This window comes from Eptatretus burgeri, chromosome 15 (assembly GCF_056783735.1).
Source record: "Eptatretus burgeri isolate ZD-2024b chromosome 15, Ebu_testis_v1, whole genome shotgun sequence".
In the NCBI taxonomy this organism is placed as follows: Eukaryota; Metazoa; Chordata; class Myxini; order Myxiniformes; family Myxinidae; genus Eptatretus; species Eptatretus burgeri.
The window spans coordinates 67,215,727-67,359,905 of NC_140975.1; the positions used below are offsets into that span (position 1 = coordinate 67,215,727).

Consider the following 144,179-nt stretch of genomic DNA (forward strand, 5'->3'; position numbering starts at 1 on the left):
GAGGACTCCATGTTATTTTTGCCAAAAAAGGCCCAAAAAAGAGGACTCCATGTTATTTTTGCCAAAAAAAAGCCCCAAAAAGAGGAGTCCATGTTATTTTTTCCAAAAAAGGCCCAAAAAAGAGGACTCCGTGTTATTTTTGTCCAAAAAGGCCCAAAAAGAGGACTCAGTGTTACTTTTGCCAAAAAGGCCCAAAAAATAGGACTGTGTTATTTTTGCCAAAAATGGCCCAAAAAAGAGGACTCATGTTATTTTTGTCCAAAATGGCCCAAAAAAGAGGACTCCATGTTATTTTTGTCCAAAAAGGCCCAAAAAAGAGGACTCCATGTTATTTTTGTCCAAAAAGGCCCAAAAAAGAGGACTCCATGTTATTTTTGTCCAAAAAGGCCCAAAAAGAGGACTCCATGTTATTTTTGTCCAAAAAGGCCCCAAAAAAGAGGACTCCATGTTATTTTTGTCCAAAAAGACCCAAAGAAGAGGACTCCATGTTATTTTTGTCCAAAAAGGCCCCAAAAAGAGGACTCCACGTTATTTTTGTCCAAAAAGACCCAAAGAAGAGGACTCCATGTTATTTTTGCCCTCGCTTAGCCAATGCTGCTTCAGACTTGACTTCAAAAAATCCAGAGGAATTGCCATATTTTATTGCCTTTTTCTCCCCTTGGACCAAAGCTTAGGCTCCTGATAAATGTTCTTTTTGTACTCGACAGGTGCAACATTTTTTGTACCATTGGAACGTGAGTTCGTCCATTAATTATGTACTCTTGAAATGTATGTACATCTAATTACGTACCATTGGAATGTAGCTATATTTATTCAATACTTACAATTGGAACATGAGTACATCCATTAATAATGTATTTATTACATATAATTACGTAACACACCGCCACACAAACACCACATAAAACCAGATATCTGTTATCGCCAAAGGGTCTGCCTCCCCGGACTGAGCGAGACTTGCACTTCGCGATCGCCCACAACGTTCCCCTCTCCCGTGATCCAATGATGGCCACATGTTTTTTGGACCACCTTATGACCTTGACCTTAAACATTTAGGGATAGAGTGTAAATTAAGAAAATGTGTCCCCTTCTACACTGTATCCATCAAACTCAAAGTCATGAAAATTGGTGGGAAATTATACAGGTTATGATCAAAAAAGAAACAATCCGAATAAAGTAGATCATGGACACGAATCGAGTACCAGGTGCACTTCAGTGCAGATACATTATTATGATGCAAAAACATTTTGGAAGGCCTCGTGGTCTTTGAGATTCCGCATCGGCAAAATTGAGCGATGACAAGAATGAGGTTTGTTTGTTTTTCAGACGACCATTTGACCTTGACCTTCAAATCAGAGGGTTATCGGATGTAAATTGATCATAAATGTGCCATGCTCTAGACTAGCTAGAGAGGGCAATTTATTTTCATAATTGAGGCAAAATTTCATTCTGAAAGTCCCAGCAGGATCCAAGATACATCTCAGACATTAGCACTAAAATGGAGAAAAACGTAAGTGGTAGTTTAGTACTCCGAGGGGTGTAAGACCTTGACCTTTAACCCAGAGGGTTATGAGCAAAATCAAGTTTAGATGCACCTTCTTCAAAGCTACCCAGAGAGAGAAATATCGTTCTGATTGGCCAAACCTCAGTCACGTTTTGGTGAAAAATGTTTAAATGTCTATAATTGGGTCATCATTCCTATAATTCATGGACCGGTGTTTGTGTGTTTGTCGAGCTATTCCTCCTACAGTTCTTGGCCAATTAAACCCAGACTTGCTACAGAGGATTACCATGATCCCAGTTAATGTAAAGGTGTGTTTTTAACTTTGCCTATGGTCTTGGGGGTGGGGGGTGGGACGCATATTCTCTATGTAAATGTGTATCGTGTAGTGCCACCTGCAGGTGGGAGAGGGCATTACAAGTCTCCACCATTTACAGTGTGAACAGTATTTCTGTCCCGACGTTTTCCAGTGCAATGAGGTGTTTTGAATTATAAGCAGTTGGTATGATTCTTAATTAGGTCAACGTCAAAAAACATTATTTCAACTGCACATGGTTTGTATTCCCATTATTGATGCAAAATTTGATTCCCGAAAGTCCTTGGACATTGGCAGAAAAAAGGGAGAAAAACCGAAATGATGGTTTAATACTCCTCTGGGTGTAAGACCTTATTGTTCATCCAGAGACGTATGATGTAAATTAACTGTAAATGAGCCTTGCCTAAGCTGTCTTTAAGAGGTAAATTTGTTCCGATTGGACAAATTTTAGTCAAGTTATGGTGAAATGTTAAAATGATGACAATGACGTCATGACCTTAAAATTAGGTCAAGGTTAAAAAAAAGTCATACTTTATTGATGCAAAAATTCATTTGAAAAGTCCCTGCCGGCTCGATATACAACTTGAAAATTGATGCAGTTCAGAAATTCGGAGTGTTGGTAGTTCAGGAAGAAAATAAATTAAAAAAATACAAAATATTTATTTATTTTTCTAAATGGTGGTTTAGTATTCCTCGGGGTCTGTGAAACTCTGTGGTACCATTAAAATTGGAGGTGCCGATTGTACAAACAAACCCCACAACAGCTGTTAGCCTTCCCTGATACTTGTTGTTTCGGATGCAGCCGATGTGTCAGTTAAAAGCTAGATGTTGTGAGATTTCTGAGTAATCATTAGTAAATTCCTGGAAATGAACGATTAAAATTGACGGTTACATGTTATAAGTTTTGTTGAGCATGGATCGGTAAATTGTAATATAAACTGCTTGATGTAATTAGATAATTTTGACTGTAGATGGCGGTATTGTATTGTAAACTGCCTGGTGAGATTCGTGAAGATACTTCCAATATGGACAAGAATCGCATTTGCTGGAAGGCACGGGATTGTTCTGTGATACTATATAAACCAGCGAGAGCGATGTGTAGAGAAACGGGTGACATGTGACAAGAAGGGTGTTTCCATCGTCCCCGCGCTCGATTTAACTCTGATGAGTGAATGAGGTGTGAATGTCCAGAGCAGCTGTTAACGCCTGGAGCTGATTATAATCAGGTTGATTAAAACTCATTAAGATTGTGTTTCAGGAAATAATTTCTTTGAGCGCTTTAATCATCCTTGTGGACGGGCCAGCATACGAGAGAGAACACCGCGACAAGACTCAATCGTTCAACAACTCTGGTGGACGAGGTGAACACGCGTGAATTGTGCCGGTAGGACTGGGCCACTGGGTGGTGGAAACAACCCAACGCGAGAATCGGAGTTGGACACTGTATGTAACGGCGAATTTCCTCATTCGGCTTTGTATGTGTTTATTTGAAATACAAGTTTCAAAAACATTCCGCTGTTGATGTGGTCAAACCCTAAAGGTGCATGTATCACCCTCTCCTCCCCCGACACTGTAGCTGCTGGTTGCATAATTTTCTGGAAGCGCAGCTCTGCCACTGATGTTACTGTGTCCTCGTTACCATTAAGCTAGTACTAATTTTGCTGATCTCGGAAGGATAACAGGCTGACTCAACCCACCTGCTGTTATATCAACGGAATGACAGGGGCTCAAACTCAAGACCCTCAGATCTTAAGCCAGCCACCTCAACAATTAAACCAACACCAAGCTTTCCCCAGCATTAGAGGGAGGCTCAACAAGTCCCAGGTCTGGCAAGGGTCTGCAATCTCTGACCTCTTTCTAGTTGTTATTCATGTATTTCTGTCTACTTTACTGATTATTTTCAAAGTTATGATTAACAATTAACAAATTAATTTTTCTAATGATTGCAACAATACTGATAGCTTACAAACTAATTTCCAATTAATTTAAAATATTTCCCAACAATAAGTAAGTATTCACTTTGTCATGAGAAGTTACAGGAACAGACTTCAGCTGGTTGGTATCCAGAGGCAAAGCTGTGAGTTTAGTGAGTTTATCAAACACTCCTTGATGGAGAGATTGGAGTTGGTTGGTCCCCAGATTTAGCCATGTGAGACTGGTAAGTTCATCAAACACTCCAAGAGCGAGAGATTGGAGCTGGTTTATACCGAAATCCAGCTTTGTGAGACTGGTAAGTCTATCAGCTACAATGTATGCACATAGAAATGGTGACTTGTTCTTAGTGGGGTCCTTTAATGCTAAACTCTGGAAATACCAGGTTACATGGCTGCTTTGTGAAATGGAGATGTGTATTGAGGCAGTTCATCGTCCAATCTCACCACAGTGTCCAGGTGTTGACGGACAGTCACCCGTGCATCCAAGCCGACAGCAAACTTATGCGTGGCGAGTTCTCAGCCAGTTCCAGAGTAACTTCATTCCTCTCCACCGCCACCAACCAAGTGTCGGTTCAGCACATTTCTTGTATTGCCAACTTGCAATCTGATTTTGGGAGTCGCAACCTTCAGGTGTGCCTCGATGCATGCTTTCAAGTGTGCAGGTTTATGGAAGAAATGGAGGCCTCCACTGTGTGCAGTGTCTCTGTAGGTGAAGTTCTGGATGGCACAGCTAGAATGCTGTTTATGGGCTGTGTCACCTGGCATTCTACTCAGCTGGAGTGCCCTGACCTCAGATGCATCCATTCTCACCTAACCCAAGGTACTCGCCCATTCAAATAGTTGATAAAGGTGGGAGACATCAAGAGGTGCTTCAGAGTAGTGACTGTCCTAGTCATCAGGGACAACCAGCCATTCCATCCCTCTCGTGAACGGATCTTGATCCCTGCTCAGTGATTGATGGGCTGCTGATTGCTTTGCACATCAGGTTCAACCATCAATCGATACACCGAATGAAGCATGCGTTTAACAGGTACTTTTTTTGGCTTAGACATCGACAGGGCCACCGATATGGTCTCCTCGTCAGGTCACCAGTGCCAGCCACTGAAGTGTCTGCCTGTGCATCCATATCCCCAGTCAATCACCAAGCCACCGACTGTTATTGGGACATCGTATGTCACAGATGCAATGCACAGGTATCGCCATGATATATTTGTTAGAGTTGTTAAGGTTTGGGTTCGGCTATGCAGCTCTGCAATGCTATCCTTACAGTGGGTGCAGAGCAACACCTACTTGGAGATAGCCCCATCACCATACGGATTGATCCTGCACCCGGATTTGTTTCCTGAGTTAATGATTCCACATTAAAAATGAATGGCATCCATTTACAGGTCAGCCAAATCAAAAACTATAATAACAAGCTCAAATGGCTGAACGAGCTTTTGAAGAGCTGGGTCCGGAATGCTTACACTTGTCTCCAGTGGGTGGCCTTGTATCTGCAGTTACTTTTGTCTCAGCTACAGGCAACATGAATCAAGGTATATGCAGAGATGGCCTCTATGCTAGAGAAGTCTGGACTCAACGGGACCAACTCGCTGGCGAGTAGTTACCGATATTAGATAGACAGTTAGTTTTCAATCAGAATATGAACAGGAAGGAGAGCCACACCCCAAGCACTCGTGAGAAGTCTCGTGGCCACTCTGCTTCCGCCATCATGCACTTTGATGTCGGTGACCTCGTCTTCCTCAAGGGTGATGCAAAGAGACAAATGCAAAACTCGTGACAAGTATATGGTGATGTGGATTTATCATGACAGTGAATGGTACCGACTCGGAAAATTTACCTTTTTTCAGTTTTGTTGCAAAGTCTATGGTGTTTGAGTATGTGAATGCTATCCTTTTGTGAACACATTAATGGGCCAGGCTCTCCATCGCCCTGTTCGAGGCTGGGATATAACTTTGGAGCCTGAGTCCCATTCTGAGCCTACATCACCACACCATCTCCCATAGGACACACGAGGCTTTTCCATACCCATGCCAGAGTTCATCTCAAAACGGGAGGTCTCGTGGGACACAGTGGGTCCTGACATATCAGATTTGATATTTTGCCTACACCACGAGAAGTTATTGTCGGTCCACCAGACACACCCCCACTGGTAGCATCTCGGCTGCTGAACCGGATGGTCCGAAGGAAGCTACTTCTCCATCCTTGAGGAGGTCCGCCCATTCAAGCCACCCTTTGGCATGGCAGTGTGGTGATGACTGGCTCATGGAGTCGAGTGATAGACCAAGAGAACTTTAGTGCCGTCGAACTTCCCCGTTGATGGGGAAGAAGCCTGATTTTTGTGACATCATCATTGATGTGTTCTGGTGAAAATTCGACACGTAGAACGCTGCATCCGAAAAATTTGAAATTTATTGAGCGCCATCTGTGCAACAACTCACCGAAAAAAAAGATATTATGATGTTATCGATCACATGGTTCGGCAGCCATACTGTTTTGGATATATATATATATATATATATATATATATATATATATATATATATATATATATATATATATATATATATATAATCTTCTTCTCCAGAATAGCTGGACAGATTCAGGCGATATTTTACACACATGTTCCCCAAGACATGCTTGTACAAGTTTGTTAATTTATAATTGATAGGTCACATGGTTTGGTGGCCATATTGAATTTACCCTAAAACTTTCAAAAAATCTTCTTCTCCAGAACAGTGATCCTTTAGCCCATTGGAGGCTGAATATAAATTTATGATGTCATAAATCACGTGGTTCATTAGCGATATTGGCATGAAGATTAAATTTTTTTAGAAATCTCCTCCAGAATGGCTGTGCACATCGAGACAAAACTTTGCAGGTGTGACTGCGTTTCCATGCTGAACAAAAACTTCCCTACTCTTTTTGACGTAGGTTACAGTCTGGCAGCCATATTGGATTGAAGGGAAAATATTAAATAATGTTTACTCTGAAACCACTGCATCAATCAATGTGAGACTTCACAATTATGATCAAGTAGACATGTGGAATGGATGTTTTAAATTTAAACCTGGTCTCTGGTCAGCCAAAAAGTCTGGCAGGCAGAATTATTTAATTATTTGAATTGGGGAACTTTTAGAATTTTTGGGGGGGAATAAGGCTAACTTGGCTGTGCCTGCATGCGTTTGAGGGTACAGGAGTAGCAATTTAATTGATACCAATGATGGCCCGAGGAAAAACGGTCAACTTTGTACATAATAAATACATGGAAAGTCGCCTGTTCTTCGGTCCATAACTTGTGAATCCCACATCAGAGAGAAAGGAGAGGGGCCTCATTAGACTCAGGGGAATCCCTCTTTACCCTCTGCATCCATGATGTCAACATTTATTACTTTGTAGTTCAGGATATTTAAACACCAATTCAATGGATCCTGACTATGTATTCAGGAAAAAAGGCTAACGGCTTACGTAATAAATAGATTGAATGCGGCATGTTACTGGGCCCATAACTCATTAATCCCACATAGTAGAGAGATGTATGGGAGCTTCGTACTAAGGGGAGTTTCGGTTTACTCTGTGTACCCATGGAGACTTTTCCCACACATGTATTACTTTGTGTTCAGGTAGTTTAAACGCCAATTTGATTGATACCGACGATGTCCACAGGAAAAAAGAGCTAACTGCATACGTAATAAATAGATTTAACACTTCGTGTTACTCAGTCCATAACTCATCAATACCCATGTTTTATCAAAGCGGGACATCTTGGTACCCGGTCATCACTGCCGGCAGTTATAAAGTGGCAGTTTGAGTTATTATGATTTTCTATTTTATTTTTCTCTTTGCTCTGCACATTATAGTAAAAGAAAATTATCAAAAAGGGAAGGCCACTGTGTTCTGGTAACCTGAAAAAGTTTGAACATTATTCCCCAATGATAATAATCAAACCAAACAATGTGATTATCGTCAGGAATTTAACCAGAAGAGAGACTAATGATGGATGAAGAAGGGATACAGATGAGAGAGCACCAACCTCTTCACAATCAAGAAGAAAACGTTAATTCTCAGTTTGATTTCTAAATTCTTGAGGAAGAAACAAAACTTCACACAAGCTACAGAATCCTCACAATGAAGTGTTTACTGAACTTATCAACGGTGCTGCGTCTGGATGAGAACGATCTCCAGTCCATTCCCAGTGGAGTGTTTGATAAACTAACACAACTTACAAGGCTTGACCTGGATCACAACCAGCTGCAGTCAATACCCAGTGGAGTGTTTGATAAACTAACACAACTAACAAAGCTGTATCTCCACACCAACCAGCTGCAGTCTATACCCAGTGGAGTGTTTGATAAACTAACTAAACTCAAAGAACTGTATCTATGGAACAACCAGCTGCAGTCTCTCCCTCGTGGAGTGTTTGATAAACTAATCAGTCTCACAAAATTAGGACTGTCCAAAAACCAATTGCCCTCAATACCAAGTGGAGTGTTTGATAAACTAACACAACTAACATACCTGAATCTCCACACCAACCAGCTGCAGTCTATACCCAGTGGAGTGTTTGATAAACTAACTAAACTCGAAGAACTGTATCTATGGAACAACCAGCTCCAGTCTCTCTCTCTCTCTCTCTCTCTCTCTCTCTCTCTCTCTCGTGGAGTGTTCGATGAACTAATCAGTCTCACAAAATTAGGTCTGTCCAAAAACCAATTGCCCTCAATACCAAGTGGAGTGTTTGATAAACTAACACAACTAACATACCTGAATCTCCACACCAACCAACTTCAGTCTCTCCCTAATTGAGTGTTTGATGAACTTGTACGTCTCATTTCTCTGTATCTGGGGAAAAACAAACTCCAGTCTCTTCCCAGTGGAATCTTTGATAAACGAACCAGTCTCGCAGACTTGAGTCGATCCTCTCAGCAGGTCCAGTACGTACCCAGGTGAGTGTATCACACTACCTGCACTCGCACTATCTGTGCACACCAAACAACTCAAGTCTCTTACATGGAGTGTGATGAAGTCTAACACTCCTGCATTTGGGATCAACAAACTCCAGTCTCTTTCTTCCCATTGTGCTGCTTGATCACTTCCAGAAGTTATCACATCTGCGGCTGTTCAACATCCAACAAAAGTTTTTTTTCTAAACGATTCCATCTTGTGGCTTTAATAACAAACACTCATTTTGGATTAAATTTTAAAATTCTCTACTTTCCTTGATTATCACATTTTAAGTTTCCTTTTATCACCATTCATAGACAGGATCCAATCAGAAAAAAATACCAAAATGTTGCCAAAAAAGTGAAACAGTCAGTAATGGTTTGGTTTGATGTGACAAATAAAATTTAACTTGTAATAATTAATCCACTTTTCAATCAATGGACATGAGTATGCTTCACGAATACCATTGAATGAGTGTGCTTGAGTGAGGCCTACAGGACAGCCCGGATGGAGTGGGATCACCTTTTAGCTCTCGTTAGGGTTTGAATACCGACCAAACTTTAAACTGTCACCCTGGTGTTTCACAGGCAGGTTTGATCATCAGATGGGACAACAGAGCACTTCCCTCATTTTCTAACCTTCGCTCATGGACGTGAAACTCCCCATTGTGTGTTTTGCTGTCGTAGTCAATTCAAGTTCTGGAGTAGGCAATTGTCCTTCTGAGATTGAGTCACCTTGTTTGACACACCTTTTTAGATATAGATCGATTTTCTCGCCACCAATTTGGTGTGGTCTGTATGTCCCAATTCCATCGTCGGAGACTTTGCTTGATGTTGTTACCTGCACATTGATCTGATCTGATCTGATGTACCTTACTCTCTGCAGAGTAGTTGTGCTGCCGAAACCGTTTCTGGTGAGGGTTACACCGAGTGGTTTGTCATTGCCTTCCCAGCATTGTTTGGCCATACTCCATCCTTTCATGCTGAGTGTACACATCAAGCAAGGAAGCAGCACATACCAAATATGTTTGGTATGACTCGGCTTGGATTTGAACCGCCGAGTTCCGGACTCAGAGCGGATGCTCTCACCATTCCGCCAGCGAGTCAGGTACCTGCACGTAAGGTGGTCCCTATTTGCAGGTAAAATTTTAAGTTACAGATTAACTAAAACTGTCACCCCACAATGTTGATCCAATGCACAGTAAAACCATCAATGTGAAAGTTCATCCATTTTGGACTATATTTAGACATTGCTCAATGAGGATGAAATTCTGGACTGCAGTTCCTGTGGTAGGCCGTACTTACAATGACATTGATATTGTTTACTTTTTACTGTTGGGGAATCGTTCTGCACAAGTGGAAGGATGAATTGTTTCTATTTTTCCTTCTTCTTATGATAATCATATTGTTGCGGCACGGGGTTGGAGCGAAAACACCACAAGGGGGGGGGGGGGAAGCTGTCTCGGGTTCCCACCAGACTGTCCGTAATCTCAGGTCATCGCACATGGATAACTCAGTGACGCGGCAGGTCGCTAATCGATCGTGAACGCCAATAACTCAACAACGTGACCTAGGGTCCTCCGTCTAAGGTTTAACCAGTTACCTGAAATAATCACGTGACTTAATAACCGGGAACACGCCCTCGTTACACCTTGTCCGAACCGGGTCACCTTACCGGGTAAGATGCAGCCGAGCGGCACTGCCAATAACGTACCGGCTAGAACATTGGCTCTTAACCTGGGGGGGGCACTCCCCGAGGGGGGCGTGAGAAATTTCCAGATGGGGCGCGAGCCCAGAGAAAAAAGTAGGAATTTCTCTAATTATTTTTGGAATTCTCTTAACAAGTGTTTGCATAATATCTTGATGAACATTTAAAAAACAAAAGTATCGCCTTTAATAATTTTTGTTTTCTATTCGCTACTAGGCCTACCATTTTCTGTATTAAAATTAATTCTAAAATTCAACATTTATTTAAATTTTATAATAAAATTTATATTTTATTTTAATTTTAATATTAAAAATATTTTTTTCACAGATTTTCAGTACCCATTTCAAACTAAATCATTCGTAATGAGTGCAAAAAAGCGGAAGTATCTTGACGAATATATTCGATTTGTATTTTTGACTCTCCAAAAGGGTGACACAGAGGTACCCCAGTGCATAATGTGCTACAAGACTCTGAGCAATGATGGCATGCGGCCCACACGCTTGGAACACCACTTGAGGACAATGTATCCTGCTCTAGCTGCCAAACCCAAGGCATTCTTTGAAACAAAATGGTAGTCCTTGAAGCAAGCTAAGATGGACAGCAGTGGAGCATTTTGGCAACAGACTTCAAAGGTTGTTGAGGCTTCCTTTGAGATCGCCATGTTGATTGCAAAGAGCAAAAACAGCCATAACATCGGAGAGACTCTCCTTAAACCAAGTGTACTGCGTGCAGCAGAGCTCGTTCTAGGGAAGGATAGTGCAAACAAGCTTTCCCAAATCTCTCTATCAAACGATACTGTCAAGGGAAGGATCGATGAAATGTCTCAAGACATCAAAAATCAAGTTCTCGACCAAGTAAGAGCTTCTCCTGTATTTGGCATCCAGTTGGACGAAACGACTGATGTTGCTCAGTGTTCTCAGCTGCTGATGTATGCACGTTTCGTGTCAGGCAATAGTGTAAATGAGGAAATGCTCTTCTGCCATCTCATGGAAAGTTATACAACAGCAACAGATATTTTTCAAGTGGTATCAAACTTCTTCCAGGAAAATCAACTTTCGTGGGACTTGCTGGTAGGAGTGTGTACTGATAGAGCTCCGGCCATGCTTGGTTTGTAATCTGGTTTCATAACAAGAGTGAAAGAAAAAATGTCCATCTGCTATAGGTACACACTTCATCGTGAAGCCTTAGCATCCAGAACTCTACCTGCTGAAATGAGGGATTTCATGAACCTGGCCATCAAGGCAGTCAACTTCATCAAAGCTGGAGCCATAAACAGTCGTCTCTTCAAACAGCTGTGTGTGGATATGGATTCTGAACATCAAGCCTTGCTTTTCCACACAAACGTACAATGGCTTTCGAAGGGAAACATCCTTGGACGGCTTTATGAACGGCGACAAGAAGTGGAAACATTTCTAGATTCGCAGCAGAAAGCAGATCTCCATGACAAGTTCCAGTCTGAAGGATTTTTTGCTATCTCTCGCTTATCTGGTGAACATCTTTGAAGTGCTAAATGCCATCAACCTCAAACTCCAAGGGAAAAACATCAACATAATCAAGCACCATGACATCATTCGAGTCTTCATGGCCAAACTCGACCTCTGCAAATGTCGAATTCAGGATTGAAATACAGCCAGTTTTGCTAACTTGGATTCTGCTCTAATTCACAGTCACCTTGATTCCGAGTTAAAGAAACAAATAATTACTCATCTGACTGAATTGAAAGCAGAACTCATAAGATACTTTCTGGAAATAGATGAGAAGCGCAAAGCCTGGAAATTCATTAGGAACCCATTTCAATGTGAAGAAGCTGATATTTCAGACGAAGTGCAAGAGGAGTTTCTTGAGTTAAAGTTCAACTCCTCGGCTGAAGAAGGCTATAAAAAAACTGGATCTAGAGACATTCTGGGTCACGTACCTTCCTGTTTACCCTTTGATCTCACATCAAGCTCTTCGGATTCTGACAATGTTTGGATCAACGTATCTTCGTGAAGCTGCATTTTCCACGCTCATTGCTGTCAAGACCAAGTACAGAAACAAGCTGAACGTTGAAGGGGACTTGTGTTGTGCTCTCTCTGGCACTCGACCACACATTCAACATCTGGGAGCTCAGAAGCAATGTCAAGTATCTCATTAAATGTCATCTTATTAAATATGCTGTGTATATGAGTGTTGCTTATACAGAATTCTTTGTTCAATAAAAAGACGAAAAACACACGTTTTTTTCAGTTTTTCCTTTTAATTCAGGGGGGATTTTTAATCATTTGGTTGAAGATGTGAGGGGGGTGGGCATGGGGGCAAGGACCAACTACTAGAGGAGGCATGGTGGTAAAAAGGTTAAGAACCACTGCCCGAGAAGAATGGATCGTTGGGAAGTAAAGTCTCGGCTGGGCTCGGATACAGAAAGAAAAGACAAAAACGAGCTGGGAACATTTCTACGAATAATTTATTGACAGGCAGTGAGGAAAGATGTGTGGCAGAGTGAATGTAGTTTATTGCTGTGTGTAAGCAGCGATAGTAAGAAAAGTGTGGTGTGACAATAATACAAGCAACTTACCAAAGTGGACACAGAGCAGACTTATCCCGATATATTTCTTATACACTCTTAACTGAAGCACCGACAGGCACCATGACATACACACACACACACACACACACACACACACACACACACACACACACACACACACACACACACACACACACAATGCGATGAAGAGGAGATAATCATGAGAAAGGAGAGGAGATGAGGGCTAACCGTCTCTCAATACCTAGCACGGTCGGCCGGCCGGCCGTGCTACCCAGTACACTTTGGGGGACACTCCGCTGAGCAGTCCCTCCTTGAGAGTCGGTGCTGTGGAAGAAAAATAATTATATTCATGTACTCTCAATTATAATTGTTGCTGGTGCTTTATAAATTTAATTTTTATGCTACAAGTCAAATTGGTTGTCAGTTATGTTTCCCTTTACCCAAGAGTCTTTTGACCTAAATATTGATAAAAGGACTATGAAACAAGGTGACCTGGTTGATAACACTGCAACTGTTGCCATGATTATGTCATTCTCTTTCACCCAGTGGACACGTATTGCAGTTTGAGTTATTTTGCGTAATGCTTATCAGACCCTCCACTCCCACAAAAGCATATATCAGGAAATGTAAGCTTAGTTTAGTGCAAATCATTGTGGATGTTTACATCTCACTGTTTTGGACTCCGTGGTACCGCGTAATAAATGTTCTTTGATGAAATGTACTTTTCGTTGTGGACAGCAGATTATTTGTTTATTGCAAATTGAGTAATATATCGACCGAGTCGGTTAACAACAAATTCCACAACAGCACATTGTCTCCTGCTTGGTTACTGTGCCGGGCGTAATGCATGCACCGGTCCAGAGAGTTGGTGGGGCCATCAGGTGAGAGGAAGGTGGGTGGAGCCAGCGGCGAGAATGAGCAGGCAGAGTCAGGCGGGTGGGCAGTGGAAGGTGGAGTCAGCACATGAGAAGGCAGGCAAGGAAGGCGGAGCAACAGGCAAATGTAGAGATCCCAGCTTTTTGAACGGCTTCGCAATCCCCTTTTTATAAGTTCCATGGTTTAGGGTGGGGATGACGACCCGAAATGATGCGTCGTCACCCAAATCTTGCATTCCTATTAGACCCTGGCCTCGCACAGCCCGGCCCGGCCCCTACGACCGGAAGTAGTCTCATTTGTACATCCAGCGAGACATGACTGAGCTGCAGAATTGTCTTGCTCCGAACCCCGCGATATGAATCGCATTGCACCGAATTCCCAGGCCGTGTTCTGGTGACTGGCCGAGGGTCGCATCGGCCCCGCATGCCCGTTCGGGCACCCGCGGCGCTCTGCGGTTGGTGCTGATCAATGCGCTTGTCCTGTCTGTATTCCATGCGGCCCGAGCGATCTGGGCCATACAGCATGCCACTGCTTGGTGGCGGCTGCATTGAGGCGGAGATGCGGGTTAACCTCTGCCGTTTGCAGGAGATATTGGTGGCCGCAGTGGCGAGCGAAGATTGATGGTAAAACGCCATTGTAAATCAGCGCGTACACCCGAATAAAGATGTATGCCATCCGCGTCCCATACAGTGTGAATGTAATTATCATGGGGCTGTGCGCATGTCTGTTTTGCGCACAAGCACATCGCGGTGATCTTCATAGGCGGCCGCCTGAGCGCAGTGCCGGCCCCGATCTGTGTCATGAATTGAAGAAAAGGATTGGATATAAATCAGGGTTGAAAAGAAGATAGCTATAAGTACCAGATGCAGATTTGGTTTGAAAAGAGCGTGTCGCGCGCGTCCTGTACAGTGTTGGGGTTTAATGTATGATTCTACTATCCCCTTAGACACAGTATTCTTGCACCTGTCTCTTCGGCTTGTTTGTGTTTCTCCTCTCGTGGTACCATACCACTGCAACCAGCCTCTCTTCCACTGTAAATATACTGGTGTCTGCCATCTTGGTTTATTTCATGAACAAGAGGAAAGAGTTGGAATGAAGATGGAGATTGAATGGAAAATGGAGATATAATTCGACCTAGCGATCCCGTCAACCCATTCGACATAAGGGAAAGGTCTAACTGCACATATACTAATGAAATAACTGTGTGGGGGATCACTGTATGTTGGATGCCATTGCCTTGGAAGCGTGCAGTTTCCCGAACCGCAACAATATCACGTACTCCTCAATAACGACCACACATGTTCCAGCGTCGTCATTGAACACATTCAAGTGTTCATGTGTCCGTAACGCCTCCCTGTAATTCTCTCAGAGCTTCGTGATCGTGTGCTCGATGTTCCTTGGAGGTTTATCCATGCCTTCATTTTCATTCAGTTCCTTCACCATTGCTCGTTTTGACTCTGTGGACACATCTGAATCAAATAACTCCAAATCAATTAGCTCCTCATTCAGACGTCATACATGTCCAGAATTTAGAACAGGCTGATTTTGAAAGGGCAGAATTCACCTTTGCATAGTTAACAAGATGTAAGAAGTAAAGGTCATTGTGAGGAGCAGAAAAGGAACGAGTAACCGTGAACCATGACCGAAGGTAGACTCGAACAACAAAGACGCAGATGTCACGGAGTCCACATTCCTCATTACCAGTGAGCTTAAACGATCTCCGCAACATCCAGATATTGATCCTTGGTCATCCATCTTGCGTGATGCGAAGCTCCAGGTCCTTTAACCCACACTTCACGAGGAGGGATACCACCAAGAAGGGTTCACCTCCACTGTGAGCCACAAGGTAAAACTTCAACCTCATTGAGCAACCTCTACATGTTCATCGATGTTGATAACATTCCGTGTGAAATATTTATTTGTATATTGGTTGAAAACATTGAAAACACCGAACCAGATAAAAACCCTTTAATTATGATCGAAATATAACCCACAAAAAATAATTCGTGAAGAACTACATCTTTATAAAGGTTTCTTATTCATCGATGTCCAGTAATTTGATTTGAGTTTATAAAATACCGAACAAAGTTTCATTTTCACTGGAGACATTCACGACACCATTCAAAATCACTCCCTTGTGTTTCTAACGTGTTAATGCTCTGTTAGCGACGTGAAAATATTTATCTTTTACTATTTCGAGTGAGTCGATAAGTTTTTATATTCAGTATAACATCATTATAATATATTTAATCATTTTACTCCAACTCTCATTTCCTTCTTCCTCGTGTTCATAGCACTGTCAGGAATGTTGCTGCTTCCATCATAAATTTTGTTTGAGTTTCTCTGAATGAAACGACTCAGATAGTCAAGTCAGGTGAACGAAGAATATGAAACGATGAAAGAGATCACGATGATGATGAAGTGACATGAACAAAATGATAATATTTCAAAAGTACTAAAAGTAACCATTGAGATAGAAATGTCCGTGTGTACAAATATGAAGAGGATTATTTTCATATTTTTATTCTCTTACCCTGGGATTACGGGCTGAGGGGGATTATAAATCTCACCTGACAAGGTGTAAGATCCCTCAGCATGTGCAGGAGATTCATGGTGTGTCATTTAATACATATACACGTGGTAAAGTATGGTCCAGGTATTGATGGCAGGAAACCGATCATCATGCGGTGATTGGACTTGGAACAGGAGTGGAGTAGAATGATGCAACTGTTGTGGAATTTATTTCTTAACGTTTTATTTGTTTTATTACTTTTAGTTGACCGTTTAACCGACTCGATGTAAATCCTGTTACTCAAATGAAAAACGCCGATTAATTCACTTTCTACAACGTGAAAGTACATCACATCAGAGAGTTTTATTATACTTGGTACTTGGCCAGTACCAAGGAGTACAAGCCACCGAGATGGTATACATCCACAATGATTGCACTAAAACAAGATTACAATTTCTGGTATTTATAATGCTTTCAGGGAGAGTGGAGGGGGCTGTTAAGCCTTAAGCAAAGAACTCCAACTGCAATACGCGTCTTATAGGTGAAAAGTAAATGATGTAATCATAACAAAGTTGGTGTTATCAACCAGGTCACTTTGTTCCATAGCAAGACATTCCTTTTATCAACATTTAGGACAAAAGACTCTTGGGTAAAGGGAAGCATAACTGACAGCCAATTCGACTTATAGCATAAAATTAAATTTATAAAACACCAGCAACAATTTTAATAGGAAGTACATTAATATAATTATTTTCTTCCACACAACCAACATCCTCAAAATCAAACGAGTTCTCTTGGTCCGATGTGGTATTGCTGCGGAAGTTCCACAACAAGCCGTAAAATCTTCACCATTGGAACACGAGGATGAAGAAGCTGAGAAATTTGAGTAAGCTGTGAAAGGTTAACTTAAATTTAGGTGTGCTATATATTTATAGACGTAAGAGTATGTCAGCTATCATGTTAAAAAATTATACTTTTAATTAGTTTTAAATCATCATCATCATCATGTATCATACTCGATGCGGAGTGTTATGATTACGAGAGCAGTTACGAGGCTACAATCCTGGTTGTCGTCATTCCAGCTCAGGAAGTCAGGACAGGAATTTTGAATTTGTTCAGGGCGCCGGTGATCGCTTGTTTACTCTTCGCAAAGGAAACCAATGCTCTGCATTTCGTTTTTCATTTTAGTTTTTAGAAATAAACATAAACACAAATAATATCTTCTCCATTCTCTTCCTGATGGATTGTTTAATGAACTTACTGAACTCAAGGAACTGTACCTATGGAGAAACCAGCTCCAGGTTCTTCCCAATGGAGTGTTTGATAAATTAACTCAACTCACAAAGCTGTGGCTGCATGATAACCTGGTCCAGTCTGTACCCAATGAATTATTTCATGAACTCCACAAGTTAACACTGGAGCTATAAAACAACCAGCACAAGTTTTTTGTAATTCATTCCATGTTGTGGCTTCAATAACAAACACTAATTTTAGATTTAAAATGTTCTCTACTTTACTTGATTATCACCTTTTTGGAGGTCGACGAAATGAGTACCAGTGTACTAGTAGAGGGGAACAGCATTAGTGGCACAGCTGCGCTTCCAATAAATGATACCGACACGGCAGCCAAGCTACCATACACAAGAACAGAGTTTGTTTCTCCATTTTAACACAGGATCCAACGAGAAAGAAATACAAAAAAAAATTCCCAAAACAAGTGAAACAATAAGTAATGGTTTGGTTTGATGTGACAAATAATATTTAATTTGTAATAATTAATTCATTTTTCAATCAATGTACATGAGTGTGCTTCACGAAGACTATTGAATAAGTGTTCAAGTGAGGCCGACAGGACAGCTCAGGTGGAGTGGGATCACCTTTTTGCTCTCGTTAGGGTTTGAATACCGAACAAACTCTAAACTGTCACCCTGGTGTTTCACAGGCAAGTTTGATCATCAGATGGGACAACAGAGTAGTTCCCTCATTTTCTAACCTTCACTCACGGACGTGAAACTCCCCATTGTGTGTTTTGCTATCGTAGTCCATTCAAGTTCTGGAGTAGGCAATTGTGCAGGTGAGATTGAGTCACCTTCTTTGACTCACCTTCTTAGATCTCGATCTAGATTCTAGCCACCACTTTGGAGTGGTCTTAAAGTCCCTATTCCATCATCGCAGACTTTGCTTGATATTGTTACCTGTACATCCGAGGTCGGCAACCTGCGGCCCGCGGGCCAAGTGCGGCCCGCGAGCTCCTCCCATGCGGCCCACGGCGCCTTGTCCGGATTTCCATTAGGTGCGGCCCACGAAACATTTTTCTGAACTGATGGCAAATTTAACATATGTGGACATATGATTCTTCCACATATATCACAGTCTCTGTACGTCACAATAAATTATTTTCGCTTCTCGTCCACTTAACTTGGTCTTAAATATATTTTCGTTGTTGTTTCAGATGGCTGAAGGTCTTAAGGTTCAATTTACAATTACATTTATTATCATTGATTTTAGGTGTGTTTGTTATTTTTTCGGGTTGGGAAGGGGGTGCGGCCTGCGAGGTGGCCCGAACGTGGCCCAGTGGCCCGCGGCCTGGTTTAGGTTGCCGACGCCTGCTGTACATAGATCTGATCTGATCTGATCTGATATACTTTACTTTGTACAGAGCGTTGTGCTGCTGAAGCAGTTTTTTGCCAAGGGTTGTACTGGCAGGTTTGCCATTGCCTTCCCAGCATTGTTTGTCCATGCTCCATCCTTTAATGCTGAGCGTACACATCAAGCAAGGAAGCAGCTCAAACCAAAACATGTTTTGGTATGACTCGGCCTGGATTTGAACCACCGACCTCCAACTCAAAGCGAACGCTCTAACCATTACACCAGCGAGTTGAGTCCCTGCATATAAGGTGGTCTTTATTTGCAGGTAAAATTTAATGACCGAACATACACAAAAAAAACACTCATGTCAGAACAGCTGTACACACAATGACACAACAGAATTTTTATGTAATCCGCTGGCACATCTGCAAAAACTTTGATATCCCAGTTCCAAAGAATTTGTGAACACCTGAACCAAAAGCAATTGCTGAAAAGATGGAATTGTCTCTCACGCACGACCTAATGATACCATCGAGCGTGAACATTGAAAACAAAGTGTCGTGACCAGTTATCATACTTAGGTACAAAAAGAGAAGAAGGCATTGCTGATTGAGGTGTTAACACCAGTGATTTTTGGACTAAACGATGCAGAAATCAAGAAAATGACCAAACACCAAGACGTCAAGAATGAAGTGAAAAGATCCTGGAAGATGAAGAATGCCAAAGATGTACTAGTCATAGCTGGACCTACAGGAATGATAACGAAGAACTGAACAGAGATATTAATCATCGGGGCAATACCCTTTGGCGCTCACCTGGAAGTGGCTGGAAAAGTTAACCAGGTAACCACTGGTAGGCATGGATGATACACAAAATAGGTAATGTTGGGTGTGTGGCAAGAACGAATTGATTCGATTTTGGTGAAGATCCGAATCCGGATCCAGATATGAGAATTATTTAATTTCTTTGAGTCATTCTTCACCATTGAGAAATTGAGCCAAAAACAATATATAGCACGATATTTCAGAAAGTTGCGTACGGATACGGATGAAACTTTGTGGACATCTTGGGTGTTTGATAAGGAAGAATTGATTCAATTTTGGTGAAGAATCAAATCCGGATCTGGATCTGATAAGTTATTGAGTGATTCTTCACCATTGTGAAGAGATTCACTTACCTTGGCAGTGATATTCATGTCTCTGCTGGCTGTGAGTCAGAGGTCAATAGACGTCTGGGCCGGGCCTGGGGAGTCATGGATTCAGTGGATAATGGGGTGTGGAGCTGCCGGTACCTGTGTGGGAGGATGAAAGTCCGAGTCTTCAGGTCCTCGATGCTTCCAGCCTTGCTCTATGGATGCAAGACTTGGACTCTGACCAAGGATCTGAGACGGAGACTTAATTCCTTTGGTACCAGGTCTCTTTGGAGAATCCTTGACAATCGCTGGTCGGACTTTGTGTCCAAGGAGCGGTTGCTGAGAGAGACTCAAATAAGATTTGTTACCTGCATGGTCCATGAGCTTTAGCTGCGGCTGTATGGACATGTGGCTCGTTTTCCTGACGCTGATCCTGCTCACCAGATTCTCTCAGTGAGGGAGTCTCATGAGTGGAGGAGGCCAATGGGCTGACCACGTTCCTCGTGGTTGCAGCAGGTTGAACGGCATCTCAAGGAGATGGGGATGGTCCAAGCATCTGCCTGGGAGATGGCCAGACGGAGGGCCCTGGAGTACCAGCGGAAAGTGGACGCGGCGACGCGCTGCTCCGGCGCATGCTCCCTTACCTGACCTGACCTGACCTTCACCATTGAGAGATGGTGTTAACCGATATATAGCACGATATCTAAAAAAGTTGGGGACGGATTCCGACGTAACTTGGTGGACATGTTTGGTCTGTCGCAATGACGAATTGATTCGATTTTGGTGAAGATCCGAATCGGGAGGCGGATACGAGAATGCTTTACTTATTAAAGTGATTCTTCACCATTGAGAGATTGGGCCAAAAACGATGTAGTTCTTTGTATTATTTGTATATCATGATATTTCAAAAACGTATTGGGCCTGATATGTTCTCGTGGATCAGGCATTACGTGGTGGAGGTGATGCGCTCGACCAAGTGCCCCTCTAGTTCTGTTTGAATTCGGTACTCAGTCTGTCTTTTGAAGAATGAAGAACATGATTTTTGACCGTGGGAAATGATCCAGGATATACAAAAGGCATCAAATGTCTTGGAGAAGTAATCTTTGTTATTCGTGATCCATAGTCGAGATGATTAAGGCAAATGTTCATCTGATAGCAAAACCGTAATTCTGATCGAAGATCAGTCAAAAGTCTTCATTGTGTGAACCTCACTTCCATGTCAAACCTTGTTTCATACATCAGAGATATTGATTCGTTTTGATCATTATTTCATTTGTTTTATTACGTGCATTGAGTCTTGAAGACGCATGATATGCAATAGTTGTTGGAATAAGAAACACTCAACAGAAATGTTCCCCCCACTAATGTCAAAATTATAACTTCCGGTTCTGAGTTCGCAGAAACGGCAGGTTTCTCTCAGGGGTCTCTGCCGACTTTCTCAAAGTTAAGTTTCCAGAAACAAAGTTACTTAAGTTTTTTGACTCTGTGGACACATCTGAATCAAATAACTCCAAATCAATGAGCTCCTCATTCAGACATCAAACATGTCCAGAATTTAGAACAGGCTGATTTTGAAAGGGCAGAATTCACCTTTGCATAGTTAACAAGATGTAAGAAGTAAAGGTCATTGTGAGGAGCAGAAAAGGAACGAGTAACAGTGAACCATGACCGAAGGTAGACTCGAACAACAAAGACGCAGATGTCACGGAGTCCACATTCCTCATTACCAGTGAGCTTAAACGATCTCCGCAACATCCAGATATTGATCCTTGGCCATCCATCTTGCGTGATGCGAAACTCCAGGTCCTTTAACCCACACTTCACGAGGAGGGATGCCACCAAGAAGGGTTCACCTCCACTGTGAGCCACAAGGTAAAACTTCAACCTCATTGAGCAACTTCTACATGTCCATCGATGTTGATATCATTCCGTGTGAAATATTTATTTGTATATTGGTTGAAAACATTGAAAACACTGAACCAGATTAAAAAAAACCCTTTTATTAAGAAAGAAATAAAACCCACAAAAAATAATTCGTGAAGAACTACATCTTTATAAAGGTTTCTTATTCATCGATGTCCAGTAATTTGATTCAAGTTTATAAAATAACCAACAAAGTTTCATTTTCACTGGAGACATTCACGACACCATTCAAAATCACTCCCTTGTGTTTCTAACGTGTTAATGCTCTGTTAGCGACGTGAAAATATTTATCCTTTACTATTTCGAGTGAGTCGATAAGTTTTTATATTCAGTATAACATCATTATAATATATTTAATTATTTTACTCCAACTCTCATTTCCTTCTTCCTCGTGTTCGTAGCACTGTCTGGATCGTTGCTCCATACTTTGTAAATTTTGTTTGAGTTTCTCTGAATGAAACGACTGAGATAGTCAAGTCAGGTGAACGAAGAATATGAAACGATGAAAGAGGTCACGATGATGATGAAGTGACATGAACAAAATGATAATATTTCAAAAGTACAAAAAGTAACAATTGAGATAAAGATGTCCATGTGTACAAATATGAAGAGGATTATTTTAATATTTTTATTCTCTTACCCTGGGATTACGGGCTGAGGGGGATTATAAATCTCACCTGACAAGGTGTAAGATCCCTCAGCATGTGCAGGAGATTCATGGTGTGTCATTTAATACATATACACGTGGTAAAGTATGGTCCAGGTATTGATGGCAGGAAACCGATCATCATGCGGTGATTGGACTTAGAACAGGAGTGGAGTAGAATGATGCAACCAACATCCTCAAAATCCAACGAATTCTCCTGGTGTTGCTGTGGAATGACTGATGTTTATTTGAAAGGAACATCTGGAACCCCCCCCCCCTTCCCATCTACCGGGGTGGGAAGGGTGAAGACGCTTCCCTGCTTGGCAGCTCGCGTTTTACACTGTCGTGTAAATGACTGACGGACTTGAGTATCACTGGAGTAAAACAAAAGTTCAGGCGAGTCAATTGGAGTCCACTAGAGAGCAGTGCAGTTCACTGGAGTTAAACCGTATTCGTAGCCCTATCTTCAGCAATGCATTTTCTCTCTTGACTCACGGTGCTTAGTACCACGTGCCACGTCATGGCAATGTCTTCAGTGGGTTGTCACTTCTTTCAACCACGTGACTAGTACCATCAAACCCCTTTTGGTGAGCCACTTATTCCCATGGAAAATCAGCCCCAACGATGGGTGTGGGCAACTCAGCAACCACGGAATAATATGATTCACTCGGTGACTGGTGTCATAAATGTCCAGTGCCCGTGAGAATAAACTGCTCACCAAAAGGGGTTCGATGCTAGTCTTCCTGTGGTTGAAAGGACTGACAATCCGCTGAAGACAGGGCTGTGAATGCGGTTGAACTCCCGTAGACTCCCGTGGACATTCTTTAACTTTAGTGACACTCAAGTCCGTGAACAGCACTGGGGAGGGTGCACACCTCTGCCTGGTTCAACAGTTTACGTTATGTATCCCACTCGGAGGCCAGATCTGAATCCTGACCTTCATCAAAATATATTCATCTTGTTGTTTTCACTGAACCAACTCATCCACCTACTTCTGTGATCACTCGTCCACAACTTTTTGACATAGCATGACATAAATTATCTCATATATATATATATATATATATATGACTGTAATATATATATATATATATATATATATATATATGTTAAAGTGGGATTGCACCAAGGATCGACTCTGAGCCCTTTCCTGTTTGCAATGGTGATGGACAGGTTGACGGACGAGATCAGACTGGAGTCTCCATGGACCATGATGTTCGCGGATGACATCATGATCTGTAGGGAGAGTAGGGAGCAGGCTGAATCGAGCCTTGAGAGGTGGAGGTACGCACTGGAGAGAAGGGGAATGTTAGTCAGTAGGAGAAAGACGGAGTACATGTGCGTAAATGAGAGGGAGGGTGGTGGTATGGTGCGGTTGCAAGGAGTTGAGGTGGGGAAGGTGGATTGGTGTAAATACTTGGGATCAACTGTCCAAAGTAACGGAGAGTGTGGGAGAGAAGTGAAAAAGAGAGTGCAGGCAGGATGGAGTGGGTGGAGAAGAGTTGCAGGAGTGATTTGTGACAGAAGGGTAGCTGCAAGAGTGAAGGGGAAAGTATACAAGACGGGAGTGAGACCAGCTATGTTGTATGGTTTGGAGGCGGTGGCGCTAACAAAAGACAGGAAGCAGAGCTGGAGGTGGCAGAGTTAAAGATGCTGCGATTCTCGTTGGGAGTGACGAGGATGGATAGGATAAGAAATGAGTGTATTAGAGGGACAGCGCAGGTAGGACGGTTTGGAGACAAAGTGAGAGAGGCGAGATTGCGATGGTTTGGACATGTGCACAGGAGGGAAACGGAGTATATCGGGAGAAGGATGTTGAAGATGGAGCCGCCAGGCAGGAGGAGAAGAGGAAGGCCAAAGAAGAGGTTCATGGATGCGGTGAGGGCGGACATGCGGGTGGTTGGAGTGTCAATGGAAGATGTGGAGGATAGAGCAAAATGGAGACAGTTGGTCCGCTGTGGCGACCCCTAGCGGGAGCAAGCCGAAAGAGGAAGAAGATGATATATATATATATATATATATATATATATATATATATATATATATATATATACATACATATATATATATATATATATATATATATATATATATATATATATACATGAGGTCGATCTAAAAAGTAATGGGCCTGCCTTCACAGAAATTTTATTCCAAAAAATATATTGAAATCACAGCTTGTCCCCTTCAAAATCGTTTCCCTCCAGTCTCACACACTTGTCCATCCTCTTCTTCCATGCTTCGATGCACCCCCGGAAGGCTTTTGATGGCATCCACATCAGGAAATCGGGTCCCCTTGATCACCACCTTGAGCTTGGGGAATAGGAAAAAATCACAAGGAGTCAAGTCTGGCAAATACGGGGGTTGCTCCAGAGTTTGCTCGTTCCTCTCCACCAGAAACTGTCAGATGCTCAGGGCACTATGATCAGGAGCATTGTCATGGTGGAGCACCCAGGCGTTGTTCTCCCACAGATCCCTCCTCTTGTCCCGGACTGATCTCATGAGGCGCCGGAGGACTCCTTGCATGTGTTTTCACCCTGTGGTGAAAAGCAGACGACGCCCTTGATGTCAAAAAACGCGATGAGCATCACCTTGACCTTCGACTTCGACATCCTTGCTTTCTTTGGTCTTGGTGATGCCGGACTTTTCCACTGACGACTCTGCCGTTTGGTCTCGGGATCGTATTCGAATATCCACGATTCATCACGAGTAATCACTCACCCGAGCAGGTCTCGATCGTCCTCGAGGCGCTCGATAATGTCTTGACAGACAGTGACTCTGCTGTTTCTGGTCCTCAGACAACAACTTGAGGACCATCTTTGCCCACACCTTGTGCATTTCGAGATTTTCAGTGATGATGCTCCAGACAGAGTCTTTGTTGATGGAAAATTCCTCAGCAATCATCCGCACCGTGAGTCAACGATCTGCGCGAACCATCTGCTTCACACTCTCGATGTTATCCGCCGTTCTGCTCGTTGAAGGTCTTCCAGACCATGGATCATCTTAACCCTCCTCCCGACCCTCTTTGAACCTCTTGTACCATTCAAATGTATGTGTACATGACATGGTTTCTTCCCCGTAGACGTGCTGCAGCATTGCGAAGGATTCGGAAGGTGTTTTGTCAAGCTTGGCAAGAAACTTCAGATTGGCTCTCTGCTCATGACTCATAGCGCGACGACTCAGACTAGACAACATGTAAAAAATCACACAATGAGCGCAGTCAACCATCACCAATCATCTATATTGCTGGAATGTTGCGAAAGACTGTGACGCAACCCGTTCATTCAAGTTGTGTAAGTGGAGCACACGGCAGCCTCATTCCCGTTACTTTTTAGACGGACCTCGTTTGGCTTTCTTATAGTAAATACTGGATGTACTAAGGATCTCTCAGTTTACCTTTCTGTTCACAGTTTAATTTTTTATGAAAAATCTTGTTGCGCTTGACCTTGTCTATTTCCACAGTCCCATCCCAAAATGGTTTGTATACTTTCTCATGGCATTATCATCTCAACTTCCTTTTGTATTTCAAAATGATTTTTATACTTGTGATAACCTCAAATGCTTTTCATCCTGAAATTATTACCCCGCGCACGTGAAGCGAAAAACAGGTTTAAGCAATTTGTTCATTTCCGTCCGTCCATCCCTCTGTCATATTGGTTTATCATCGTCAAGTTTATCATCATTATTATTGTAGGTAAGTTTTACAATCCTAATAATTCAAGAAAATAAAACTTTATTTCATGTTCTTAATGCAGGAAAATAAAACTTTATTTCATGTTCTTAATGCAGGGAAATAATACTTTATTTTATGTTCTTAATTACCCTTTTATTCATGAAAATAAATAACGCAAAAACAATACATAAACACGTTAATTAAGGGGAAAGTTTCGACAAATTTAAAATTTTAAATCCCCAACCCTATTTTCCCCATTACCCCCAAACTTTGCGCATCACAGATTTGCAGTTCCCGGGGATGTTCAAGAATGTAACCCCCATGAAAGGCAAGGCTCTTCTCTATCCATATACCTGAGCACTGCATGGGGGTATGGTGTTTCATTAAACTCTCTTATTTAAAAAGTGTTTCAGAAGAAGGAAAACAAGACATTGCATTTATAATCCATGATGAAAATGAAAGAACAAAATGTTAGATGAAGGGTTTTGTATTCCGTAATAAATATTTACATTGTTATAATCTCATTTGATTATTTTTATTTAATTCAGAAGATTATTTTTGTGCCTTGGAATACTTGATAATATTTCCAACTGAGCACCAACCAGCTGAAGTCTGTTCCTGATGGGATTTTTGATCGCCTGACCAGCTTGCAGTAAATCTGGAGTTAGAAATACGGGAAGAACCAAGGAAGCTTCAAGGGAGAATATTAATCTCATTCTTTTATTATAACACAACTACAACATGGAAATACCAACTAGTCACAATCATGAAGAAAACACCAACATTTTAACACAACAACAATATATAACTATATTTATTTAACAAGGTGGTTTAAATCGAACATTCAAAGAGAAATTTTATAAAATCACAAGACGATTAATTCCAAACTTGTGGTTGATCTGGAACCAAAAAACAATTAATACAGTGTATAAAATGTGAGTGAAATAAGTAATTTTTTTTTCTCAATCGACTTCAACCTTTACCCTTTGTCTTTATTCAAACAGCTTCATCATTAATTTCCAATCAATAATGTTTCTTTCGGAGACTTTTTATAATTCATTAAATTTGTACAGATTGAACACATGCCAACTATTCTGCTGAATGAGAACTAAAAATTGAATTTAATACCACAACTAATAATGATATCTTGTAATAATAATATATCCATTCATAACAACTCTCAGTGAGAAATAAACAATTGTGATGAATAAACGGGTTGAGAGAAACAAAAACAAACATTTTAACAGGAGTGGGAAATCAAAGTCCCGAATATAAATGTGTGGAATTGTTGAAAATTTTCAAACAAATGGACAAAAAAAATCAAACAAAAAATTCACAAAATCAGATTGAACAAATTACAAAATGGAATCTCAGCAAAGGAGATGGAAAACAGTCGATGGTGAAGGCAATGATTCTTCATACCTTCACAATCATGGGTCTCGCAACTTGAACCTTCACAATCATGGGTCTACCGTACCTTCACAACTTGAACAAGATGTCGGAATTTCAAATTAATTTCATAAAATTGATATTCAGTTAAATTATGCTTTGAATCAGTGGTTATATCAATAACATATATACAAAGAATCGACATTGTCCTGCCTTTTGGAACAATCTATTCATTTGAACAATGAAAAGCATCCGACTTGAAAAATCCTGCAAAACCCTTATATTGATGTGATGAGCAAATCTGGGATCAAAGCTTCGGCTCCTGATAAATATTATTTTTTGTACTAGAGAGGCACAACATTTTTTGTACCATTGGAACAAGAATCCATCTATTAATTACGTACTGTTAAAATGTGTGTGCATCGAATTACGTCCTGTTGGAATGTAGGTATATCTATTAAATATGTACAATTGGAGCTGAGTACATCACTTGATCACGTGTTAATAATGCATAATTACGGATTAATCCTGATAAATGTTATTTTTGTACTGGGCAGGACATGTGACATAATTAATCATGTGCTCTGAACCAGGTCTTTGAACTTCTCAAGATGAACTTCTACACCTGTGTTAAACTTCTATGTCCTTCTTAAACAGGTAAACACATTCATTTCATGGCAAACTGTCATCCTATCCTTCATTTCAGTTAAATTGCTTTTCAATGGATCTGCTCAATTTTTATCCCTCTTGTTGTTTGTTGTATTTGATGGAAATGGGTATTGTTTGATAAATCACTGATATAACATAATGAGCATCTTAGCATGTATTTAATTTCAGCCTTCTCTGTAAGGAAAGAAATTAATTATGAAAGAGTTTTGAAACATTGAACAATTCAGAATTCAAAAATGCTTGGATGGTGTTTAAAGATAGGTCTCAGTGATGGGAGATCACACCTTTGGGTAGAATATATGTATACAAAAGCTTTACAGGTGTAGATCCTGCGATGTGATTGGCTTATTGGTCCACGGAGTATGAGGGGAAGTGGAACCCACCGTTCAGAAAGGGGTTAGACCTCTCCTTGTGGTGGGAAATGAAATGAAACTTGCAAGGCCAAGAGGTGGTAATCGTCAGGTCAAAATTGAAGGCACACCCAACCTGTCGAGGGTAGACCTGGGTGGACATGAGCAAAATGCTGGGGGAGAAAAATATATATGTAAATCGAACTTTTCTTTTTTTTCAAAAAATTTCAAACATTTTTGCCGAAAACACTCCCCAGCACTCAATGATGAACCTTGGAAGGTTTGATGAATATCCGTTCGGCCATCTCTGAGACAAACGGCGACACACAAACTTACATACACAGACACACATATGGCTTTCTTACAGTAAATACTCTATTTACTTCGGATCTCTCAGTTTACCTTTCTGTTCACAGTGAAATTTTATATTAAAAAAATCTTGTTTGGTATGACCTTGTTTATTTCCACAGTCCCATCCCCACATGGTTTGTATACTTCCCAATAGCATTATCATCTCGCCTTCCTTTTGCATTTCAAAATGATTTTTAAACTTGTAATGACCTCAAATGCTTTTCATCCTGAAATTATTACCCCACACACGTGAAGTGAAATGCAGGGTTAAGCAATTGGTTCATGTCCGTCAGTCCATCCCTCTGTCTGTCTTATCGGTTTATGATCATCACGTTTATCATCATTATTATTTCAGGTAAGTTTTACAATCGAAATAATTCAATAAAATAATACTTTATTTTATGTTCTTAATACAGGGAAATAATACTTAATTTTTTGTTCTGAATTACCCTTTTATTCATGAAAATATATTACACAAAAACGATGCACAAATATCTTCATGAAGGGGAAGGTTTCAACAAATTTTAAATTTTATATCCCTAATCCTATTTTCCCCATTCCCCCCCAAACATTGCGCATCACGGATTTGCAGTTCACGAGGATTTTCAAGAATGTAACCCTCGTGAAAGGCAAGGCTCTTCTCTGTAAACCTGAACACTGCATGGGGTATTGTGTTTCATGAACTCTTTTGTTTATAACGAGTTTCAGAAGAAGGAAAACAAGGCATTGCATAATCTATGATGAAACTGAAAGAACAAAATGTTAGTCGTTAGATAAAGGGTTTTGTATTCCATAATAAATATTTCGGTTATTATAAACTCATTTGAGTATTTTTATTTAATTCAGAAGATTATCTTTGTGCATTGGAATACTTCATAATATTTCCAACTTAGCACGAACCAGCTGAAGTCTGTTCCTGATGGGATTTTTGATCGCCTGACCAGCTTGCAGTTAATCTGGAGTTAGAAATACGGGAAGAACCAAGAAAGCTTCAAGGGAGAATATGAATCTCATTCTCTTATTATAACACAACCACAACATGGAAATAGCAACAAGTGACACTCCTGAAGAAAACACCAACATTTTAACACAATAACAATAAATAATCATATTTCTTTAACAAGGCAGTTTAAATTAAACACTCAAAGAGAAATTTTATAAAATCACAACATAATTAATTCCAAACTTGTGGTTGATCTGGAACCAAAAAACAATTAATACAGTGTATAAAATGTGAGTGAATAAGTTTTTTTTTTATTTCTCAATCGACTTCAACCTTCACCCTTTGTCTTTATTCAAACAGCTTCATCATTAATTTCCAAACAATAATGTTTCTTTCAGAAACTTTTTATAATTCATTAAATTTGTACAGATTTAACACATGCCAACTATTCTGCTGAATGAGAACTAAAAATGGAATTTAATACCACAACTAATAATGATATCTTGTAATGATAATATATCCATTCATAACAACTCTCAGTGAGAAATAAACAATTGTGATGAATAAACGGGCTGAGAGAAACAAAAACGAACATTTTAACAGGAGTGGGTAATCAAAGTCCCGAATATAAATGTGTGGAATTGTTGAAACCGTTCAAACAAATGGACAAAAAAAAATCAAACAAAAAATTCACAAAATCAGATTGAACAAATTACAAAATGGAATCTCAGCAAAGGAGATGGAAAACAGTCGATGGTGAAGACAATGATTCTTCGTACCTTCACAATCATGGGTCTCATCAATGAATCAATAGTTGGTCGAACGTACGTACCATGTGCAGAGATTAAACTTGAACAAGATGTCGGGATTTCAAATTAATATTCAGTTAAATTACGCTTTGAATCAGTGGTTATATCATGGTTATATCAGTGGTTATATATATATATATATATATATATATATATATATATATATATATATATATATATATATATATATATATATATATATACTGTACAAAGAATCGACATTGTCCTGCCTATTGGAACAATCTATTCATTTGAACAATTAAAAGCATCCGACTTGAAAAATCCTGCAAAACCCTTATATTGATGTGATAAGCAAATCTGGGATCAAAGCTTCGACTCCTGATAAATATTCTTTTTTGTACTAGAGAGGTACATTTTTTTTGTACCATTGGAACATGAGTCCGTCTATTAATTACGTACTGTTGAAATCAATGCACATCGAATTACGTCCTGTTGGAATGTAGGTATATCTATTAAATATGTACAATTGGAGCTGAGTACATCTCTTGATCACGTGTTATTTATGCATAATTACGTATTAATCCTGATAAATGTTATGTTTGTACTTGGCAGGTCATGTAACATAATTATTCACGTGCTCTGAACCAGGTCTTTGATCTTCTCAAGATAAACTTGTACGCCTGTATTAAACTTCTCTGTCCTTCTTTAACAGGTAAACACCTTTTGTTTCATGGCAAACTGTCACCCTTCATTTCAATTATGTTGCTGTTAAATGGATCTGCTCATTTTTTATGCCCTCTTGTTGTTTGTTGTATTTGATGGAAATGAGTATTGTTTGATACATCACTGATATAACATAATGAGCATCTCAGCATATATTTAATTTCAGCCTTCTCTGTAAGGAAAGGAATTAATTATGAAAGAGTATTGAAACATTGAACAATTCAGAATTCAAAAATGTTTGGTTGGTGTTAAAAGATGCGTCTCAGTGATGGGAGATCACACCTTTGGGTCGAATATATGTATGCAAAAGCTGCACAGGTGTAGATCCTGCGATGTGATTGGCTCCTTGGTCCACGGAGTATGAGGGGTAGTGGAACCCATCGTTCAGAAAAGGGTTAGACCTCTCCTTGTGTTGGGAAATGAAATGAAACTTGCAAGGCCAAGAGGACGGTGATAATCGTCAGGTTCAAGTTGAAGGCACACCCAACCTGGCCAGGGGAGACCTGGGTGGACATGAGCAAAATGCTGGGGGGAGAAAAAGTGCTGAGATCAAGCCCAACCATATCTGATATTTGTGGGCCCAACACAGCTTGGCCTTAATTTGAGACTGCTGAGAGGGATGAGTGATATTTTGCAAGACTGATCTGGGTCAAGACCCCGCAACACTGACTCAATAGAGCCATTGTTCAAAGTTGAGCCTCACAAGCGGCACCTTCGAAATCCAGCATGACACGAGTATCTACCCATCACCTTTGTTTGTACTGGATGCATATGCTCTGAGCCAATCAGTGCTGTTTACTCAGCCTTAGTTTTGTAGTAGGATGAACCTCCACCCACCTCGCCTCCCACCACTGCCATGCTCGGTGAGCAACTCAGGCCGGCTTTTGGGGTCGAAGTGGCAAATTGAGTACGACAAGCTAATTTTGGTATTTTTTGCAAGTACGAGTACTAATTGGTCAATAATTCTTGATCTGAACTCCTTTTCATTTGATGAAAAATGACCTGGTGAGCTTGGTAGTGTCAGGATCCACACCCATGTTAACCAGACATTCTTTATAGTGCTTACACATTTCAGAAGGAAGCACAATTATTCCACCATCCAACTTCTCCTAAAAGTCTGTGTGAACTGGTCTTGCTGCCTTGTCAAAGGTAGATTTTGTACAATCACTCACCATTTTGTGTTTACAAGCGTCAATGTTTATTTCGGATTTGTCGGTTTGACAGCATAATCTGGGACATTTTGTATTCTTTGCAAAATATATCCTCTTCATAAGAAAGCCTTTGCACAATATTTTCATCCCCTCTTGGTAGCTACATTCAGTACTTCCTCACTAACATCTGCCGGCTTCATGTTCACCTCTGAAAGAGTTATGCCTCTCTTTATATGTTCTGGTTTGTCACAACTAAAACAGCGCTCATCTCAGGAGAACGATAACGTTTCATCTCTTGACAAACGTTTTCCTGCTTTTGGTGTATTATCACAGACAGTACGTTGTAGTTTTGATTTTTGTGCTGTAGAGCATTTTCATAATTCTGTATCCTTAGATATGCAGGGAAGATGAAACCGAATCTGTGATAGTTGATGTGTCCCACAAAGCGGTAATACAATTTCAGCAACTTCATCTTGCCGTTCCTCACAAAAATGCCAAAAAGTTGCTTATCCTTTGGGTGTAATAGTGAATGTCTTTTCTTATAGACAGATGGAGATCCCTTCTCACCTTTGCAAATGATACAGGTATTTGTGCTCAAGACGTTGATGCTACCCGTACTTGTAGTTGGCTCTTGTTGTCATTCTCTGGGCCAGAGCTTCCAAAAGGATTTTTTAACACAAAGGCGCAAACAGAATATTTCACTGAATAAAAGCGGTGTATCAGTGGAACAAAATACACAACCACCACATTCCCTGTGGTTTCATTCCAACATGGACGTGCAGAGTTGCTGCTGCTTCTCGTTCCTTCGGCTCTCCTCGTCACATCTCTTCACAATGTCATGAAATAGTGTCTGCAACATGCACCCTCCATTCCTCTAAACTTCGGTCTCTAAATCTCTCCCAGTGTTTGATAAACTATCCCAACTCACAAAACTGTGGCTAAACAACAACCAGCTCCAGTCTCTACCAAGTGGAGTGTTTGTTAAACTAACCCAACTCACAAAGCTGTATCTGTCTGACAACAAGCTCCAGTCTCTACCAAGTGGAGTGTTTGTTAAACTAACCCAACTCACAAAGCTGTATCTGTCTGACAACAAGCTCCAGTCTCTCCCCAGTGGAGTGTTTGATAAACTAACCCAACTCACAAAACTGTGGCTAAGCAACAACAAGCTCCACTCTCTACCCAATGGAGTGTTTGATAAACTAACCCAACTCACAAAGCTGTATCTGTCCTACAACAAGCTCCAGTCTCTACCCAGTGGTGTGTTTGATAAACTAACCCAACTCACAAAGCTGTATCTGTCCTACAACAAGCTCCACTCTCTACCCAATGGAGTGTTTGATAAACTAACCCAACTCACAAAGCTGTATCTGTCCTACAACCAGCTCCAGTCTCTACCCAGTGGAGTGTTTGATAAACTAACCCAACTCACAAAACTGTATCTTCACTACAACCAGCTCCAGTCTCTACCCAGTGGAGTGTTTGATAAACTAACCCAACTCACAAAGCTGTGGCTAAACAACAACCAGCTCCAATCTCTACCTAGTGGAGTGTTTGATAAACTAACCCAACTCACAAAGCTGTGGCTAAACAACAACCAGCTCCAATCTCTACCAAGTGGAGTGTTTGATAAACTAACCCAACTCACAAAGCTGTATCTGTACAGCAACCAGCTCCAATCTCTACCCAGTGGAGTGTTTGATAAACTAACCCAACTCACAAAACTGTGGCTAAACAACAACCAGCTCCAGTCTCTACCCAGTGGAGTGTTTGATAAACTAACCCAACTCACAAAGCTGTATCTGAACAGCAACCAGCTCCAGTCTCTACCCAGTGGAGTGTTTGACAAACTCTCAAAGCTAACACATCTGGAGCTGCAAGACAACAAGCTCCAGTCTCTACCCAGTGGAGTGTTTGATAAACTAACCCAACTCACAAAACTGTGTCTCGACAGCAACCAGCTCCAGTCTCTACCTAGTGGAGTGTTTGACAAACTCTCAAAGCTAACACATCTGGAGCTGCAAGACAACAAGCTCCAGTTTCTACCCAGTGGAGTGTTTGATAAACTAACCCAACTCACAAAACTGTATCTGTACAGCAACCAGCTCCAATCTCTACCTAGTGGAGTGTTTGACAAACTCTCAAAGCTAACACATCTGGAGCTGCAAGACAACAAGCTCCAGTCTCTACCCAGTGGAGTGTTTGATAAACTAACCCAACTCACAAAACTGTATCTGTACAGCAACCAGCTCCAATCTCTACCTAGTGGAGTGTTTGACAAACTCTCAAAGCTAACACATCTGGAGCTGCAAGACAACCAGCTCCAGTCTCTACCCAGTGGAGTGTTTGATAAACTAACCCAACTCACAAAACTGTATCTGTACAGCAACCAGCTCCAATCTCTACCCAGTGGAGTGTTTGACAAACTCTCAAAGCTAACACATCTGGAGCTACAAAGAAACCAGCTCCAGTCTCTACCAAGTGGAGTATTTGACAAACTCCATCAGCATACAACTACCGGCAAAACTTTTTTTCTAATTGATTCAATGTTGTGGTGTTAACAACAAACACTCATTTTGTTTATTAAAAAAAATCTCAACTTAATGTGATTATCACCTTTTTAGTTTGTTTCTCTGTTTGATTGAGACAAAAATATCACTGTTTGGACTTTCACAGGGACCCAAACAGTGAGTCATTGTCTGGTTTGATGACACAAATTAGATTTAGTTGATAATCTACACAAATAAGTGTGTGTGTGTGTGTGTGTGTGTGTGTGTGTGTGTGTGTGTGTGTGTGTGTGTGTGTGTGTGTGTGTGTGTGTGTGTGTGTGTGTGTGTGTGTGTCTTCTCCATACCTCCAAAACCATGAAACCTCGGGGCCCCAATCTTTCCACTTTTTTGAAGTAGAACCTTCACATTCGCAGTATTGTCACCACCAGGGCAAATGGAAAGTTGTTTATGTTGAAGATGGTCAAAAAGTTTAACTTAGCCGTGTAAGATTTGCTTACCACATATAAAGCATATGTTGGATCACTGTTGGAGTATGCTGTTCCAGTTTGGAATGCTGGCCTCAAAATCCACCAAAGTAACAAATTGGAGCAGGTTCAGGAAAGGGCTCTCCGAATCATTCAAGGACAATTGTACAGGGATTATGACCAGGCCCTTCGGTCTTGTGATATTCCAACCTTCAAACGACGCAGGTTTGAAATTTATCTGAGATTCACATGCCAATTGCTAACATCTCATCAGTTCAGACATTGGCTTCCAGACCACAGGCAGGAAAGCACACAATACTCTCTCGGAAATTCATTTCTATTTTTTTACAAATAACGTGTAAAACCCAAACGTGTAAAACCCGAAGGTTCAGGGATCAAGTCTGTTTGTGAATTCATTTGTCACATCTCTCTTTTGTTGAAATATCCCTTTTTTCTGCATGATAATTAGGACACAATTTAATTATAATACAATGTACTATTTTGCAGCCGTTTCTCTTTTCTCCGTTTGAATGTTCATGTTCAGTTGAATAAAAGCATTTACCGACCACCTACCACCGACCACCGACCACCTACCACCGACCACCGACCACCGACCTAATTAACCAACGAGGTCACCACGAAGGGGGCTGTGGCGGTTCTCCGGAGGGAATCTCCAGGGTTAGGAAGGCAAAATAAATTAAATTATAGATCGAATTAAAAGAACAAATTATTAACATAACGGGAGGATTAGAGTGAGTAAAGCAACGGATTAGGCTGAGTAAAGCAAAGGATTAGACTGAGTAAAGCAACGGATTAGGGTGAGTAAAGCAACGGATTAGAGTGAGTAAAGCAACGGATTAGGGTGAATAAAGCAACCGATTAGGGTGAGTAAAGCAACGGATTAGGGTGAATAAAGCAACGGATTAGGGTGAGTAAAGCAACGGATTAGGGTGAATAAAGCAACGGATTAGGTTGAGTGAAGCAAAGGATTAGAGTGAGTAAAGCAACGGATTAGGGTGAATAAAGCAACGGATTAGGGTGAATAAAGCAACGGATTAGGGTGAATAAAGCAACGGATTAGGGTGAGTAAAGCAACGGATTAGGGTGAATAAAGCAACGGATTAGGTTGAGTGAAGCAACGGATTAGGGTGAGTAAAGCAACGGATTAGGGTGAATAAAGCAACGGATTAGGTTGAGTGAAGCAACGGATTAGGTTGAGTGAAGCAACGGATTAGGGTGAGTAAAGCAACGGATTAGAGTGAGTAAAGCAACGGATTAGAGTGAGTAAAGCAACGGATTAGAGGGAGTAAAGCAATGGATTAGGGTGAATAAAGCAACGGATTAGGGTGAATAAAGCAATGGATTCGGGTGAATAAAGCAACGGATTAGGGTGAGTAAAGCAACGGATTAGGGTGAGTAAAGCAACGGATTAGGGTAAGTAAACCAACGGATTAGGGTGAATAAAGCAACGGATTAGGGTGAGTAAAGCAACGGATTAGGGTGAATAAAGCAACGGATTAGGGTGAGTAAAGCAACGGATTAGGGTGAATAAAGCAACGGATTAGGATGAGTAAAGCAACGGATTAGGGTAAATAAAGCAACGGATTAGGGTGAGTAAAGCAACGGATTAGGGTGAGTAAAGCAACGGATTAGGGTGAGTAAAGCAACGGATTGGGGTGAGTCAAGCAATGGATTAGTGTGAGTCAAGCAACGGATTAGGGTGAGTAAAGCAACGGATTAGGATGAGTCAAGCAACGGATTAGGGTGAGTAAAACAACGGATTAGGGTGAATAAAGCAATGGATTCGGGTGAATAAAGCAACGGATTAGGGTGAGTAAAGCAACGGATTAGGGTGAGTAAAGCAACGGATTAGGGTGAGTAAAGCAACGGATTAGGGTAAGTAAAGCAACGGATTAGGGTGAATAAAGCAACGGATTAGGGTGAGTAAAGCAACGGATTAGGGTGAATAAAGCAACAGATTAGGGTGAGTAAAGCAACGGATTAGGGTGAATAAAGCAACAGATTAGGGTGAGTAAAGCAACGGATTAGGGTGAATAAAGCAACGGATTAGGATGAGTAAAGCAACGGATTAGGGTGAATAAAGCAACGGATTAGGGTGAGTAAAGCAACGGATTAGGGTGAGTAAAGCAACGGATTGGGGTGAGTCAAGCAACGGATTAGTGTGAGTCAAGCAACGGATTAGGGTGAGTAAAGCAATGGATTAGGATGAGTCAAGCAACGGATTAGGGTGAGTAAAACAACGGATTAGGGTGAGTAAAGCAACGGATTAGGGTGAGTAAAACAACGGATTGGGGTGAGTCAAGCAACGGATTAGTGTGAGTCAAGCAACGGATTAGGGTGAGTAAAGCAACGGATTAGGGTGAGTCAAGCAACGGATTAGGGTGAGTCAAGCAACGGATTAGGTTGAGTCAAGCAACAGATTAGGGTGAGTCAAGCAACGGATTAGGGTGAGTAAAGCAACGGATTAGGGTGAGTGAAGCAACGGATTAGGGTGAATAAAGCAACGGATTAGGGTGAGTAAAGCAACGGATTTGGGTGAGTAAAGCAACGGATTTGGGTGAGTAAAGCAACGGATTAGGGTGAGTAAAGCAACGGATTAGAGTGAGTAAAGCAACGGAATAGAGTGAGTAAAGCAACGGATTAGAGGGAGTAAAGCAACGGATTAGGGTGAATAAAGCAATGGATTAGGGTGAATAAAGCAACGGATTAGATTGAGTAAAGCAACGGATTAGGGTGAATAAAGCAACGGATTAGGGTGAATAAAGCAATGGATTCGGGTGAATAAAGCAACGGATTAGGGTGAATAAAGCAATGGATTCGGGTGAGTAAAGCAATGGATTAGGGTGAGTCAAGCAACGGATTAGGGTGAGTAAAGCAACGAATTAGGGTGAGTCAAGCAACAGATTGGAGTGAGTAAAGCAACGGATTAGGGTGAGTAAAACAACGGATGAGGGTGAGTCAAGCAACAGATTAGGGTGAGTCAAGCAACGGATAAGGGTGAGTAAAGCAACGGATTAGGGTGAGTCAAGCAACGGATTAGGGTGAGTCAAGCAACGGATTAGGGTGAGTAAAGCAATGGATTTGGGTGAGTCAAGCAACGGATTAGGGTGAGTCAAGCAATGGATTAGGGTTAGTCAAGCAACGGATTAAGGTTGGTAAAGCAATGGATTAGGGTGAGCGAAGCAACGGATTCGGGTGAGTAAACGGATTAGGATGAGTAAACGGACTAAATTGAGTAAAGCAACGGATTAGAATGAGTAAACGGATTAGCATAAGTAAACGGATTAGGATGAGTAAACGGATTAGAGTGAGTAAAGCAACGGATTAGAATGAGTAAACGAATTAGGATGAGTAAACGGATTAGGATGAGTAAACGGATGAGGATGAGTAAACGGATTAGGATGAGTAAACGGATTAGGATGAGTAAACGTATCAGAGTGAGTAAAGCAACGGATTAGGATGAATAAACGGATTAGGATGAGTAAACGGATGAGGATGAGTAAACGGATGAGGATGAGTAAAGCAACTTTGAAAATTTTCCACTCATTTTTTTCTGTCAGGAACACATTCCTCCTTTAATACTGTTGTGAATTCGCGCCCGCCGGCGTGCGAACGGCCACGTGACTCGAATTGCGGAACGTCGCCCACCAGACGCACAATTCTGTCATGACCCTCTCGGACTAACGCCGGGAGCTAGTCACGGGTGGGCCTTTCGGCCTCACCACGATCGTGCCAATCGGCCCCCCGCGTGGGATAGGGTTGTTCGCCAAACTCGACCTACCTAAGTACCCACGCGGAGGGTAGACCGGGCGATCGCACCTCGCCGCAGGTCGACTCCGGACACGGGGCACTTAAGCGACCCGTTCCGTACTATCGGGATAACCGAGCGGTGTTATCGTCGGCCTCGACAGTTCCGATTAATTATCGGGTGTATTAAACCCACTACCAACCCTTTACGTGAAGCAAGATGGAGATTCAATTAAAGAAAAGACGAAGCGAAACGGGAAAACAGTTCAACATGAGGCACATTTATTCCGCGGCACACGGAAAGCACACTTATACAATTAAACAGAATGCACATAAAGCAATTGCAACAAAAGAAACACAACAATGCAGATCTACCACCGACTACGCGTGCACACGGCAACACTTACACAGTTTTACTTTACAGACAGCGCCAACAACACATTTACTCAAAAGCAAAAGAAAAGGGCCACCCTCAAAGACAAGGGGGCAGACGGGGCCTGTGGGCCAATATTTGCGCGGGACCTGAAAGAGCGGTCAGGTCCGCGAGACCGGGTGGATCCTACCCGTGTCTTTGTGATGAGCCGCAAATGTGGCGGCTCGGCGGTGCCCCGACTTCGTGCTCCTTCACGGGTTTCGTTGGTACTGCTTGGAGTGGGTTGGGAACGGGGCCCCCTTTTCGCACTATCTCAGCGCGGGGGAAAAAGGGGGGAATTGTTGATGCTCTGGGGAAAGAGTATAGCTGGCTTGCTTGGGTCCCGCGACGAGCGATTCCACCGCGACCTCGTCGCCGACCGCCGTCTACCTTGCCTCGGACCCGAGCTCTTCGGTCTCTTCCCCAATTCTCCTCAGCCGACTGCAGCAAACCACCTGTACGCACTTGCCTCCCGACTCCACTCCGCGCTCCAACCCGACTCTGCCCCAAAACTCTCTTCGCCCTTCCAAGGCCGACTCCCCGCTCCTCCAACGCCGACTCCGCTCAAACTGACCCTGGCCAAACCGACTCGATCCAAAACTGACTCTACTCAGATTTGCCCCGCGCTCGGCGCTTTTTCGGCCGGCAAGAGAACCCATATGCAAATTTCTGGATGAGAACGAGCTCAGGGGTGGAGCCACGCTCGCCCATTGGACGGAGAAAAAGGGCGTGAGTCTCCCCTGATCCTCGAATTTGCATATCTCGATTCTACACCGACGCGCCTGGAGGCGGGGCCAAACCACCCCGCGCTTGCTGATTGGACGGATCAGAAGTGGGCGTGTAGCATTCCTGATCCAAATTCTCCTCGGAAAGGCCGCATTTTGCACTCGCGGCTCGGCGCGCGTCCCGTACGAGCCCAGGACAGCCCGACGCTCGGTGTTCACAGGTGGTGCGGGAATGGCCGCAGAAGGAGAGAGGTGAAGGTGGTGGAGGGTTTATGGTGGTGGTTTATGGCCATGGTGCCTTTTTGAATGGCGGTGATGCGATGTTTGCGGGAGCGAGTTGTGAAGGTAAAAATCGTGGCTGTTGGCGTTGTTGTTGTTGTGAAGCAGCGTTGTGGTTGGTGGTTGTTGTGTGATGGCGGTGGAGACGTGGTTGGTTCAAAATAAAGATAGAACAGAAAAACGGCTATCTCAAAGGGTCGCAGCCCGAATGAATCACATTTATTCCCTCTAAACAACGGGTTTGGGCTAACTACACATGTACTTACAGAGATATCTCACCTGTGGGACCAGAATGGTGGTTTGCGAATTTCCACAACCGCAACAATACATTTTAAAAGTCAATTTTGAAGTTCGATTTAAACACATCGATGGCATAAATACCTGGAAGTGCCTGTATACGTGTGTGTGTGTGTGTGTGTGTGTGTGTGTGTGTGTGTGTGTGTGTGTGTGTGTGTGTGTGTGTGTGTGTGTGTGTGTGTGCTTGTGTGTGTGTGTGTGTGTGTGTGTGTGTGTGTGTGTGTGTGTGTGTGTGTGCGTGTGTGTGTGTGTGTATTGCGGTTCTGCAAAGCCGGCACTCCCCCAAAGCAATGGCACCCAACATATGGTGGTCCCAAGACAGGCATTTCATTAGTATTCATTCAGTTATCCCTTCCATCAAGTCTAGTGGGTCTTTAATTCAGTCAACTTTTAGTTTGGTCTTTAATTCTATTTGCTATTCTTTGACCTATTTTACATTATTTCACACACGATTATGACGTCAATCGAGAACCTCATTTGCATACGTACACCATTTCCCCGTTCAAATTACACGACATTCACCAACGGATGCCTCACCTCAGACCTCCACCATACTCACGACGATACTACAAACTTCGAACAAATCACCGCGACGCCTCCTAAAAATCCCTACAGTAACCTACGCTCGACCTCCTCACCACTAACACTTCAGCTTCTTCACCACAACCGTTTCAACTGCTTCAACTGCTCCCAACGCTTCAATGCACTCACCACGAATAGCATAGTCCTCCCCCACCTCACTACAACCGCCACAACCACAGTTCCCCGGACGCTCACTGCAGTCCTTTGGAATGCCGAGGCATGGAGAACATTGTGGATGCCTACGAGTTGGAATACATTGACGTGTCGCTCGAAGCGCAAATGCAGCTCTGGAAAAAATTAAGAGACCACTGCAAAATTATCAGTTTTTCTGGTTTTACTATTTATAGGTATGTGTTTGGTGAAATGAACATTTTTGTTTAATTCTATAAACTACTGAGAACATTTCTCCCAAATTCCGAATAAAAATATTGTCATTTGGAGCATTTATTTGCACAAAATGACAACTGGTCAAAATAACAACAGAGATTCAGTGTTTTCATACCTCAAATAATACAAACAAAACAAGTTCATATTCATTTTTAAACAACACGATACTAATGTTTTAACTTAGGAAGAGTTCAGAAATCAATATTTTGTGGAATAACCCTGATTTTCAATCACAGCTTTCATGCGTCTTGGCATGCTCTCCACCAGTCTTTCACATTGCTGTTGGGTGACTTTATGCCACTACTGGCGCAAAAATTCAAACAGCTCGGCTTTGTTTGATGGCTTGTGACCATCAATCTTCCTCTTGATCACATTCCAGAGGTTTTCAACTGGGTTCAGGTCTGGAGATTGGGCTGGCCATGACAGGGTCTTGATCTGATGGTCCTCCATCCACACCTTGATTCACCTGGCTGTGTGGCATGGAGCATTGTCCTGCTGGAAAAAAAAACCAATCCTCAGAGTTGGGGAACATTGTCAGAGCAGAAGGAAGCAAGTGTTCTTCCAGGACAACCTTGTACGTGGCTCGATTCATGAGTCCTTCACAAAGACAAATCTACCCGATTCCAGTCTTGCTGAAGCACCCCCAGATCATCACCGATCCTCCACCAAATTTCACAGTGGGTGCAAGACACGATGGCTTGTAGGCCTCTCCAGGTCTCCGTCTAACCATTAGACGACCAGGTGTTGGGCAAAGCTGAAAATTGGACTCATCAAAGAAGATGACCTCACTCCAGTCCTCTATGGTCCAATCCTTATGGTCTTTTGCAAACCTCAGCCTGGCTCTTTTTTGCTTCTCATTGATGAAGGGCTTTTTTTCTTGCTGTGCACGACTTCACCCCTGCCCCGAGGAGCCTGTTTCGAACCGTCCTCGCCGTGCACTTCACCCCAGCTGCCGTGTTCCATTCTTTTTGTCGGTTACTTGATGTCATCCTTCGGTTGTTGAGTGACATTCGAATGAGTTAGCGGTCATCCCGGTCAGTGGAAAGTCGTTTTCACCCTCTGCCAGTGTGTAGCTTTGTTGTCCCCAATGTCTGCTGCTTGACCTTGTTCTTATGAACCGCCATCTTTGAAATTTTAAGGATGGAAGCAACATGACACTCACTGTATTCCTCTGCCAGCAAAGCCAGAATTGAACCCTTCTTTTCCGCACTCAAAACTTTTCTTTTCAACTCTTTTGGCATGGTCAGTAGTTATTTTTTTGATTCCAATTACTTTTGAGGTACTACAAGCACTGTTTTTGCCATCCAGCTGGTCCTATTGCAAGAGGATAGTGATGACCACTGCAGTGGTTTTTATACTTTTCCTTGTTAAATAAGATTCGGTTCATGTGATCACCTAATCAGTACCTCACTAAGTAGAATGAGGTGTGCCTGTGTTGGAATTCAACAGACACTGGAATGGAATGGCTGCCATACATGTTGAGATGCTGATTTAAATTTTTTTAGAGTGGTAATTAATTTTTTTTCCAGAGCTGTATGTGTTGGGGCTTGTTCAATGACATCTCCGTAGCCCTTGTGCTCCGCTAAATAATGATGCTCGATGGAGCCCAGCGCACGTTCACGGTCAGAGAGTGCTCCCAAAAACCCACACTCCATGTAAATCCCAGAACTCTGTTGCGTGGTGAAGCTTGAGAGCAAATGGGGCCATTTTCGACTCTGGAGTCTGTCGGGGCAGGGATACTTCTCAGGGTGGCGTCTGTGTGCTAATAGTTCAGGATTTTGATGTGCATCCTCAGGTTTATGTACAGGGTTAGGTAATCTTTGTTTGTTCCATCACCATCGGTAAGGGACATACTGTGGTTGGAGTTGTCTTGTGGAGTGGTTTCTCCTCGTGTTTTAAACGAAACCACAATGAGGAAATGTGTTCCAATGGGTTGATGTTTGACATATTTGTTGATGTGACATGAGGAAGTTGTGGTTCTTCACAGGATGTATTGAGGATGAGATACAATTGATTGATTTGTTGATTAAGATCTTCCACAGAAAAACAGCACAGCAGAAGCCTCCAGTTCCTGAGCCTGTGACTTTGTAGTAATTATTGAACAGTTTTATTAATATACTCAAATGATTTCAGAGTATAATGCAGGAAATTAATCATAGTTTTAAGATTTTCTTAAATTCCGAGCTTTGGAATAACATCTTGAAACACTCTCCCCAATATATCATCCATTAATGTGATTCATGTTCAATAGAGTTGGTATTTTCACATTGTGTGTAATAATTATCATCACCATTATATTTATGTAGCTCTGATTACCGGTGAGAAAGACACTTGCAGGTCTTCAAGACAGCTGTTCACCACCATCTCAGGTCGTCCACAACCGTTATCTTTTCTATCTCCGTTAACCCAACTCTTCCCCCCCTCCCATTCCCTCCCTTACCTCTCCCTCATTTACATCCCTATCTCTCTAAGTCTCCCTCTATTTTTCCCTCAACCCTGCTGTTTGTGTGTCCTCTCTCCTCCTCTCCTCACCCCGCACCCTTCCTCTGTTACATCCTGATCCACTCTATGTTGTAGCTCCTCCATGAGCCTCGACATTGTACACAAAAAAAACACTCAAGCTTTACCACTGCAGGCTGATTTATTATACAGCATTGGAATACCAATCACGAATGAGGGAAACTTATTCAATGGTAATATTAATTAATTGTCTTGGCTTTGGGATCATGGACTTTGTGATATTGTCCAATTTTATTTTCTTATCTTGAAGAGAATGAGGAATTTGGGCAATTGATGAGTTTTCATTTTTTTATTTATTTAACAAACACCGATCAAGACAGTTAACAATGGTTCGTACAAAAACAAATCCACAACAGTTTTTCCAGGCCTTGTTCAAATTTTGTTTCATATCTTCATAAATAATCTACTTGATGTATAAAATATGACACACGGTTGTAGAAAATGTTCTATGGAGCCAAATAATATTCCATATCATGAATCTCAACATTACAGACAAATGATTCCAAGATGGATTTAGTACAAAAATCCTTTTTCTGATGGAATTTCCAAACAGATGTCTCAAGAACGGTGGTTTCCAACCGTTTTCAATATATGGACCACCTCAGTGTCAATATTTTTCCTTCGGACCACTTACCCCCTTTTTTCAAAACAACATTTTAAAACTTAAAAAAAAAACTTTTAAAAATAAAAGAAAAAAGTAACAACGTCTGTGGGTTCATCGACTTGAATGGTGAATCTCTTACCTCGAAGACGTTGAACAAGTTGCTCTTCAATATTGAGTGGCATGTCTTGAATGTGACGACAAACTGGATTGTTTGAAATGGAATGGAGGCAAGTTTGTGTGTGTTTTTTTACTGCTTGGGACCCAAATAAACGTTCACATACATCCCTCACACAGGGCATCACAAGATCTTCCCCAACTGTGTGGGTTTTTTGGACTTTGTCTATCTCCATCATGTCTGCTATCATAGTCTATCACCACTATCTCCATCATGTCTGCACCACATCAACACCACACTAATTTATCAACATAAGATCAAACAAGAAAATGCAAAACGTTTTTTTTTTGTTTGTTTTTTTTAGCTCGCCTGTTCGAAGAACAGAGAGCTATAGCGACACCCCCGGCGTGAGCGTCAGCGTCAGCGTGAGCGTGAAAATGTTAAAGTTTTTGGTGCAAGTTATTTTTTCCTTTGTAATGTTTTTATCCACCACACTATTTTTTTACTGATTATAATATACAAATACATATATTGCTTGAAACTTATTTGGATCAGACTTCACTGCAATGCTTTATAAAAAATATTATTAGACTAGTCTTTCAACCAGAGAGTTGGTGTCAAAGCCACCCAATGCTCGCCTGTTTATACATTTATCGTTTTTAAAAGACTAGTCTAATAATTAATATTTTTTATAAAGCATTGCAGTGAAGTCTGATCCAAATAATTTTTAAGCAATATATGTATTTGTATATTGTAATCAGTAACAAGAGCGCAAGTGAGCACAATATACGCCCGAACAAGAAGGTATATACAGAATTGTGCTACTACATGGAAAACAGCATCCTGGTTGCCATGGCAACCACTTTAGATGACGAACGTATGTCGCGACACACCGTCTCCACAGTCTGTACCTATGTACCAAATATGAAACGTGAAAGTTGAAAACTTTGGGAGTTAGAGTGCGGACAGGAACGGACAGACAGACAGACAGACGACCGGTATCACATAATATGCCCCGATATATATATATATATATATATATATATATATATATATATATATATATATATATATATATATATATATATATATATATATATATATATATATATATATATATATATATATATATATCGGGCGTATAAAAAAGTGTGGTATTTTCAAAACATTAGAAAGGAAAAAATAACTTGCACCAAAAACTTTAACATTTTCACGCTCATGCTGACGCTCACGCCGGGGGTATCGCTATAGCTCTCTGTTCTTCGAACAGGCAAGCGAAAAACGATAAATGTATAAACAGGCAAGCATTGGGTGGCTTTGACACCAACTCTCTGGTTAAATTATATCATCATCATCATCATCATCATCACACCATGTGAAAGCCTTTATCCCTGAGCAGGGGTCAGCTTTTTGCGGCTCCAATCATGGTACCCTTTCTTGTGGCCATGTTTTTACGGCTGTATGCCCTTCCTGATGCCAACTCTTTCGTCGCCTTCGACCCTGCAGGGATAATTACCAGTATACTGGTGCTCATTTCGCCGACCTTCGGAAGGATGACAGGCTGAGTCAACCCCCATGATGCTAACTCAGCAGCGAGCGGGGCTCGAACTCAGGACCCAAGGATCCCAAGCCACCACCTTAACCAGTAAGCCACAGCAGGCTCACTTTTTCATGATATATATAATGTTTTTTATTTTCTCAAGGGAAGGGGCATAGGCTTGGTTAAAAACACACAAACAACCACACAACCCCCCCCCCCTGACGAGACCCCCACCAACCTCTTCACAAATACCGCACTATGGCATTGGTTCATCCTCGGATGCAGTAAATGTAAATCCCAATGCTAAATATTCTGGATTATATTTCTGACATAAAGGCTTTCTGTTCTTTGAAAGCGTTTGATGAGATTCCTCGATTGCAGTCGTAGGCCCAGGATGGTACCCACTACCACTCGCTCGTATAATACATCTCTCCATTTTTCAATGCACTGTGTGTGCTCACTGCTCACCGAGTCGAGCCAGTCGTGATTTTATTTTATTTTAAATTCACTCCTGAAATACGAAGACAAGTTAGGTGGGATGCAACACAGGAGCAGAAAATGATTTCACAGAGTACAGGATGTGACATAACACTGTGGCGGGCTGTGATAGACATCGTTGTTGAAACACGTTGTTGAAAGTTATATTAATATTTGTATCCGCTTCAGTTAAATTGGCTGCTTTGAATGCTCTGCATAGAATTGCATCAAAAGCATGCAAATGTAGAAGAGTATTGCAAAAAGAACATGTATATGTATTTTTTTAAAAAAGATGATGGAAGTCGAGGAGGTAAATTGAACGACCTGCGTTTTTTGAGTAAACACGTATTTTGTTTTTGGTTTTTGTGTTGGAATAAACTTAGGGACCAAGGTCACCTGCCTTAGACCCAGAGTTACCTGCCTTAGGGAAGGGAAGACCCAAAAGTCACCTGCCATTTACTCGTGGACCACAAGTGCTCCACAGACCATAGGTTAGGAACCAATGCTCTGGAATATATTGCTTTCAACGTTCCTTAAGATTTTTGTCTTTTGTGTTTTTCCTAAACATTTCAAATAATCTTATTATCTGCCTTGTTTGAAATAAAGTAAACGAGGAACCGAGAGTTGTAATCGAAAAAAAATACTGAAACATTCCCTCTCCGAAACATTTAGCACTGTTACCCTTTTCCTTGTTCTGGTTATTCTGTAACCATCGGCTCAGATAGTCGATGCCATGACAACTGCAATCCCAAGGGTTATTTTCAAGGTACAGGGACTGCAGGCTGGTCAGCTAGTTGTAACGATGATGTCAATAAGAAATCTTTCTCAACCTATGTTTAGAAAGTGTCACCACCCTGAAGTTCAGGAAGAAGTTCATGGTGGCAGCGGTGTTACTCACCCATCCATCGATCCATTGGGACCGTACTCTGTGCAGAGCGTCGGTGCTGCCGAAGCAGTCTCCTGGGCTATGGGGCACAATCCTGGACGGGTCGCCAATCCGACACAGGATACCAGCAAGCTGGCACTCATTTTGCCGACCTCGGAAGGATGACAGGCTGTGTCATCCCCACCTGATATTGGATCTGAGGATCCCAAGCCCACCACTCTAACCATTAAGCCAACACTAGGCATTGGTAGGGTCCTCGGGGACTGAAGAACCCGAAGACCCTGAGGACCCAAGAGTCCTCGAAGACCCAAAAGACTCCTAGGACCCCAACAACCCAAAAGACCCTGAAGACCCAAAAGTCACCAAAGACTCAAGAGATTGCTAAATTGGTCGAATTGTGGTTAAGTCTGCAGTAAACCGTTTTGGAGATAGTTCTTGGCCATGGTGAAGTTTAATCCACCAGAAAACTTCAACTTTCCAAAGCCTGGTGGGTGGCCCTGCTGGAAACAGCAGTTCAATAGATACTCCAAAGCCATGAAGCTGACCAGAGAAACAGGGGAGGTCCAAGTGAGTGGGTCCGGAGGCAGAAGACGTTGTGAGCAACTTGAGTTATACTTTTGCTGTTGATGGTGACCATCCTGGTGAACATTGGAATGACCTACAGATGGTGTTGGGAAAATTTGAAGCCTATTTCGTTACCAAGCATCATGTGATCTATCGAAGGGTTGTTTTCAGGTCAATGACATAGCAAGCCAGAGAGAGAGAGAGAAGGGTGGTGGTGAGGCGTCATCCTTGTGGCCTGTGGCTGTGGTGAGGCCGCTGGAACGTCAACTCAAACAGGCCTGAACTCCCCCCTCCCCCCACTTTTCCTTTACCAACTTTTTCGTTTTATCTCGGCAAATATTCCTTTGTTATTTTGATCCCCCCCCCCTTCTCCTTGGGATTAGCTAGGGATATCTGGTGGGTCGTTTAATTGTCTTGTCCATATTGTCTTGCCGCCTGTCTGTCCTTATTTAATTTCTTAGTCGTTACCATCACATATCAGTGGGATTTTCTCATCAATATGAGTTATCTATTGCTTGGTTATATGTCCTGTGTTTTCTTTGCCCTGAGTAAAGGATTTGCATTCATTTCACCATTTTGAATTTACATTGCATTACCGGATTTGCATACATTTACATACTGTGTGTTGAAGAGTGGAGGGCTGTAAATTTGCATCAGCATTTGGATGGTAACTTCGCTCGGTCACATCTGACTGATTAATATGGAGCGACCACACACGGGCAACGTATTGGTCTCCCGAGCACGTCAATTAGAACCTCCGGAGCAATCAGGCTGTACCCCGAGTCCTTTACCCAGGGGTCAGGATGAACTCCTTCCCTTGAAATCCTCCATGAACGTCAATAATGAAAAGTTTTTCATGCGATTTAATGGAAACATCAATTAGGGGAATCTCTTTGTTAAACTGCCAGAAAAATAAATAAATAACCACACTCATATAATGGAATTTGCAGCAAATTAAACGTTTCCTTCAGTGTTTCAGTTACACAACATCAGTACAATTTAGAACATTCATTAAACAAACAAACAGATTTAATGTGTGCGCACAGGAGGTTCTAGACAAACAAATTCACTCAGATCACTCAAATACAAGTGAAGAATCTTAGTCTTTATATAGTTTTCAATAAGACACAGTTTTTATCATTTTCTGACACTGGTGCCAGTTCGTCTGGTCTTGACATTTTCCAGGTGAAACTTATCTTCAGTCTTCTTAGAAAGCTCCTGCTTAAATGTTTGGAACACATATTCAAATCCGGACATATTAATCGCACAGAATGCTAGAATGACGTCATACGCCAACCCTAATGGCCATTAAAACAAGTTTCCACTTATGGAGGTTAAAAGTCAGTCTGCTTCTACCAAAACTGGGAAGATATATTATCTTGAAGCGACCAGAGCTTAGTGGATACACCTGGACATTTTCTTAAATCCACATTCCAAGTTGTTTGTGTCTTTTATAAAAAAAAAAAAATCTTTACGACAGCTTTAAAATGATCGGCAATTTTTCTTACATTCAACTTGCTGGCAACGTTCTGGTTATTTCAACATTTCAACAGGTGTTATTTCAACAGCACGACAAGTGCTCAAACTCAAGACCCTAAGATGTTAAGCCAGCCGCCTTAAACGTTAAACCAACACCAAGCTTAGGGAAGTGGTGTTAATCCAGGAAATAAAAACTTCACATTAAATGAACATCACGAAGTATTTGTCTGGATATTGATTTCCCTGTTTCATCACACTCAGGTAAACCCTTACAGGAATATTAATCATCGATTCCATCCAGTGTGTTCAGCATCACAAAGTACATTTAATTTCTGTGATGAAACAAAAGAATAAATAATTACCAAATCCCTTTGGGATTTCTTTGTTATTTTATTTGGTTTTCGGTCCAAGTTGTGTTCCATTACAAAAACAAACATCATTATTGGGGGAAGTTTCACTCCAGTAGTTCAGGCCAAAGAAATGAAAATGTGTGTGAAATGGTTTCAAGACAATGAAGGTGATTTGTTTGGGGCTCAAATATCGACCAACAGAGAATCAGGCACACACTTTAGCTGGTTGTTAAACAGAACGAGGTACGTTAGCTTGGTTAGTTTATCAAACACTCCATCGGGAAGAGACTGCAGCTGGTCGAGTCGTTTTGTTACCCCTCCAACCACACCACTGAAGGTGGATGCAGGTTATGTTTTCACACCTGTTTGTTTGTTTACCTGTCTGTGAGCAGGATATCTAAAAAAAAAAGTTCTGGATGGATTCGGATGAAACTTGGTGCACAGATTGGTTGGGTGACAACTGACTGACAAGGACAAGCCGATTCGATGTCGGTTCAGATCCGAGGATGCAGATCCAGCCTGTCGGTGGGATACAAAACGTAAACTGTTCGCCATGGTGGAAGTATGTTCTCCACTGAGTGCCGTTGTCGTTTTGTTACCAACACAGGGTTTGTCATCATTGTATATCCCTGTGGGAATTGAAATACAGATTCATACCTTGATCAGGTGCTTATAAGGTTACTAGTAAGGGAAATACACATTCATAGAGGTAAACCTACCTCAACCATTGTGAAACAAAGAAAGAGGAGACCTTGTCTGTTCAACTTGTTTCATTGAGGGACAGCATTTGGTTACCCTGAGAATAATCGAGATTAATCAGCAATCCTTGGCCATCTTACAAAAAAAAAAAAAAAATCACTGCATGATTTAACTACACTAGTGCGTGCCCGTACATGTGTGGCCGTACGTGCAAAAAAAATAAAACTTTCAAACCGCGTGCCAGAAACAACAACCACACAGGCCGTTCCTTCGCTCTCGCATGCCCGTGCGTGCGTGACCGTACGTGCAAAAAAAAAACAAAAAAAAACTTTCAAACAAACACACAGGCCGTTCCTTCGCTCTCGTAAACGACGACTGGATTGGGGCATTGTGTTCATCTATAAATGCGCATAAGAAATCGGGAAATTATTAGAATGCAGTAAAGTCATCACTATCCGGAAGTCTGTACGTTGTAACCCGTAATGGGGAACACGCTCTAACTTGACCAAAACTTGGGAACCACTTGTCCGATTAATTTCAAACCTTTTGAAAGGCAAACAAACAGAGATTGCTGGAATTATAGATAGATAGAAGATAGATACTGTGGGTGCAAAACGCCAAGCAACATGTCCTGTCATTGGTAAAGGGGCTGTCACACCTTGACGTTTTAGCCAGCGTATGCCGACGTATGAAAAATTTGGCGAATACGCTGGCACACGTCGAATACGTTATGGGTAAGTTTTGTATACGTTAAGAGCACGCTGAAGCACGCTGGCATACGTCGTAGTACACCGACCGAGTCGACAAATTTTAAGCATGGTCAAAATTTTTCGACGTATGCCGGCGTATGACTCACAAGTTCCGCATACACTGGCCATAAGTTGTAGGCACGTTATGCGATCGTTGACACACGTCGACACACGTTACTTGTAAGTTACTCATAAGTCGAAACACGTCGAGGTAATGTTTAGCGTACTGAAACTTATTTCCAACCTATGAGTAACGTGCTTTGAACCTATGTGTAACGTATCTCCAACGCATATTTACGTATGTAGACGTATTTGACGTCTTCCAGACGACCACAGAAATTACTGAATGTGTTTCTTACTTACAGCTACCGTGTAATGGCGTATTGGCAGCGTTTAAGGGAATTGGTATATAAAAATGGGCTTCACAGAAGGAACCCGTCAGTGTTCCAGACTCCATGGTTTTTTATTTTCTTTTTTCTTCGGCATGACGGTGATGTTGACACTTCGATGTCGAGTGCGGTTATGAGTTAAATAATTAAGTGACAGCCTATTAATAGGCTATGCCACGTGATCGTCAGCGATACGCTGCCACGCGCTATGCATACGGTCGACTATCATTGGGCATAAGTTGTGAACGCCGACAACACGCTAAGCATTCGTTGGTATAAGTTATTGAAACGTTCTGTGTACGTTAGTAATGCGTTATGCATACGTCCAACTCGGTAATATACGCCCAAAACTGAAAAAAAAACATCAATAGTTCAGCGTACGCCAGCGTTTTAGATCAATTTTGATACGTTGCCATACGCTGGCTAAATCGTCAAGGTGTGTCAGGGGCTTAACTAAATGGCAACCTTTCCCCATCGGCCACGCCTACGCAGCAACGTTTCCTGTCGTTGGTTTGGTAAATAAATGGCCATAACTTGGGAACTACTTGTCCAATTAATATCAAATCTTGAAAAGGCACATACTCCGGTCCCCAGCAATATACCTGGCAAGTTTCAATTATATCGGACCAGTGGTTGTCGAGAATCAGCGGTCACAGACACACACACACACACACACACACACACACACACACATTGCTGGAATTATAGATAGATAACTCAGTGAAAGATGTACTTCACAAGGTGTCACAAATCCCTTACGAGTGACTGTTGGGCGATATTGGGTTCAGTGCGATGAAGATGCTTGTATACTTATGATTCAAGGTGGAATAAATTGTTTATTTTATTAAACCAGTACACCCACTCCCTGCAGGAGCAGCAGGAAGGGTCATGGTATTACGCTTTGGGTATATGATATATAGATTACAGTAGATCGAGGCTCAGGCCTCAATTGAACGTTGGAGGTGTGTTCAATGACCAAGATTCTTATATAGCGCTCACCAAGTGCCTTAAGTATTAAAGTAAGCACTTCATTCAAAACTGTTAATAAGGAACAGTTGGTTTAGCAAGCGCTAGCTAGCTGCTTGGTAACTAACCACAACCGGGTTTCCTCCCTTTCAGTTTAGTGTTAAACAGCAGTAGCCACTGTTTAAAAAAGTAATCATAGGTGCTTGTGGTTTATAACACCTTTAACTTCCGGGAGGGGTGCCCCACGGAACGCCACGATAAGCTATTTATACAGGTTGTCGTTTGTCCAAGGAGGAAAACCCCCTTGGGGAGAGGGGATATGATTTGTATTAATATCCTTTTGTGATAACATAAATATACAATGATCATTATTGTTGTTATTCCTTTTTTTTTCATTTGAAACATCCTTGGAAAAATGTCATGACTCGCTATTTTAAAACAGATACGGATTTCTCACGCTTAACACGGATTTCGCCCAAGGTGGAAAACCCCCTTGGGAAAGGGGGCAAATGAAAGTCACTGCATCCTCCATTGTGTGACCCTAAGTCCTCATGTCACGTTTGGGTTGGGATTGGATAAGTAATGACCGAATGTATCAAAATCCGCACCAAAATCCCTCTCCTTCCAACTCGGATCAACAATCGTGTCATCCAAAATGCCCTGGACCGAGACTGGGTGATCAAACAAAATGCGGATGCCAAGCAGCATGCTTCAACCCACGACATACACGTAGGTGATGCAGTGCAACGTTCACAACAATACACACAGTGCCTTCAGAAAGTATTCACACCCCACGACTTTTTCACATTTTGTTGTGTTACAGTCAGAATTTAAAATGGATTTAATTTTATAAAATGTTGTCACCGATTCACACAAAATACCTCATAATGACAAAGTTTAAACACGTTTCTAGAATTTTTTTTACAAATTAATGAAAAATTTAAAGCTGAAATGTCATCATTAAGTATTCAACCCTGAATCAATACTTTGTAGAAACGCCTTTGGCAGTGATTACAGTTTCGAGTCTTATTGTGTATGTCTGTATCAGCTTTGAACATCTGGATTTGGGGATTTTCTCCCATTCTTCCTCATACATTTGCTGAAGCTCTGTCAAGTTGGATGGGGAGCGTCGGTGAACATCAATCTTCAAGTCTTTCCACAGATTGTAAATAAGATGCAAGTCCTGACTTTGACTGGGCCACTCAAGGACTTTCACATTCTTGTTCTGAAGCCATTCCAGTGTTGCTTTTGCTGCATGCTTGGGGTCATTGTCCTGTTGGAATGTAAATCTTCACCACATTCAAAGGTGTTTTGCACTCTGAAGCAGGTTCTCCTCAAGGATTTGCCTGTATTTGGCTCCATTAATTGTTCCCTCTATCCTTACATGTCTCCCAGTCCCTGCCGCTGAAAAGCATCCCCATAGCATGATGTTGCCACCACCATGCTTCACGGTGGGGACGGCATTAGATGGGTGATGAGCTGTGCTCAGTTTATGCCAGACATAGTGCTTTGCATTCAGGCCAAAGAGTTCAATTTTAGTCTCATCAGACCACATAATATTTTGCCTCATGCTCTCAGAGTCTTTCACGTGCTTTTTTGCAAATTCCAGGTGTGCTGTCATGTGCCTTTTTCTCATGAGTGGCTTCCGTCTGGCCACTCTCCCATAAAGCTGAGATTTGTGAAGTGCTGCAGAGACTGTTGTCCTTCTGGCAGGTTCTCCCATCTCAGCTGAGGAACTCTATAGTTCTGTCAGAGTGGTCATTGGGTTCTTGGTCACCTCCCTGACCAAAGTCCTTCTTGCCCGGTTGTTCAGTTTGGTCAGACGGCCAGCTCTAGGAACAGTATGGGTAGTTCTATAGTCTATACTCTTTCCATTTCCAAATGATGGAGCTCACTGTGCTCTTGCGAACTTCCAACACTCAAGAAATTGTTTTAAACCCTTCCCCAGATCTTCGCCTCCTCACAATTCTATCTCGGAGTTCTATGGACAGTTCCTCGGACTTCATCATGGAGTTTCTGCTCTGATATGCACTATCAACTGTGGGACCTTACATATATATATAAAGTTGTGTTTCTTTCTAAATCATATCTATTAAGTTGAATTGGCCACAGGTGGTCTCCAACCATGTTGTCGAGAGATCTCAAGGATAACCAAAGGAAATTGGATGCACGTGAGCTCAATTTGGAGTGTCATAGCAAAGGGGTTGATTACTTATTGATGCAAGACATTTCAGCTTTTCATCTTTAATTAATTTGTAAAATTTCCCAAAACATATTTTCACTTTGTCATTCTGGGGTATTTTGTGTAGATCGGTGACAATTTTTTTTTTTTAATTTAATCCATTTGTAATTGAGGCTGTAACACAACAAAGTGTGACAAAAGTCAATGGGGTGTGAATACTTTCTGAAGGTACTGTACATGCTGTTCAACATTGTCTATCATATTAAAATGAATAAAATATATCATCTCAGAAAAGTCTAAACAGCAACAGTATATAAATACGAATATTTTAACATCAGTTTGAATACATTTGGAAAGACAACTAGATATCTGCGATCACAAAGCGATCGCCAAGGATAAGCTTCCAGCTCACTCTTGATGATCGCCCGTGACTTACTTACACTTACTCTTGGGCCCGTAATCCAGTGAGGGCACATTGTTTTTCAGACTACCAAATGACCTTGACCTTCAACATTTAGGGTGAAAGTGTAAATTAAGAAAATGTGTCTCCATCTCCAGTCCATCCATAAAACTGACATCATGAAAATCGGAGGAAAATTATTCAAGTTATGATAGAAAAGGTGATTTTCGTTCATGAGGTCCACAATCTGAAAAAGGGAGGTCAAGGACACTAATCGAATATCATCAGTTGCACAACTTCAGTGCAGATCCACGATTATGATACAAAAAACATCTTGGAAGGCGAAGTGGCCTCTGAGATTCCAAAATTGAATTTTGAGCGGGGTCTTTTTGGTCTTCAGGGTAAAATAGGCAAAACTGAGTGGACAAAAAAAAGGTTTTTTTTTTTCAGACTATTTGACTTTGACCTTTAACCCGGAGGGCTTAAGGTCAAAGTATTCATTTTTTAAATGTTGGTTTAGTACTCCTCATGGGATGGGGGGGGGGGAGGTGGAGGGGTCTAAGGAACTCCGTGGTACCATTAAAAATTGGGGGCGCCAATTGTACAATTGACTCCTGTACTGTGCCATTGAATGAGTGTGTTTGAGTGAGGTGACAGGACAACTCAGAGGGAGTGGGATCACCTTTGAGCTCTCGTTAGGGTTCGTATACCGACCAAACTATAGATGATCACCCTGGTGTTTCATAGACACGGTTGATCAACAATATACTAGGTGCCTCATTTGCTAACACAAGAAACACCTGCTTCCTCCTGGAGAAGTGAGGTCGAGGGGGGGTGGGGGAGGGGTGTGGCTGTGCCCATGACCTGACCCTGGGTACCCCATCACGTGTGTAAAATTATATGTGGAGATAGGCCAAGCCGTTTTATCAGTCACATGCTTACATACAGAGGATTTCCTTATTTCAAATACGTACTATATGTACGAGGATTCACTAGTGGACGTGTAGCTCCCAACAGTGGTTGTATCGTAGACCATTACGCATCAGCGATCTCATCAAGTCCTGGAGTCAGCAATTGTGCTGCTGAGATTTAGTCACCTTGTCTGGACACCTTTTTTGTTCTTGAGAGTTGGGTTCACTCATCAAATACTCCACTTGGTACAGACTGCAGCTGGTTGCTCCCCAGTCCTAAGATTGTGAGACTAATTCGTTTATCAAACACTTAATTAGGGAGGGACTCGAGTTGGTTGTTCCACAGCTGCAGTTCCTCAAGTTTAGTTAGTTTATCAAATACTTCACTGGAAATGGATTGCAGCTGGTTGGTGTGGAGATTCAGGTATGTTAGTTGTGTGAGTTTATCAAACACTTCCCTGGGTACAGACTGCAGCTGGTTTTGGGACAGTCCTAATTTTGTGAGACTGATTAGTTTATCAAACACTCCATCAGGGAGAGACTCGAGTTGGTTTTTCCACAGCTGCAGTTCCTGGAGTTTAGTTAGTTTATCAAACACTCCACTGGGTATTGAGTGCAGCTGGTTCTTGAACAGATACAGCTTTGTTAGTTGTGTTAGTTTATCAAACACTCCACTGGGAATGGACTGGAGCTCGTTCTCATCCAGGTCAAGCCTTGTAAGTTGTGTTAGTTTATCAAACACTCCACTGGGAATGGACTGGAGATCGTTCTGATCCAGACGCAGCACCGTTGATAAGTTCAGTAAACACTTCATTGTGAGGATTCTGTAGCTTGTGTGAAGTTTTGTTTCTTCCTCAATAATTTAGAAATCAAACTGAGAATTAAAGTTTTCTTCTTGATTGTGAAGAGGTTGGTGCTCTCTCGTCTGTATCCCTTCTTCATCCATCATTAGTCTCTCTTCTGGTTAAATGCCTGATGATAATCACATTGTTTGGTTTGATAAATCATTGGAGAATAATGTTCAACCTTGTCAGGACACCAGCACACAATGGCCTTCCCTTTGTGATAATTTACTATTGCTATAATGTGCAGAGCAAAGAGATAACAATAACAATAATAATACTCATAAATGAGTATGTTCATGTTTATAAAGGTATAGATAACATAAGAGGAAATGATATTTGATGGAGTGGTTGTGTGTTTTGTCCCACTGTGATTGGTATAACTGTTTGATTAATAGATTTTAAAGTGAAATATTTTGCTCTTTCTCCCATGTCAAAAACTCGTTGAGAAGATTAACTTAAAACGAGAAGGGCACTCGGTGGAGCACACACCTCCGCCACGTAATGTCTGATCCATGAGAACATATCGGTCCCAATATATTGTTGAAACTTCATGCTATACAGAACTGTATCGTTTTCGGTTCGATCTCTCAATGATGAAGAATCGCTTTTAAAATTCTAGTAGTCTGATCCAGATCCGGATCTTCACCAAAATCGAATCAGTTCGTCCTCGTCACACGCGAAACCTGTCCACAAAATTTCATCCGGATCCGTCTACAACTTTTAGAGATATCCTGGACACAGACAGACAGACAGACAGAAACGGGTGAAAACATAACCTTCACCTTCGGTGGTGGAGGTAATAAGGAAATTCGATTTGAGAAGAGAATCAACCTCAAAGCAAAATGTTTGAAGAATAAATGATCGTTGTTATAAAATGAAAGGCTCAGGATTGGAACGAGGAACAGACTTCAGCTGGTTGCTGTACAGATACAGTTCCTTGAGTTTACTGAGATTGTCAAACAATCCACTCGGTAGAGACTGTAGCTTGTTGCTCCTTAGATTCAGAAGCGTTACTTCAATAAGTTTATCAAAAACCCCATTTGGGAGAGACTGTAGCCGGTTGCTCCTTAGAGTCAAATACGTTAGTTCAGTAAGTTTATCAAACACTCCACTCGGTAGAAACTGTAGTTGGTTGCTCCTTAGATTCAGATACATAACCTCATTAAGATTCAGATACATAACTTCATTAACTTCAAAAACCCCATTCGGGAGAGACTGTAGCTGGTTATTGTACAACTGTAGATTTGTTAGTTGATTAAGTTTATCAAACAATCCACTCGGTAGAGACTGTAGCTGGTTGCTTCTGTGGGGGAAAAATTTATATTAATGTATTTTAAATTGTAACAAATGGAGTTTCAGAAATGTAACTTTTATGCTGCAAGTTGAATTGGCTGTCATTTCTGGCCAAAAGACTTTTACCCTAAATGATAAGAAATGTGTTGTTCTGGAGCAGAGTGACCGAGCTGATAAATGAACCTTTGCTTAGAAATGTACGAAGTGGCTTTTCGTCTGAAGGACACGTCTACAGTCTGGGTGAATATCCCCCAACCTCTCTCTCACGAAAGTATAAAATGCTTTGAAATCTGAAATTGTTTTCAGTGCAAGCACGTGAGGAAGTATAGTTTCTCAGTGGCTTGTACTCCTTGGAACTGACCAAGTACCAAGTTAGAATAAAACTCTCTGATATAATGTAGAAGTGAATTGAATCGGGTTGGTCTAACTGTTAACTAAAGTAAGAATAAATGAAATAGAACCAAATAATATTGCAATCAAATGGGGATTCTTAAGTTCATTGAAAAAGGGTGAGAAGTGTATGGTGTATAATTAGGAAATAAATTGTTTCACAAGGAAGGACTTGTGTGGACATCAGTTTTATCAGTGTCGATAGAGTTTTTGTAGGATTTTATAATCAAATCGGACAAACGTTAAACTCTGTCTGAAGTCAAATAGGATTCCACAATCGGCCAGTTAGAATCCTTCAGGAGGACAACGATCACAACAAGGTGGGTTTTAAAAAATCCACGTCACTTCTTAGATTCAGAAACGTTAGTTCAGTAAGTTTATCAAAAACCCCATTTGGGAGAGACTGGAGCCGGTTGCTTTGCAATTTTTTGGGCTTCGGTGAAGTTGAATGGATCCTGCTCAACTCCTGCAACCATTTCCTGTGTGTCGGCTGTGTGAGGCCGGCCCAAGGGAGCAGCGTCTGCCACACTAGACTCTCCATTTTTAAACTTCCTGTCCCAGTCATACACCTGCTGCAGTGATGAACATGTATCACCATGTTGAATTTTCATACTGCAATGGATTTCACTGGGATTCACACCCTCACTTCCCAATAAACGGATAACAGAACGTTGCTCCTCCCTGGTGCGTTCTTCGAAGGGAGCCGCCATCTTGGAACTGCTCCACTGACGTCACAGGCTGAATGTCGCCAGATCTAAAAGCGACAAAGCATGTGCGGAGGTGGTGTGAGCTCGTGTGCGGAGGTGGTGTGAGCTCGTGTGCGTAGGTGGTGTGATCTCGTGTGCGGAGGTGGTGTGAGCTCGTGTGCGGAGGTGGTGTGAGCTCGTGTGCGGAGGTGGTGTGAGCTCGTGTGCGGAGGTGGTGTGATCTCGTGTGCGGAGGTGGTGTGATCTCATGTGCAGAGGTGGTGTGAGCTCGTGTGTTCAAGGTTGATTCTCTTCTCAAATGGAATTTCCTTGTTCCCTCCACCACCGAAGGTGAAGGTTATGTTTTCAACCCTTTCTGTCTATCTGTCTGTCTGTGTCCAGGATAACTCAAAAAATTTTGCACGGATCCGGATGAAATTTTGTGGACAGGTTTGTTGTGTGAAAAGGACGAACTGATTCGATTTTGGTGAAGATCCGGATCCGGATCCGACTACTAGAATTTTAAAAGTGATTCTTCACCATTGAGAGATCAAGCCAAATCCGATATATCGCATGATATCTCAAAAGTTGTGGATGGATTAAATTATTGTAATTATTTATTTGCTTGAGACATTAATCAACACAAAAGATCTTTCACACAATGAAGGATATTGTGTGTCTGTGCTGGTAAATTTTAAAAGTTTAATTGTTGTGTCGTGATTATCAAACCAAGGAATGTGTTCTGGTTCGATTCCGATCAACAATTGAATAATACAATGGGATCACAAATACAGACAGCACCATCCTCTTCAAAATCAATAACAAGATTTGAATTACTATTTCAATTTAAACATTATTTGCAAGAAAAGAAAAGAAAACTTAACACAATCTGAAGTCTCTTCCTGATGGAGTTTTTAATGAACTCACTGAACTGACGGAGCTGTATCTGGATAGAAACAAGCTTCAGTCCATTCCGAGTGGAGTTTTTGATAAACTTACACAACTGACAAGGCTTGATCTGGATCAGAATCAGCTGAAGTCTCTCCCCATGGAAATCTTTGATAAACTCACAAAGTTATCACATCTGGCGCTGTGGAACAACCAGTTCCAGTCTCTCCCCGATGGAGTGTTTGATATGATACACAAAGTTTGGTCAAAATGATTCCTTGAGAAGACTTGGATTAAAAATACACATTTAAATCCAGAATCTTTTACTCTGAACATAAATCATTCAGATATTGTTTAGCCATGAATACGAAAATCAAACTTTTTAACAAAAGTGGATATATTGTTGCGGAGCCAGGTATCGGCTGCGAGCATGACCGCTAGGTGGAGCAGTAAGGTCGACTCATCCGAACAGTCGGAATTTAGATCGTACCTTTCGGGAAAACTCTGAGGGTACGGGTCCCGTATCGGACCGTGAATCGTCAATAACTCCACCACGTGGTACAGGGTTATTTGCCAATCTTTCAAAATACCTAGAGATCCACATGGCGAGCTACCGAGGATTCACACCCTCGACGGCACGCGTATGAGTCGAGCCGTTAGCGTGCCCGACCCGTGCGCAACCCGAGCAGATGGTTGCCGAAGTCCCGTCGGTCCAAATGTACATTTAGAGCGGCAACAGCCTTTGTAATTCACCAACACGCGCCGTGCTAAGCCAATGGAAGAAACACAAAAACGAGCTGATAGATTTAACAAATGGGGAATTTATTCCCAGTAATCGGGGAAACGAGGGAAGCACGTAAGGGCAGAGTTATCACGACTAATAGAGAATGCAAATTTACACACAAGCACTTAAACAATTCCTACTTACAGACGGGCCCACTCATAGATGCACACCCAAAAGAAACGGACCCAAAGTGGTCTTTGTTATCCCTTCAGCTCGGAGGGAAGTCGAGCTGAGGGACGAGAAAATAGCAGGCTTCCTGGCCGTGGGCGCGCGGCTCGACGTCCGCACCTTCCTGGAGCACCAGTCGGCACGAACGGACCAAGGGCAGCAGACGCAGACCACGCCAGCCACGAGACGAGCCAAGAACCAGGGAACACCAGCGACGAGATACCTTTCTCCCAGCCTCGAGAGATGCGTTTTGAACAGGTGCGAATTCTTCCTCTCCGAGCTCCAGCAGATCCACAAGACCAGCACCAGTGAAGACACGAGACCCGAAGACCAAAAGACAACCACACTTCTTTCACACTGCGCCGTCCCGTCTATTTCTTCTCCTCTCCCGCCGGGGTGGGGGCCACCGTCTCACCCCTCCGTGCACCTCATTCGCCGGGGAACTCCGTCGCCTCCTCATGATTGGTTGGGGGGTGTGTCGGGCGTCCCGATTGCCTGCCCCCGAAGAGGCTTTGCTTCTCTTGGAGCCTGCTCTGTGCCCTTTGCCTGCACCCCCCCCCCGGATTGGCGAGAGACATCAGGTCTTCGTGAACCCCGCCCACATATGTGCTGACACACACGTAGGCAATGGCGTTGGTGGGAGGAAGCGAGCTGAAGGAAGCGAAGTGAAGGTGAGGGTGACGCTTGCGTTGTTCCAGTCATAGTTGTAGTAGCCGTAGTTGTGAGTGATGTAAAATCCCTAACTATCAAAATAACTCACAGCACATGTACATTTATTCACCCATTCAACAAGGGACAGGGACCCTAACTAAAAACACAGACTTACCGACATAACTGTTCTGTAGGACCTGTATGTTGAGTGCTCATGGCTTCCAGATTCGCAACAATATTTCATCACTTGAATACAAGGCAAAAATCACGAATAATAACAAAACATTTCCCAAAACGCATCAATCCCGAATTGTTGAGCTTCCCTTCCACACTAAGTTGGTCACCATTAAACTTTAGGAGTTGATCTGGACCACTGTCCGCATGTTTTCATGAGACACGACCATCTTATATAGCCCCGCATGTGACTCAAGAGACCATTTTGACTGGGATGATTCCCCCAGTCAGGACAAGCCCATCCAGTCTCAGATCTTCGAGACAGCCGGTGTTTTTCAATGACGTCTCACACCATTTTTTACTCGTCTTTCCACATCAAATCTTCTCAGTTCTTCAAATCACGTGCTGTTTTCCACTGTCTTCTGTTGGAAGAGAGTTTGATCTCTGTTTTTGCTGCACAGTGAAGTCATGTAACCCTGAGACTTTCTTTACAACATATAATTAGTCTTCCACGAGAAATATTTCCGTTCTATGATTCACCAAACATAACGTTTTAGAATTCGATGTTTACACATCTTCATTAGAAAACCTGCTCAGCAACAGGAGATTTCAATATGTGAAGTACCAGCTCACTCAAGAATTTCGTCATCGACCATTGGTGATATTTTCTGAGTCTTTTGTTGTTGTTGTTTTTGTATCCAGAGTCGAGGCTCGTGGAAGAGTGAATGCTAGTACACTGAACGGATCAGGACACAACGGGACAAAAGGGACAGCAGAGAGAGAGGGAAACGCCAACAGCAGAGCCGAAGGCCAAGACAGAGGGAGGCGGACAAACAATGGGTGTGGGGAGGAATGGGAGGAAGGAGAGGATGCTTGGGGAGGACAACATGGTGACAGAAGGAAACTGCAAGGAGAAGAAACTGGAAAATTTGAAGGAGAGATTTGGGTGGGGTTTACGAGGGTAGAAAAGATCGTGGTTTTCGATTGCGGATGATCTCAGATGGTGGTTTACAGGTGTCTTGAAGAATTGGAGGGAAAAATGAGATTGAAGAGGATGTGGAAGTTGATTCCATAGGTGGGGAAACAGAGTATCAAATGAGTGGAGGTGAGCCTTGATCCAGGATTTTGGTCCTTTCACCAGAAAGGGGTTTATGGTGGACCGTGCAAGTCCTGCATAAACCTGGTGGGGACAAAACATGGAAAGAGCAAAGGGTGCAAGACCAGAAAGGATGCGGTGGAAGACAGAGAGAACAACCTTTTAAGATGTTGTGCTATATATCGTTTTTCACCCTATCTCTCAATGGTAAGATTCATTTTATAAATCCTCATGTCCAGATCCGGATATTCGAATCTTCACCAAAATTGAATCGATTCATCCTTGTCACACACCCTTGTCCACCAAGTTTCATCCCAATACGTCCACAACTTTTTTTTTTATCAGTTTTAGCCCCATCTCTCAATGGTGAAGTATCAGGTAACAATTAAATAATTCAAGCCGAATCACTTTTTAAAAATTGTGGATTTTAGAAATTTAAAAAAGTTTATGACCTTTTGCAGATGATGACCTTTTGACGTCAAAAATCAACAGGATTCTGTCGGATCACCAACTCCACCATGTGGTGAAGTTTCGTGAAGATCGGTTTGAAGTTGTTACCTGTTGGCGATTCAAGGTGAGCGGATAGATAAACGGAAGGGATCAACAAACTTGTCAAATTTTCTTTCTTTTGTTTGTTTTGACAAGTAATAACGAAAAGCGCACACGACCAACCAATATACTTGAAAAATAATTGATTTTCTCGAGTTACAAACAAACGGACAGAAAGAGCTGAAAACAACCTCCATCCACCTTCGGTGATGGAGGTAAGAAGGAAATTCGATTTTAGAAGAGAATTAACCTCAAAACAAAATGTTTGAGGAATAAATGATCGTTGTTATAAAATGAAAGGCTCAGGATTGGAACGAGGAACAGACTTCAGCTGGTTGCTGTACAACTGTAGATTTGTTAGTTGAGTAAGTTTATCAAACAATCCACTCGGTAGAGACTGGAGCTTGTTGCTGTACAGATACAGTTCCTTGAGTTTACTGAGATTATCAAACACTCCACTCGGTAGAGACTGGATCTGGTTGCTCCTTAGATTCAGATACGTTAGTTCAGTAAGTTTATTAAAAACCCCATCAGGGAGAGACTGGAGCCGGTTGCTTTGCAGCTCCAGACGTGTTAGTTCAGTAAGTTTATCAAACAATAAGTTAGTTCGGTAAGTTTATATTCGTGACCAGATACAAACATTTAGTGAAAGAATCCATGATTATTTTCTATTTGTATTGTAAGGTTTTCGACGGGAAATCCTCGTCATGAGACGTGTTGGGTTTGCTCTGCTTTAGTTTAATAGTATGGTGTACCGTGTACCTAAAGTATGACCCAGTGTATCGTTTTTACCAAAAGTGGTTATTTATTTGTTTATTTTTTTTACATGAATGGTGTTCTCAAGGTGTTCGTGAACAGAAAAACGTGGGTGTCAATTTTAGTTTTCGTTGTTAAAGTTGTCATGCGATCTCAAACATACCCACCCCAAGTACCTGTATTTACACCTGAAGTTTTTTGCATTCCACATTACCAAATAAATTATTGAAAATAAACCATTCATTCAAAAATTCTGAAAAAAATCAGGAACATTGAGGAACCAAGGAACAAAGTTCGAGGGCCAGTGCATCCGTAACATTAAAATATTTTTCACAAATAGTTTTTTGGATTTACGTGTGTAACAACTGTGTTATTTTTCAACATCATCTCCAGTTCAATGCATTTTTCCAGCGCTTTACTAAGGCCTGGATTGCTCTAGAAAAATAAAATATATTGGTCGCTTGTGTAGACATCCGGCACCACCTCGTGGACCTCTTCACGGATCGGAAAGTGGTTCCACCAAGCGCCTCTTTAAGTGGCCCAAAGATGTGGTAATCCGAAGGGGTGAGGTCTGTCGAGTAGAGTGGATGAGGAAGACACTCAAGATGCATGTCCTCCATTGTTGCACCTGTAGCGTGGGAAGTATGGGGCCGAGCATCGTCATGCTGCAGCAAAACATCGGTGGTGAGTCGTCCACAACATTTTGATCTAATTGCTGGTTTCAGTTGATTTTTAAGGATGTCCCAGTATGATGCACTGATGACTGTGGTCCCTCTTGGCATGTAATGCTCCACAAGTGGTCCTTGGCTATCCCAGAAGAGCGTCAGCATCACTTTTCCAGCGGACGGCTGTGTGTGGAATTTTTTTGGCTTCGGTGAAGTTGAATGGATCCTGCTCAACTCCTTCAACTATTTCTGGTGTGTCGGCTGTGTGAGGCTGGCCCAAGTGAGCACCGTCTGCCACACTGGACACCACTTTTAAACTTCCTGTCCCAGTCGTACACCTGCTGCAGTGATAAACATGTGTCACCATATTGCACTTTCATACTGCAATGGATTTCACTGGGATTCACACCCTAACTTCCAAAGAAACGGATGACAGAACGTTGCTCCTCCCTGGTGCGTGCTTCGAAGGGAGCCGCCATCTTGGAACTGCTCCACTGACGTCACAGGCTCAATGTCGCCAGATCTCAAACAGGCAAAGCATGACTCTTACCCACAGCTATAACATATGTCGTCTACAACTACACACATTACATTCCAGGATTTATATCTCGTGTGCGGAGGTGGGAGCTCGTGTGTGTGCGGAGGTGGTGTGAGCTCATGTGCGGAGGTGGGAGCTCGTGTGTGTGCGGAGGTGGTGTGAGCTCATGTGCGTAGGTGGAGCTCGTGTGTGTGCGGAGATGGTGGGAGCTCATGTGCAGAGGTGGTGTGAGCTCGTGTGTGCGGAGGTGGTGTGAGCTTGTGTGTGCGGAGGTGGTGTGAGCTTGTGTGTGCGGAGGTGGTGTGAGCTCGTGTGTGCGGAGGTGGTGTGAGCTCGTGTGCTCAAGGTTGATTCTCTTCTCAAATGGAATTTCCGTGTTCCCTCCACCACTGAAGGTGAAGGTTATGTTTTCACCCCTTTCTGTCTGTCTGTCTGTGTCCAGGATATCTCAAAAATTTGAGGATGGATCCGGATGAAATTTTGTGGACAGGTTTGCTGTGTTAAACGGACGAACTGATTCGATTTTGGTGAAGATCCGGATCTGGATCCGACTACTAGAATTTTTAAGTGATTCCTCAACATTTAAAGATCAAGCCAAATACGATATATAGCACGATATCTCAAAAAGTTTCGGATGGTGGACACGTTGGAACTTGGATGATTATCTCAAAAGATGAAACTTGGTGGACACGTTGGGTGTGTGTCAAGGAAGAATTGATTCGATTTTGGTGAAAAGCTGAATCCGGATCTGGAGACGATAATTATTTTAATTTTTTTTAGTGATCCTTCACAATTGAGAGATGGAGCCGAAAACGACATCGCACCACGCAGCATGATATTTAAAGAATGTAATGGGCCTGATATGTTCTCATGGATCAAGCATTATGTGGTGGAAGTGTGTGCTCCACAAAGTGCCCTTCCAGTCTTCATTCCGTATATGTTCTCCAGTAACAAATATCTTTCTTATATAATAAACGTTCTTGATATTGTTCAAATTTTTCTATTCCACAAATGACTAATTTATATCTCAAACCATGTGCATCTCTTTGGTTATTCTCATCCAAACTGATGTTTCATATCATTTCAAACCAAGTTGAAATCCCATGAAAACATACCCCATAGTTTTATATCCACAGTTTAATAATAATCTTGGAATTCACATTAAGATATTATAATATCAGATGCACCTCCTGCCTGTTATGGTGAGCACTGAGCATCATCATGGATTATGTCTGACACTCTAAAACCGCATAATCCACAAAGAACCCCTGTGTGTCTGCCACCCAGACGATTGTTCCTTCTAATGCAAACCATTCAACCAGAAGGCACGCCATGTGATCGGAATAATCCGTCAGACTTAACCTGCAGCGATGCTCACCATAACAGTGAGGAGGTGATCTGATGTTTAAACAATAAATGCGGTTATTAGGGGTTCGATGCTTATTGGTAGGCTGTCCTGATGAGGGTAAACAAACCTGAAATCCAGATAGGTGGTGCTGTTTGATATTTAACTGATGGCCACCATGTAATCTTTGTTTGTTTGATGGAGTTGTCTCTGGATTGGAGGTGAAGCTTTGGGATTGGACCGTGTCCGATGGAGATCGGGGAAGTCTTCACCAGACTCCACATGTTTTATCACTGAAATATATTTTTCTTCTGGATGTGATTTATATACAAGATGATTTTGAACCTTCAACCAAAGGAAATATTAAATTATTGTTCTTTGTATTTGCTTGAGACATTAATCAACACAAACAATCTTTCACACAATGAAGGATATTGTGTGTCTTTGCTGGTAAATTTTAAAAGTTTAATTGTTGCGTCGTGTTTATCAAACCAAGGAATGTGTTCTGGTTCGATTCCGATCAACAAATGAACAATAAAATGGGATCACAAATACAGACAGCACCATCCTCTTCAAAATCAATAACAATATTTGAATTACTATTTCAATTTAAACATTATTTACAAGAAAAGAAAAGAAAACTTAATACAAACTGAAGTCTCTTCCTGATGGAGTGTTTAATAAACTCACTGAACTAACAGAGCTGTATCTGGAGCAAAACAAGCTTCAGTCCATTCCGAGTGGAGTTTTTGATAAACTTACACAACTGACAAGGCTTGATCTGGATGTTAATCAGCTGAAGTCTCTCCCCATGGGAATCTTTGATAAACTCACAAAGTTAACACATCTTGAGCTGTGGAACAACCAGTTCCAGTCTCTCCCCGGTGGAGTGTTTGATATGATAAACAAAGTTTGGTCAAAATGATTCCTTGTGAAGACTTGGATTATAAATACTCATTTAAAACCAGAATTTTTTACTCTGAACATAAATCATTCAGATATTGTTTCGCCATGAATGCGAAAATCAAACTTTTTAACAAAAATGGATATATTTCATCACTTGAATACAAGGCAAAAATCACTAATAGTAACAAACATGCCACAAACAAACAAAGATTACCGAACCCTGTACATAGACCTGAGGATGCCCATCAAAATCCTGAACTCGGTGTATTTTATTCAATTTGTGGGTTTATGGATGATCCTGCCTTTTCATTCCCCTCCAAGGATGCTGTGAGGACAATTACAGTTACGACACAACACGACTTCCAGGTAAACCTGTACGGATGATAATGAGTACCCACAATGGATACAAATGCAGTGTAATCTGCATCAATAAGTTATCATCAGAATTTGAAGTTACTGCAGAGGTTAGACAAGGTTGCATGTTGTCTCCATTACTGTGTTTGGTGGTGTTGGACTGGGTGTTGTGGAAAACAACTGAGCAGAGAAGGAACGGATACCTTGGGGGAACCAATTTGAACAACGAGATGAACTCTGTTTTGCAACATGACGTCTGCCTGATGTCACCCTCTTGAAAAACTTGCAGGAGAAAGTAAATTGGCTGTACAGGAGTATCCATCCATTGGGACCATACTCTGTGCAGAGTGTTGGTGCTGACTAAGCAGTCTCCTTGGGGCACATTTTGTTACTGTTTCGTGGAACTGATTGGTGGAACACTGGGAACTGGGAACATCGGACAGACAAGGTTCTAATCAATCGATGTGAAACTTCACAATCATGATGGAGTCGTGATCTGGAATAGATGTTTTAAATTTAAACTTTATCGGACACATGGTCTAGCAGACAGAATTATTTAATTTTTTGATCTGGGTTTTTTTGTCTTGTTTTGTGTTTTTTTAAGGAGACTCACTTGGCTGTGACTGGATGGGTTTGAGGATCGAGGAGTAGCATCTGAAACGTGAATCCCACCCAGGTTCATCCTGATGACATCATCTTTGCTTTGTGCTTGTTCAGGTTCCTCCTGATGACTCCAATGCAGCACTATACCAATTTGGTCTTCCATTTGATTTTAATTTAATTTATATTAATCCCATTCTAAATTCAATTTAACAATGATAAAAAAACAACGTCCTCACGTCATGGATCAGGTTCAGGTGTCCAATCAAAGCGGGACATTTTGGTACCTTGCCATCACTGCTAGCAGTTATAAAGTGATATTACATCATTAATATCTTATTAATGATGTGACACACCAGAACACAAACACCACACAAAATACACCACTCAAAACTCCACAAACACCACACAAAACAAGTCAACTGCAAATTGATGAAATAGATCACGCGACCTGTGAAGAGGGTTGAAATCGGAAGCCCTGGTCATGAAGCGGTAGGCGTAGTACGCCATGCATGACACATTTTTTGACGTCGAGACAGTTGGATCACTTGGTTCAACTTGAGGAATTCCAAAGCGATATCCGTCTGCACCGCAAGGGAATAGGAGCGGATATTGTAGGGCGTCATATGACCGGTGTGTTTCATTGATTCATTGAAGACGGCTATCGCGACTGTGCAAAACAATGTCCCGCTTTTTACGCTGGTCTCCATGGAGGAGTATGGCGACCTCGTTATATGAAGGGGCATTGTATCGGCGGGCATGCTCCCCCGCAGGCCTCTTATCTGCGTCAATGACAACGGAAAAAGTAGGGGATGAGGCTGACTCGAAGGCGCACTTAAAACTCCGAACGTAATTATTTTTCTTGTGCAGCCTGCGTTACAAGCTAAGCAGCACGTCCCTGTCTAAGGTGTTATGTTCTTCATCGTCCTCAGGTGGAATGGAAATATCAATTCGTGCATGGGCCTGTTTGTTGTGGTCAGCAATGAAGTAAATCTGCAAAAACGAAGGTTTACAGTTTAGCGAAGGAAGCAACGACCCGATTAGATGGTAAACCTGACCCTGAACTTTGAACGTAGGCATCCAACCCCCTTCCCTAACAACATGCGCCCCGAAAGAGGTCATTTGGAAGGCACTGTTATATTTCCTGATGAGCTTAAGGAAACTATCTGAAGTCAATGAAGACTCTGCAAGCAGGTCCCTTAAAGGCTGTGGCGGTTCCTCAAGTGGAGGTAGACTGACCTGACCGTTGGAGCAGCACATCCCTGGCGACTCCCCACCCCACTTAAGGGCATGACAAAATTGGCAGGTGAAGCGCATCTCACCAATTTGTATGTCACTACGCATGGAATAGTTAACTTCGGCCTCGTACTGAAAAGCTTTTCGAAACCAAAACTGTTTGTTTGGGCACGTGACGTCACGGATGTTGTCCCGCCGTTGACTATTACCGTCTAACCTTGCGCGTTACTCTTGTGGAGTCTCAGTAGACCGAGAAAGAGCTGTTCTAGAAGCGTTTCTGGAACGACGAACCGCCTGCTGTTCATCACCCTCCGAAGCCCTGGAAGCAGCTGTTGCAGCAGCGTTCCTGGAACGCCGAACCGATTGCTGCTCAATACCCTCGAGAGCCCTGGAAGCAGCTGTTGCAGCAGCGTTCCTGGAAAGCCGAACCGCCCGCTGTTCATCGCCCTCCGAAGCCCTGATTTCCGCTGCGTGCAGGGCATTCTGTGAAAGTCGGACGGTAGTTTCCTCGAGCGACTCGTTTGCCCTAGAAACCCTTCGAGTCATGGCTAACGCTCTCTGACACCCAAGACAAACCCTCTTTTTAGGCGGCATTATCGAAAAAGGTAAACCGAGATTGAAAAGAACTACGGTTTTTGAAACAAAAAAATTGTAGGGTGGAGTACGACTTAGACGGTTAAACTTGTAAGTTGGGGTTTATATCGAAAAAACAATATGTAAAAAAGGGGGCGTGGTTAAATGCAAAAGTAATAACTCACGGATAGGAAGTGTAATGTTAGTGTAACCGAACAGCGTTTGAAAATCAGCCAAGCTCAGGATTGTTCCTCCGAACGTTTAAGAAACGATGTCAGAACGGGCGGGAAACAGCAGAAGCACAATCACAGGAAAAAAGGACAATCGGTAGTCCACAGCACTAAATATGCGACCGGACAATAGCGGAACAGGAGAAAATGTGACACGTTTTTCCTCGGCATAGCCCGACCAATGACAGATGAGTTGCATCCCAAATCACACGTGACTGGTCGGTGCAAAAGTAAAGCTAAGGGCAATGACCTTGAGCAACCAATAGGACACGCGCAATGAGGTCATGCACAAAAAGCTTGCACGCGTGAACTGCACGCGCTGGATCTATTTTGTCATCTTAACGTTAATTAGCGTTAATTAACTGCATGCACGGGATCGATTTCATCATCTTAACGTTAATTAACACCTTCAATTTCTCACATGCACCACAAGCACAATACACAAATGCAGTGTATGCAGCAGAAAAGGTAGGGAGGGAGAGCAATTAAAAAGAAATTGCGTTTAAGCTTATTTGGGGAGTCGAGTGGGAAGTGCAAGAATGAAATTAATTATCGATTTGTTCTGCAATCAGGGATTTTTCGGCAGTGGCGTAGCGGAGGTAAACGGCGCCCGGGGCAAAGTGGAAATTTACGTCCCCCGTAGGCCTTAAACTTGAATAGATTTGCATGGAAAATCCCATAAGGGATATCGATTTATCGATTTTTTTTCGAATATCAGAAGGGTTGTGGAAAATTTTTTATAGCCCATGACCTAAATTGGAGCAAAAGCCATAATCGTACCGAATTTGAGTGGAATTGGTTGGAGTTTGTGGAAATGCATAACGACCATACAGACACACATCCTCAGTTTTATAGATATAGATTATTAATTCACATGGGAACACGGGACAGACACGGCTCTATCTAATATTATTTATTCACATGAGAACACGGGACAGACATGGCTCTATATAATATTATTTATTCACATGGGAACACAGGACAGACACGGCTCTATCTAATATTATTTATTCACATGAGAACACAGGACAGACGATGATCCGTCGAATATTATTTATTCACATGGGAAAACGGGACAGACACGGCTTTATCTCATATTATTAATTCACATGGGAATATGGGACAGACACGGCTCTATCTAATATTATTAATTCACATGAGAACACGGGACAGACATGTCGTTATCTCATATTATTAATTCACATGGGAAACCGGGACAGACATGACTTTATGTAATATTATTAATTCACATGAGAACACAGGACAGACATGTCTTTATCTAATATTATTAATTCACATGGGAAAACGGGACAGACACGGCTCTATCTAATATTATTATTTCACATGGGAAAACGGGACAGAAACGGCTTTATGTAAAATTATTAATTCACTAGAGAACACGGGACAGACATGTCTTTATCTCATATTATTAATTCACATGGGAAACCGGGACAGACACGGCTTTATGTAATATTATTAATTCACATGAGAACACAGGACAGACATGTCTTTATCTAATATTATTAATTCACATGGGAAAACGGGACAGACACGGCTCTATCTAATATTATTATTTCACATGGGAAAACGGGACAGAAACGGCTTTATGTAATATTATTAATTCACATGAGAACACGGGACAGAAACGGCTTTATGTAATATTATTAATTCACATGGGAAAACGGGACAGAAACGGCTTTATGTAATATTATTAATTCACATGAGAACACGGGACAGACATGTCTTTATCTAATATTATTAATTCACATGGGAAAACGGGACAGAAACGGCTTTATGTAATATTATTAATTCACATGGCAAAACGGGACAGACACGTCTTTATGTAATATTATTAATTCACATGGGAAAACGGGACAGAAACGGCTTTATGTAATATTATTAATTCACATGAGAACACGGGACAGACACGTCTTTATGTAATATTATTAATTCACATGAGAACACGGAACAGAAACGGCTTTATGTAATATTATTAATTCACATGGGAAAACGGGACAGACACGTCTTTATGTAATATTATTAATTCACATGAGAACACGGGACAGAAACCGCTTTATGTAATATTATTAATTCACATGGCAAAACGGGACAGACACGTCTTTATGTAATATTATTAATTCACATGAGAACACGGGACAGAAACGGCTTTATGTGATATTATTAATTCACATGGGAAAACGGGACAGACACGGCTTTATGTAATATTATTAATTCACATGGGAAAACGGGACAGAAACGGCTTTATGTAATATTATTAATTCACATGGCAAAACGGGACAGACACGTCTTTATGTAATATTATTAATTCACATGAGAACACGGGACAGAAACGGCTTTATGTAATATTATTAATTCACATGGGAAAACGGGACAGACACGTCTTTATGTAATATTATTAATTCACATGAGAACACGGGACAGAAACGGCTTTATGTAATATTATTAATTCACTTGGGAAAACGGGACAGACACGTCTTTATGTCATGTTATTAATTCACATGAGAACACGTGACAGAAACGGCTTTATGTAATATTATTAATTCACATGAGAACACGGGACAGAAACGGCTCTATCTCATATTATTTATTCACATGAGAACACGGGACAGACATGGCTCTATATAATATTATTTATTCACATGGGAACACAGGACAGACACGGCTCTATCTAATATTATTTATTCACATGAGAACACAGGACAGACGATGATCCGTCGAATATTATTTATTCACATGGGAAAACGGGACAGACACGGCTTTATCTCATATTATTAATTCACATGGGAATATGGGACAGACACGGCTCTATCTAATATTATTAATTCACATGAGAACACGGGACAGACATGTCGTTATCTCATATTATTAATTCACATGGGAAACCGGGACAGACATGACTTTATGTAATATTATTAATTCACATGAGAACACAGGACAGACATGTCTTTATCTAATATTATTAATTCACATGGGAAAACGGGACAGACACGGCTCTATCTAATATTATTATTTCACATGGGAAAACGGGACAGAAACGGCTTTATGTAAAATTATTAATTCACTAGAGAACACGGGACAGACATGTCTTTATCTCATATTATTAATTCACATGGGAAACCGGGACAGACACGGCTTTATGTAATATTATTAATTCACATGAGAACACAGGACAGACATGTCTTTATCTAATATTATTAATTCACATGGGAAAACGGGACAGACACGGCTCTATCTAATATTATTATTTCACATGGGAAAACGGGACAGAAACGGCTTTATGTAATATTATTAATTCACATGAGAACACGGGACAGAAACGGCTTTATGTAATATTATTAATTCACATGGGAAAACGGGACAGAAACGGCTTTATGTAATATTATTAATTCACATGAGAACACGGGACAGACATGTCTTTATCTAATATTATTAATTCACATGGGAAAACGGGACAGAAACGGCTTTATGTAATATTATTAATTCACATGGCAAAACGGGACAGACACGTCTTTATGTAATATTATTAATTCACATGAGAACACGGGACAGACACGTCTTTATGTAATATTATTAATTCACATGAGAACACGGAACAGAAACGGCTTTATGTAATATTATTAATTCACATGGGAAAACGGGACAGACACGTCTTTATGTAATATTATTAATTCACATGAGAACACGGGACAGAAACCGCTTTATGTAATATTATTAATTCACATGGGAAAACGGGACAGAAACGGCTTTATGTAATATTATTAATTCACATGAGAACACGGGACAGAAACGGCTTTATGTAATATTATTAATTCACATGGGAAAATGGGACAGACACGGCTTTATGTAATATTATTAATTCACATGGGAAAACGGGACAGAAACGGCTTGATGTAATATTATTAATTCACATGGCAAAACGGGACAGACACGTCTTTATGTAATATTATTAATTCACATGAGAACACGGGACAGAAACGGCTTTATGTGATATTATTAATTCACATGGGAAAACGGGACAGACACGGCTTTATGTAATATTATTAATTCACATGGGAAAACGGGACAGAAACGGCTTTATGTAATATTATTAATTCACATGGCAAAACGGGACAGACACGTCTTTATGTAATATTATTAATTCACATGAGAACACGGGACAGAAACGGCTTTATGTAATATTATTAATTCACATGGGAAAACGGGACAGACACGTCTTTATGTAATATTATTAATTCACATGAGAACACGGGACAGAAACGGCTTTATGTAATATTATTAATTCACTTGGGAAAACGGGACAGACACGTCTTTATGTCATGTTATTAATTCACATGAGAACACGTGACAGAAACGGCTTTATGTAATATTATTAATTCACATGAGAACACGGGACAGAAACGGCTCTATCTCATATTATTTATTCACATGAGAACACAGGACAGACGATCAGGTCAGGTATGGGAGCATGTGCCAGAACAGCGCGTCGCTGCGTCCACTTTCCGCCGGTACTCCAGGGGCCTCCGTCTGGCCATCCCCCAGGCAGATGCCAGGCCCATCCCCATCTCCTTGAGATGATGATCAACCTGCTGCAACCATGAGGCACGTGGTCGGCCCACTGGCCTCCTCCACTCATGAGACTCCCTCGCTGAGAGAATCTGGTAAGCAGGATCAGCGTCAGGAAAACGAGCCACATGTCCATACAGCCGCAACTGACGCTCACGGACTATGCAGGTAACAAATCTCATCCGAGTCTCTCTCAGCAACCGCTCGTTGGATACAAAATCCGACCAGCGATAGCCAAGGATTCTCCGAAGAGACCTGGTACCAAAGGAATTAAGTCTCCGTCTCAGATCCTTGGTCAGAGTCCAAGTCTTGCACCCATAGAGCAAGACTGGAAGTACCAAGGACCTGAAGACTCGGACTTTCGTCCTCCCGCACAGGTACCGGCAGCGCCACACCCCATGATCCAGTGAATCCATGACTCCCCAGGCCCGACCCAGACGTCTATTGACCTCTGACTCGCAGCCAGCAGAGACATGAATATCACTGCCAAGGTAAGTGAATCTCTCCACGACCTCGACATCCTCACCACAAACAGACACAGACAGGACAGCAGCATCCAAGATGTCACCGAAAGCCTGGATCTTAGTTTTGACCCAAGAAACCCGTAATCCCAGCGGCTCCGACTCCTCATTCAGCACCTCGAGGGCCCCCAAAAGAATGTCTAAAGTCTCCGCAAAGATGACTGCATCATCTGCAAAATCAAGGTCCGAGATCTTGACATTCCCAAACGATGCACCGCAACTTGATCTCTCCGACATCCTCCCTAAAATCCAGTCCATACAAGTGCTGAAAAGTGTGGGGGCAAGTACACATCCCTGACGAACTCCAGTAACAACTGGAAATAAGTCAGAGGTGGTACCACCACACTTCACAGCACTCTCAGTGCCAGAGTAGAGTTCAGACATCAGATCGATCAGTTTTGGTGGCACCCCACGAAGACCAAGAATCCTCCAGAGGACATCCCGATTCACCGAATCGAACGCTTTACAGAGATCAACATAGGCTGCAAGCAGCCCCTGCCGAAACTCTCGTCTGCGTTCAGTGAGGACACGAAGTGCAAGGATACGGTCAATCGTTGACCTCTTTGGTGTAAAGCCTGACCGCTCTGGACGCTGGTGCTCAAGCAGATGGTGGCGAACCCTATCAAGAATTATACGAGCAAAGACCTTGCCCGGCATTGAGAGCAGTGTCACCCCTCGGCAGTTGTTGCAGTCTTGGCGATCACCCTTCCCTTTCCAGAGAGGGACAACAAGGCCCCTCTTCCAGTCAGTTGGGATGATGCCTGTGTTCCAGGCAGAGCACAAAACTGCATGCAACGACACGAGTGCAGCATTTCCACCAGCCTTGAGAAGTTCGGCATGGATGCCACAGATCCCTGGAGCTTTGCTCCGTTTCAACTGGTTCACCGCAGCCCGTGTTTCCACAAGCGAAGGTGGACCACAGTTGATTTGAGGGTCAGCAACAGGGATTGTAACACCCTTGACGTCCAACTCGACAGCTGGGGGATCAGCCTGGTACAACCGCTCAAAGTAACCGGCCCAGCGGGCCTTCACTTCAGACTCCTCTGTCAAGAGCCTATCACTCTCTGTTCGAACTGCAGTGCTCCGAGGGATGGGCTGGATGAATGTAATGCGCGAATTCCCCTGTAAGCGGGACGAGAATCACCTGTCCACAGGTGATGCTCTACCCCCTCACAGATTCCTCGCACATAGGCCTCCTTGTCCACCCTCACTGCACGTACAGTTTTACGCCTCAGCTCCCTGAACAGCTCAGCTCTGCCATTCAGCCTGGCCCTGCGACTCTGATCAATGGTATCCAGTGTCCCTCGAGAGACAAAATTCTTCTTTGCCCTGCGGTGAGTTCCAAGACATCCACCGGCAACATCAAGGACGGTGGTCTTGAAGGCGCTCCACAACTCTTCAGGACCCCCCAAAGCACCCAGACCCCCAAGTGTCCACTCAGCCTGTTCGCAAACTCCTCAGCTACTCTCTCATCCCTGAGCTTGGCAACATCCAGCCTCGGCTGGGATGGTACCATTCTCCAGGATTTAAGGTGCAGCTTTAGAGTTGCTACAACAAGCCTGTGGTCAGTATTGAGGAACTGAGCACTCCGGTAGACCCTGCAGTTCTGGATCATCCTCCAACGACCGTCAATGAGGACATGGTCAATCTCCTTTGCCACACCGCCAGCGTTGGAATACCAAGTCCAGCGATGAGCTTGTGGGCGCTGAAACCATGAACCAGCCACCCTAAGTCCATGACTTCTTGCAAAGTCAAGGAACTTAGTGCTATTCTGGTTCATAGTTCCTGACCCATGGGGACCAACACACACCTCATAACCATCCCTATCAGTTCCAGTCGATGCATTGAAGTCCCCCAAGACTAGAAGTGTATCTCGTCTGGGGCACTGATCAACCACAGACTCGAGTGTGGCGTAGAATGCATCCTTCACGGTGAGATCACTCGCCTCAGTCGGAGCATAAACAGAGACCAGGGAAATGACACCTAAGGAGTGACGAATCCTTCATCTCATAATACGCTCGTTGACCGGTGTTACCTCAATTATCATTGGGGTCAGCTTATTGGACACAGCTACAGCAACTCCTTGGGTATGGTAACCATCAGAGCGACCAGACCAATAGTAGGTGAAACCACCCACCATTATCTCGCCGCAATCCGGTCTCCGAACCTCAGAGAGAGCTGCAATCCCGATGTCCAAACGCTTGAGCTCAGATGATAACAGAGACAGGTGATCATCCTCTCTTAGGGATAGGACATTCCAGGCACCCACCCGAAGGGACCGCCTCAGGTTAACCCAAGGAGACCGCCGTCTGGTGGACGACACCTCAGCACCACTCCGACACACTCTCCCGCAATCTGACCCAGGGATGTTACCCCGTGGTTTCCCTCCGATCAAAGATTGGGGGTCCCGAAGGCTTTGCCCCAATCCCGTCATCCGGTCAACCTGACGTCAACCTGACCTGACAGACGATGATCCGTCTAATATTATTTATTCACATGGGAAAACGGGACAGACACGGCTTTATCTAATTTATTTATTCACATGGGAACATGAGACAGACACGGCTTTATCTATTATTATTAATTCACATGGGAACACGGGACAGACATGTCTTTATCTCATATTATTAATTCACATGGGAAACCGGGACAGACACGGCTTTATCTAATTTATTTATTCACATGGGAACATGAGACAGACACGGCTTTATCTCATATTATTAATTCACATGGGAACACGGAACAGACACGGCTTTATCTAATTTATTTATTCACATGGGAACATGAGACAGACACGGCTTTATCTATTATTATTAATTCACATGGGAAACCGGGACAGACATGGCTTTATGTAAAATTATTAATTCACATGGGAACACGGGACAGACATGTCTTTATCTCATATTATTAATTCACATGGGAAACCGGGACAGACACGGCTTTATCTAATTTATTTATTCACATGGGAACATGAGACAGACACGGCTTTATCTCATATTATTAATTCACATGGGAACACGGGACAGACACGGCTTTATCTAATTTATTTATTCACATGGGAACATGAGACAGACACGGCTTTATCTATTATTATTAATTCACATGGGAACACGGGACAGACATGTCTTTATCTCATATTATTAATTCACATGGGAAACCGGGACAGACATGGCTTTATGTAAAATTATTAATTCAATGGGAACACGGGACAGACATGTCTTTATCTCATATTATTAATTCACATGGAAAACCGGGACAGACATGTCTTTATCTAATATTATTAATTCACATGGGAAAACGGGACAGACACGGCTCTATCTAATATTATTAATTCACATGGGAAAACGGGACAGACACGGCTCTATGTAATATTATTAATTCACATGGGAAAACGGGACAGAAACGGCTTTATGTAATATTATTAATTCACATGAGAACACGGGACAGACACGGCTTTATGTAATATTATTAATTCACATGGGAAAACGGGACAGACACGGCTTTATGTAATATTATTAATTCACATGGGAAAACGGGACAGACACGGCTTTATGTAATATTATTAATTCACATGAGAACACGGGACAGACACGGCTCTATCTAATATTATTAATTCACATGGGAAAACGGGACAGACACGGCTTTATGTAATATTATTAATTCACATGGGAAAACGGGACAGACACGGCTCTATCTAATATTATTAATTCACATGGGAAAACGGGACAGAAACGGCTTTATGTAATATTATTAATTCACATGAGAACACGGGACAGACACGGCTTTATGTAATATTATTAATTCACATGGGAAAACGGGACAGACACGGCTTTATGTAATATTATTAATTCACATGAGAACACGGGACAGACACGGCTCTATCTAATATTATTAATTCACATGGGAAAACGGGACAGAAACGGCTTTATGTAATATTATTAATTCACATGGGAAAACGGGACAGAAACGGCTTTATGTAATATTATTAATTCACATGAGAAAACTGGACAGACACGGCTTTATGTAATATTATTAATTCACATGAGAACACGGGACAGACATGTCTTTCTCTAATATTATTAATTCACATGAGAACACGGGACAGACATGTCTTTATGTAATATTATTAATTCACATGGGAAAACGGGACAGAAACGGCTTTATGTAATATTATTAATTCACATGAGAACACGGGACAGACATGTCTTTCTCTAATATTATTAATTCACATGGGAAACCGGGACAGACACGGCTCTGTCTCATATTATTAATTCACATGGGAATACAGGACAGACACAGCACAAGGATAATGAGACCGTTTAGAGAATGTAAACTGATCCATTCACCAACAAGACTGAGGGTGTTGAGTGGACAGAGGAGGAAAAATATATATATTTTGTGTTGCTGGTGCGGTCATTCTTGTTATAAAATGAAAGGCTCAGGATTGGAATGAGGAACAGACTTCAGCTGGTTGCTGTACAACTCCAGACGTGTTAGTTGAGTAAGTTTATCAAACAATCCACTCGGTAGAGACTGTAGCTTGTTGCTGTACAGATACAGTTCCTTGAGTTTACTGAGATTATCAAACAATCCACTCGGTAGAGACTGTAGCTGGTTGCTCCTTAAATTCAGAAACGTTACTTCAATAAGTTTATCAAAAACCCCATTCGGGAGAGACTGGAGCCGGTTGCTTTGCAGCTCCAGATTTGTTAGTTGAGTAAGTTTATCAAACACTTCACTCGGTAGAGACTGTAGCTGGTTGTTGTGCAGATACAGTACCTTGAGTTTACTGAGATTATCAAACACTCCACTCGGTAGAGACTGGATCGAGTTGCTCCTTAGATTCAGATACATTACTTCAGTAAGTTTATTAAAAACCACATCAAGGAGTGACTGGAGCCAGTTGCTTTGCAGCTCCAGGTGAGTTAGTTCAGTAAGTTTATCAAACAATAAGTTCGTTTCGTAAGTTTATATTCGTGACCAGATACAAACTTTTTTTTTTTTTCTTTTTTTTTTTGTATACCTTGGTCGAGGCTCGTATGAGAGCTAACACACAACTCACAGCAAGGAGGCATGAGACAAGAGGGGCGGGAGTGAAAGGGACAAAACAGTGGGGAACAGACACATTAGGTGAACAGTGGAAGGGAGAGGGATGGGGATGGGACGGGGAACATGGCGAAGAGAAGATGGACATTTCAGGGACTTTCAGGAAGGAAAGCAGGAGAAATGAAGGAAGTGGGATTGGGTGGATTATCGGGGGTAGAAAAGATCGAGGATTTGGATGGGGGAAGATAAGAGGTGGTGGTGAACAGCTGTTTTGAAAGCCTGGAGGGAAGAATGGGAAAGAATAGAGTGAGGAAGTTTATTCCAAAGGCGGGAAAAAAGAGGAATGAAAGAGTGAAGATGAGCAGTGATTCGTGATTTTGGTAGTTTTACCAGAAGGGGGTTGTTGGCGGACCTTGAGCGCCCTGTGGAAATGTGGTGGGGACAAATCGCAGAGAGAGCAGGGGGGGCAAGGCTGGAGAGGAGTCGGTAGAAGACAGAAAGATCACCGACCAACCTGCGGTGATTGAGTGAGAGGCCCAAAGACTCAGCTTCATTGCGGGAGATGCCGATGATCTTAAATGCCCTGGTTTCGACAGCGTGAAGCCGAGAAAGGTGGGAGGCAGGAGCACCAGCCCAGAGGGGAGAGCAGTACTCCATCAGGCTACGGACAAAAGCTTTGTAAGTGGTCAGGAGCTCAAGAGGGCCGAGGAAGGACTTAGCACGACGGAGGATTCCCAGTCGGCGACTGGCTTTTGAGGCGAGGTTGGAAATGTGACTTTCCCAGGAAAGGTCATGGCAGATAGTGAGACCTAGAAGCTTGAATGAAAAGACTTCTTCCAGAGGATTGTTGAGAAAGTGGATGGGGGGGGTTTGTAAACGGTCCTTTCGAAGAGACATAGTGAGAGTGTGAGATTTGTCTGGATTGAAAGACATGTTCCACGTGTTGGACCAGTTTGTGATTTTATCCAGATCTGCAGTGAGCGAAGAAGCTGCTGCTTGCCGGTCTGAGGGATGACAGATGGTACGGCAGAGGGTGGAGTCATCGGCAAAGAGAAATAGAGGATTTTCCAGAGAGTCCGAGAGATCATTGATGAAAACCAGAAAAAGAACAGGGCCCAGAACGCTACCTTGAGGAACTCCAGCCTGCACAGGAAGAGGGGATGAAAGAACTCCATTTAGGGCCACACGTTGACTGCGACAGGAGAGGAAGTCTGCGAGCCATGAGTGGAGATGGCCTTGAATACCATGGGAAGAGAGTTTGGTGAGTAGGGCAGGGTGCCAGACTGTGTCAAAAGCATGTGATATGTCCAGGGATACGGCTCGGATTTCCTGTCTGGCATTGAGGACCTCCATCCATTGATGGGAGAGCAGAAGCAGCATATCCAGGGTAGAGTGACCTGGTCTGAAACCAAATTGATGATTGGAAATCAAGCCATTGGAGAAGAGGAAGGATTTCATGTCTGAAGCGATGATGGATTCCATCACCTTGCTGATGATTGGGAGAAGGCTGATTGGTCTGTAGTTATAGGGATCTGTTTTTGCACCTTTTTATGCAGGGCAGTGATGTTAGCAGATTTCCAAGCAGATGGCAGATGACCTTGGGCAAATGAGAGGGTGAATAGAACAGAGAGAGGGTGAGCAAGAGCAGAAGAGCAGGCTTTGAGGACACGTGGGCTGATGCTGTCTGGACCGGTTGCAGAATCTGACTCGAGGTTTGAAAGCAAGCTCTCCACCTTGTCAGGAGAAAAGGATACAGAGTCCAGGGACAGTTGGGTGCGACTGGGTAAAGTGGGTAGAGATAGTGATGGGTTTAGGACACAAGATTTAGCTGCAAACACCGAGTTTAGACATTCAGCTTTATCACGTGTGGAATCAGCAGTGCTGCCATTTGAGGTAAGGGAGGGGATGGAGGGGGAACATACACCAGAAACAGATTTGATTAAACGCCACCAGGATTTTGAGGAGGGAGAGAGGTTTGAGAGTTCAGATTTGAGATGAGAAAGATGTTGTTTTCTGGTTCTCCTGAGGGTAGATACACACTTGTTCCGAGCTTTGTGGAAAGAACTGAGATTGCCCTCAGTTGGGTTTGCTTTCCATGAGGCAAAGGCAAGTTGTTTCAGGACAACTGCCTCGCCATAAGCTTCAGTAAACCAAGGGCGGGAGGAAGGGTAAGACAACTGAACACGAGAGGGGATAAATCTGTGCATGAGGGAGAGCAAGTTTCTTTGAAAGAATTCCCAGGATGAGTTGATGTTTGAGAAAGTAGTGATAGGAGACCAGTCTGTAAGTTTGATGGCTGCTCGGAGACCCTGCCAGTCGGCTTGAGTGAAATGCCAGACTCGACGGCGGTGAGGTGGTTCTCTGATAACAGCCAGAGAGATGTCCACTTTGACAAGGACATGGTCAGAAGAACCAATTGGAGCGAAGGAAGAGCAGCAGATATTGTCAGGGAAATTTGTCAAAATCAGATCCAGAAGAGATGGAGTACCATTGGTTGAGATCCGGGTCGGGAAGTTGACCAATTGAGTCAGTCCCAATGAGTCGCAGAAAGCTTTTGCTGAGGTGCCATGGCAGGTGAGAGGTACCCACACCTAGCCAACTGGCGTGATGACAATTGAAGTCACCACATAAGAGGAAGAGAGAGTTTGGATGAGAAGATAGAAGATGGTCCATGTTTTCGGATAGTGAGGTGTAGATGGAGTCATCACTGTTCGGTGGACGGTACAGTACACATATAAACATGAGGTGGGAGTGGAGGGGAAGCCGAAGCCAGAGGTATTCCTGGGGGTGTGGGGGAGTGAGAGCAGTGCATGGAGAGTGAGGAATAGAGTCTTTGATGAAGAGAGCAACACCTCCACCAGGACGAGGCTCAGGTCTGTCATACCGTAAGAGGGAGTAGCCAGGGAGAGTTGAATTTAGTGAAAGAATCCTTGATTATTTTCTATTTGTATTGTAAGGTTTTTATTTAGACGGGAAATCCTCGTCATGAGACGTGTTGGGTTTGCTCTGCTTTAGTTAAAGTCTGGTGTCCCGTGTACCTAAAGTTTGACCCAGTGTATCGTTTTTACCAAAAGTGGTTATTTATTTGTTTATTTTTTACATGAATGGTGTTCTCAAGGTGTTCGTGAACAGAAAAACGTGGGTGTCAATTTTAGTTTTCGTTGTTAAAGTTGTCATGGGATCTCAAACATACCCACCCCAAGTACCTGTATTTACACCTGAAGTTTTGTGCATTCCACATTACCAAATAAATTATTGAAAATAAACTATTCATTAAAAAATTCTGAAAAAAATCAGGAACATGAGGAACCAAGAAGCAAACTTCGAGGGCCAGTGAATCCGTAACATTAAAATATTTTGCACAAATAGTTTTTTGGATTTACGTGTGTAACAACTGTGTTATTTTTCAACATCATCTCCAGTTCAATGCATTTTTCCAGCGCTTTACTAAGGCCTGGATTGCTCTAGAAAAATAAAATATATGTTGGCTCCTTGTGTAGACATCCGGCACCACCTCTTGGACCTCTTCACGGATCGGAAAGTGGTTCCACCAAGCGCCTCTTTAAGTGGCCCAAAGATGTGGTAATCCGAAGGGGTGAGGTCTGTTGAGTAGAGTGGATGAGGAAGACACTCAAGATGCATGTCCTCCATTGTTGCACCTGTAGCGTGGGTATGCATGGGGCCAAGCATTGTTTTGCTGCAGCAAAACATCGGTGGTGAGTCGTCCACGACATTTTGATCTAATTGCTGGTTTCAGTTGATTTTTAAGGATGTCCCAGTATGATGCACTGATGACTGTGGTCCCTCTTGGCATGTAATGCTCCACAAGTGGTCCTTGGCTATCCCAGAAGAGCGTCAGCATCACTTTTCCAGCGGACGGCGTGTGTGGAATTTTTTGGGCTTCGGTGAAGTTGAATGGCTCCTGCTAAACTCCTTCAACTATTTCTGGGTTGTCGGCTGTGTAAGGCTGGCCCAAGTGAGCAGCGTCTGCCACACTGGACACCACTTTTAAACTTCCTGTCCAAGTCGTACACCTGCTGCAGTGATAAACATGCATCACCATATTGCATTTTCATACTGCAATGGATTTCACTGGGATTCACACCCTAACTTCCAAAGAAACAGATGACAGAACGTTGCTCCTCCCTGATGCGTGCTTCGAAGGGAGCCGCCATCTTGGAACTGCTCCACTGACGTCACAGGCTCAATGTCGCCAGATCTCAAACAGGCAAAGCATGACTCTTACCCACAGCTATAACATATGTCGTCTACAACTACACACATTACATTCCAGGATTTCTATCTCGTGTACGGAGGTGGGAGCTCGTGTGTGTGTGGAGCTGGGAGCTCGTGTGTGTGCAGAAGTGGGAGCTCGTGTGCGGAGGTGGTGTGAGCTTGTGTGTGTGCGGAAGTGGGAGCTTGTGTGCGGAGGTGGTGTGAGCTCGTGTGTGCGGAGGTGGTGTGAGCTCGTGTGTGCGGAGGTGGTGTGAGCTCGTGTGTGCGGAGGTGGTGTGAGCTCGTGTGTGTGCGGAAGTGGGAGCTTGTGTGCGGAGGTGGTGTGAGCTTGTGTGTGTGCGGAAGTGGGAGCTTGTGTGCGGAGGTGGTGTGAGCTCGTGTGTGCGGAGGTGGTGTGAGCTCGTGTGTGCGGAGGTGGTGTGAGCTCGTGTGCTCAAGGTTGATTCTCTTCTCAAATGGAATTTCCGTGTTCCCTCCACCACTGAAGGTGAAGGTTATGTTTTCACCCCTTTCTGTCTGTCTGTCTGTCTGTCTGTCTGTGTCCAGGATATCTCAAAAATTTGAGGACGGATCCGGATGAAATTTTGTGGACAGGTTTGCTGTGTTAAACGACGAATTGATTCGATTTTGATGAAGATCCGGATCTGGATCCGACTACTGGAATTTTTAAGTGATTCCTCAACATTTAGAGATCAAGCCAAATACGATATATAGCACGATATCTCAAAAAGTTTCGGATGGTGGACACGTTGAAACTTGGATGATTATCTCAAAAGATGAAACTTGGTGGACACCTTGGGTGTGTGTCAAGGAAGAATTGATTCGATTTTTGTGAAAAGCTGAATCCAGATCTGGAGACGATAATTATTTTAATTTTTTTAAGTGATTCTTCACAATTGAGAGATGAGCCAAAAACGACATCGTACCGAACAGCATGATATTTAAAGAATGTAATGGGCCTGATATATTCTCATGGATCAGGCATTATGTGGTGGAAGTGTGAGCTCCACAAAGTGCCCTTCCAGTCTTTATTCCGTATCTGTTCTCCAGTAACAAATATCTTTGTTATATAATAAACGTTCTTGACATTGTTTGAATTGTTCTTTTCCACAAATGACTAATTTGTCTTAAACCATTACACCTATTTGGTTATCCTCATCTAAACTGATGTTTCATATCATTTTAAACCAAGTTGAAATCCCATGAAAGCATAACCCATAGTTATTTATTGACAGCTTTATAATAACATTGTAATTCACATGAAGATATTATAATATCAGATGCACCTCCTGACTGTTATGGTGAGCATCGTCGTGGATTATGTCTGACACGCTAAAACCGCATAATCCACAAAGAACCCCTGTGTGTCTGCCACCCAGACGATTGTTCCTTCTAATGCAAACCATTCAACCAGAAGGCACGCCATGTGATCGGAATAATCCGTGTGAGACTTAACCTGCAGCGATGCTCACCATAACAGTGAGGAGGTGATCTGATGTTTAAACAATAAATGTGGTTATTAGGGGTTCGATGTTTATTGGTAGGCTGTCCTGATGAGGGTAAACAAACCTGAAATCCAGATAGGTGGTGCTGTTTGATATTTAACTGATGTTCACCATGTAATCTTTGTTTGCTTGATGGAGTTGTCTCTGGATTGGAGGTGAAGCTTTGGGATTGGACCGTGTCCGATGGAGATCGGGGAAGTCTTCACCAGACTCCACATGTTTTATCACTAAAATATATTTTTCTTCTGGATGTGATTTATATACAAGATGATTTTGAACCTTCAACCAAAGGAAATATTAAATTATTGTTCTTTGTATTTGCTTGAGACATTAATCAACACAAACGATCTTTCACACAATGAAGGATATTGTGTGTCTGTGCTGGTAAATTGAAAAAGTTTAATTGTTGCGTCATGTTTATCAAACCAAAGAATGTGTTCTGGTTCGATTCCGATCAACAATTGAACAATAAAATGGGATCACAAATACAGACAGCACCATCCTCTTCAAAATTAATAACAAGATTTGAATTACTATTTCAATTTAAAAATTATTTACAAGAAAAGAAAAGAAAACTTAATACAAACTGAAGTCTCTTCCTGATGGAGTGTTTAATAAACTCACTGAACTAACAGAGCTGTATCTGGAGGGAAACAAGCTTCAGTCCATTCCGAGTGGAGTTTTTGATAAACTTACACAACTGACAAGGCTTGATCTGGATGTTAATCAGCTGAAGTCTCTCCCCATGGGAATCTTTGATAAACTCACAAAGTTAACACATCTGGAGCTGTGGAACAACCAGTTCCAGTCTCTCCCCGGTGGAGTGTTTGATATGATACACAAAGTTTGGTCAAAATGATTCCTTGTGAAGACTTGGATTATAAATATTCATTTAAAACCAGAATTTTTTACTCTGAACATAAATCATTCAGATATTGTTTAGCCATGAATACGAAAATCAAACTTTTTAACAAAGATGGATATATTTCATCACTTGAATACAAGGCAAAAATCACTAATAGTAACAAACATGCCACAAACAAACAAAGATAACTGAACCCTGTACATAGACCTGAGGATGCCCATCAAAATCCTGAACTCTTGGTGTTTTTTTATTCAATTTGTGGGTTTATGGATGATCCTGCCTTTTCATTCCCCTCCAAGGATGCTGTGAGGACAATTACAGTGACAACACAACACGACTTCCAGGTAAACCTGTACGGATGATAATGAGTACCCACAATGGATACAAATGCAGTGTAATCTGCATCAATAAGTTATCATCAGAATTTGAAGTTACTGCAGGGGTTAGACAAGGTTGCATGTTGTCTCCATTACTGTGTTTGGTGGTGTTGGACTGGGTGTTGTGGAAAACAACTGAGCAGAGAAGGAACGGATACCTTGGGAGAACCAATTTGAACAACGAGATGAACTCTGTTTTGCAACATGACGTCTGCCTGATGTCACCCACTAGAAAAAACATGCAGGAGAAAGTAAATTGGCTGTACAGGAGTATGCGGTGCAAGTAGGGCTGAAAACGACTCGCAGCTTGTTCAAAACAGAAATAACAAGAAAAAGGGCAATCAGAGATTACAGACCCTCGCCAGAACTTGTTTTGTGTCGTTTTGTGTCTTGTATCTTGTGTGGTGTTTGTGTATTGGTGTGTTACATCATTAATAACAGACGTACTATAACTAGAACTGCCACTTTATGACGTTGGCAGTGATGACCGGGTACCAAGACGTCCCATTTTGATGAGACAATTGATCCTGACCTATGACGTTGATTATTATTTCAATTCAATTCAAATCAAACGGAAGACCCAATAGGTACAGTACTGCATCGGAGTGCGTGATCAGAAGGAACCGGAACAAGCAAAAAGCAAAGATGACGTCATCAGGAGGAACCTGGTTAGAATTCGGGTTTCATCTGCTACTCCTCTACCCTCAAACCCATCTCGGCACAGTCAAGTAAACCTAATTTAAAAAAAAAAAAAAACAATCAAAAAGAACCCAGATCAAAAAAATATAATTCTGGCTGACAGACCATGCACAGGTAACACTGATGGTGTCTTGTCCCAGCCAAGTCATAATGGGCGAGGGTTTGGAAATGGTATTTATCCGGTCCATCCCTCTTGTCGTTGGCCCTGACTCCGACTATGTGGGTGTGCACGTCTTCTTCTCTGAGGGCACTGTCAACTGCAATGTCCTAATTATCCACACTTGAAACATCCCTCGCTCCTTCGACTCACCGCAGGCGGGGATGGAGGAAATGATCGTCCCTCTATCCTGCCACGACCTAGGTGTAAGTCAAATTCTATTCGTTGACCTCTGCCTCCATTCGTAGCTAAAGCACTCGTTTGTAACTGCATTAGTTTGGCAGTGGCATCTGTTGCTTTTCGCTCCATTTGTCATGTGCAATGAACAGCGTTTCCTCTTGTTTCGCAGCTTCTTATATCTCAGCAGTCGTACTTCTGGGAAATTATTCCTCTCGCTCCGCTACACCTTGAACGCAACACCTAACTCTCTCAAGTCGGGGTGGATTGCATGCGGAGTGTAAACTCCCCCTTGAGCTCCTGGTTCATACCTGGGTGAAGGTTCCTCAGACGCACCAGGTGCAACATGCTGATATGCCAGAGGCACCTCTTCCTCATCTACTTCCTCAGTTACTGTCTCTACCAGCCTTGTGTACAACCCATTTCGAGGTTGGGCTTCCCCTTTTGTTGTCTTTTTCCATTATATGTCCTCATGGGAATTTGCCGTGTTACTTCTGACATCACACGTTGTGCCCTTTGTAAGTTAACTTTCAAACTGACCAATTTTGATTTTTCATCTCTTATTCTGCTTTCCTCTGTCCATGGTTAAAAACTTTCTCCAATCCACATCCTTTGCTCGTTTCTTTTCACCACTTCTCCTGTCCAATTCCTTCCTCAGATTTTCTAGCCTCCTTCTTTTGAATGCACCATTCCTTGGAAAACCTGTCCTCAAATCTTTTGTCCACTCATATCACTTGTCTGTATCAGCTACTGACCCCTCTCCATAATTATCAAACATGGATCTCGCACACGTACACGTCTGAGGTGAATTCACTTTACTTACCTTCTCTTATCTATTACCCATCTTGTCACTGAGTGTAAAAAAATCAGAATAAAAATCAAACAATATACAAATTAAATGAAAAAAAATTCAAAGTGCAAGTGTATTCTTGGAAACATTAATCTTTTGCAAATGACAGAACTTGGTGTTATATATTGTTACGGCTGTGGAAATACGCATTACACCATGAATGGCCCGTAAGTGAGATATCTCTAAGTACATGTGTAGTTAGCCCCAAATCCGTTGTCTAGAAGGAATTTATGTGATTCATTCGGGCTGCGACGCTTTGAGATAGCCGTTTTTCTGTTCTATCTCTATTTTGAACCAACCACGTCTCAACCGCCATCACACAACAACCACCTTAACCACCACGCCAGCCATCGTCACCAACTACAACCACGCTCCAACCCTCAGACAACAACAACAATGCCAACAGCCACGACCTTTACCTTCACAACTCAATCCCGCAAACATCGCATCACCATCATTCCCAAACGGCACCATAACCATCAAGCCACCACCGATAAACCTTCCACCACCCTCACCTCTCTCCTTTTACGGTCATTCCCGCACCACCTGTGAACACTGAGCGTCGGGCTGTCTTGGGCTTGTCAGCGATACGCACCGAGCCGCGAGTGCAAATAGCGGCCTTTCCGAGGGAGAATTCGGATCAAGAACGCCACACGCCCACTTCTGATCCGTCCAATTAACAAGCGTGGAGCGGCTTGGCCCCGCCTCCAGGCGCGTCTGTGTGAAATCGATATATGCAAATTCTAGGATCAAGGGAGGTTCACGCCCACTTTTCCTCCATCCAATCGGCGAGCGTGGCTCCGCCCCCGAGGTCATCCTGATCCGGATATTTGCATATTGTTTTCTCCTGCCGGCCTATAAAACGGCGAGCGGAAGGCGAATCGTGGCAGAGTGTGGCAGTGGCAGAGTGTGGCAGTGGCAGAGTGTGGCAGTGGCAGTGTGTGGCAGTGGCAGAGTGTGGCAGTGGCAGAGTGTGGCAGTGGCAGTGTGTGTCGGCAGGGCAGAGTGAGGCGAAGTCATTGCTGTGGCAGAGAGCAGAGTCGGGTGGCGAAATCATCGGTGTGGCATCGAGTTGGGTTCTGCAGTCGGCTGAGGAGAGTTGCGGGAAGAGGCAAAGGAGCTCGGGTCCGAGGCGAGAAGGACGGCGGTCAGCGACGAGGTCGCGCTGTGAGATCACTCGTCGCGGGACCCAAGCCAGCCAGCCATTCTCCTCCCCAGGGCATCAACAATTCCCCCTTTCCCCCACGCTGAGATAGTGCAAAAAGGGGGCCCCGTTCCCACCCCCCTCCAAACGTCATGCCAACGAAACCCGCCAAGGAGCATGGAGTCGGGGCACAGCCACGCGGCCACATCTGCGGCTCGTCCGCCAACGCGTCACGAGGACGCGGGTAGGACCCCCCCCCCCCGGTCTCGCGGATCTGGCCGCTCCTCCAGGTCACGCGCACATATTGGCCTCCAAGCCTGTCTGCCCCCTTGTCTATGAGGGTGGCTTCTTTCCTTTGCTTTTGAGTAAATGTGTGTTGGCACCGTCTGTAAAGTAGAACTGTAAAAGTGTTGCCGTGTGTACGCGCATTCCATAGTAACTCTGCGTCATTGTTTCTTTTGTTTTAACTGCTATATGTGCATTTTGACTGTTTGGCTGTATATGTGTGCTTTCCGTGTGTCGCGTAATAAATGTGCATTGTGTGAACTGTTTTCCCGTTTCGCTTCGTCTTTTCTTTGTTGACCCTCCATCCTGCTTCACGTAAAGGGTTCGTAGTGGCTTAATACGCCCGGTAATTAATCTGAACCGTCCAGGTCGGCGATAACACCGCTCGGTTATCCTGATAGCATGGAACGGGCCACCCAAGCGGCCCATGTCCGTAGTCGACCTGCGGCGAGGTGCGATCGCCCGGTCGACCATTCGCGCAGGTACTTAGGTAGATCAAATTTGGCGAGCATCCCTATCCTGCGCGGATGAGCAATTGGCACGATCGTGGTGAGGTTAAACCCCCACCCGTGACTAGCTCCCGGCGTTGGTCCGAGAGGGTCATGACAGAATTGTCCGTTCCGGTGGGCGAGGTGGCCGCCATTCGAGTCACGTAGCCGTCCGCACACCGTCGGGCGCGAATTCGCAACAATATATATATATATATATATATATATATATATATATATATATATATATATATATATATATATATATATATATATATATATTTTTTTTTTTTTGAAAGACTTGAGGACATCACACAGCACCTCCAAAAAATATTTTGTTTCAAGATTGTGAGATATTTACGAACACTTTGCCTTCAAACAATGTGCACACCTGCAAACCACCTTTCCACCCGAAGAGCGTGGCGGAAATGGTTTGGCACATGTGGTGACACGTAGGAGTGTAACATTGAAATAGTCGACTCTCGTGGCAGTGATCATCCAATCCATTTATTATAAAGTTAAACAAAACGGTAATAATTACATTGACGTCTTAACATTCTGTTCCATTAATTTAAAATGTACATTTTATGTTTGGCAATTTCAACAGGAAAGGTGGTTGGGCTAGGGTCTTGAGGTCCCTGATTTCAAGCCCACTCCATGCTGAAATAATGCAGAATGTCATCCTTCCAACATCGGCACAATGAGGACCAGCTGGCTGGGAATGCTCCCGTCGAGTATCCTGCGTTGGAGTGGCAACCCCTTCACGATACAAGGACCCTGGCTCGTCAATGGAACTGACTCGGCAGGTTTATGCACCTGATGCACAAATAAATGGGGGAGGTGGGGAGGAGAAGAGATGGCAGAGTTGGAATTATTGTTTTCGTGATATTATCTGCAGATAAAACAAGTTACGACTTCGAATTGTTTACTGTATTTGTGGACATTTTAGAGGAAATTAACACACCAGGTATCTGTCTAACAAGCACTCCCACCCACAGGTCAGGTGTGGGAGTATGAGCCGGAGCAGCGCGTCGCTACATACACTTTCCAACAGTTCTCTAGGGGTCTCCATATGCTCATTCCCCAGGTAAGTGCCTGGTCCACCCACATTTCCTTGAAATGCCAATCAACCTGCTGCAACCATGAAGCATGTGGTTGGCCCGTTGGCCTCCTCCACTCACGAGGCTTCCTCGCTGAGAGAATTTGGTCAGCAGGATCAGCGTCAGGAAAGTGAGCCACATGTCCACACAGCCACAGCTGATGCTTATGGACTATGCAGGTAACAAATCTCATCTGAGTCTCTCTCATCAAACGTTCATTGGATACAAAGTCTGACCAGCGATAACCAAGCATTTTCCGAAGAGAGTTGATAGCAGGGGAGTTAAGACAACGTCTGAGATCCTTGGTCAGAGTCCAAGTCTCACATCCATAGAGCAAGAATGGAAGGAACAAGGACTTAAAGACTCGGACTTTCGTCGTCCTGCATTGGTACTGACAGCACCACACCCCATGATCCAGTGAATTCCTGGCTCCCCAGGCCCGACCCAGATGTCTATCGATCTCTGGCTCACAACATATGGAGACATGAATATCACTGCCAAGGAAACTGAATCTTTCTGAAACTGAATCTGAAGGCCCTGTCACACCTTGACGTTTTAGCCAGCGTATGCCGACGTATGAAAAATTTGGCGAATACGCTGGCACACGTCGAATACGTTATGGGTAAGTTTTGCATACGTTAGGAGCATGCCGAAGCATGCTGGCATACGTCATAGTATGCCGAGCTCGTCGACAAATTTTAAGCATACTCAAAATTTTTCGACGTGTGCCAGCGTATGACTCACACGTTCCGCATACGCTGGCCATAAGTTGTATGCACGTTACCCGATCGTTGACACATGTCGAAACACATTACTTGTAAGTTACTCATAAGTCGAAACACGTCGAGGTAATGTTTAGTGTACCCGAAACTTATTTCTAACCTATGAGTAACGTGCTTTGAACCTATGTGTAACATATCTCCAACGCATATTGACGTATTTAGACGTATTTGACGTCTTCCGGACGATCACAGAACTTACTGAACGTGTTTCTAACTTACAGATACTGTATAATGGTGTATTGGCAGCATTTAGGGGAATTGGTATATAAAAATGGGCTTCACAGGAGGAACCCTTCAGTGTTCCAGACTCCATGGTTTTTTTTTTTTCTTCGGCATGACAGTGATGTTGACACTTCGATGTCTCGTGCGGTTATGATTTGAATCGTCGAGCGGCAGCCTATTAATAGGCTATGCCACGTGATCGTCGGCGATACGCTGCCGCGCTATGCATAAGTTAGACTATCGTTGGGCATAAGTTGTGAACGCCGCCAACACGCTAAGCATTCGTTGGTATAAGTTATCTATGAGTTATCGAAACGTTCTGTGTACATTACTAATACGTTATGCCTCCGTCCAACTCGTTATGAATACGCCCAAAGCTGAAAAAAACATCAATAGTTCAGCGTACGCCAGCGTTTTACATACATTTTCATATGTTGCCATAAGCTGGCTAAAACGTCAAGGTGTGACACGGCCCTGAACCACGAACAGGTACAGGCAAAATAGCAGCATCCAAGATGTCAGTACCAGCCTGGATCTTCATTTTTACCCAGGAACCCCATAATCTTAGCAACTGTGACCCCTCATTCAGCACCTCAAGAGCCTCCGTAAGGGTATCCAGCATCTCCGCTGAAAATTGTGGATGCCAATACACACTCCTGAAGAACTCCAGCAACAACTGGAAATAAGTCAGAGGTGGAAGCACCACACCTCACAGCACTTTCAGTACCAGATTAGAGTTCAGAAATCAGATTAATCCGTTTTGGTGGCATCCCACGAAGAATGAGAATCCTCCAGAGGGCATTCCGATTCACTGAATCAAACACTTTGTAGGGATCAACATGACTGCCAGCAGCTCCTGCTGAAACTCTTGTCTACGTTCGGTGAGGAACCAAAGAGCAAGAATACGGGTCAATCGTTGAATTCTTTGGTGCAAAGCCAGACTGCTCTGGGCAGTGGTGTTCAAAGCAAATGGTGTTGAACCCCATCAATAATTATCCGAGCAAAGACTTTGCCTGGCACTGAGAGCTGCGTCATCCCTTGATTGTTGATGCAGTCCTGGCGATCACCCTTCCCTTTCCAGAGAGAGACAACAAGACCCCTCTTCCAGTCAGCTGGTTTGATACCTGTGCTCTCAACAGAGCACAAAACTGCATACAATGATACAAGTACAGCACTTCCTTGAGCCTTGAGAAGTTCAGAATGGATGCGACAGATCTCAGGAGCTTTACCCATTTCACCTGGTTCACCACAGCCTGTGCTTCCACAACCAAGGTGGTTCACAGTTGATTGGAGGGTGACCAATGGGGATAATGACATCCCTGACATTCAAAACAACAGCTGCGGGGTCAACATGATACAGCTGCTCAAAGTAATTGGCCCAAGGGGCCTTCACTTCAGACTCCTCTGTCAAGAGCTCAGCACCCTCCATTCTAAATGCATTGCACCAAGGGAAAGGATTGGAGGAGTGCAATGCACAAATTCCCCTGCAAGCAGGGAGAGAATCACAACCACAGGTGATGTTCTACCCCTTCACAGATTCCTCGCACATCGGCTTCCTTGTCCACACTCAGTGCACGTACAGTTTTATGCCTCAGCTCCCTGAACAGCTCAGCTCTGCTACTAAGCCTGGCCCTGTGACTGGTCAATGTTTTCCAGTGTCCCGAATGGGACCAAGTTCTTCATCGTCTTTAGGTGGGTTCCAAGACATCCACTGGCAACATCAAGGTTGGTCATCTTGAAGGTACTCACCAAGAACCCCCAGATCATGACCCCCCAGATTCCCAGAAAAACGAAGATCCTCCAGATCACCACTCAGGCTGTTCACAAACTTCTCAGATACCCTCTTATACTTGAGCATGCCTACCATCAGCCGAGGATGGGATAGTACCAATCTCCTGGATTTGAGCTGCAACTTCAGAGTTGCGACAACAAGCCTGTGATCAGTTTTGAAGAATTGACTACTCTGGTAGACCCTGCAGTTCTGAAGCATCGTCTGGTGACCATAAATGAGCACATGGTCAATCATCTTTGCCGCACCACCAGCATTGGGATACCAAGTCCAACGATGAGCCTGTGGGCACTGAAACCATGAACCAGCCACCATAATTCCACAACTTACAAAGTCAAGGAACTTAGTGCTGTTCTTGTTCACAGTTCCAGACCCATAGTGACCAACACATGTCTCATAATCATCCCTGTTGGTGTCGGTCGATGCATTGAAATTCCCCAAGACGTGAACAGTATTTTCAAAAGTCAACGTCAGACTCGAGAACAACATGGGATGCCTCCTTCACGGTGAGATCACTCGCCTTCGTTGGAGCATATACAGAGATCAGGTAAATGACACCAAAAGAGGAATGAATCCTCAGTCAAATAATATGCTTGTTGACAGGTGTAACCTCAGTTATAATTGGAGTCAGTTTATTGGACACAGCTACAGCAACTCCATTGGCAGGGTAACCATCAGAGTGACCAGACCTGGAGTAGGTGTAACCACCCACCATTATCTCACCTTATCCAGTCTCTAAACCTCAGAGATTGCTGCAATCCTAATGTTCAAACGCTGAAGCTCAGACGATAGCAAGGACAGGTGATCATCCTCTCCTTGGGATGAGACATTCTAGGTACCCACCCGAAGGGACTGCCTGAGGTTAATCCGGAGATCACCTTCTGGTGGATAACACCTCGGCAGCACCCCCAATAGACACCACCACAACCGGACCCAGAAAGGTTCCCCTGTACTTTTCCTCCTTTCATCAAAAATGTGGTCCTGAAGGCTTTGCCCTAATCCAGTCACCCAGTGAGCTGCCCTAAGAAAGGCAATGGCAGAGGAGATACAACCAAGGAGTGGGTTTTCAGTTTTTTTTTTTTTTTTTTTTTTAATGTTTTGCAGAATGAAGCGTTTTTATGGTGGCCGGAATGCAAATCCTGCCACCAACCTCCTAGAAAAAGGTAACCCAACTGCAGACGCAGTTGGGCACCAGATATCGATGGCTGTTGGCTAATAAGGAACTCCTCTGCCCTTTGACCCATCGTGCAAATACAAAAGCCAAACTATCATTGCATGATTAACTCACTGGTGATATAATCCACGTCTACCATTCAGAGCATTTCCTCTCTGTGCCCACCTGGAACGATTTTATCAACAACGATCATATGAACAGTTTTCCCCCATCAAGCAAATATTGATCCCTCACCTGTCCTGTAAATTTTTGGACCAGTTTTCCAGGTACCATGTCTTTGTATAACCCGAGCACAAATGTGCTTTTTTGTAACTCTCCATTTTGAACGCCCTGCACACGAACACATACAGCATGTCAGGGTGATGGCATCTCTTTTTATCCGTTTAACAGAACCGTTGCAGGGAAGGACGATGCACGTAGACCGCAAAGTGCTTTGGAGTGCTGATATCAGTCGGGGAAGTGGAGATGGGAAGGCCATTATTTTCACTCTGCGTGACAGCTCGATGGTAACCTCACAGCTTTGAGATTCTGCTGCCCAGCCGGAGCCGATACAGACCTCGGGTTGTGGAGGGAATGGGAAGATAAACAGGGAGAAGGATAAAGAGCAACTTTCACTGCTATAATCCACAACTACTGAACTCTACCTTATTATACCTGAACCTGCATTGACCTTTTAAAACTAAAACAATTACCACCTGGATATTTCCAAAACTAAATGTTAATTTCACACTCTATTTTAAATGTGCATCGGTAAAACAAAATGGTGACTCGTGAGAGCACTGGATTGGTTTCACAAAGTTTGTTGTTTGTTGGTTCAAATCTGGAAAAGGAGGGAGTTGGAAGGATTTTGGATTCTTCGCAGCTCCTGGAAAACGAGCTTGTCTTCAGAGAATTACCTTGTCTGTGTCTCATTGTTTATAAAACCCCATCTGGCTCGGTAATGTCCCTCTATAGAAGGGATAATTTGACCGTCCTACCTGGTCTGACCTACTTTTATCACTCAGCCGACATTTTGTGGTTGAGTGAAAATAATCTCAGAACAACTTGGGATGGGCACGAAACGGCATCTATGAAAAAGCAGTGCCAGGTAAAACCTTCAGTTAAAAAAATAAATAAACGAATGAATTAATGAATAAATAGACAAAGACTGTTTCTGGACGTCTCTTTCATGAAAACCATTTAAATTGCTCCAACAATCATACCACGGGTCCCTCTCGGGTATCAAATGTGATTTGGTACAGTAAGGAATATTAGATTAAATGAAGATGGGATGGGAAGAGTGTTCCTTACATCAAGGTCATTATCGAGCCAGCTGGGGTTTCAACAACAATCACACACAGACAAGATTTGATAAGATTTCTCTTAAACATCATTCACTAATTTACTGGGTTTGTTCAGCACATGCTTATGATATTTATTGGAGGATTGAAGTGTGGCTTAAGAATGAACAAGTAAAAAAAAAAAGATATAAAATGTCATAGCCCCTGTTTCAGTAATTTTGCTGTCTGGAGTTAAAGGGCTCGTCCACAATGATGTACAACTAAAATGGCCGTCAGTCGGCCATCTTTGATCAGATCATAAAATAAAGTGAGGGGCACATGTATGCCAAGATTGAATAAAATCGTACCATGCGTGTCTGAGAAATGATTAGGGACACATTTAAGTCACAAAATGGCCACCAGTCGGCCATCTTGAAGCTGATCTCGAAAAAAAAAAATGACGTGCAAATGTAAACCATGATATGTTGTCATCGTGCCGAGTACGGATAAAATCAGTCCACACATGACCAAGATATGGTTGCGGACACAAACGCACGGACACCAAAATCGAGACCAAATCCGTAAAGCCCCGTTTGGACAATATACAACGGGGGCTAAAAAGAGAAGCATCGCGTTTGCCGTCACATAACTCTTCATTTTGTGGTTAGAGAGGATTTGTTCACCAAGTTGATAAGAAAGGAAATGTTCACATTAATCATCAACTGTTTTACCTCATTTACACTCAACAGCTTAAATCTTCAACAAGCAAAACCATTTGGGGATGAAACCTTGGTCCATCGCACGACTGTTCCCGCATAAGAATGAGACGGATGTCGAAAAACTACTTTTTACAATTTGTTGTCGTTCTAGAAAACATCGTCTCTACCTTACCCTGTTGATCTTCTTAAATGGTCTCCCAGTCGGTCTACCCTTTCCAATTGTCTCTTCCTCTTGTGGAGATGAACCACCACATTTGATAAAACTAACATCGTGTTTGGGTGTAAAAGTGGTGACACGTTGGCAAATGACGTCGTGACACCACATCTTCCTCATACCTGTTCTCACCATTTCTTCCTCACACCTGTTCACTCCACCATCTTCACCTCAATTCCAATATCTGAATACATATGTATGTATGTATGTATGTATGTATGTATGTGTATATATATATATATATATATATATATATATATATATATATATACATATATATATATATATATATATATATATATAATTCCAATATGTAGTAAAATGGAATGTCTGCTTTTCAAAGTTTTATATACGGTTTCGCCCCTGATGCTGGGATTCCAGGTTCAAACCATTATATGGCACATTGTGTTATTTTACCCATTGTTTGTTCCTGTCCTTGTATCCCGTGCAAATGGACAATGATCTTTCCTCGTGTTCTCCTACATTTGAAAAATAATTTGGACGGAGCAGATGCATAAATATATATATATATATATATATATATACAAATATATATATATACATATATATATATATATAGATATATATATATATATATATATATACATACATACATATATATATATATATATATATATACACATATATATATATACACATAATATGCATATGTATGTATATATATATATATATATATATATATATATATATATATATATATATATATATATATTTATATTATTTATATATAATATATATGTTCCACCGAACTGTTGTAAAGGAAATAGTTTCCAACAGAGTGTGAAATATTTAGGGAGTTTGATAGGAATGTCCATCTGACAGCATAATAGCAGGTACCCGTGGAAATTCCACCGAGTATAAAATGTGACGAAGTCCTCAACCCCTTTCTTCTTTAAGCCCTCAACTCCCACCCCCTGTCCCAACCCCAAGTCCTCAACCCCTTTCTTATTTAAGCCCTCAACTCCCACCCCCCGTCCCAACCCCAAGTCCTCAACCCCTTTCTTATTTGAGCCCTCAAGTCCCACCCCCCATCCCAGCCCCAAGGCCTCAACCCCAAGTTTAGCCATACCCCCAAACCCCACATCCTCCATCTCCCCCTCCCACAAAGAAAGCTTCAATTCCCCAACAACCCTCTTCACTCCGAGCCTTCAAACCCCCTCAACCATCCCGAAAACCTCAACTCCCCCTTCCCAACTCTGTTTCTTCTCTGCACACCTGCACTCCAACTCTGTGTCCCTCACTCTCAATTTCTTCTTCAAGTGCTCAACCGCCCTCCCCCACCCTCCCCTACCCCATGTCCATGGCTCCCTCTTTCTTCTTCTTCAAGTCCACATCCCTACCTCTCCCAACTCCAACTTTGTATATCCCCACCACCTCCTCATTAAAAGTACGCACCACCCCCCCCCCTTTCCAACACCAAGTCCACAACGTACTCAACTCCACATCCACATAATAGTCAATAACTATGGAGACGATTAAAGGTTTCTCGATGAAGTAAATCGATGAAAAGTATATTATTCGTCAGACGGGATTGACTGAATAATTTATGCCAATATTACTTTTTACATTTGGGAGGTGTGCAAACCAGCGACTCTGAGATTATACACTGCCTGTGAAATTTTGTGCTTCCGCTCACACTTGGCATTGGCAGAGCGTTCTTTTGTACACCTTACTTGTGCATGAAAAGATGGTAGAAGCTTTAGTTAGGAGCCCCACATTGTAAGGGAATTTGTTCCCAATGGATGTGGAATATGTACACTTCCAGTCAAAAGTTTTAGAACACCCCCATTTTTCCAGTTTTTACTGATATTTAAGCAGTTCAAGTCCAGTGAATAACCTGAAATGGTACAAAGCTAAGCAGTAAACTGCCAGAGGTTAAAAAAAGAAGTTTAGGTTACCAAAAACTGAAAAATAATGTACATTTCAGAGTTGTTACAAAAAGGCCCTTTTCAGGGAACAACTAATGGGTTAGCAACTGCAGCTGTTCTGCAGCAATGGAAGTAAATTAATCCTTGAAAGTTGATGTAAACAATTTCTACAGGTGTCCCAACTTTTGTTGTTTAGTTACAAACCCTCTGTCTGTATAAAAGCGGTGTTGGAACAAACTGTGTTGCTGCACCCTCTGAAGCATTATTTGGACAATATTGCACTGCAGGAAGTAGTATATTGCTCTCATAATGGTGAGAAAAAGACAATTAACAAAGGAAGACAGACAGAGCATTTTAACCCTGAAAAGTATCGGTCTTTCCTTTGGAGAAATTGCAAAACAAGCCAAGGTGTCGGTGAGTACAGTTTCCTACACCATCAAAAGGCACTTGGAAACTGGAGGAAATTCTGACAGGAAGAGGTCTGGCAGACCCAAAGCCACAACACAATCAGAAGACAAGTTTCTGAGAGTCAACAGCTTGTGTGATCGGCAGCTCACAGGACAGCAGCTTCAAGCACAGCTGAACACAGGTCGAAGTAAGGAAGTCTCAGTTTCAACTGGGAAGAGAAGACTTCGAGCTGCAGGTTTGACAGGTCGAGTGGCAGTAAGAAAGCCATTGCTAAGATGGCAAAAAAGGAAAAGAGGCTTGCCTGGGCCATGAAGCACCACCAGTGGACTACTGAAAACTGGAAGAAGGTCTTGTGGACCGATGAATCAAAATTTGAAATCTTCGGTTCATCACGCAAGGTTTTTGTACGCCGTCGAGTGGGTGAAAGGATGGTTCCTCAATGTGTGACACCAACTGTCAAACATGGAGGAGGAAGTGTGATGATCTGGGGCTCTTTTGCTGGATCCAGAGTCTAGTCGGGTAAATCTACAACAAAAAATAGCCTTACCCCAAAAAAATTGATACAAAAGGTTTTTTAACGGTTTTGGGTAGGGTTTGACCTCCAAAATAACATACTAAAAATCTACTCAAATCCACCTACCGGAAAGGGCCTATTTTCAAGGTGGCGTCCAAAATGGCCGCCATGGGCTTAAATTGCCATAGAATGGGCACTAGTTGGCCTATATTTGCGATTTTTGTGTCAATTTCTATTTTTCGGAGGTCAAAACATCTATTAAAATCATTTTCAAAGTTGATCAGTGATGGGAAAGCCTTAAATCCAAGATGGCGTCCAAAATGGATGGCGTAATAAGTTCTGGGCGGGTCTAAGCCCTGATCTTGTCATCGAACAGACGTTGATGAGATCCCTGAAAAGCACTGGTGGCCTAACACGCGGAAATGGGATGGGTGAAGAACAACGGTCTCTATGGACAATGTCAATGCCGGTCACGTTGGAATAAAACAGTGCGATGCAGGAATTCACTGATCTTTTGTACACGACTAGTGAACAACACAAGGAATCGAGTGGTGCAAGGATGGAAAGAGATGCTTCTGACCTAGCCAAAATCAGTTCAAAACTCAGTGAATGCTCTCCGTTTTCTCCAGATCCCTCACTAAGAAATGTTGTGACTGGAGTGGTGGCCGCGTCGGATGTGAATGTCCACGAGCATAAGTCTGTTGGAGAGAAGATTATGGAAAGTATGGTCAATAAACCTGCTTTCACATCATCCTTCAAACGAAAAGACAGAGCCAAAACACTTGGAGATGTATCTTCAGTCAAACTTGGTCCAGACAGAGCAATTGACCCTGCTCTACTCTTTCAAAGATTTCTTGTTGTGTCAAAAACAGGAGACATTTCGTTGGAAGATGTCATGGGCTATGAGCTGAGCCCATTTCCCCCTGCCCTGTTTGAGGGTATAGGTATTTTCAGAAAGGCTGACAAACCTCAATTAGTTCAAGCTATCAGAGACCATTCTGCCAAAGTGTCAAATGATACCGTGTCTGACTCTGTTCCCCAAACTGAGCCCTATGTTCTTGATGGTGGCTCCTTGCTGCATCGTTTGTCATGGACAGCCGGGGACAGTTTCAATGTGATAGCCAAGTCGTATGCTGACTTCACTATTCGTCACTATGGAAAAGCAACAGTCGTTTTTGATGGTTATGATGATGGACCATCTATTAAGGACAATACACACAAGCGTCGTGGCCATATTGTTCATCCCGAAGTCAGCTTCACACCTGGAACATAATTCTCTGGCAAAAAGGATGAGTTCCTGTCCAGGAGCTCCAACAAACAACAGCTCATCAACCTCATCAGTGAGGAAATGAGGAAAATTGGCTTGAACGTAATTCATGCACCAGGGGATGCTGATGTAGACATAGTAAAAGCGGCAGTGACATCGTCATACCAACAATCAACTACCCTGATTGGAGAAGATACAGATCTGTTGGTGCTATTATTGCATTACGCTAGCGTCGACAGCAAAGAACTGTATTTTCGTTCTGACAATTCATCCAGGAACTGGAAGGTGCACAATATCAACCAGCTGAAAGTATCATTGGGTGAAGAGCTATGCCCACATCTTCTCTTCCTTCATGCCTTCACTGGGTATGACTCGACATCTCGAGTATTTGGAATTGGAAAAAAGTCAGCATTTCAGAAACTGGCAAAGGGGGATTCAGCAATCAAGACTTGTGCAAACACCTTCCTTGTCCCCAACCAAACAAGAGACATGGTCATGGAAAATGGCAACAATGCCCTGAAAGTATTATTTGGAGGACATCCCTGTGATTCCCTCGCCAAGTTGCGATATATTGTCTTTGTGAAGAAACTGGCTTCAGCTTAGTCGTTTGTCACCCCAGACGGTCTGCCACCAACAGCGTCTTCAACAAGGTTTCACTCTCTGAGAGTATACTATCAGATTATGGTCTGGATGGGGAGGAACGGAAACTTGAAGGCAACAGACTGGGGTTGGAAACTAGAGGACAATAAACTAGTTCCAGTCATGTCAGACAAGGACGCTGCTCCAGAAAAGTTGTTGAAGATGATCCGATGCAACTGCACAACTGGCTGTAGAACAAGTCGCTGTAGCTGTAGGGGATACGGTCTGCCATGCCACAGCGTCTGCGGACCCTGTCAACTTGATACCTGCGAAAATCCTGTCAACAAGACAGTATCGGAGGACGAAGAGGAAGCATAGTTTATCTATGGTAAATGCTACTTCAATGAACGAACTTTCGTTGACGTTTTCGATTTACCCTAACTTGAAGGCATTTTAATTGAAAGTACGTTCTAGAGGAAATGGTGGTCATTGTGAGAGCCGATTAATTTATTACTTTCTAAATTACCAAAGAATATTTTTATTTATGTTATGCACAAGATGGTCAATTAATTCTGATCACTACACATGGGACAACTTTTCAGGTAGACACTATATGAAGGATTAGGCATGACCTCCAAAACATAGGAATAAACGCAAACACTACAAATATAGTCCATTTATTGCCTGTTTTGAAACAAGTACATGCCCATGGTGGCCATTTGGGGGGGGGGGCATTTTGGACGCCGTCTTGGATTTAAGGCCTTACCATCACTAGTCAACTCTGAAAATGATATCAAGTGATTTGTTGACCTCCAAAACATAGAAATCGACACATACATCACACAAGCACAGCATTTATTGACAATTTAGTAGCAAATTTATGCCCATGGCGGCCATTTTGGGGGGCCATTTTGGACGCCATCTTGAATTTAAGGCTTTTCCATCACTGATCAACTTTGAAAATGATATCAGTGGATTTGTTGACTGCCAACACATAGAAATCGACACATATATCACACATGCACGGTATTTATTGACAATTTAGTAGCATTTTATGCCCATGGTGGCCATTTTGGGGGCCATTTTGGACGCCATCTTGGATTTAAGGTTTTTCCCATCACTGATCAGCTTTGAAAATGGTTTCATTGGATTTGTTGACCTCCAAAACATAGTAATTGGCACAAAAATCACAAATGTAGGCCAGCTATTGCACATTCTATGGAAATTTAAGCCCACAGCGGCCATTTTGGACGACATCTTGAAAATAGGCCCTTTCCGGTAGGTGGATTTGAGTAGATTTTTAGTATGTTATTTTGGAGGTCAAAACCTACCCAAAACTATTGAAAAACATTTTGTATCAATTTTTTTGGGGTCAAACCACAAATTTACTCTACTAGTCAGTGACTTGCACAGAGTGACTGACACCCTGAACCAAAACGGCGATCACAGCATTTTGCAGTGCCATGCAATACCCTCTAGTCGACACCTAGTTGGTCAGGGGTTCATCCTACAGCAAGATAACGACCCAAAACATACCTCCAGCTATGTCAGTACTACATTAGAAGAAGAAAAAACAAGACAGGAGGCTTCAAATCATGGAATGGCCAGGACAGTCTGCAGATGTAAACCCCATCGAGCTGGTTTGAGATGAACTGGACAGAAGGGTGAAAGCAAAGCAACCTACAAGTGCAACACATTTGTGGGAACTTCTGCAACAGTGTTGGGAAGAACTCTCCGAACAATATTTGATTTCCATTGTAGAAATAATGCCACGAGTATGTTCAGCTTTTATATCTGCAAAAGGTGGCTACTTTGATGAGTCAAAAATTTAGATTAAATTTTGTTCAACAAAACGATTCCATGATTTTTTTTATCTGCAATTGTTTATTTGTTCTATGTTTTAATTTCAGAGTACATTGTAACATTAAACTGCTTAAATTTCAGGAAGAACTGGAAAAATGGGGGTGTTCTAAAACTTTTGACCGGTCGTGCACATGCGGTTTGCTATGAATGAATATCCTTTGACAGTATGAAAGTCATCAACTCTGCTTCGGTTTCTTGGTGAAATAAATTGATGGAAAGGAAATTAGACTGAGATTAAACAGCAACAGTATGCACAACAAAAATGTACACAACAAGAAATTGCCTGAACATCCACATTTTTCGACTTCCACATACACTGTCTGGAAAGAAGAGCTTTTAACTGAGGTATCATTCAGCATTATATGTGCTGTGGTTATGTTTACCCTGTTCAAACACAGTCACGCAAATTGCATATGTGTGTGTATATATATATATATATATATATATATATATATATATATATATATATATATATATATATATATATATATATATATATATATATATATATGAGGCCCCACGAGGAGGAGTGATGGAAGTGACATTTTTTAATGATATGATGATGATAGGCTCGGATGATAGGGTAAGGGTTCAAATAGTGCTATATGGCATTAACTCCAAAATGGCTGATGTGTCCCTTACATCACTCCTCCTCACGGCGCCTCATACATATATAGACCTATCGAGATATCTACAGTCATGCGCCGCATTACGACGTTTTGGTCAACAACGGACCGATTATACGACGGTGGTCCCAAAAGATTATAATGGAGCTGAAAAATTCCTATGGCCTTGTGATGTCGTAGCCGTTGTGGCGCTGCCAGTCGTATAAAAGTACAGTTTTGCACGTACAGTTATGTGCAGTACATCATACTTGATAATGATAATAAACAACTACCGTGTGGCCCCGTTATAACGCGATTGTTGAGGTCCATAAAATGTCATCGCGATAGTTGCGGGGTCGCGTTAAATCGGGATTCAAGAAAATCACCGTTCAAACTGACCCAATGTTGACCAAACATCCCAAAACACCCCTATTTTCGCCCTATTTGACCTGTCTTTTGCACGTTTACCTTCGAGCAAGTAAATTACTTTTGAATTAAAGAATTCTGAGAATAAATCATTGTTGTTTACAGTAGAAATTACAACACAAATTAATTTTTAGTAAAGCTTTTTATGTTGTTAAAACATTCGTGCTGTTCCGAAAATATATCACACAACTGACAGGTGCTCGTTTCTTCACTTGTAAATTAATAACATCGATGCAATGATTATTTATAAAATACAAACATTATTTATTCACCTTTCTATAATAATCGATGCGAGAGGAGATTGTAAGCAGCCGCTAACAACACACATGGCCGTCATGAACAGCACAAAGGTAAAACTAACGCGTCTTCCGTGTATCTTGGATGTGGGACAAGATGTGGAGGTGGAAGACGTTGATATTGATGATCCTGACCCTGTTTAGGCCGAGGCTAATGTGTTTGTTTGTGTCTTAGTTTTTAACAAAAAAGTTTAAAAAGTAATAAAAAAAAAAATTGTACGGCTGTACAATGGGTTTGTGTTTTACGGTTAGGGTTATTACAAAAGAGTTTAAATTTTTTTTTCAAGTTTATAAAGTAAAAAAGAAATTTCAATTTTTAAAGTAAAAAAGTTATAGTGAACTAAGGTTAATTTATTATTGAAGAAAGAAAAAAATATATTTTCTAAATTTAGTGAAGCCGAAGTATAGAGTGTTTATAAAAATATACAGTAGTGTTCAATCAAAATCTACAGTTGTGTACAGATATATATACATATATATATATATATATATATATATATATATATATATATATATATATATATATATATATATATATATATATATATATATATATATATATATATATATATATATATATATATATATATACATATACAGATATGGATGCACAGATATATGTTTGGATTTCAGAAATAGCGCCACCTTTGGTGCTCGTCCGTATTACAGATAATCTTCCTTCATCTTCTTCATAATTTCATGAAACCTCAAAATTATGACATGGATTACAACATATTGTGATCAATAAAATTTCTTTAAAAAATGAAATAAATTATAAAGTGCATTCCCATGAATGTGCCGCAGCACTTTGTCCACAAAAGGAGGGTCAAGAAGGGGTCAGAATGTTCGCTGGTAACTTTAAATAGAGGGAGAGGAAAACATACCTTCTAAGGACGGGAAAACGAGGACCAACCTGCTGGGCATGTGCCCGTCGAATATCCTGAATTGAAGTGGCGACCCATGAGGAGGATCATCCATCCTCCATCACCAATCTTTTATGTGGGATATCAAGTGCTTGCGTTCCATGAACTTTAAAACTGTAGAGTACCGTGTAGTCTGGATGACCCCAGTTGTTCAACAGTTTCAGCTTGATCATTGTAAAAGCTGTTTCTGGAACCATCTACATGGGAAGGCACACAGGAAAGGAGAAAAAAGATGGAAAAAGTTGTAATTTTTGTTTTTATTACATTATCTACGGAGAAAACAAACTGTTACTGTGAGCTGTTCATAATATCCGAAGGACAATTTAGAGGAAATGAACACACCACGTATCTATGTCTGACAAGATCTCACACCCATCACAGGAATACATCGGCCAAACTATCATCATCAGGTGACCTCACTGGTGATATCATATACAAACAACACTGAGAGCATTTCCTTTCTGTGCCCACCTGGAAATATCCAAACAGATTTCCATCACAAACCAAAGGTTGATCCCTCACCTGCACTATGAATCGTTGCACCGGTTTTCCAGTTACGAGGTACTTGTATATACTGAGTAAGGTGCTTTTTCCATTGAAAATGCCCTGCAAACGAACACACACACAACTTGTCAGGATGGTGGCATTTGTTGTATATTTAATATAACCGTTGAAGGGAAGGACGACGTACGTAAACCGCAAAGTGTTTTGGAGCGCTGATGATGTTTCCGGTCGGGGATGCGGACACAGGAATGTGTTCCAGAGTGAAGGCCATTATATTCACTGTGCATGACAGCTTGATGGTAACCTCAGCGCTTCGACCTTCTGCTGCCCATCCGGAGCCGACAGACACTTCGGGCTGTGGAGGGAATGGGAAGATAAACATGGAGAAGGATAAAGAGCAGCTTTCACTGCTACATTCCACAAACTACTGAACTCCACCTTTTTCATACCTTAACCTGTAATAACTTTTCAAAACTAAAACATTTTCCACCTAGATATTTTCAAAACTAAATGTTAGTTTCATACTCTGTTTTCAATGTGCATCGGAAAAACAAAATGGCTGCTCATGAGAGCACTGGATTGGTTTTACAAAGGGTGGAGGTTCAAATCCGGTAAAGTTGGAGGTTGGAAGGATTTTGGATATTTTGGAGCTCCTGGAAACTGAGCTTGTCTTCAGAGACTTACCTTGTCTGTATCTGATTGTTCATAAACCCCAGCTGGCTCAATAATGCCCTTTTAAGTGAGGGACAATCTATCCGTCCCACCTGGTCTGACCTACTTTGGTGACTTGGTCGACATTTGGTGGTTGAGTGAAAATAACCTCAGAACAACTTGGGATGGACACGAAGCGGTATCGATGAAATGGCAGTGCCAGGTAAAACCTTCACCGAATAAATGAGTAAATAGACAGACCTTATAAATTGCTCCAACAGTTATACCATGTGTCTCCCTCAGGTATCAAATGTGATTGGGTACAGGTAGGAATATGAGATGAAATGAAGATATAAATGTTTCATGAGATAAGACTTCTCTTAAACATCATGAACTCATGAACCGAGTTCGTTCAGCATACCTTTATGATATTTATTGGAGGATTGAAGTATGGCTGGATGACGAAAGAGAGAAACTTCACGTTTCCAGTCACGTAACTCCTCATTTTCGGGTTGGAGAGGATACGTCCACCTGGTTGGGGAGGAGGGGTGATAAGGAAATATTCACATTAACCATCAACTGTTTTACCTCATTTACACTCAACAGCTTAAACCTTCATCAAGCCATGACAGGTTTGTTGAGGTACAAAGTCAAGACTCATGGAAAAGTCAGAATGCTGAATGGATCAGGATGCATGAGGACAAACGGAACAGTTGGGGGGGGGGGGCAATCAACAGTGACGTTGAAGGACAAAATAGAGGGAAACTTGGACAATGGGGTCAGGAAAAATGGGGTGGACAGGATGAATAGAGTTAACTTCTCCCCCTCCCCTCTCCTCTCTCTACCCCTTTCCCCTGCCTCTGTCTCTGTCTGTCTCTCTCCTCTCCTCTCCTCTACCCGCTCCCCCTGATCATTTTGGGATGAAACCTTGGACCATGGTGCGACTGGTCCTGCATAAGGATGAGACAGACAACGTAAAACTACTTTTTACTGTTTGTTGTTGTCGTTCTTCAAATATTGTCTCGACCTTACCCTGTTGATCTTCTGTACAGGTGGACTCTTCCTCTTATGGATATAGACTTCCATATTTGTTGAAACTAAAATAGTGTTTGGGTGTAAAAGTGATGACACGTTGGCAAATGACATCATGATCTTACTTTCTCTGAACAATTTTCAGGATATCTTCCTTGATGATCAAGTAATATCATTGAAAGTTTTACACTCGGTGGTTTGCCATTGCCTCCCTTGTGATGGTCAGGGCAGGAATTTGAAATTTGTTCAAATATTTCTGGAACTTGTATCACGATAACTCGTTAAGAAAGGAAATTAAATAAAACTTACCCTTCGAATCCGCTGCGAAATCATATGACCAGTCAATTCTGCCATAATCAGCATTCTGTTGGAGGGAATGGGAATAAGTTGATCACGTGAGAAAAACACAAAGTTTAGGATTTAAAATTATTTTCTATTTCTAACCATTGCGTCATCGACGTTCATTGTTGTATCCATGCCTGGTTTATCATGTCTGGAAATACGAGCAATGAGACAAAAACTAAATCTGGGGACCTTTACTTGATATATTCCTCATTACAGTGAGTTTCACACAAAGCATGGCCATTCGTTGAAAGCCGTGCTCATTCCACGATATTTAAAAATTCTCTTATTAGAATTGTTCAGATGTACGAGGTGCTTCATCCCAGGGACTAATGTGTGGATAATCACCTCTCCCAATGATGGGTTAATCAGTGGAGAAATTCTCTTCAAGTGACTTTTGCTGTTAAAGGAACAAAACAGATTCCTCGCTGGTACTCACCGGGTTGTAGTGGTGCTCGACAGGTACCAAACCAGTTTCCTTGTGGATGTTGACATCTGATGGGGTTATGAAGGAGAAAAATAAAATTAATTTGTTATTTTTATCTTTTTATAAACAGATCCTGAAAAAAAAAATAATAATGGAATGAAATCATGAAGAAGGGCTGAGAGGTGTGCACACTCTCCTCTGAGCTGTCGAGCATGGGTTCAAATTCTGATTCAGCTATGGGCTCCCGTCGTGGCGTTTCGGCAGTACAAGGCATCAATGCATGTGCCGACCCTCGGACGGATATTAATGGACGACCGAGTGGATGACCGAGTGACGAGTTGGTTCCCAGCCAAGGAAATGTTCACTTGTCATGGAAAAACCGATGTTCTGGACACAAACCAGAAATTAAAGAAGGTGTAGACTTGCCGCTGGAAGTAAATGCGTTCGCAAAAGTTCAACTTACCCATGTGAGTCACAAAAGAAGTCATCATGAACATCATCAGCACCAGGAACCAGAGGAAAGCACCAGTGTAGGACCTGAAAAACACGTGGATCATCAACATATGGTGTTGGTGTACGGGATGTGATGTGCTGCTTGGTCCAAAACCGCAGGAGAGTTCTGTTTGGGAAGGCAACATGTTGTCATCCCTTTGGTAGTCTGTTGGCCGATGTGCTATCGTGGGTTTGAACATCGCCTCGTGCTGTGTTACAGGGCGACCTAACTTGGTGAGATTAAGCTGGACGTCCTGTCACTCATGGAAAGATGAAAAATCACATCTTTACAAAATGGTGCGTTAATGTTGAAGAGGTGGGATGGGCTACGTTTACAAACATTTACTAATTTCAACAACTTCACCTTCAATATACATGGCACTCTTCTTCTCTATAAATACAGAGTACTCATTCATTTTTTGTTGTCTTTCTGTAATCCTACACTAATAACAATCAATGCACACAATGTATTACTGACGACAACACACGATGTACAGATAAAGTTACATTGAAGGAGGTGAGCGGACATCGTGTGATGGGTTCTTGGAAGTGTATTGTGGTCCCGCTTTTCCGTTATCTCGCCCATCTTGGAACCGATGTTGCATCATCATCGTAAAGTGTGATTCTTTAAGTTGTTACAACTACAACCGAGCCTGAATGTGTTTTTGGTTGGACATTCACTTTGATGGAAGGAGAGGTGTCTTTACCTGTACTGGCATGGTGGCAGCGTCTTCAAACTCATTCGCCCTCTGGCTCAACAATCGACAGAGAACAAACAGTGAAATCCTACCTCATTCGAAACGAGCGTTTTCATATATACGTGACAAACCAGCCAGAGGAATATTATCTGGAAAGCACGAGCTCTGTCAATTCATCACCATGCAGTGCACAATATGGCAAATACATATCGGGCATCATGATGATGGTGTCTCAGGAAGATTGGAAGGAATTATTTCAAAATTTGGTGTCCGAACTTGTATTATACTGTCAATCGATGCCAATTTTTCTCCGTTTCTTGTTAATGGTACTCATTGGTGTTAAAAGACAAGACCGGCCCCTCCTCGGGAGATTTACTGAAGATGGGGTATAAATCCAGGAAGCAGGATGCCACACAGCCCAGCGGAAAGTAAAAATGCTGAAATTAATGCAAGGCCAAATGGCCAATTATTGTCCTGTGATTGTTCGAAGCACTATTGTGAAAAATTCCACATCCAGACACAGTATTTGACAGGTCATACAACTCAACTATGGATTCCAATCCACGGCGCTCACCTCATTGACTTTTCTGACATTCACTTCAATCAGATGATTGTCCTGAAAACCTTTACCAGTGCTAAATGGCCTTCACTGAAGACAACCTGCTGAACCGTGACAGCGGTATCACCAATCATGTGGTGGTACCAGCTGAAGACAAAGAACATTCCCTTTCTCTCGAGAATTTGATTGTACTCACATGGCTCTGTTTATTAACAAATGACTTTCCCAGGGTAGCCAAACAATAATATGGTACAGCGCTTCATTCCCACACTCTGAAATCAAACAAACCTGAGATATCCAAAGCCCTGGTGACAAGGAATCCCTGTGATATGAGCTCCATACTCCAGAGGAAGCTAAAAGTTTGTGGTGTTCGTGGTGTGTGTGTGTGTGTGTGTGTTTTTTTTTTTTTTTTTTTTTTTTTTTTTTTTTTTTTTCTCTCTCTCTCTCTCTCTCTCTCTCTCTCTCTCTCTCTCTCTCTCTCTCTCTCTCTCTCTCTCTCTCTCTCTCTCTCTCTCTCTCTCTCTCTCTCTCTCTCTCTCTCTCTCTCTCTCTCTCTCTCTCTCTCTCTCTCTCTCTCTCTCTCTCTCTCTCTCTCTCTCTCTCTCTCTCTCTCTCTCTCTCTCTCTCTCTCTCTCTCTCTCTCTCTCTCTCTCTCTCTCTCTCTCTCTCTCGTCAACGACAGCCAGTTTACCCGTGCCCTGTCCACTTCGCAGAAAAGCCTCAAGAACTGACATTTTTAACATCGTGTGCTTTGTGTAAACAAGCTGGGAATACTGATCATAATTTTTTTTAGCAAGTGCAGATTCCTGCCCGACCAAGATCACAAGTACAGTGCCGATACAAAATCTACACCCCCTTCAAAAAAAGTTCAATTTTTTGTTGGTTTATAGGCTGGAATTAAATTACATTAAATCAGACTTTTTCCACCTGTATTTTCCACTATTATTTTTTTCCACGAAACAAGAATATCTTTGTTGGATAAGTGTCCACCCCTCTTATAATAACAATTGCAAATTATAGTGGGGCAGATAACAGCAATTTTTGAGAGGAATCGTACAAATGAAGATACAAGTATCAAATTTGGCACATTTTTTCTCCAGGGGATTCTAATAAAATCTGCCCGATTGGCCATTTGAAAATCCAAATTTTGAAAAAATTTGGAATTTCAAATGGCCAATCGGGCAGATTTGATCAGAAAGCCCTGCAGAACAGAAATGCCAAATTTGATACTTGTATCATAATTTGCACGATTTTTCTACTATCTACTACACTATTAGCTCAGGTATAAACCAATCACCATCAAAATCAGACACCAAGTTAATTGGCCTCCTGTGTCAAATTGTAGTGATTCTGATTATTGCAGAATAAAATCAGCTCTTCCTGACAGCTTCCTCTGCTGGGAAGTGCATTTTACAGTTAACACAACAATGAGCACCCAGGAGCTTTCAAAAGACCACGGGATAAAGTTATGGAAAGGTACAGATCAAGGGATGGAATAAAAAAAACTCTCCCCATGCAACTTGACTGAGCTTGAACAGTTTTGTGCAGAATATTGGGCAAAATATTGCCCAATGAGGGTGTGCAAAGGTGTCATGGACCTGTACCAACAGAATCACTGCGAAAATTGCTGTCGAAGGTGCTTCCACCAATAATTAACTCAAGGGGGTGGACACTTACCCAACCAAGATATTCTAGTTTTGTATTTTTAATTAATTTTCTGAAATTTGTAGAATATATTTTTTCACTTGGAAGTTGTGGGTTATGATGTACAAATGAAGGAAGGAAAAGTCTGATTTAATGTAATTTAATTCCACGATACAAGGCAACAAAAGGTGAAAATTTTGAGAGGGGGTGCAGACTTTGTGTAGGTATTATATATGATCATCACTCAACAAGTCACCCTGATTTTCAACAACGACAACGACAAAAACGATACCAGTGACAAGAAGAAAAAGAACAATCAGAGATTGCAAACCCTCGCCAGGACGTCTGTTGAGTGGTGTATTTTTTATAGGTTTTTCAGGTAAATCCAATATGGCCGCCAAACTATGTGACCAATGACAACATATGTGTGAACCTTTTGTTCCTCATGGACAGGCAGTCATACGTGTAAAGTTTTGCTTTGATCTGTTCAGCCACTTCGGAGAAGAAAATTTTTTAAGGTTAAAAAAAAGAGAAAAAGAATATGGCTTCCTAATCGCGTGGCCGATGATGTCCTGAAATTTTGTCTGTGGACCATTTTATCCCAAGATGACCCTCAAAATTTTTTATACAGATCGGATGTAGCGTTCTACATATGGAATGATGATGTCATAACGAGGACACCGATGACGTCATTAAAAAAAATCACTCATTCCCCATGAGGAGTCCTTGCTATGTGCCAGGTTTCAATTTTTTTCCTTGGTGCGGTTTCAGAGATACAGAGGTTCAAAGTTTTTCGTTTTTTCCAATATGGCTGCCACACCTCGTGACCAATGACATAATATTGAAAAATAAAACATTCCATATGAGAAGTTGCACCAATGGTGAAAAATTCATCTCAATCTGACAAACGGTTGTAGAGAAAAAAACACGGAAGTTCTGTGCAGACAAACAAACAAACGGACAAACAGACAAACAAACGGACCCAAATGCAATACCCTCTCCTGCGGCGGCGAGAGGAACAATAACTTTGACAACGGTGCAAATTCTGTGAATGCCCTCTGAATCCAAGTTCGTCAGTCCTCGTATTTTGACACTTTTTACGGTGATCAAACTGCCCACGTTACTATCGACAACGAAGCAACTGGTAATATGATATGTGGGTCTGCAGCCAAAAGTCGAGGTGTTCCAATGAAAAAGAGCTCCCAGTCCACATACCAGGCTGACGGTTCATCATCACTCAAGGTTATTAGGGAAACAAGTTTCATATTGGTTCGTGACAATAGAGTTTGTATTCAAGGGCCTGGTTGGAGAAAATTCGGATGTGGACATGTTAGCGGCCTTTCATGGAGGACAATGACATTTGTGTTCAACTTGCTGAACACCAGGTGACTCTCAGTGATGGCACAATTTACAAGTACGGATCTATGGAAAGGCCTTCCGATCAACATAACGTTAGACGTGCCACATTTTGTGAGCTCCATCCAACTCAACAATAGACTACCTCGATCTCGACCTCCTGCATGAGCTCTTTTCTTCAGATGCCACCTTTGCACTCAAGCCGCGTACAGACACCCGTTATGATGACGGAAATACCTGGCAAACTTGGCTCCCACATGTGTATTTACAAGATCCGCCATGTGCATGCCCAGTTCGGCAACTGCCTGAAAAAAATGCATGTGTCGCGAACTCGGCAACCTCCTTGAAGAAGGTGCAGTTGTCAAATTAGCTGATGACCTATATTGTGGAGGAAACACTCGATGAACTCTTATTTACTTGGCAACAGATCCTTCAAGCCTTGAGTGATTACAACTTACGTCAGGTCAGGTCAGGTATGGGAGCATGTGCCAGAACAGCACGTCGCTGCGTCCACTTTCCGCAGGTACTCCAGGGGCCTCCGTCTGGCCATCCCCCAGGCAGATGCCAGGCCCATCCCCATCTCCTTGAGATGATGGTCAACCTGTTGCAACCATGAGGCACGTGGTCGACCCACTGGCCTCCTCCACTCATGAGACTCCCTCGCTGAGAGAATCTGGTGAGTAGGATCAGAATCAGGAAAACGAGCCACATTCCATGATCCAGTGAATCCATGACTCCCCAGGCCCGACCCAGATGTCTATTGACCTCTGACTCGCAGCCAGCAGAGACATGAATATCACTGCCAAGGTAAGTCAATCTCTCCACGACCTCAACATCCTCACCACAAACAGACACAGACAGGACAGCAGCATCCAAGATGTCACCGAAAGCCTTGATCTTAGTTTTGACCCAAGAAACCCGTAATCCCAACGGCTCCGACTCCTCATTCAGCACCTCGAGGGCTCCCAAGAGGATGTCTAAAGTCGACGCAAAGATGACTGCATCATCTGCAAAGTCAAGGTCCGAGATCTTGACATTCCCAAATGACGCACGGCAATTTGATCTCTCCGACATCCTCCCTAGAATCCAGTCCATACAAGTGCTGAAAAGTGTGGGGGCAAGTACACATCCCTGACGAACTCCAGTAACAACTGGAAATAAGTCAGAGGTGGTACCACCACACTTCACAGCACTCTCAGTACCAGAGTAGAGTTCAGACATCAGATCGATCAGTTTTGGTGGCACCCCACGAAGACCAAGAATCCTCCAGAGGACATCCCGATTCACTGAATCGAACGCTTTACAGAGATCAACATAGGCTGCAAGCAGCCCCTGCCGAAACTCTCGTCTGCGTTCGGTGAGGACACGAAGTGCAAGGATACGGTCAATCGTTGACCTCTTTGGTGTAAAGCCTGACTGCTCTGGACGCTGGTGCTCAAGCAGATGGTGGCGAACCCTATCAAGAATTATCCGAGCAAAGACCTTGCCCGGCACTAAGAGCAGCGTCACCCCTCGGTAGTTGTTGCAGTCTTGGCGATCACCCTTCCCTTTCCAGAGAGGGACAACAAGGCCCCTCTTCCAGTCAGTTGGGATGATGCCTGTGTTCCAGGCAGAGCACAAAACTGCATGCAACGACACGAGTGCAGCATTTCCACCAGCCTTGAGAAGTTCGGCATGGATGCCACAGATCCCTGGAGCTTTGCCCCGTTTCAACAGGTTCACCGCAGCCCGTGTTTCCACAAGCGTAGGTGGACCACAGTTGATTCGAGGGTCAGCAACAGGGATTGTAACACCCTTGATGTCCAACTCGACAGTTGGGGGATCAGCCTGGTACAACCGCTCAAAGTAACCGGCCCAGCGGGCCTTCACTTCAGACTCCTCTGTCAAGAGCCTACCACTCTCTGCTCGAACTGTAGTGCTCCGAGGGATGGGCTTGGATGAACGTAATGCGCGAATTCCCCTGTAAGTGTGATGAGAATCACCTGTCCACAGGTGATGCTCTACCCCCTCACAGATTCCTCGCACATTGGCCTCCTTGTCCACCCTCAGTGCACGTACAGTTTTACGCCTCAGCTCCCTGAACAGCTCAGCTCTGCCATTCAGCCTGGCCCTGCGACTCTGGTCAATGGTATCCAGTGTCCCTTGAGAGACAAAATTCTTCTTTGCCCTGCGGTGAGCTCCAAGGAATCCACTGGCAACATCAAGGACGGTGGTCTTGAAGGCGCTCCACAACTCTTCAGGACCCCCCAAAGCACCCAGACCCCCCAAGTGTCCACTCAGCCTGTTCGCAAACTCCTCAGCTACTCTCTCATCCCTGAGCTTGGCAACATCCAGCCTTGGCTGGGATGGTACCATTCTCCAGGATTTAAGGTGCAGCTTTAGAGTTGCTACAACAAGCCTGTGGTCAGTATTGAGGAACTGAGCACTCCGGTAGACCCTGCAGTTCTGGATCATCCTCCAACGACCGTCAATGAGGACATGGTCAATCTCCTTTGCCACACCGCCAGCGTTGGAATACCAAGTCCAGCGATGAGCTTGTGGGCGCTGAAACCATGAACCAGCCACCCTAAGTCCATGACTTCTTGCAAAGTCAAGGAACTTAGTGCCATTCTGGTTCATAGTTCCTGACCCATGGGGACCAACACACACCTCATAACCGTCCCTATCAGTTCCAGTCGATGCATTGAAATCCCCCAAGACTAGAAGTGTATCTCGTCTGGGGCACTGATCAACCACAGACTCGAGTGTCGCGTAGAATGCATCCTTCACGGTGAGATCACTCGCCTCAGTCGGAGCATAAACAGAGACCAGGGAAATGACACCTAAGGAGGGACGAATCCTTAATCTCATAATACGCTCGTTGACCGGTGTTACCTCAATTATCATTGGGGTCAGCTTATTGGACACAGCTACAGCAACTCCTTGGGTATGGTAACCATCAGAGCGACCAGACCAATAGTAGGTGTAACCACCCACCATTATCTCGCCGCAATCCGGTCTACGAACCTCAGAGAGAGCTGCAATCCCGATGTCCAAACGCTTGAGCTCAGATGATAACAGAGACAGGTGATCATCCTCTCTTAGGGATAGGACATTCCAGGCACCCACCCGAAGGGACCGCCTCAGGTTAACCCAAGGAGACCGCCGTCTGGTGGACGACACCTCAGCACCACTCCGACACACTCTCCCGCAATCTGACCCAGGGATGTTACCCCGTGGTTTCCCTCCTATCAAAGATTGGGGGTCCCGAAGGCTTTGCCCCAATCCCGTCATCCCGGTGAGCTGCCGTGCGAAGGGAAGCTGCACAGGAGGTACTCCCACGGAGTGGGTTTTCAGATTTTTTTGCGTTTTTGCGTTTTGCGGAATGAAGGGTTTTACGGTGGCCGGAGTGCAAATCCTGCCACCAACCTCCTAATAAGAAGTGACCCAACTGCAGGAGGACGTCCGCAGACACAGTTGGGCACTAGATATGGATGGCCGTTGGCTCACAAGGAGCTCCTCCGCCCTTTGACAGGTTTTGTTTTTAATCCTGCTGGGTGTCCATATCCAAACACCCTCCTCACCAGAAAACCTGGTGGGGGAGACGGTTTAGTCGCCGACAACCCGACCATGGAACAGGTTAGTACAGGTTTACATGGTACCTGTAGCAGGTCACAGATCGAACCTGACCTGACAATAATCCTGACAAATAGGACAGGACAAATAATCCTGACCTGACAAAATCAGACCTAAAAACAATCATTTGTCTGGCATCTGTGACCATATTTGGTGGGATTTGGCATCAAGGCACAATCCAAGCCAGCTCTCATTGCATTGTCACACTCTCCACATGTTCCCCTCTTTTCCGCCATCCCACACGTGTCAACTTTCCTCTCCATTGTCAGTCGCGACAAAGTTTCTGTCCGACACCTTGCTGGTCAATGTACCATCTGACTTTGCCAGTCACAATGCCCCTGATTGTGATTATCCTTCATGCAAGATTTGCCCCTTTATGGCACACAGATGACTCCGTTGTTAGAGGGTTGTCTATTTGCGATATTGTTGTGGACAATACAAAACTCTCCTTCACCAGCAGAGCAGCTTGGCTAGCCGTACAGTCAGAACATCCCGACTTACACCACACCCATGCTCACCGCATCCATGGGACCCGGCTGTCGAAGAAGCTTACCAACATCAAGGACGTGAAACATCAACTCATTTCTGCGACAATCGCCAGGAATGGCATCCTGGTCATTTGTTGTAACGACCCATACCTTCCCACATGTGAGTGTATCATCGTTCCTTGCCAGGTCCAATGTGGTCTTCTTACCGCCCTACATATGTATCTCGATCCCCCTTGTACCACCAGCTTAAACTGACTATCCACCAGTATTTCTACACCCTCGACATCTGTTCCCATCGACACCCTCGACGACATGGAAAGGGCGATCAAACATATCTCCACTGGATGTCACCACAGTGCCTCACTCAACAAAATTCCACACAACATTTTTGAGCAGAACACATCTGATCCACCAGAGTCCGTTGGCACGTAATTTGCAGGGGACATCGTGAAACATTATCAACAGCTTGTTCTTGTCCTTAAAAAAACATGTCACATCTGAAACTGTAGCCTGTTTGGTGGATAATGAATGTCACGTCACTCCATGTGATGCTGCAGTTGGACTGTGTATTGATCTTCAACCTCTAAATGGACCAGACACAGTTATTCGGACTGACCCTGCTTCGGGATTTGTCTCCCTCATGGACGATGACATTCTCTGATAATAGACGATTTTATTTCAGATTCAGAATCATTTATCATTCAGAACGGTGACGTCACAAACTGTTTGGTTTCCGATTTTTGTATTTCATTTTCAATTGTTCCTCGACATGTATTTGCCTCTCTAACAACATGTATTTTCCTCTCTAACCACATGTATTTTCCTCTCTAACCACATGTATTTTCCTCTCGAACAACATGAATTTTCCTCTCTAACAACATGTATTTTCCTCTCTAACCACATGTATTTGCCTCTCTAAACACATGTATTTACCTCTCTAACCACATGTATTTGCCTCTCTAACCACATGTATTTGCCTCTCTAACCTCATGTATTTTCCTCTCTAACCACATGTATTTGCTTCTCTAACCACATGTATTTTCCTCTCTAACCACATGTAATTGCCTCTCTAGCCACATGTATTTTCCTCTCCAACCACATGTATTTTCCTCTCGAACCACATGTATTTGCCTCTCTAACCACATGTATTTGCCTCTCGAACCACATGTATTTGCCTCTCTAACCACATGTATTTGCCTCTCTAACCACATGTATTTGCCTCTCTAACCACATGTATTTTCCTCTCTAACCACATGTATTTTCCTCTCCAACCACATGTATTTTCCTCTCCAAGCACATGTATTTTCCTCTCCAACCACATGTATTTTCCTCTCTAACCACATGTATTTTCCTCTCCAACCACATGTATTTTCCTCTCCAACCACATGTATTTTCCTCTCTAACCACATGTATTTGTCTCTCTAACCACATGTATTTTCCTCTCCAACCACATGTATTTGCCTCTCTAACCACATGTATTTGCCTCTCTAACCACATGTATTTGCCTCTCTAACCACATGTATTTTCCTCTTTAACCACATGTATTTGCCTCTCTAACCACATGTATTTTCCTCTCTAACCACATGTATTTTCCTCTCTCACCACATGTATTTTCCACTCTAACCACATGTATTTGCCTCTCTAGCCACATGTATTTGCCTCTCTAATCAGATGTATTTTCCTCTCTAACCACATGTATTTGCCTCTCTAACTACATGTATTTTCCTCTCTAACCACATGTATTTGCCTCTCTAACCACATGTATTTTCCTCTCGAACCACATGTATTTGCCTCTCTAACCACATGTATTTTCCTCTCTAACCACATGTATTTGCCTCTCTAACTACATGTATTTTCCTCTCTAACCACATGTATCAGCTTTGTTGAAATGAAATAAATGGAAACAAACTTTTAATTTATGAGAATAAAACACATTCGGGGGATTCACCATTTGTGTTTGTTGAGTGTCGAGTTCAATGTCCTTTCCTGATTGAACATCTGATGGTGAAATCATCCCTTACTAGTGCAGCAGATAACTGCAAAATACCCCAAGAATACTTCGGTTTGTGATGCAAGCATGAAATTTGGCACAAATACTCTCTTTGGTCTACTGTGTTAAAAAAATGGCGCTGGCCACGAACAAAATCAAGATGGCGACCATTTTCCAAGATGGCCGCCATCCAAATTGAAAAGTATTATTCCTAAAGCAAGTATTTGGATTAAAGACAATATTCTGAGCATATACCTAGGTTTTAGGGGTCAAAGAATCTTATAAGAATGTTGTCTGGGCTCAAGTACATAATCAAATGGTCAAAGCAAAGATGGCGTCCAAGATGGCCACCATGAAATCTATAAATCCTAATATTTCAGGAACTGTGCTGAAGATATTTTCTTATTTTCATCAGAATATCTTATGATGCAAGCATGAAATTTAACATAAATGATCTCTAGTCTCCAAGGATCACTCTTTATGGAAAAATATTGCTCCTGCTGAAAATTAAAATGGTTGCCATTTTCAAGATGGCTGCTCAGCCGTATCTCTAGAAAAATCAAGCTGGTAATAATCAATCATTTCACAAAATTTAGTGGTAAAATACTTTTATTGCTGATTTATTGCATAAATGTTCACTTGATTGTCATATATTGCAAAATTACCTGTCACAACAAAGATGGCGTCCAAGATGGCCGCCGTAAAACTTTAAAATATCCCATCAATGAATAAACATAGAAATAATATGGAATAGGCAAAGCCTAGAAGTGAACGTAGAATTCTTCTTACATTCGCTTCTGACTTTACATAAAACTTGTTCACAACTGTATACTTGCTAACTATACCGTGGTACGTGTAAGCGCCGCACAGCTGATGATTTTGACGCAATTTCCGGTTACTTCAGCATGGATTCAGGATCAGCGATCAAATAATGTCAATCATGATTAAAAAAAAATTTTTGATAATGCGGGAGATATCTTTATTAAAATTAACTTTGGGAAAAAAATAAATAAATAAAGGATCACTTCTGGTCAAGAATAAAATAAATTAAAAGTTCCGGAAAGAGTTTCAAAATCACTCCCGGTTATGTTAAATACAAAATAAACACTTCCTGTCATGAACAAAATCACTTTCGGAAGTATAAAATTAACTTTGGGAAAAAATAATTGAATAAATAAATAAACACTTCCGGTCATGATCTCCTGGCATGCATCATTCCCCATGACAAAAACCGGAAACAAAAAAAAACCAGAAACAAAACAAAAACGGAAGCAAAATGGTCATAGCCAACGACACGGATTCACAATTGGCAGGGTATTGTGTTGTTTTTGTTGTTTCCTATTCTCTCATGTGCACGCGTTAAGTAATATTCACAAGATAGAAATAAAACCCAATCGTGTTTATACACCACACAGCATTTAACAACAACCAGAAGCAAAATGTCTTAGCTAACGACACGGATTCCAAATAGCCAGGGCTATTGTGTCGTTGTTGTTGTTGTTTCCTATTCTCTCACGTGCACGCGTTAAGTATTAAGCTCACTTCGTTCGCTACGAAGTACTATAAGTCGGCAAATAGGTAATAAAGATAATGGATTTCATTCGAATTATTACTTATTTTGTCAGATTGCATTTTAGAGGGTGGAGGAAAGCTTAGCATAATTATAATAGGGTGATGTCAGCGCACAACCAGGGTACACTGGTGACGTCACTGCTGTGTAACTCAGCATGGGGTTCAGTGTCAGCTGATCTAGCTTTACTAATGCTGTAGTAATAGACTAGTAGTTGTAGTATAGTTTAGTTTAGTGTCCCAAATGCTGTCTAACAGCCCCATATCCAGTAGCTAGTAAACAGTAGTTTGTAGTTACTAGATTTAGATAGCCGTGCCTGAATTGACAGGGTGTGCCAGCACGGGAGAGCCGAGCCAAGGGTAAGGGGGCTATACATGACTTGCTCATGTAGTTACCCGAATGGTGTACAGATCACACGGGACTTAAATGACACTGGATGAATGATTGGGCTAGGTGTAGGTCACCCGAACCGAGTCGTATCCCATACAGGAATGTGCGTTGATTAAGGTGGTAAGAGGATAAACCCTCAGCCTTAATCAAAATGGCAGATGCGAATCCAATTTTAGCCAAGAGGCAAACAGACTGGACTGGATGCTGTCTTTGCCAAAAAGACAAAAAGAATGAAGCCCTGACTTCCCCTCCTACCCATCACGTCCCAGAACATGATGGGTATAATATGCGAGCGACCAATATACCTCTATTCAATGAGATCAGTGCACTCCCATTGATTTTAGACCCAGCTGGACTGAATGAGAGTGGAGGTATAGAGGCAACGCTGAGAAGGAATGAGGCAAAGTACCACATGAGTTGTCAGTTGTTATTTAATAACACTAAACTCGATCGTGCCAAGAAACATCGATCCGACTCTCGTGGTAGTGAAACATATGGAGGGCATGTGAAGCAGCGACGAACTAGCCATGATGGTCAAGTATGTATTATGTGTGAAAACACATCACCTGAATCTGACCTTCGGCAAGTTATGACCATGAACTTGAACAAGAGGCTGCACGAGTGTGCTCAAACACTGAATGATGGCACGTTGTTAGCAAAACTGGGTGGTAGAGATGCCATTGCCCAGGAACTAAAATACCATAGTGCCTGTCTCACTGCTCTGTACAACAGGGAGAGATACCATCTCAGAAGTCTTGAGAAAGACTCACATCAAACTAAGGAGGAACCAGATGTGTACCCTCTGTTTTTTTTCGGAATTGGTGAATTACATTGTTGAAACCAGTCTGAATTCAGACGGTCCCACAGTCTTCCCCCTTGCAGATATTTCAACAACGTCTGGCACAACTGGCTGTTGATACTCCCACTGTCAATACCACCAGATTAAAGGATAAATTATTGGCTGAAATCCCTGAGCTTGAAGCTCACAAAAAGGGAACAGGTGTGCTTTTAGCATTCCAGAAAGATGTGGCTTTGTAACTATCAAAAGCATCAGAATACTCTGATGCACTTGTGATGGCTAAAGCTGCAAAAATCTTGAGACGACACATACTAGACCATCAATCAAGATTCGATGGCACATTTCATGAAGGGTGTGTTAAAGATGCTATACCACCAATTCTCCTTCAATTCATCGGGATGGTTGAACATGGAGCAGGCATCAAATTACAGCTGAGATTTGGGGCTTCAAAGTCTGACCAGGCCATTTCCCAGCTGCTGCAGTATAACTGCTATTCCCGATACAAAGAGGGAGCAGCAACACGCAGACACTCCAAAGACAGAGAAACACCATTCCCAGTGTACATGGGTCTCTCTATCTTTGCCAAAACCAGGAAGAGAAGCCTGGTGGAAATGCTGCATGAGCATGGCATCAGCATCTCCTATGACGACTAACCGTCCATGGTTGATTTTCCCTTTGCAAAATGGGAAGAATTTTTCTGTCCATATCTGAACCATATCTGTCAAGTTAGTAAACCTTAAAAAAAAAAAACTTGATTTTGTTCAAAATGCTAGTTTGTGAACAATGGTTTATAGCTATTGTGGCAGCCATCTTGGACTCCCATCTTTGTTTCAGCAGTATGCATGGGAACTAGGAATCTAAAACCATGTCCACCTAATTAGTTGATCCCAAAAACCTAGGTATAGATCCAAAAATTATGAGTCTATGTCTATTATTTCCTGAAATATGAGCATTGTTTTGGTTTTACGGCAGACATATTGGATGCCGTCTTTGTTACAAGCATACTGTGAGGTGTTACATTACAAATAATAATCATGATAAAATCTTAGACACAAAAAAACTTTGGTTTACACCCTTAATGTTGTGTTTTGTTTCAAATATTTAGCTGCAGAAGAGGAATTTTCTGTGCATATGGTGGCCATCTTGAAAAATGGTCACCATCTTGGAATTTTGCGTGGCCAGCACCTTTTTTGAAAAAAGTGGACCTCAGAGTATTTGTGCCAAATTTCATGCTTGCATCACAAACCGAAGTATTTTTGCAGTTATCTGCTGCACTATACCTGTAAACCCTAATTATAGACATCGGGGACGAGTTGTATCGTTTGTAAACTTATAAGTCATATACATATATAAAGATGTTCGTGTGAAAGGGATTTTAAAATTTATTTCACCCCAAGATGATCACAGTTTATTTAATATTTTCCCAAACTCCTCCTTCCTCACCTCCTCCTCCTCTTCAACCTGTCCTGCCATGTTCCCTCTTACCTGGAAACGTGTTCCTCCTCATCATCCCCCAACCAGGGCACTTCTTTATCCTCACAAAACATGGATTCTTCTTTCTCCCACCAAGGCTTGTGTGCAGGTAAGCGAGCCGTTGGTGCACGCCTCTTCGTCGGTTTGCACATCCCGCCATAATAAGGGACGATGACGTCTCGAAGTCGACCATTCCAGACACCCCCGGTTGGTGGTCGAGACGATGAGACATGAATCGAACCTACAAACAAAGGGTTCAAGTGATCACACACTTCACATATCCACGCTGTAAGCAAGCAGTATACCTGGGGTTTGTTCAGTTACCGAGCAGCTAGCTATCGCTTGCCGAGCAGCTAGCTATCGCTTACCAAGCAGCTAGCTATCGCTTACCAAGCGGCTAACTATCGCTTACCAAGCAGCTAGCTATCGCTTGCCAAGCAGCTAGCTATCGCTTACCGACCCAGCCGTTCCTTTTTCACAGTTAAAAAGGAGTGCTTGCTTGAGTGCTAAAGACACTCGGGGAGTGCTCGACAAGAAACTTGGAAACTGAACACACCCACAAACTTGGTTGTTGGCTGCATCATTTCTGGGGATGTTGTTACCCGACTTAGATGAAAATTTTAGAAGATGGTGGGTACCGGCACACAATGGTCTTCTCTTTTCAAAAGGAACCAGAATTGAAAACTCAAAGCGGAATCCCCTCCCTGCGATGAGTTTTCTCAACACCAGGTATTTCATTCACGCTTTGGGATCATCACGTGATCGAGCTCACCTGGAGGACGTCCAGAACTGAAGAAGATGAACACGTTGGAGGTTGAGGATGAAATTGGGGGGTGGGTGGGGGTGGGGGTGAGGGGGGAAGAGAAAAACAAAGAGAACATGATGAACCTCATCAAACAAGGATCTCTATGTTCATCTCTATAATATGAGGAACACGTGGAGCTCCAGCCTGGATCAAACGTTTCCATTAAAATCTCTTCTCTTTCCCTCCATTGAATAAATTTCAATTCCTTTTTCATTTTCGTTTCATTCCTAATTATTCTTTTCACATTCACTCTCCAAACAGCTTCCCCAAGCACATCTCAGCTCCATCACTCACACTGTGAGTGTTCAGGTTATTCACATGATCGCTCACTCCACCGAGAGTTACCAACATCTCACTCCTTATTTACACCAAGTAACCAACATCTCACTCCTTATTTACACCAAGTTACCAACATCTCACTCCTTATTTACACCAAGTTACCAACATCTCCCTCCTTATTTACACCAAGTTACCAACATCTCACTCCTTATTTACACCAAGTAACCAACATCTCACTCCTTATTTACACCAAGTTACCAACATCTCACTCCTTATTTACACCAAGTTACCAACATCTCACTCCTTATTTACACCAAGTTACCAACATCTCACTCCTTATTTACACCAAGTAACCAACATCTCACTCCTTATTTACACCAAGTTACCAACATCTCACTCCTTATTTACACCAAGTAACCAACATCTCACTCCTTATTTACACCAAGTAACCAACATCTCACTCCTTATTTACACCAAGTTACCAACATCTCACTCCTTATTTACACCAAGTTACCAACATCTCCCTCCTTATTTACACCAAGTTACCAACATCTCACTCCTTATTTACACCAAGTTACCAACATCTCACTCCTTATTTACACCAAGTTCCCAACATCTCCCTCCTTATTTACACCAAGTTACCAACATCTCACTCCTTATTTACACCAAGTTACCAACATCTCACTCCTTATTTACACCAAGTTACCAACATCTCACTCCTTATTTACACCAAGTTACCAACATCTCACTCCTTATTTACACCAAGTTACCAACATCTCACTCCTTATTTACACCAAGTTACCAACATCTCACTCCTTATTTACACCAAGTTACCAACATCTCACTCCTTATTTACACCAAGCTACCAACATCTCACTCCTTATTTACACCAAGTTACCAACATCTCACTCCTTATTTACACCAAGTTACCAACATCTCACTCCTTATTTACACCAAGTTACCAACATCTCACTCCTTATTTACACCAAGTTACCAACATCTCACTCCTTATTTACACCAAGTTACCAACATCTCACTCCTTATTTACACCAAGTTACCAACATCTCACTCCTTATTTACACCAAGTTACCAACATTTCACTCCTTATTTACACCAAGTTACCAACATCTCACTCCTTATTTACACCAAGTTACCAACATCTCACTCCTTATTTACACCAAGTAACCAACATCTCACTCCTTATTTACACCAAGTTCCCAACATCTCACTCCTTATTTACACCAAGTTACCAACATCTCACTCCTTATTTACACCAAGTTACCAACATCTCACTCCTTATTTACACCAAGCTACCAACATCTCACTCCTTATTTACACCAAGTTACCAACATCTCACTCCTTATTTACACCAAGTTACCAATATCTCACTCCTTATTTACACCAAGTTACCAATATCTCACTCCTTATTTACACAAAGTTACCAACATCTCACTCATTAATTACACCAAGTTACCAACATCTCACTCCTTATTTACACCAAGTTACCAACATCTCACTCATTATTTACACCAAGTTACCAACATCTCACTCCTTATTTACACCAAGTTACCAACATCTCACTCCTTATTTACACCAAGTTACCAACATCTCACTCCTTATTTACACCAAGTTACCAACATCTCCCTCCTTATTTACACCAAGTTACCAACATCTCACTCCTTATTTACACCAAATTACCAACATCTCACTCCTTATTTACACCAAGTTACCAACATCTCACTCCTTCACTTACCGAAGCATTCTCGTCTTCATATCTTCTCTGTGAAATCAATGAAAATCAATTTCTTGGAGAAATCCTCGTTACAGGACCGCAGGGAGCACAACAAATGGACAATGAGTTCGAATGCGGTACAACAACGACGTTGTGACGTCAACAATGCAATTTTGGAATTTTACGTTGACGTCACAAAGTAATAAAATATAAATAGTAAATTACGATGTTTCAATAAAATATTAAATTTATCAGATGGACATCTTTATATATTAATAAATTGCTTAATTCGGGGAGGAGAGACACTGGTATTGTTTTATAACTTATCATAATAAAGCCACCCAAAAGACCCCGAGAACCCCAGAGGACCCAAAAGACCCTTTAAGACTCCACCATAAATGGATGAGTTGTGTGTGACTGTATGTTTGTGTGTGCGTTATGTTTTTTTGTGAAATTATATTGGAGCGTTCTGATGTGGAATACGATATACCTCAATGATGGTCATGATCTCCTGGATTGATTAGGTTAATTAACTGCAAAAAAAATCTGTTCGAATTCCCATGTTTTAAATGTACGCCAGGTTAATAAGGTGTATATAAAACAGCTCAATAGGTCCTTCTACCACGGCATAGCATTATAATTACAAAATGAATAACAAAAACAATTATAACATTGTAACCAAATATATATTAATATTAAAAATACAGGGAGGGGCATTTATATCTGACACATTTGTCATTTTGTTAGGAAGCAGTAAGGGGCAAGCTAATACAAAAATACAGATTGAGACAAAATTTTCACCATTTGTGCAACGACTCATGTGGAATGTTTTAATGATAATTATGACGTCATAGGTCACGTGGTGTGGCAGCCATGTTGAAAAAACGGAAAATCTTTGGACCTCTGTATATCCAAAACTGCACCAAGGAAGAAATTGGTGGCACATCACACAAAATCACACGAATTCCCCATGAGGAGTACTTGCTATGTGAAACTTGGCACACAGCACGTACTCCTCATGGGGAATTAGTGTGATATATTTTTAAATGACATCATATAATAGGTGCCTTCGTTATGACATCATAATTGCATATGTAGAACGTTACATCCGATCAGTATGAAAAATTTTCAAGGTCACCTAGGTCAGGTCAGGTCAGGTTCGATCTGTGACCTGCTACAGGTACCATGTAAACCTGTACTAACCTGTTCCATGGTCGGGTTGTCGGCGACTAAACCATCTCCCCCACCAGGTTTTCTGGTGAGGAGGGTGTTTGGATATGGACACCCAGCAGGATTAAAAACAAGACCTGTCAAAGGGCGGAGGAGCTCCTTGTGAGCCAACGGCCATCCATATCTAGTGCCCAACTGTGTCTGCGGACGTCCTCCTGCAGTTGGGTCACTTCTTATTAGGAGGTTGGTAGCAGGATTTGCACTCCGGCCACCGTAAAACCATTCATTCCGCAAAACGCAAAAACGCAAAAAAATCTGAAAACCCACTCCGTGGGAGTACCTCCTGTGCAGCTTCTCTTCGCAGGGCAGCTCACCGGATGACAGGATTGGGGCAAAGCCTTCGGAACCCCAATCTTTGATAGGAGAGAAACCACGGGGTAACATCCCTGGGTCAGATTGCGGGAGAGTGTGTCGGAGTGGTGCTGAGGTGTCGTCCACCAGACGGCGGTCTCCTTGGGTTAACCTGAGGCGGTCCCTTCGGGTGGGTGCCTGGAATGTCCTATCCCTAAGAGAGGATGATCACCTGTCTCTGTTATCATCTGAGCTCAAGCGTTTGGACATCGGGATTGCAGCTCTCTCTGAGGTTCGGAGACCGGATTGCGGCGAGATAATGGTGGGTGGTTACACCTACTATTGGTCTGGTCGCTCTGATGGTTACCATACCCAAGGAGTTGCTGTAGCTGTGTCCAATAAGCTGACCCCAATGATAATTGAGGTAACACCGGTCAACGAGCGTATTATGAGATTAAGGATTCGTCACTCCTTAGGTGTCATTTCCCTGGTCTCTGTTTATGCTCCGACTGAGGCGAGTGATCTCACCGTGAAGGATGCATTCTACGCCACACTCGAGTCTGTGGTTGATCAGTGCCCCAGACGAGATACACTTCTAGTCTTGGGGGATTTCAATGCATCGACTGGAACTGATAGGGATGGTTATGGGGTGTGTGTTGGTCCCCATGGGTCAGGAACTATGAACCAGAATGGCACTAAGTTCCTTGACTTTGCAAGAAGTCATGGACTTAGGGTGGCTGGTTCATGGTTTCAGCGCCCACAAGCTCATCGCTGGACTTGGTATTCCAACGCTGGCTGTGTGGCCAAGGAGATTGACCATGTCCTCATTGACGGTCGTTGGAGGATGATCCAGAACTGCAGGGTCTACAGGAGTGCTCAGTTCCTCAATACTGACCACAGGCTTGTTGTAGCAACTCTAAAGCTGCACCTTAAATCCTGGAGAATGGTACCATCCCAGCCGAGGCTGGATGTTGCCAAGCTCAGGGATGAGAGAGTAGCTGAGGAGTTTGCAAACAGGCTGAGTGGACACTTGGGGGGTCTGGGTGCTTTGGAGGGTCCTGAAGAGTTGTGGAGCGCCTTCAAGACCACTGTCCTTGATGTTGCCGGTGGATGCCTTGGAGCTCACCACAGGGCAAAGAAGAATTTTGTCTCTCAAGGGACACTGGATACCATTGACCAGAGTCGCAGGGCCAGGCTGAATGGCAGAGCTGAGCTGTTCAGGGAGCTGAAGCGTAAAACTGTACGTGCACTGAGGGTGGACAAGGAGGCCTATGTGCGAGGAATCTGTGAGGGGGTAGAGCATCACCTGTCGACAGGTGATTCTCGTCCCGCTTACAGGGGAATTCGCGCATTACGTTCATCCAAGCCCATCCCTCGGAGCACTACAGTTCGAGCAGAGAGTGGTAGGCTCTTGACAGAGGAGTCTGAAGTTAAGGCCCACTGGGCCGGTTACTTTGAGCGGTTGTACCAGGCTGATCCCCCAACTGTCGAGTTGGACGTCAAGGGTGTTACAATCCCTGTTGCTGACCCTCGAATCAACTGTGGTCCACCTACGCTTGTGGAAACACGGGCTGCGGTGAACCAGTTGAAACGGGGCAAAGCTCCAGGGATCTGTGGCATCCATGCCGAACTTCTCAAGGCTGGTGGAAATGCTGCACTCGTGTCGTTGCATGCAGTTTTGTGCTCTGCCTGGAACACAGACATCATCCCAACTGATTGGAAGAGGGGCCTTGTTGTCCCTCTCTGGAAAGGGAAGGGTGATTGCCAAGACTGCAACAACTACTGAGGGGTGACGCTGCTCTCAGTGCCGGGCAAGGTCTTTGCTCGGATAATTCTCAATAGGGTTCGCCACCTTCTGCTTGAGCACCAGCGTCCAGAGCAGTCAGGCTTTACACCAAAGAGGTCAACGATTGACCGTATCCTTGCACTTCGTGTCCTCACCGAACGCAGATGAGAGTTTCGGCAGGGGCTGCTTGCAGCCTATGTTGATCTCTGTAAAGCGTTCGATTCAGTGAATCGGGATGTCCTCTGGAGGATTCTTGGTCTTCGTGGGGTGCCACCAAAACTGATCGATCTGATGTCTGAACTCTACTCTGGTACTGAAAGTACTGTGAAGTGTGGTGGTACCATCTCTGACTTATTTCCAGTTGTTACTGGAGTTAGTCAGGGATGTGTACTTGCCCCCACACTTTTCAGCACTTGTATGGACTGGATTCTAGGGAAGATGTCGGAGAGATCAAGTTGCGGTGCGTCATTTGGGAATGTCAAGATCTCGGACCTTGACTTTGCAGATGATGCAGTCATCTTTGCGGAGACTTTAGAATCCTCTTCGGGGCCCTCGAGGTGCTGAATGAGGAGTCGGAGCCGTTGGGATTACGGGTTTCTTGGGTCAAAACTAAGATCCAGGCTTTCGGTGACATCTTGGATGCTGCTGTCCTGTCTGTGTCTGTTTGTGGTGAGGATGTTGAGGTCGTGGAGACCTTGGTTGGCAGTGATACCTTGGCATACCAATACCTTTTACCTTGGCAGTGATATTCATGTCTCTGCTGGCTGCGAGTCAGAGGTCAATAGACGTCTGGGTCGGGCCTGGGGAGTCATGGATTCACTGGATCATGGGGTGTGGCGCTGCCGGTACCTGTGCGGGAGGACGAAAGTCCGAGTCTTCAGGTCCTTGGTACTTCCAGTCTTGCTCTATGGGTGCGAGACTTGGACTCTGACCAAGGATCTGAGACGGAGACTTAATTCCTTTGGTACCAGGTCTCTTCGGAGAATCCTTGGCTATTGCTGGTCGGATTTTGTGTCCAACGAGCGGTTGCTGAGAGAGACTCGGATGAGATTTGTTACCTGCATAGTCCGTGAGCGTCAGTTGCGGCTGTTTGGACATGTGGCTCGTTTTCCTGACTCTGATCCTGCTCACCAGATTCTCTCAGCGAGGGAGTGGAGGAGGCCAGTGGGTCGACCACGTGCCTCATGGTTGCAACAGGTTGACCATCATCTCAAGGAGATGGGGATGGGCCTGGCATCTGCTTGGGGGATGGCCAGACGGAGGCCCCTGGAGTACCGGCGGAAAGTGGACGCAGCGATGCACTGTTCTGGCACATGCTCCCATACCTGACCTGACCTGACCTAGGGATAAAATGATCCGCAAAATCTTTGATGATGTCATCGGTCACATGATTCGGCAGCCATATTGTTTTAACGAAAAAAAAAAACCTTCAAAAATGTTCTCCGAAATGGCTGAACAGATTGAGGCAAAACTTTACAGTGTAAACTTTACTCATGGTCAAACGTGTAAACTTTACACGTGTCAACGTGTAAACTTTACACGTTTGACCGCCTATCCCCGAGGAACAAAAGGTTCACACATTTAATATAATAGGTCACATGGTTTGGCAGCCACATTGGATTTACCCTAAAACATGTTTTAAAAATATTCTCCAGAACGACTCGACAGTTCGAGGGGAAACTTCACACAAATGTTCCAAAAGGCATGCGTTTACAAGGTTGTTAAGGAAAAATTTGTCACATGGTTTGGCAGCCATATTGGATTTAAGAAAAATATTAAACAATGTTTTCTCTGGAACCATTTAATTAATCGACGTGAAACTTCACAATTGTAATTTAGTCGTGATGGGGAATCAGCCAGGGCTGATCAGCAGCCAGGATTATTTAATTATTTGATCGGGGTTTGTTAGTTTTTTTAGAATAAGACTCACTTGGCTGTGCCTGGATGAGGTTTGAGGGTAGAGGAGTAGCAGCTGAAATGTGAATCCCATCCAGGTTCCACCTGATGACGTCATCTGTGTTTTTTGCTTCTTTGGGTTCCTCCTGATGACGTCATCTTTGCTTTTTCTTTCTTTGGGTTCCTTCTGATGACTCCAATGCAGGACTCGTACTTATTTGGTCTTCCATTTGATTTGAACTGAATTAATTTTTATCCCATTCGAAATTAAATTGAATAATAATAAAAAAAACATCATGAGTCAGGTCAGGTGTTCAATCAGAGAGAGACGTCTTGGTACCCGATCATCACTGCCAACAGTTACTGTATGAAGTGGCAGTTCCAATTGTGTTATTAATTAATTAACTAACACACCAGTGCATGGACACCACACAAAAGAAGTCCTGGCGAGGGTCGACAATTTCTGATGGCTCTTTTTATTGTTTTGATTCGTTTTCTTCACCTTTCACATGTTACCAGCACTTGGGCATTCCAGAGCCTCTCATTCAATATATATTTTCATGGCCTGACTCCACCCACTGATCTCTACACCTGGATTGGTCACGATGGCTCCATGCGTGAGCCACCGGAAGTGCACTGTCCGCCATCTTGTCTCCCCCAAAAGAGGCAAACTGTAGTAACACGCAACGTTGAACCGGGCCCAGCCGATTTTGCAAAATATATTTCTTCAAATATATTTCAACTTCTGTCTAATATTTTAATGCATTTTGAAGTAAATTACTGTTCCTATTACTCAATCGAATTCTGGAAAATTCCCTTGGAGCTCCTTGGCAATTGCAAGGAGGCGATCAATGCATATTATGAGGCCCGACACAGGGTTGGATCGGAAAACAAACATAGGCGTAACATCCAAGTTACATTAGGCTCCAGGTCACTTCATCAATAACAAAACAAAACTAAAGTCATGTTTTTTATGTTATTTAAAATATGTTTTGTTATTTTAGGCAATTTTATGTTATTCTACGTTTCTTAATAGTGGGGCAACTTAGCATAACAATTGTGCATTTTGTGAGGAAAGCACCAAATTTGGCACACGAGTAGCCTATCATATTATGAACAGATTTGAATATTGGGCCATCTCAAAATTTTTGATTGTAGTGGAAAATGGCTGCCACAGCCATCAGCGGCTGAATTTGAGATGGCCCAATATCCAAATCTGTTCATAATATGTTAGGCTACTAGTGTGCCAAATTTGGTGCTTTCTTCACAAAATGCACAATTGTTATGCTATATTTAGCTAAGTTTCCCCACTATAGTGTTTTTAAGGATTGTTAAAAGTTTCAACTTTCTTACGTTTTTTAAGGGATTTAAAAAAATTCTTTTTTTTTTTTGCTGTTTTTAGTGTTTTTTAAGGTTAGGTTTTCATCGACATTTTTTTGTAGCAGGGGAGGGCAAAAATGGTGAGGGGGGTGAATTTTGGTTCAACATCAGTGGGATGGTCAAAACTTTTAATGTACAAAAGAGAGTGCGGGGGAAATGATTTTTTTTTGTGGGGAAAATTGGTTTTCGCATAGGCGAGCGATTTTGGGGAAGGCATATGTGAATAAATTTCCAAACTTAAAGGGTTTAATTTGTTGGTTTTTAATCTGTCACTCTCCAAAATAAGAGGTGTACCATTAGATTTTCAGGGGGGCATGGAAGTTTTTATGGTAAAAAATATCTTCACCCGCTAGTCGAGACCCCCCCCCCCCCAAAAAAAAAATCCTCACCCAATTCTGCATAAAGGTATACATATAAAAACTTACTCTGCCTGACCCAAACTTCCGTCCCCACCCCCCAATAGGCTTACATATTATTTCATTGCCCTTAACATTTACAGAACACTTTCAAAGAAATGAATTGACCTAATGCAAAACATGCATGTAAATAATGAGATGAAAATCACATAAAAGCTTGATGAGTTAAATTGCTTTAATTTCAAGATGCAGTACCTCTTACAACAAATATCAAAAAGACAACATTTACATAGTACACTATGTATATTCATTCGAAAACTTTACCACATACGTACAATGAAACCAGCAAACAAAACATTTTTCCAAAGAGTTTTTAAAATGTTTAAATGATATAAAATATTGAGTCCAGATAAGCCTATGAAAACGTTTTAAAATAAATATTATCAAAGGATGTAGTCTAAATGTTAGTGTAAAACATTTTTGTCAAATATTGTTAAAAAATATTTTGTCAACTTTGCAATATTATGAACAAAGATTTTTGAAACCATTTTGAAAACATTGTAGAATATTGTAAAAACGTTTTATAACTTTCACTGCACTCGGCATTTAAGGGAAGGCGTCTTTCAGATCGATGAAACATGCTGGTCACCACTTAAATTCAGGCGAGTGCAACATCCCAAGCTAAGCAATTTCACCCCGCATAATCTCATTGAATTTGGAACTTTTTGAATTGCACCAATATTCACAAACTCGTCAGGATATAGCGGATTTCAAATAATTTGTTTTTTTCACAAGTAACAATATTCTTCATATGTTCATATTAATTTTAGTTTCTTTAATTGATTGTATTAAGAATTATGACACTCAAACAAGTGTGAACTTTCTATTTGTGCAGTGATAATATCTTTTTTTTGTAAGGGACCAATCAATAATGCAGGGGGGTTATAGGGAGAATCCAAACTTTGGAGAACCTTCAAGATGGAATCTGAAATTTTTGTTTGGAACATGAAGTATTAAATGGAGACAATTTTGAAAACACGGGGGGGGGGGCAATAACATTTTGAAAACACAGAGGGGCTAGCCTGAAAATTTTGAGCAGACATGAGGGGGACACAAAATTTTGTAATTTTTTTTCATTTCTCCCATCCCCTGTAAATATTGATCATTCTCTAAATATAAAATTGTAATGAGCAATAGAGTTTATCATTCCTCCGTGGTTTCAACAAGTACAAAATGGATATTTAGTATATGTGGAAGCATTCTGTTTCCCTATATGGAATAGCTTGATCTTCGAGTAACATGATGATGCAATTTTTACCGGTACTGGTGAACATGATTGTCATCTACTGCGGTGTCAAACTGGTGATCATGTAGCTCAGGGAACAGTTTTAGCTATGCACCACCAAGGCACTCGGAAACATGGTGGTGGGGTGATGAAGTTGGAAAGACGATTGAAGAGAAGAGGAAGAAGTTCAAGGAATGGCAAAAGGCGAAGGGTACGGTGGAAGAAGAGGTAGTGCATGAAAGTTATAAGGTAGCCAAGAAGGCTGCAAAGAAAGAGGTTGCAAAGGCGCAGGAGGCCCATAGGAAAATGTTCGGAGAACGCTTGGATTCGGAGGGTAAGAGAGCGGTATTCAGGATTGCAAAGCAGATAGCGAGAGAGAGGTTTGATGTGACGAGGGTGAGTTGCTTGAAGGATGAAGTGGGACAAATTGTTACGGACTCGGATGGAATTAAAGGAAGATGGAAGAGATATATGGAAAGGCTGTTGAATGTAGAAAATGAATGGGATAGCAACATCGAGAGTAACCCGGTTTTAGGACCAGCAGAGAAGATAATTGAGAAGGAAGTTGAGGAAGCTATAAGAGCAATGAAGAGTAGAAAAGCAGGAGGGCCGACGGGAGTTGTGGGAGATATGTTGAAGGCAGCGGGAAGTTGAGGTGTGAAGAGAATGACAGAGATCTGTAATCTGGTGGTGAAAGAAGGCCGCATTCCAGTGGATTGGGAACTGAGTACCCTCGTCCCTCTGTACAAGGGGAAAGGTGACCCTCTGGACTGTGGCTCCTATAGAGCAATAAAGTTATTGGAGCATGGAATGAAGGTATTGGAAAGGGTGTTGGAGAAGAGGATAAGGAAGAAGGTAAAGATTGACGAAATGCAGTTTGGATTTATGCCAGGAAGAGGAACGACAGATGCAATTTTTATTGTAAGGCAGTTGCAGGAGAAGTACATGGAGAAGAGGAAGAAGTTGTTTTTTGGGTTTGTTGATCTGGAGAAAGCATTTGATAGGGTTCCACGTGAAGTTATGACATGGGCATTGAGGAAGTTAGGAGTGGAGGAATGGTTGATCAGAGTAGTGATGGCCATGTACGAGAGAGCACGCACAGCTGTAAGGACGAAGGATGGGAACAGTGGTGAGTTTGAGGCGAGGGTAGGAGTGCTCCAGGGGTCGGTACTAAGTCCACTTCTATTTGTAGTTGTGATGGAGGTCCTGGCTCGGAGGGTAAAGGAGGGTTTACCGTGGGAGCTGCTGTATGCAGGTGATCTGGTGTTGATTGCAGAGAGTATGGATGGACTGAAGGAGAAAATGAACAAGTGGAAGGAATGTATGGAGGCAAAAGGTTTGAAGGTGAATATCAGAAAGACGAAGGTGATGGCAAGTGGTAAAGCATGTGGTGAGGTGGAAAGGACTGGGAAGTGGCCATGTGCTGTGTGCAGGAAGGGTGTCGGAGTGAACTCCATTCAGTGTACAATGTGTGCTGAATGGGTTCATCGAAAATGTAGTGGGGTGAGAGGGTCATTAACCAGTGTAGCAGCTACATTCAAGTGTAAGGTGTGCATAGAGGGAGCTGCAGATGAAGGAATTGTTGAGTTGGATCTTGGAGATGGTGTGAAGCTGGAAGGGGTGAAAACATTTTGCTATCTCGGAGACATGCTGAATGGAGAAGGTGGATCAGATTCTTTGACGGTTGCTAGAGTGAGATGTGCATGGAAGAAGTTTCGGGAACTGAGTGGCGTGCTGACAAAGAGGGGAGTGTCGTTGAAGCTGAAGGGAAAGGTGTATGCTACATGTGTGAGGAGTACGATGATTTATGGGAGTGAGACATGGGTACTGAACATGGAGCAGCAACAAAGGCTGGAAAGGGTGGAAATGCGAATGGTTCGGTGGATGTGTGGAGTATCGTTGAGAGAGAGGAACACAAATGATGACTTGCGGAAGATGATAGGGATAGAGTCTGTGATGGAGGTTGTGAAGAGAAACAGGTTGAGATGGTTGGGTCATGTGTTGAGGAAGGATGAAAGTGACTTGGTGAGAGGAGTGCTGGAAATGAGTGTAGTCGGAAGTAGAGGACGGGAAAGACCGAGAAAAACTTGGCTAAATGTGGTGGAAGAGGAAATGTGGGCAAGGGGATTAAGAAGGGGAGATGCAGAAAACAGGGTAAAGTGGAGAAGATTGTCATGGGGCCCGCAAGGCTAACCCCTGCTTTAGCGGGGAAAATGACCTTTAAATGCGTGTGTGTGTGTGTGTGTGTGTGTGTGTGTGTGTGTGTGTGTGTGTGTGTGTGTGTGTGTGTGTGTGTGTGTGTGTGTGTGTGTGTGTGTGTGTGTGTGTGTGTGTGTGTGTGTGTGTGTGTGTGTGTGTGTGTGTGTGTGTGTGTGTGTGTGTGTGTGTGCGCGCGCTGAACATGAATGGCAAACGTGGACCATTTGACTTTTTTTACCCTATAATGAAAAAGAGATTTTTTTAGCCAGAAAAGATCAATTAGTTTTCAATAACTTCGGCATGCAGGAATAGCATGTCAATGATTGAACAAGTTACTATCATATAGTTCATGACTTGAGTTAGTAGCGAATGCAGTGAGCTTCATACTTAACGCGTGCACATGAGAGAATGGGAAACAATAACAACAAAACAACAAAAACAACAAAAACAACAAAAACAACAAAAATAACAAAAACAACAAAAACAACAACAACAACAACAACAACAACAACAACAACAACACCCCTGACGATTTCAAATCAGTGTTGTTGGCTATGACCCTTTTGCTTCCGGTTGTTTGTCAACGCTGTGCGGTGTATAAACACGATTGGGTTTTATTTCTATCTTGTGAATATTATTTAACGCGTGCACATGACAGAATAGGAAACAACAACAACAACAACAACAACAACAACAACAACAACACAATACCATGGCAATGAGGAATCCGTGTGTTGGCTATGACCCTTTTGCTTCCGTTTTTTTTTTTTGCTTCTGTTTTTTTTTTGTTTCCGGTTTTTGGCATGGGGAATGATGCATGCCGGGAGATAAAGGCATCATCGGAGACATGAAAGACCCAAATAATATCAGACATGGTGTATATTTCCTCCACTGATTTTAATAAAGACATCTCCCGCTTCATCAAAAAATAATATTTAATCGTGATTTACATTATTTGATTGCTGATCCCGAATCCAGGCCGAAGTAACCGGAAATTGCGTATACAGTTGTGAACCAGTTAGAGGTAAAGTCAAAAGCGAATGGAAGAAGAATACTACGTTCACTTCTAGTATTTTTTTTAGATGAGATCCTGTTCTCGGCAGTGTAGTTGTCGTTGTGAAGGTAATGTTGAGGTAATATTTTTTTTTTTAGATGAGATCCTGTTCTAGGTGGTAAGCCTGGTGTTGGCGCAGTGGTTCGGGCAGCGGCTTAGGATCCAAAAGGTCCTGAGTTCAAGCCCCGTTGAGCCATTGAATTAATACACCAGCGGTTTGACTCAGCCTGTCATCCTTCCGAGGTCGGCAAAATGAGTACCAGTATACTGGGCCGGTGTATACCCCGGTTAAAATAGGTGTACCATATCCCTGCCTCGTAAGAGGCGGACCAGGGTTGCGTCAGGAAGGGCATCCGGCACATGTAAAACATGTGCCAAATCACTATGCGGATCATACGGATGATCCGCTGTTGCGACCCCGAACGGGAGCAGCCGAGGGAAGAAGAAGAAGAAGATCCTGTTCTAGGTGGTGTAGTTGTCGTTGTGAAGGTAATGTTGAGGAAATATTAATTTTTTTAGATGAGATCCTGTTCTAGGCAATGTAGTCGTTGTTGTGAAGGTCATGTTGAGGAAATTTTTTTTAGATGAGATCCTGTTCTCGGCGGTGTAGTTGTCGTTGTGAAGGTAATGTTGAGGTAATGTTTTTTTTTAGATGAGATCCTGTTCTAGGTGGTGTAGTTGTCGTTGTGAAGGTAATGTTGAGGTAATATTTTTTTTTTTTAGATGAGATCCTGTTCTAGGCAGTGTAGTCGGTGTTGTGAAGGTCATGTTGAGGAAATTTTTTTTTAGATGAGATCCTGTTCTAGGTGGTGTAGTTGTCGTTGTGAAGTTAATGTTGAGGATATCTTTTTTTTCAGATGAGATCCTGTTCTAGGTGGTGTAGTTGTCATTGTGAAGGTAATGTTGAGGTAATATTTTTTTTTTAGATGAGATCCTGTTCTAGGCAGTGTAGTCGTTGTTGTGAAGGTCATGTTGAGGAAATTTTTTTTTAGATGAGATCCTGTTCTCGGAGGTGTAGTTGTCGTTGTGAAGGTAATGTTGAGGTAATATTTATTTTTGCAGATGACATCTTGTTCTAGGCGGTGTAGTTGTCGTTGTGAAGGTAATGTTGAGGTAATATTTATTTTTTCAGATGAGATCCTGTTCTTGGCGGTGTAGTTGTTGTTGTGAAGGTAATGTTGAGGTCATATTTATTTTTTCAGATCTGATCCTGTTCTAGGTGGTGTAGTTGTTGTTGTGAAGGTAATGTTGAGGTAATATATTTTTTTCAGATGAGATCCTGTTCTCGGCGGCGTAGTTGTTGTTGTGAAGGTAATGTTGAGGATTTCTTTTTTTTTTCAGATGAGATCCTGTTCAAAGCGGTGTAGTTGTTGTTGTGAAGGTAATGTTGAGGCTTTCTTTTTTTTCAGATGAGATCCTGTTCTAGGCGGTGTAGTTGTCGTTGTGAAGGTAATTTTGAGGTAATATTTATTTTTGCAGATGAGATGCTGTTCTAGGCGGTGCAGTTGTCGTTGTGAAGGTAATGTTGAGGTAATATTTATTTTTGCAGATGAGATCCTGTTCTCGGCGGTGTAGTTGTCGTTGTGAAGGTAATGTTGAGGTCATATTTATTTTTTCAGATCTAAACCTGTTCTAGGCGGTGTAGTTGTTGTTGTGAAGGTAATGTTGAGGTAATATTTTTTTTCAGATGAGATCCTGTTTTCGGCGGCGTAGTTGTTGTTGTGAAGGTAATGTTGAGGTCATATTTTTTTCAGATGAGATCCTTTTCTCGGTGGTGTAGTTGTTGTTGTGAAGGTAATGTTGAGGTAATATTTTTTTCAGATGAGATCCTGTTCTCGGCGGTGTAGTTGTTGTTGTGAAGGTAATGTTGAGGTAATATTTATTTTTTCAGATCTAAACCTGTTCTCGGCGGTGTAGTTGTTGTTGTGAAGGTAATGTTGAGGTAATATTTTTTTTCAGATGAGATCCTTTTCTCGGTGGTGTAGTTGTTGTTGTGAAGGTAATGTTGAGGTAATATTTTTTTCAGATGAGATCCTGTTCTAGGCGGTGTAGTTGTTGTTGTGAAGGTAATGTTGAGGTAATATTTTTTTTTCAGATGAGATCCTGTTCTCGGTGGTGTAGTTGTTGTTGTGAAGGTATTGTTGAGGTCATATTTATTTTTTCAGATCTAAACCTGTTCTAGGCGGTGTAGTTGTTGTTGTGAAGGTAATGTTGCGGTAATATATTTTTTTCAGATGAGATCCTGTTCTCGGCGGCGTAGTTGTTGTTGTGAAGGTAATGTTGAGGTAATTTTTTTTTCAGATGAGATCCTGTTCTCGGTGGTGTAGTTGTTGTTGTGAAGGTAATGTTGAGGTAATATATTTTTTTCAGATGAGATCCTGTTCTCGGCGGCATAGTTGTTGTTGTGAAGGTAATGTTGAGGATTTCTTTTTTTTTTCAGATGAGATCCTGTTCAAAGCGGTGTAGTTGTTGTTGTGAAGGTAATGTTGAGGATTTCTTTTTTTTTCAGATGAGATCCTGTTCTAGGCGGTGTAGTTGTCGTTGTGAAGGTAATGTTGAGGATTTCTTTTTTTTTCAGATGAGATCCTGTTCAAAGCGGTGTAGTTGTTGTTGTGAAGGTCATGTTGAGGATTTCTTTTTTTTTTCAGATGAGATCCTGTTCTCGGCGGTGTAGTTGTCGTTGTGAAGGTAATGTTGAGGTAATATTTATTTTTGCAGATGAGATCCTGTTCTAGGTGGTGTAGTTGTTGTGAAGGTAATGTTGAGGTAATATTTATTTTTGCAGATGAGATGCTGTTCGATGCGGTGTAGTTGTCGTTGTGAAGGTAATGTTGAGGTAATATTTATTTTTGCAGATGACATCTTGTTCTAGGCGGTGTAGTTGTCGTTGTGAAGGTAATGTTGAGGTAATATTTATTTTTGCAGATGACATCCTGTTCTCGGCGGTGTAGTTGTCGTTGTGAAGGTAATGTTGAGGTCATATTTATTTTTTCAGATCTAAACCTGTTGTAGGCGGTGTAGTTGTTGTTGTGAAGGTAATGTTGAGGTAATATTTTTTTTCAGATGAGATCCTGTTTTCGGCGGCGTAGTTGTTGTTGTGAAGGTAATGTTGAGGTAATATTTTTTTTCAGATGAGATCCTTTTCTCGGTGGTGTAGTTGTTGTTGTGAAGGTAATGTTGAGGTAATATTTTTTTCAGATGAGATCCTGTTCTCGGCGGTGTAGTTGTTGTTTTGAAGGTAATGTTGAGGTAATATTTTTTTTTCAGATGAGATCCTGTTCTCGG

The 144,179-nt window shown here is 42.4% G+C and overlaps 1 protein-coding gene and 2 pseudogenes across 1 annotated transcript; 2 read left to right on the top strand and 1 right to left on the bottom strand.

Annotated features, from left to right (window-relative positions):
* Positions 1-7,879: 7,879 nt before the first annotated feature.
* On the top strand, positions 7,880-28,322 carry LOC147012398 (uncharacterized; annotated as a pseudogene).
* A 154-nt stretch (positions 28,323-28,476) lies between these two features.
* On the top strand, positions 28,477-88,359 carry LOC147012399 (uncharacterized; annotated as a pseudogene).
* Positions 41,722-60,365, bottom strand: LOC147012400 (uncharacterized). Its single transcript, XM_085857953.1, has 6 exons — positions 60,145-60,365; positions 58,630-59,029; positions 57,334-57,650; positions 51,233-51,242; positions 47,951-48,096; positions 41,722-41,950 (listed from the first exon to the last, which is right to left on the bottom strand). The coding sequence occupies exons 1-6, from the start codon at positions 60,363-60,365 to the stop codon at positions 41,722-41,724; spliced, it is 1,323 nt and encodes a 440-aa protein (XP_085714079.1).
* Positions 88,360-144,179: the final 55,820 nt, after the last annotated feature.

Bases quoted from the DNA above. Each gene is read 5' to 3' on its own strand.
- LOC147012400 (XM_085857953.1), bottom strand. From the start codon at position 60,365: ATGAGATCACACCACCTCCGCACACGAGATCACACCACCTCCGCACAC. The intron at 59,030-60,144 runs GTGACGTCAGTG...TTTCCCCCACAG, and splicing joins GATCTGGCGACATTCAGCCT to AAGCAACCAGCTACAGTCTC. The intron at 41,951-47,950 runs GTATTTTTTTTC...AATTTTTTCCAG, and splicing joins TTCGGAGAGGGAATGTTTCA to AGCTGCATTTGCGCTTCGAG.